The sequence below is a fragment of the Clinocottus analis genome, unplaced genomic scaffold (assembly GCF_023055335.1).
Source record: "Clinocottus analis isolate CAN_PGR_092001 unplaced genomic scaffold, fCliAna1.0.p SCAF_9, whole genome shotgun sequence".
Classification (NCBI taxonomy): domain Eukaryota; kingdom Metazoa; phylum Chordata; class Actinopteri; order Perciformes; family Cottidae; genus Clinocottus; species Clinocottus analis.
The window spans coordinates 7,862,366-8,006,544 of NW_027176251.1; the positions used below are offsets into that span (position 1 = coordinate 7,862,366).

At 43.0% G+C, this 144,179-nt stretch overlaps 6 protein-coding genes across 19 annotated transcripts in view; 5 read left to right on the forward strand and 1 right to left on the reverse strand.

The window, feature by feature from the left end:
• erfl3 (Ets2 repressor factor like 3) overlaps window positions 1-26,485 on the forward strand; it is a 40,749-nt gene extending 14,264 nt beyond the window's left edge. For both annotated transcript variants that reach the window (XM_068570001.1, XM_068569999.1), the window contains exons 2-5: window positions 14,455-14,689; window positions 23,235-23,350; window positions 23,548-24,692; window positions 24,920-26,485. In XM_068570001.1, coding sequence (XP_068426102.1) covers window positions 14,455-14,689; window positions 23,235-23,350; window positions 23,548-24,692; window positions 24,920-25,615 — 2,192 coding nt within the window. In that variant the 3' untranslated portion in view covers window positions 25,616-26,485. The remainder of the gene's footprint in view (window positions 1-14,454; window positions 14,690-23,234; window positions 23,351-23,547; window positions 24,693-24,919) is intronic.
• Window positions 26,486-36,539: 10,054 nt separating this feature from the next.
• On the forward strand, window positions 36,540-72,556 carry cicb (capicua transcriptional repressor b). Of its 9 annotated transcripts, XM_068570735.1 has the most exons (23): window positions 36,540-36,770; window positions 42,562-46,505; window positions 57,922-58,071; window positions 58,220-58,394; window positions 58,958-59,069; window positions 59,151-59,333; window positions 60,045-60,177; window positions 60,258-60,436; window positions 60,581-60,719; window positions 61,007-61,104; window positions 61,195-61,732; window positions 61,910-61,996; window positions 62,111-62,218; window positions 62,314-62,453; window positions 62,593-62,753; window positions 65,030-65,220; window positions 66,099-66,566; window positions 66,673-67,157; window positions 67,406-67,563; window positions 67,659-67,819; window positions 68,063-68,197; window positions 70,220-70,351; window positions 70,466-72,556. In XM_068570735.1, the coding sequence occupies exons 2-23, from the start codon at window positions 42,677-42,679 to the stop codon at window positions 70,753-70,755; spliced, it is 8,052 nt and encodes a 2,683-aa protein (XP_068426836.1). In that variant the 5' UTR covers window positions 36,540-36,770; window positions 42,562-42,676; the 3' UTR covers window positions 70,756-72,556. The 9 variants fall into 9 exon arrangements, with proteins under 9 accessions (XP_068426836.1, XP_068426833.1, XP_068426831.1 ...); XM_068570732.1 differs by having other exon boundaries at window positions 61,195-61,996; XM_068570730.1 differs by having other exon boundaries at window positions 61,811-62,218.
• Window positions 72,557-72,875: 319 nt separating this feature from the next.
• znf526 (zinc finger protein 526) lies at window positions 72,876-78,686 on the reverse strand. Its single transcript, XM_068570669.1, has 8 exons — window positions 78,363-78,686; window positions 77,503-78,004; window positions 77,222-77,388; window positions 76,363-76,458; window positions 75,483-76,273; window positions 75,247-75,382; window positions 73,571-75,145; window positions 72,876-73,456 (listed from the first exon to the last, which is right to left on the reverse strand). Exons 2-8 carry the CDS (start codon window positions 77,855-77,857, stop codon window positions 73,283-73,285), a joined length of 3,294 nt encoding a protein of 1,097 aa, XP_068426770.1. The 5' UTR covers window positions 77,858-78,004; window positions 78,363-78,686; the 3' UTR covers window positions 72,876-73,282.
• A 374-nt stretch (window positions 78,687-79,060) lies between these two features.
• Window positions 79,061-94,568, forward strand: gsk3ab (glycogen synthase kinase 3 alpha b). The gene is made up of 11 exons (XM_068569876.1): window positions 79,061-79,124; window positions 79,231-79,416; window positions 85,375-85,562; window positions 85,790-85,873; window positions 86,641-86,751; window positions 88,888-89,018; window positions 89,617-89,821; window positions 90,200-90,295; window positions 90,788-90,974; window positions 91,092-91,169; window positions 91,676-94,568. Exons 2-11 carry the CDS (start codon window positions 79,242-79,244, stop codon window positions 91,741-91,743), a joined length of 1,323 nt encoding a protein of 440 aa, XP_068425977.1. The 5' UTR covers window positions 79,061-79,124; window positions 79,231-79,241; the 3' UTR covers window positions 91,744-94,568.
• A 5,026-nt stretch (window positions 94,569-99,594) lies between these two features.
• Window positions 99,595-118,936, forward strand: znf574 (zinc finger protein 574). Of its 2 annotated transcripts, none has more exons than XM_068569960.1 (10): window positions 99,595-99,676; window positions 101,638-101,795; window positions 108,729-109,896; window positions 109,973-110,181; window positions 110,498-110,677; window positions 110,972-111,066; window positions 112,967-113,061; window positions 115,437-115,585; window positions 115,872-116,159; window positions 117,896-118,936. In XM_068569960.1, exons 1-10 carry the CDS (start codon window positions 99,664-99,666, stop codon window positions 118,484-118,486), a joined length of 2,946 nt encoding a protein of 981 aa, XP_068426061.1. In that variant the 5' UTR covers window positions 99,595-99,663; the 3' UTR covers window positions 118,487-118,936. The 2 variants fall into 2 exon arrangements, with proteins under 2 accessions (XP_068426061.1, XP_068426060.1); XM_068569959.1 differs by having other exon boundaries at window positions 99,610-99,676; window positions 101,635-101,795.
• Window positions 118,937-126,785: 7,849 nt separating this feature from the next.
• Window positions 126,786-144,179, forward strand: part of grik5 (glutamate receptor, ionotropic, kainate 5) — a 76,521-nt gene continuing 59,127 nt past the window's right edge. For 3 of the 4 annotated variants that reach the window (XM_068569950.1, XM_068569952.1, XM_068569953.1), the window contains exons 1-3: window positions 126,786-127,166; window positions 127,420-127,562; window positions 130,550-132,481. The gene's annotated coding sequence lies outside the window, so the exon portion shown is untranslated. Of the gene's footprint in view, window positions 127,167-127,419; window positions 127,563-130,549; window positions 132,482-144,179 lie in introns of those variants that run through there. The other variant, XM_068569951.1, reaches the window with a different exon arrangement.

Here is a 144,179-nt window from a genome sequence, read left to right on the forward strand (position 1 = left end):
GATGATTTGTGTTCATTAAAGAGAGCACCGTTTCCAAGCACTCTACCTTCACATTTGTCTGTGCTTTTGGGGCAAATTGAGCCAAATTATGGTATTTAGCTTCTTTTTTTCCTTCACATTCTCTTTACTTGTGGAGTCAGTTTGTTGCTCTTGTGGTTCACCACTGTCAAGTAAATGTAGAAGAAACACTTAAAATCTAAATTACTGTATATTAGTCATGATAAACGTTTGTTCTGGTTGTGACAGTGACCCTGTCTTTACCCTGGTTGTTTTATACCTTGCCTTTATTTATTTTTCAACACTTCTTGCCTTGCTTCTCCTTTCTTCTCTCTCCCTTTTGACCTTTTCCCAGTTGTCTTTCTCTCTCTCCACACACACACACACACACGCACACACGCACACACGCACACACACACACACACACACACACACACACACACACACACACACACACACACACACACACACACACACACACACAGAAACCTCTTAAAGAATGACTAGCAGATGTGGACAGAGAATTTTCCTTCATCTAAAATTAGCTGAGATAGAAGAATGGCAGGAAAGCGCACAGGGTTGGACGCACAAACAGGAGAGGTAAGGGAAGGAGGTTGGGATGGGGCAGCGATGGAGAAATAGACGATAAGTGGGGGAAGAAATAGGCTGATGGGACTCAGTGAAGTAGTGTGTATTTTTGGTGCTGTTCACACACATTGCTGACGCACAGGAACCACTTAAGATGCAAAGTGTACCACTGGCTGATACTTAAAATGTGCTTGTTGCTGCGTAATACACAGTGTTATGTATTGTTGCGGCCACGCGGACCAGTGTGAAATACATTTAGTACATTAAGGAGCAGTAGAGGTAGCATGTGGAGAAACAACATATTAGTTTGAAGCAGCAAAGCAGACCTATTGCGCTCAGCCCGTTCCTCTCACCCTCACCATGATGCAATGCAGCGGCTCATCTTTACATTTCTTTTGTAATTACCCATCAATTAGCACTTTGAAAGCTGGATGCTGTACACAGCTCCAAAGCTGCTCTCCCCTAAGCAGCAGAAAGGTGTTAAGGACAACAATGCCGGTTGGCAAGCTGCTAATGTCCCCTGTTCACTCGTCACCCAAGGGCCTGTTGAGAATACCAGGCCAGAAGCCCGGTGCTTCACCCTGAAGTTAAGTTTAGGTCTCCCCTGACGATCACATAGTCTACAAGGGAGTGCATGTGTTGGATGGGAGCGTGTTCACTTGGTCAACAAGTAATACTTTCATGTTGTTTTTCTGCATACAAGCGCTGCCGCTGTACATTTGTTTTCTCTGTTGCGTTTCTGAGAGTTACCTCCCTGGTTCAGAAAACACGCTGCCGTAACTGCGTGTGGGTCATGTTTGTCCCGTACTGCTCACTTCAAGTACCGTGTGAATAAAGTCAGCATCATCAGCACAGTTTGCAGCATCAGAGCCGTACCCGAGAAAAACATGATTCCCCAGAGCCAGCCAGCTATTCTACTCTCACCTCTAGTCTGAACAACAGCACGCAGCTCATAACAAGAGGCACACACAAACAGACGCACACACATATAACGCGTTAATCTGCCCAGGCCTTATATATGTATGTGTGTATGGGTGTGTGTGTAATGTAATAAACATGTTTTAGATGCAGTAGTTCCTACTGCACCATTGAAAGAGGGAATTTGAATACTCGCTCTGCCGTTTGCATGTGAAGGCCACATACTGACAGACCATGTCATGGGTTGCATGCTTAGTGTCCCTAAAGCCTCTTCCCCACCACACATCCCACAACACCAACCAACATCTGGCTTTTGTCTTCAGTGGGAAAGGTTACAACCGGCAGTCATTCCCGGGTGAAATGACTGCAGTATATCACAGGTATTTATCGTCTCCAGCTCCAATCGGCAATGATGGAAACATGGGAAAACACATTTTTGGCTGTTTTCCGATGCAATGTTAGTGTGACTATATTATAAATCAAATCAACACGAATGCTCCCCATAAGTAGACAATTGCTTTAATTTGAAGGTATTGGTGCACACATTAAAGCTCTAATTCCATTCAGTGTGGACATTGGAAACTCTGAACAAGATAAAGTCCTTATTAAATGAAATACATATTTTTCTTAAACAGGTTTACATGAATATGGTTGCATAATTTATTAATAAACACAATGATGCCATTGCCTCAGGACAATTAAACCAGAGCATTCAGAGTACAATGGAATAAGAAGTAAATACAATTGTTATCTGATATGAATAAGCACCAGCATATAGGTGAGCATCTCCATCAGGTATAGATTAATATAAATTCTAAGCTATTTTGCAGCCTGAACAACAGATTGAATCTAAAAAGTTTGCAAACCTGGTATTGACACCTACCGCGAGTCAAAATCAGATATGTTGTATAGAGATTGAGTTTAATATCTCACTGACTTTTGTTTTGTTTTTGGGAAGGATTGAAATACGGGCAAAAAAACAGCCAGAACCCATCATAAATACATGTGTGTTACATGTATTGCACCTGGATTCTAAGCACAAGATACAAACCCAATCACAGGACTTGATATTTCAACATAAATACCTACATTTTACGATGTACATGTTTGTGGCAACATAATTAATAAGTTAGAAAACATTTTGCTTCCACAGTACAATAACAGACGGGTCTGAAGATGCACAGCACAGATCTCATGTGAACAGAACAAGAACTCCTCAACTGTAAGACGTCTGGCGTAAAGATCAGGTGTCTCGCTGCTTCGTCTCTCACTCGCCATCATGCGTCTCGAAAAAAACTTAATCCACTGTGGAATGCGTCTGCTTCAGACCCGTGTGTGTGTGTGTGCGTGTGTGTGCGTGCGCGTGTGTGTGTGACCTTCACCGTGTTTATTTCTTTATGTTGTGGGACGTGAAGAGGAATAAAATCACAATAAAAGTGCTCGCCGTCAAAGAGAGAGGCCTCGCGGAGTATTTTTTTTTTGTTATTCACTTCAAACTCTGTTTGACGCAGCTTGTTGCCGGACCGCCGGGTCGCTTTACACTGGAGCCTTGTTTGCCCTGAGCAGCCCTTGCTTCTGGAGAGGGTGGAAAACTTCTGTCTTGTTTCTAGCCAATGCTAGTGGGCACACACACACGCACACGCACACACACACACACACACACACACTGCCAGATCTCTGTCTCCTGACGACTACCTGTTGCTGGCAGAGTCCGCCTCCCACTCCTTCTTTCTTTCCGTGTCTCTCCATCTCCCGCTCGCCCTGCTCTCTCGCCCTGCTCTTCCCTTTTCTAATACCTGGTCTATTTGAGTCTGTGTTCCAGGCTTGAAAGGATTAATTGTCGTTTATGCTTTATTTTTTTTGTTCTGTTCGTTACTGGGGTGTGTTATTTTTAGGCCTTAAGTGTCTGGTTGCTAGGAGACGGTGTGAGAGAGAGGGAGAGAATGGAGGAGAGTTTGCGTTGTGAAGGCTGAATTACAAAATCATTCACGCACTGAGTCAGCACTGCCACACACACACACACACACACACACACATACACATCTACTCACACAGGGTGTTTTAGTCTGAAGCTGTTGTTGTGGACTTGTTTTTCTGGTTCTTTGTGTCTTTTCTTCCCGTCTCAGCGCCGCGTTTGTCGCTGTCATTTAGGTTTAGAGATTCTGGCTCATCTTCAGTACCTGCTGTCACGTGCACTGTGAGTAGTTGGTCTGAGTACATGCTCACTTGTTTGAAATAGTCTACTCCAACAACTTTGCATCCCTTTTTATATTCGTACAATGGTTTCTGGTCTTCTGAAGCACTCTTCACTGTTTTCTCCAAATTTATTTAACTTCACCATTTGTTTTTACAATGAAATCACAATCTCTGAGTAGATTGAGCAAACTAAGAACATGCCACCTGTTCTGGTTTTGATTCCCACCAGATTTGTGTATATATATCTGGAACATGCATGGACACACACACAGGAAACAGATCTGTTGTTGGTGCATAACAGTCGCTAACATCCTGTCCCGCTCTTGTACTACATTCCAGGAAACCACCACCCAAAAGTGCCACCTATCTCTCACTCACACATGCACACCTGACAGATATATGGTTTGATTATGCCACGTCTAATTTACTCCTGTGTGGCAAAGTCACCCTTTGACCCTTTGACACACATATCTTACAAACACAGTTGTAGTCCAGCTGCACATCCCCATGGTCGCATGCTACTGGTCCACAGTTCTCAGGTTTTAGTGCATGATATGTTATAAAAAAATCAAAACCTCAGCGCGATAAACATAATATGGCTGCAACTAATAATTATTTGTATTATTGCTAAATAACCCTCCTTTAACTTTTCAATGACATGTTAGTATAAATAATAATGTTTTTGTAAACTGTATTCCTCCAGCAGTCCAAATCGAATTTTGAAAAATTACCCTGAAACGATTATTACAAATAATTATTCTTCAGTTGATTTGCTAATTGCTGATTTGATGATTTCATCAAATTTGATGATTTCATCAAATCAGATCTGATTTCAATCTGATTTCATTCACTGAACAGAAGCTTGACTTCTGCAAGTTTTTTTTACAATCCACATCAAATAGATATTCACATAATGTCTATATATTTATATGTATATGCGTCCCTACAGGCTGAAACGTGCACACAGTCAAACACACTCTTACTGGCGGTGTGAGCGAAGGCCGTGTGTTGTTGAACTAAAGGTGAAGCTGGCAGCTCACTGCCAAGCTGTTGGCCAGAGAAGTACATTAACAACGGTATGTGAGGCGGCGCGGCCGAGTGAAAGAGAAGAGCGGCGCCTGTGGCCTGTAGCATGGCTGTGTTACATCTTCACAGCTTTTCCCTGAAAGTAACTTTGAGGAAACTCATGGGAAAAGGACCACATATTTCAGCTATTGACTATTTAAAGCCACATTTCAATATTGGTGTGGGAAGCTAACTTTATTATTTATTTTACCTCTATTTTGATGTAAAGGTTAAACTTAATGAGAGTATAATTTGCATTGTCTTTACAGGGCCAAATTTCAATTATTCGCACACATCTCTCAAAATAATGTGCAGTATCGACATTTGATTGTAAATATTACACTAAAAGAGGTGAAGTCTTGTGTTGAGATACATACGAAAGTTGTAGCATCCCTTTCTAAAATGCTCCCCATCATGGTCACCAGAATAATTAACTAATCATCAAAGCACAGGCGTCACAGGGACTTCCAGCATAGTTCAAGTATGTCTTTGCCACAGGGAAAATACCCAGTGTATATTATGCAACTGTTATTTAATACAGAGACAATTACACCAGCAATTTGATTACGTATAAAGCTGTCATTAGGCTACCACACAACTGTAGTTTGTCAACTCATGAAACATGTAAGTATGCGTATCTATGTGTTGTGTCGAAGGACGAGGGACGATGTCCCGGGAGCAGCGTGCCACTTTGGAGAGAGTAAATATACCAAACGGCGCCCGGAGAGCAACTCTTCTCTCACTGACACAATATTATTCTGCTGTTCTTAACACACTCTGGGGATCGCATATGCACACAAGCACACACTCTCCCACGAGACTTGTTTATGAGCGTGATGACACGGAGAAGAGTCCAGTTGTCCGGACCACCTGCAGCACATCAGGTGCCTCAGGGCTTTACGCCGGTTTGTGCGTGGACAGTTTTCTTTTTTCACTCGATGCTCGTCCTACATGCATTTGGGACTTTTGCTCTTTTAAACATCCAGATCCCATGTGAAAAAACGTTGTGTGTGTTTGTCTTTTCTTAGAGCTCTCAGTTAAAGAACCGCATGTTGTGTGCACACGTTTCTAGCTATATAGTGTGTTGTTGGGTCCTCGTAGCTAGCTATCCACATCTTTTACATGACACCAGGCAATTGTTTCCAGTCGCGTAATAACTCTAATGATTTATGTTTCTTTATGTACTGAAATTAAATGGCTGTGTGGAAAATTAAAAATGGATCTTTAAAAAAAAATATGGTAATTTGCTGAAATATGCTAAATTACTGGTAACTGACCCTGAAAGGATCACAGCGGAGAGTTCATTTATTTTTCAATGAAGTGCCTCAGTCAGTTGCAAATCCACATGTAGGCTGTAGGTTAGCTGTTTTTAGTCCACCCTGGAAAACCCTTTCACACACTTCAAAGACTTTTTTCCTCACTTAACAAGTTTACAGTCGAGCAGTCGAGCATGTGAATTAGATTTGGAGGGCTGCAGGAAAAAGAAGCTTGTTCTGGAAGAGAAGATCTCTGTGGTTGTTCCGGCTTTTCTTTTGCCTTTTATGCTCCTCCCCTACAATTTCCTGGAAAAGACGTCTTGTCTGTTCACTGGAGGACAACAGAGAGCGTCCGAGAGACGAAGTCTTACGTCATGGCCTTCTCGTTCCCTTTCCCACTTGTTCCCTCATCACCTCCTCCCCTTCCTCATTTAGCACTTCTGTACTTTCCCTCTTCTCCCAATCCATGTCGTGTGTTCTCTCACACTGTTGAACAATTTGTGTGTGTGTGTGTGTGTGTGTGTGTGTGTGTGTGTGTGTGCGCGTGCGTGCGTGTGTGTGTGTTGCTATTTTTGACCTCTCCAAGGCCACAAAGCACTCTCTTCCTTCTAGCTCTTCTCTTTCTCTCTTCTGCTGCTGCATGGCATGTGTGAAAGAGCCTATAGAAAAATGTCGACTGTGGGTGACCTCTGAGAATAGTTAAGCGGCCTGCTAGACTTACATGTTTTTTGTGTGATGCTTGTTTAGCCTCCCTGCCCCTCCCCCCGCAGGTACTCGGGTTAGGCCGAGGTCATGAATGCTTTGGGTTATTAACAATTCACATTTTTCTTAGAGATTTTTCCAAACCAGTAAAACCTATTCTGCATGTTACAGTAAAATTGTGATCACAAGCTTGTATAATCTACCAAACAACATGCCTACTCATTTATCATCATATAACTTGTTCTGCAGACTTTAAAGTAAACCACTGGGAAATTAAAATAGAAACAGTCAACAGTTTTTCTATTCTGCATCTCCACGAGACATTTCCACTGGTGGCTTCTTGGGTTGCACCAAATCAAGCAGCAACTTGCAGCAACAATATTTTTGTTCAAATAGAAAATCCGGTTCAAGTGGATGAACAGAAAATTCTACCCTTTTTTTTATTGATGATTAATTGTAAATGTAATTTTTGCCATAATCTTTGTGCTTCCAGTCCATCAAATGTCCAAATTTGCTGGTTTTCTTAGTTTGCTTTGATAGAAAGTTTCACAATTTCTTTTGATTTTGTAGACCAGACAATAAAAAGCTTTCTTGAAAAAATAAATAGAAGGTTAATCCATAGTAAAATCAATATTAATCATTATTAGTTCCAGTGGCACCTATTCCTCTATTGTACAACAAGTATTTGACACTCTGCTGATTTTCTCATTTTTTTTGTTTATAAGTACAAAACGTTACGGTATTTTCTCCCACAAGCTCATATTTAAAGTAGTATTTTAAAGAAATATGTTTGTCGTGAAAAGTTGAATGATTCACTTTTCCCATCCGTGTGTTTCCTAACTTCTGTCACTCTCCTGTGCCCCTGTCTTCCTCCGTCTGTGTCTCACTCTCTCGTCTTCCTATTGGCCTAATGAATTTTTAATGGGCTTGGTGGGAAGAGTCCAGACACTTTGGGATTCAGGCGTACGGGCTCTGATTACCCTCCTCCTCCTGCGGAGCCCACCCTCCTCACTCCTCTCCCTCCTTTCACTCTTGCTTTCTCTGTTTCACCCTCACAAGTCTTTTATTATCCCTCCCCTCCACCTCCCAATCTTGTGTTTCTGTCTTCTCTGTTCCCGGAGCTCGGCGCTTCGGGCAGTTTCACTTATCCAAGCAGCTGTGACAAAGACACGGCTGTGCATGCTTGTTTGTGCATTAATGTGCTACAGGCAAATACTGACTCTGTCTCTCAGTTTTTAGCACTTTTACAGCCTCTCAGAGCCGACGGTGACCTCACCCCCCTTCACCCACACACACTTGCACCGGTCGTTTCCCACATCCACGCTAAAGCTGAGTTGGGTTAAAGGAGTATGAGGCTCGCCAACTGCCGCTAATGGCTGTTCAGAGGCCCTGGCCCTGTAAAAAAAACCCTGAGTCTGCAACTCCGCTGTTAGTTTGGCACGGGCTTGTCAGTTGATTTGCTACTGAGTAGGACTCGCAGCTCTGGGAATCTCTCCTCCTCATCTCTTTTCTCACTCTGCTACTTTGTCCGACTGCCCGTCTGTCTCTGCCTCCTTCCCGTCAGCTCTCACCCTCCTTGGCACGCCAGGCCCGCGGGTCAGGGATCCAGTCAGCCGTGCATCCGAGTCAAATGTTCGAGAGCTGCAACGGATGGTTATTTTCATGACTGATTAAGTCACTGTTATTTTTCTCAATGAATTGATGAAGCATTTTGTCAATAAAATGTCAGAAAATTGTTCAGAGCACACAAGCTTCTAATTCCTTGTTGTATTCATCCGACAGTCCAAAACACAAATAGCATCAGTCAAAGGTACCCTGTGGGGCTTTCTGTAAACAAACACTGTTTCTCTCCTCAATGCAATGTGTGTATACACTTCTCTCCTCGTAAAACATTTGCAAAGCTTCCATTGTTTACATCCATGTTTGCTTGCTGGCTTCTGCCCACTCGCCTTTTCTGGTGTGTTGCTACATCTTTTGGTGATTACAGCAACCAACTGTTGTTGTTGTTGTTGTTGTTGTTATTGAAGATCAGAAATTGCCAGCAGGGACATGTATTGTATTGCTACTAGTGGTCCTAAACTCCATATATCAGATACCATCAATTGTCACAAGCTGGAGAAAGTTGGACCTTCTTGCTTGGAAATAATTGGTAATTGCCTCATCAACTTTTTCAGCGCAAAAATGTTTCAAGTTGGGTTTATGGGGAGCAACTTGGGGTTCACTGTCTAGGTCAAGGTCACTCAGACACGCGAACAGAAAGAGCATGGGATCAAACAGAGAACCATGTGGTTAAAGGACTGCAGCCGACTCAAAAAAATGTAGGTTCAAGTAATGGACAATAGAAAACTGCAGTGACGCATCAAAGTAATTATCATTTCCAACACTGATGTGTAACCGCACCGTAATGCGGCATGCAAACACGGTCAACTACCGTTGACGATTTGTCTAAGTTGCTCTTTACCCAGCCGTAACACAGCACCCGCTCTCTTCATCTTCTAAAATCTTTTTTTCGCTTCCCCCCCACCCTCACGCGGTGTGTGAGAGAGTGGAGGTCATTGTTGGACTGGTGAGTGGCGCACATAGCTGGAATAGCAGCAGTGTTGGAAGTCTGCTAGGGGCCTGCCACCAAGATCACAGAGGAAAAGAGGCATCCACACTCCCAGAGAGGAGGAGGGGAATAGGAGAGAGCGAGGAGGGTGTGGAGGGAAGAAGAAGAAGAAGAAGGAGGAGGTGGAGGGAAGGAGGTGGAGGCGGGATAAGCAATCTGATCTGGATGACAACAGACTACCAGACGAGCTATGATCTCATCGCTCCCTTAACCTCCCCCTCCTCCTTCCTTCCACCCCCTCTCTCCTCTCCCACTCTTGCCATTGTCTCTCTTTCTCTCTCTCTTCCCACTTTTGTTTCCCTGATCTCCCTCCCCCGTCTTTTTTCTCCAACTTTCTTTTCTCTGATCTCCACTTGTCCTAGTGCTCACCCCATCTCATCTTGCCTTCTTCTCCTTCACTCTAACCCCCCCCCCCCCCCCCCTTGCTCCCTCCTCTTGCAATCTCTCCCTCCTTTTCATCCTCCTCCTTTTCGGCCCTTTTGCATCACTTTCTACCACCTGCCCCTCACTTGTCCCAACACACACACAAACACACGCACACACCTCTTGACGCACTTGCACTCTCTTGTGTCCCAGGCCAGAGATTAGGCGCACCCCTATCGTCAACCCTCCACACCAGTCTCTACATTATTGATGGTGTGTGTGTGTGTGTGTGTGTGTGTGTGTGTGTGTGTGTGTGTGTGTGTGTGTGTGTGTGTGTGTGTGTGTGTGTGTGTGTGTGTGTGGTGTGAGAGAGTCTTGCGCTTACATGCTGTAATGGCTATCTGGTGTCTCCCCAGGAGAGTGGGGGTGAGGGAGGAAAGGAGCCAAAGAGAGGGAGAGTTGAGGTCAGAGAGGTTAAGTGTGGCGGAGGGGGTTAGGATGTGCTCTGCAGACTCTTCCCTGCTGCTCCTCTCTCTCTTCTCCATAACCTAACTTCATGCAGAACGTACACCACACACACACTCGCACATTCCAAAAATTCTCCAAAGACATTCTCCTATTGGGTGTACAGGCCTGATAAAGCGGATCAGAGTGTGTCTGATAGCTGATCCAGTCAGGACAGTTCAGCCTGGGTTGGACTCTGGGTGGATAGAAGGACAAAGGCACCTGTTCTTGCTCCCAGCATTCCTCTAAACCTAATCCTGACTCCTCTCTCTCTCTCTCTCTCTCTCTCTCTCTCTCTCTCTCTCTCTCTCTCTCTCTCTCTCTTACACACACATATGCAATGTGGTAGCTTTTATCTGCTGTTGCTGATGACCGTGTCATTCTTGTGTGTGTGTGTGTGTGTGACCTCAGTGGTCCATGCCAAAGTCAAAAAGATCATTACAGCTGCATCTCCACTGACACACACATGCTCACAAAGTCACTGACTTAATCTTCTAAAAGCTGTGATGTTGTTTTCTTAATATTGATCTGTTTGAGCATGCAGACAGTTTTCACACCCAGTAAATACTCTCAGTACAAACAGCCATCTACTGGTGCCAGCTGATGTTTTAGCTTGACAGCAGCAAAGGTTTAGGTGGTTAAGATACGCTGCACATTTATTCATCTCTTGTTCTGAGTAGCAATTTGACCGGTCGCATGTCCACTTGTCTTGACACCGTCTCCGTCGGCTTGCTTTGTCTGGATTGTGTGCGTGTGCGTGTGTGTGTGTGTGTGCGTGTGTGTGTGCGTGTGCGTGTGTGTGTGTGTGTGGGCAATATGTTAATGAATGCCCCCGGTTGTGTTCCTCTGCGCTCGCTCAGGGTTTGATCGTGCAACAAGTGTTTTTGCTCGAATGTTTAAAAGTGAAAGAGGAGGAGGAGGAGGAAGAGGGTGGGAAGTGAAAAAGGAAATAAAATGATAGTGAGGGAGTGTTGTTTCATTTGCATGCGGACTCCCTCATACTTATGGGGGTCTGGAAAGTCTGAGAAATAACAGACACAGACGGCACAGTTTATGCCGTTTTTACACCCATGTTCATTTCACACTTCACACATTGTGATGTTTGTTATAAAGAACAATAATCTGAAGCAAAGCTGCCGGCACAGACTGTTTGTTGACTGCCTCATTGGTCACATACTATCTGCATAATATTCAGCACTGATAAAAATCCCGCCTGGAATTTGGAGATGGAAACCGTGTAGGCACATTGTTTGACTGCTATTCAAAAATCTTTTAATTGAGTCACAAAATGATTCTTGAGTAGGCGGGACAACTGAGTGATTCATGGACCATGCCTTGCAAGTGCATCATGGTGATTGGTGGAAAACCACCAAGAAATAGTGGGGAGAAATTAGCCAGTATAGCTTTCCTTTCTGCCTACTTTTACCATAAAACTGGAAGCCAAAGCCTGCTTCTGGTGGGTCTGTTCCATAGGAATAAAAATATTAAAATGATTAACTCATGTTTACGTGTACAGATTCCTAAATGTCTGGTAGATGTGTTATCAGCATTATTTAGTGTTATGCAACAGTGACTAAATGGTCTGACCATGGCCAGTGCAGCAGAGATTATCAGGGCTATCTGTCGCTGCCTCAGTCTGTCATCCTGCAAATCCATTGACAAGCCTGCACATCTGTAATCTGTTGATTTGGGCCTGTTTTTTTTTTTGTTGTTGATGTTGTTGTCGGGTTTTTTTTCCTCCAATTTCCAGCCCAGGCTGTCTCATTTCCTCTGTTACCATTTGCATGCGGTGACGTTTCATGCATTGCAAACACTGGTTTCATGCCAGCCGCACATGTTTTTCAATGTCCTCTCCAAAAAAAAGAGAGGAAGTAATAATACTATAAACCCCAAGAGTAGAAAAGTGATGCTGTACTATGTCTCAAAATTTACAACTTTCAATTAATTGTGATAGCAGCAGAGGGGGTTGTTTATGTTGTTTAATTAGAGTTGATATATAAGTGCGTTTCTAACCAACCTCCTCCGTGTTTGTGACTCAGTTGGACAAAATAGGAAAGCAACACTATTGTCTTGTATTTCATTACATCAGACATGCAGCCTTTTTACTCTGGGCAGTCCGTGTAATGTGGAGCTTAATACTATTTGCTCCAAACATAGAATAACATCAGCTGGCATTAAATGTCCTGCTAAATGACACTTCATCAGGGTGGATGCTAATTCTCTGATAACTCCACCTCCTCCTCACTTGTTCATTAATTCGTGCTCTGAAGGATGACTGTTGATGGAATATAATCCAGTCCAGGCTGCTATATCTAGCTGAATATTTTTCTGTAAGAGTCTATTTTGCTCGGTCGTGTCAAATCTTCTTGACCACCCAGGCAACAGAATGTTAGTGGGAGACTTGCATAAACATTTTCAAACACGAGCTCTGGCACAGACACTCTTTCTAACTTGTACATTTGGGCACACACATGCTCATGCTAACAGTCACATATATACCCACGCCCACAGCCTCGTTCTGTGTCTCTTACTCTGCGTTTCCTTTGAGCCGCGGGTGGAGAGAGATGGAGGGATAAACAGGAGAGATGACTACTGGCCTTGTTGTTTTCCTCCGGTCATAGGAAAGAATGACTGCATGAGAGGAAAGAGGTGGAGGAGAGTTGGAAAGGTTTTTCATGTGCCCAACTGTTCCACAAAGCCCACTTACACTACAACTTTCAGTATTGTAGTTTCAGTGTGTGTGTGTTTCCTGTGATGAGCAACTGCGGTAATGACAGGAGAAGAATGCGGTTTAAACATACCCATCAAGCCGTCTTACTTTTTTAATTTGCCTAGCATTTCTAGGTTGTTTTAGTGAAGACCCCTCGTGCAGTAAAACACCTGAACAACATTAAAAAAAATGGGCCAAATCTCCTTCTGCACCCTCTTTTCATTCGACCACATCATAGCCAACATCTGGAAAGGAGTGTTGACCGTCCACCTGCCCAACTCATTATTTTATGTTCATATAAACACACATTAATGACAAAACCTGTGCTGTATAATAGGCTATGTTGACAATAAAGGTGAGACGATTCAAAGCTTCTGGGCTTACTGCAGGCACACATGCAACAAGCCATCAGTGAAGTTTACAAAACTTTATTAGTTTATGACATATCGAAGTTAAAAAGCACAAGTGTTACATTACATTACATGTCATTTAGCTGACGCTTTTATCCAAAGCGACTTACAATAACTTCATTCAACCGTAAGTACAAAGTAGGAACAACAAGAATCAAGACAGAACAATTTCTCAAATAAAATCAAACTACTAAGTGCTATCAGTAAGAGCCATCAAAGTGCTGCCTAAGTGCTGCTGTCATTGTCTTTATTCAAGGTATAGTCGAAAAAGATGAGTTTTTAGTTTGCACCCAGTGTTCACCCACACTGGCTGGAAAGAGGAGACTTGAACTTGCCTCGGAGTCGTAATTTTAAAGAGATGCAATTTATGATGTGTGACTTGTTTTTTATAATATTTTTTTTCTGTTTTTGAAAATGTTACAAGTATAAAATACTTATTTAATGGCAGCCCATCACTTCGACCTGTGAACCAGCGGTGCTTCCCAAACTGCCTGCTGCATTGATAAATCAATATTTTATAATCTGTCAAAAATAAACAAATCCAGGCTCATCAATGATGTCTTCTTGACTTGACCCCCGGCACTCACTGGGCTGGCTTATATCATCATTTTTGGGGGGAAAAATGCTGCCATTATTTGGTTCTTTAAAAACCTTTTCCTGCCTTTAGTCTTACTCTCCACTGTTTCAAAAATAGAAATAGCATGAAAGACAAAAAAGTGCTGAAAGATTGATTAGAAAGTGAAAGGAAAAACACAGGGAAGTAGACAGCTATCTGCCATGTGAGGAATGAGCGAGGACATCCCACTCTGTGCTTGACTCGGCCACTTTGTTGCATGATATTTACACTTTGACACCTAAATCCTCCACTAATAATATCCCAGTCTTTTTCTTTTGCCGAGCTATAAAGCAGTTTTCAATGGTCTGAATTTCTCCCCATAACACAACAGGAGCTATCAGGGTTCATATGAGGTCTATGTCGCTCAGTTGTTCAATATTAGATGCAGTGTTGTCCGCAAAAAAAACTGTTTTCTACTGTTTAATTTAAAACGCGTGCTGTCCACAACATCATTCACTGTTATTTGTTGGGCTCCAGTGACGCACACTAACCCTCCCGCTCTCTTTATCTTTATTTTACAGGGATCGCCTTCCCCGAATGGGCTTACAAGCCTGAGTCGAGCCCGGGGTCCAGGCAGATCCAGCTGTGGCACTTCATCCTGGAGCTGCTCAGGAAAGAAGAGTATCACGATGTCATCGCGTGGCAGGGGGACTATGGCGAGTTTGTTATCAAAGACCCGGATGAAGTGGCCCGGCTGTGGGGTGCCAGGAAGTGTAAACCCCAAATGAACTACGATAAGCTGAGCAGGGCACTCAGGTATGATGACAGAGAAACTTGCTGAATAACTTTGGATTCTTTGTGTGTCTGTATGTGCAAGTGTGTATTCATTCATAGTTATTTTCTCCTGTTCCTGACCTTTGACCTCTGTGAGGACCTAATAAACCAAATGACCTGAGGATTGTGATAAGGATGAACATTTGAACATGAACATTTACCACATGCTAATATTTAAAGAGCCAACGTGCTCTAGTTGAATGACTAATTAACTGAGGCTGTGTGACCAAATGACAAAAATATTATATTTAGAATATCCAATGCGCTAGTATATATCCATAATGCCCTTTGAATGGAGAAATGTAAATAAGTGGGCAAAATCAAGGGCCTTGGTGGACTGACTCGCTGCTGGCTCTCAGGATGTCTAAGGTCGTCCTTTTGGAGGGGAATGAGCCTGAAATAGTTCTGTCTCCGGTTTCAACTAATGGGCAGGGAAGGAAATTGCTCCTTTTCCAAATAATTCAAGGACAGCCAGTGCCGTCCCCTGGCTTTTCTCAGCAGGGAAGAGGAACTGTTGACCTCCATGTGGGATATTGTCAAAGAAAAAAACTTTAAGAACTCGTAAGCCTGGTTGCGAAGGAGGCACACTTGAAGACCATTTTTTTCTAATAATTGGAGCGTTCATGCCTTTTATTAGATGGTTAACAGTATGGTGATGAGAGAGAGAGATGGGGAATGACGAGCAGTGGTCCACAGATGCCCCAACTTATCATCTGCTCCGCAACTACGATACTTTCAAGGTGCCCAAACTTGCCTCTTCCTTTAGTGGAGGTCAGTGAAGTTATAAAACATCTCTGCAGTGGCATGACGGAAGAGATGAATGAGATTTATCTGGAGAGATGCAGCAAGAGCGATCTCTTTATTGGACTGTTATGGTGAAGAAAGAGCTGAGCCTGAAAGCAATGTATCTGTCTGTCTATGTTGCAGCCCTCACCTGTGGTCGTGAACTCCTGAAGTGACACTCTTTAAAATACTCCATCATGAAGCCAACACTACTATCTCTTTTCCAACAGCCATATGGCTTCCATGGGTGAAAAGGGATGTAGGCACATGTTGAAAACTAAGATTGATGTAAATATTTATGAAATGGTCTTATAAATCTTACACACAGACACCCCCGAGACGACAATAATGGTGAAGAAACATTCCGTATTTCCAAATGAGAACGCCTTATACTGGGACCCCTGCATTGGACTCCAGTATGAACTGCTGTAAGCATTTTTATTCAGACCCACAGACCCCAATAGCTTCAACTATCTGGCTCCGTTTCCCTCAGACATTGCATTAATCATGCCTGCCAAGGCACTAATTGCACTTAACCAACTCTATAATATGCGTACATGTCATAAGAGTGGCCCTGACCACATGCCTTCACACACTATTGACCTGGACAAGTTTAGCAACGATAATGCTCCAAGTAGAGTTGCAACACTGACCCATTTGGCTGGTGACACCTTTACAGCGTTAAGTTATATCCATAGAAGCCTGCTTAGCCAAGACAAGGATTTAACATAGTTTTGGTTGTGACGCCTAGCTTCAAGTTTAAGTATACATATCGCATGAAAACCTTAGATTTGATCCCCATCAGTCTATTCTTAGTCTTTGATATGATTCACCTTCGCCGATTGACTTAATCATTTGGTTTGGACAATAACATTGTGGTACTTTGTATCTGAAGGTTGGTTGAATCTGCTTTGATGACCTTCAAATTTGGTTTGCTAGGTAAGCGGTGAATCGAATTGGACTAACATGTTGATAAAGCAAACCGCCTCAGGACCAACATAATCGTTGGGCGTGGGCGAAGGCAACCAAGTCACATAAAATAGATCAAATCTGAGCTACTCAACAGATGTTTCTGAGTTTACGTGTGCTTTTGGCGTCACGAGGAGACAGTGGGTCACAATTTAGTTCATTATAGAAAGAAGATACAAGTAATCAATCTTGTGATCCATACTTGAACACAATGACCTCTCAGCACATTAGAGTTCAGTACGACATATCCCTCGGGGACTTTCCTCAGCTGATGCCAGTTTTGCTAAGAAGAGCATCTCATTCTGTGTGTTGTGTGCACCCAGCTTTGTGTGGACTTGGTAAGATTAAGATAATGTCAGTTACAGATGGGATCCTATGGGGATCATACACAACCGGACTTGAAGTCCGGATTTAGGATTCCTGAATGAATGAGGATACATGTGGTCAAGCTGTGTATTTATAGCACGGCCATCCTCTAGAGCTGTTACAGATTTGGAGCTTAAGCTGCAGGAAGTGCATGTATATATATGTATGTGTGTGTGTATGTGTGTGTATATGTGTATCTATCTATCTCTATCTATCTATCTATCTATCTATCTATCTATCTATCTATCTATCTATCTATCTCTCTATCTATCTATCTATCTATCTATCTATCTATCTATCTATCTATCTATCTATCTATCTATCTATCTATCTATCTATCTATCTATCTATCTATCTATCTATCTATCTATCTATCTATCTATCTATCTATCTATCTATCTATCTATCTATCTATCTATCTATCTATCTATCTATCTATCTATCTATCTATCTATCTATCTATCTATCTATCTATCTATCTATCTATCTATCTATCTATCTATCTATCTATCTATCTCTTCTCTGATGTACTAGCTTTAAAGGCTGATTATCAGAATTCCTTCTCGCTTCTTCTGTCGTGTCCTCATCCACCCTCATACAGCCAGGTCATCTCCTTCTGTTACTGTAAATTGAGCAGAGTCACTTCAGGCTTAGAGTGGTACGCACCGTCAACAATATATCCCACACATGGACTCGCCTACGTCCATGTAGTCACCTGATTTGACACCAGAGCTGTCAGTCCTTCACCACAAGCCACACTGGAAATAAAGCCTTGCAAGACGCACATCAATAGTAATGTGCCGAGAGGAATAACGGCACTAAAGATTGATGAATGTCTAAAGGAGGTGCACAAACACACGTGTGAATCATAACGGCCCCCATGTGGAGCAAATCTGTTGGAGAGCAGGCCACCTCACGCCCTTCATATGGAGAAAACCTGGAGTCTGCTAATAATGGAGACCGCGGTCGGCATGCGGCAATTACCACAAACACACACACACACACACATGCTCACATACTTAAAAAGGCACGCCTGTTTTGAAGTGTTCTTTTATCACTTAGCCGTGGTAATTATTATTTGTACCTCCAATGATCTTATTCTTTCATGTTTGCCAAGCACATGGTGGAAATTCCCTTCATCAGCACAACTGCTTGTGTGTGTGTGTGTGTGCGTGCGTGTGCATGTGCATGTGCGTGCGTGTGTTGGCTTTCCGTTGAGGGGACACAGACTCAGTCCATGCGTCATCTTGGTCTGCCGCTCCCACGGCCGCTGTGAAATTCCCACTCCTGTTGAGAGGATTACACTTCCACTGTGTTTGTGTGTGTGTGTATTTGCAGTGTGCATTTTTTATCTGCATAATGTTGAAAGAGGTTAGACTAATATTTCATTGTTTGTTATTACTTCATGTTTGGGTCGAGGAAGTAAACCTGCCCACAAATAGAAAGGCCAAGCCTTCACCCCTCCTCCTGATTCCCTGTACCACCGTCTAGCCCGAATAAATGAGGCCCGTACACAGACGAGAGAAGGCGTCGTTAAGCCTGTTGCCTATCAGTCATTGCAGAGTGCTGGCTTAATGAGTGTAATCATGCTAAGAGGTCCCAGCTCCTAGAGACCTCCAGGCCCCTCTGTCCAACAAAGTGGTCAGAGGTCAGAGGGACTGCCGCACACAGCTGGCAAAGATTAACAACACAGGACATGTGCACATTCACATACACAAATGCGCCATTGTACATAGACTCTTGCCAATGCATGTTTGTAGTGTTTGCTTCATGTGATTGGCCGTCACAGCTGGAGAACAGAAAAACACTGAAGTAGAAGGATGGTTCCACAAGTTTCTTGTTTATGGCGATGCTGTCAATGTAAAATAGTTTTACCATTTATTGAGTGCTAAAACTACTTGAAGGCATACATCTAATACCCAAAGTGAATTTGATGGCAATATAGTAGCGTATATGATGTTGTAATCCCACTTTTACAGTCTTTTAAGGAAAGCCCTGAAATAAAGTAGGTACGTTAAACTGCTGCACTCAAATTGGCTCCGATGAATATTTCGAAGTAGCCCACATCTGCAAAACATCCTGTAGAAAATCCTGCTGCATATGCACACAGTGTTACTCACCTATCTGGCTGGGCCAGTTAATAGGTCAGAAGGCCTCTCTCTACACAAGTGCATTGTGTGGAAACACCCAGGGCCGGAGAGAAAGTGCCGAGGGAGCACCCAGGGACAGTACCACTGTATGACTTTGTGTTCCACGTATGCTTTGCGTGCACTGTCTTTCCATTGTTTCTTTCTGCATGTAAGTGTTCAGCGTACATGAGCATTGTGTGTATGACATTGTCCCCGGCTGAATGAGCCCTTTATTTTCTATGTGGGCGGGACACACACACACACACACACACACACACACACACACACACACACACACACACACACACACACACACACACACACACACACACACAGAGTGTGCTCGAGTACATATTTCCGCCACCCACAGAGCATGTGACCATCATAGTTGGACCCTGACTTAATCCCCCTTTTTACAGACAAACATATACAGTATGTGTGTGTGTGTATGTATATGTATATATATATATATATATATATATATATATATATATATATATATATATATATATATATATATATATATATATATATATATATAATCTCCTTTTTGAGACTGAAATCACTCATCAAATTTGATTTCCTCACAAAGCACGCTCACGTGCTTACAGCTTTTACACACACCTGACGCAGTGGGTGTGGGTGTGGAGAAGGATCTGGCTGGGATGTGTGTATAACGGCCGATGCTGACGAAAAAGGCAGAAAATAAACACAGGGCTCATGGGGAGTATTGTAATCCCAACTTCCTGTCACCGTCAGCGCCTATTTACAGCCCAACAATGGGCAAGGCACAGCCTGTCCACACACACACACACACACACACACACACACACACACACACACACACACACACACACACACACGCGAGTTGGTTCAATTAATTTATAGTGTTGACATTTGTGTGTGTATGGAGAGTGATACGTTAGCCATTGCGAACAACTTTAGTCCTGAACTGAATGTACAGATGGAACGCATTTAATCCCCAAATTGTATTTTTCTATCTACAGAAATATGTCTTCATGGAGCGCTTTGTTAAGGTCCTGATATTTCCTGTTATGGACAAGTGGTCAAAGGCTTGTATACCATATAACAAACCTCCAAGTTAGCAATTACTTGACCAATACAATGTTATCATATCTAATAGAAGCAATGGACGTAGCTATGAGCAACTTCTTAAGTTCTAATCAACAGTTACTGATAAACTCCTTTGAGTTATAATAATGTGATTGTGTGTTTCTCTGTGTCTCTCTCTCTTCTTTTATCATAATGTTTAAGACCATAGCAAGTCTGTGTAATTGCAGATTTAATCCATGGCCTAAAATCACACACAGTAACAACTGCGCTGATAGAAATCCTGCCCTCTCTTCCCCTGAAGGATTTAAGTAAATCCTTACTTGCATTGATTGGTCAATGTACTCTTTTGGTTCAACAAGGAGCAGGATAAAGCGGCATCTCCCGGATGATTTGTTCTGTGGGTATGTGTGGGCACACGTGCACCCATGTGTTTGAGTATGTCTGAATAAGATGGCAGTTACAGAGTCAGGATATGGGAGAGGTGTGCGTGTGCGCGTGTGTGGTGGGCAGCTAAACACAGGCACTCAAAGAATCTCTTTCTTCTCTTTTGAAGTGAGTTCAAATGCTCTTCAAAGTCGGCTTGTATGACGGTGCAGGAGGTGGGGGCATGAAGAGGGAAGGGACGACCATGTGCTCTAAACACAGCATTGGTTGCCGCGGCTAGGATTACGCAAAGTTGTTGTCTGCTTCCCACTATGCATCTCGGTGTTCTTTGTATTGGCTGCGTGTGTGTGTGTGTGTGTGTGTGCGTGTGCGTGTGTGTGTGTGCGCTGCCAAGCGCACACAGGATTTTTGTTGGCTACGCTCCCTACGATCCAACTGCCATGAGCCAAAGTTAGACGTGATGTGTCAGCACAGTGATATTATTGGCCTTTGGGATGCATCCATTAATGCCAATTATGCTGTAATTGCAAGGTACACTTATCTAAAATGAATGCAGTCTAGTACAACAATAAATATTACCGTCATTAAGGACAGTTTTTGTTTTTTTAGAGAGGAGTTGATTCAACTGCATCAACATTTTGGAAACTGCAGTCTGTGGTTATAAATTACATTACTTTATGTAAACGAGGGAGAATTTTATTTTTCTTTAACTTGAGCAAATACACTTTACCTATTGTATATGGGCTTGTATGGTTTTGTTAATAAAGGTGAAGTACATCACATTTTGCTCGGATGATGGTCTCTGATACACAAGATAAATGATTTTCTTGTACTTTGGTTGTTAGTTTTCTACCCTTGTCATCCGTATTGTATTGGACCCATGTAAGGGCCCCTGCACAGCTTGTTGACTTTTCTGTCATCAGCTGATTCGATCGCAGCCTCGTTGTGGTTTTAATTCTGCTTGACTTCCTGCCTGTCTCGGTCCGTCTCCTTGCTACCGACTGCTTCTCTCCCCTCTGTTGTGGCCCTTGTGAGTGTCTCCCCTAGAGCAGAAATTACATGCTGCTTTGTGCCTGGCGTAAACAATGTTTTCAACGGTGCAGGCCTGTCCTGTCTCTCCCTCTCTCCCTCACCCGCTCCCATCGCCTCAGGGGACGAGTGCCGTGCACAGGGAGAGAGTTGGAATAAGGAGGGGAGCGAAAGAGAGAGAGAGAGAGAGGTATCAGTAGAATAAAGAGAGGAGGAGGGTTGACGAGAACAAGTGAAAAAGAGCAACAGTCTGTTCTCCGAGTCAAATCGGCCCAACCAGTCTGTGTAATAAGCATAATAAGAGGGGGTGAAGGGTGACACCTCCCCAACACCAAACACACACACACACACACACACACACACACACACACACACACACACACTGCCTTCTGGATAACTACCATTCAGCATAATGATAGTCAATGGGCTCACATTAACTCTGCATTACCTACATACCCCGAAGCCCCTATCTTTGTCAGCACACTTCACTTAACTTGTGCCAGTAGACACATGCTGGAGGAAGGGAAGCCTGTCGCTATAAAAGCAGGTAGGTATGCAGACATGGTGAGCAATTGTGCAGTCTGGTTGAATCGTATGTTCAATAGTCAGGGGGATAGTGTTGGAAAAGACAGGTGGTAATTTTGGTTAGCCCGCCACACAAGCTTATTATCTCACAGACAAACACACCGTCTTTGTTCCTTTCTTGCTCTTTATCTATTTCCTCTGCTCCGTCTCCTTCTTTGAGTGAGGGTTGGCAGCCAGGGATGTAGAGGTTACATAAAGTGGATGTGGATCTGGGGAAGAAAGCAGAGAGATGTTACATAAAGAGCTGAAGCTGGACAAAGGTTAATACAAATGGAGCCTTGTACTGTAGGCAGTAGCCATGAAAGCGAGAAAGCTTGGGAAAAAAAACCCAGAGAGAATGGCCATTACATAAACAGATAAACATGGGGAGAATTATTGGTGGCTTTGCTTTGCTGTTACATAAAGAGATGGGTCTGTCTGGCAAAATGAATTACAGAAACTGTGTGTGTGTGTGTGTGTGTGTGTGTGTGTGTGTGTGTGTGTGTGTGTGTGTGTGTGTGTGTGTGTGTGTGTGTGTGTGTGTGTGTGTGTGCGTGTGCGATACTTGTCCAACAAACATAGGAACATGAAACACTCTGAAAGACACTTTTCCTGTCTTTTCCTGGCTTTCTTCAAGATGGACATAAATGATTGAGGAGGCGCATATACAAAATCCACACAAAGAGTCTCACACACACACACATATATATGTCACACATGAATGCAGTTGCTGGCCCCTTTGTGGCCTTACAACCCATTTATGTTCCACATTTGGCATTAAGCATTGACCTCTGGTCTCTTAACTGTTTGTTTATCCCTCCACACAACGTCACTGCTGCTCCTCAGCTCAATCCCCCCCTTCCTTCTCTTTACTGGGTCTGCTTTGTGCAAATGTCATACAACACTCTGTAATATCTATCATTAGAAAGGGGGGTGGGGGGGGTGCATGAAAGACTCATGCTTATTAAAGTGTGTGGTTGATGCAGGCGCATCTGTCATAGTCTCATGATTTCAGGAACATAATTATATTTTAAAATAAGGTGTGCATCTTAAATTGAATGTTTCAGTGTTCTTATGTTGTGGTAGTAGACATCAATGTCATCAGTTAATATGCAGTTATTGGACCATGTGTCTTTTATATTTGTCTCAGCACGCATTAGGCATGTGTGAGCGCAGTGTCTTTTCTTTAATATATTTATATTTATCATGTCTGTTACTCTTCTTTTCAGATACTACTACAACAAGAGGATCCTCCATAAGACCAAAGGCAAGAGGTTCACCTATAAGTTCAACTTCAATAAACTGGTTTTGGTCAACTACCCCTTTATTGACATGGGCTCCTCTGGTAAGCTTTGACAGTCTGTGTGTGTGTGTGCGCGTGCGTGTGCATGTGTGTTGTATTGTATACAGGCCTGTGCATGTTCAGATACCCCTTGATCCCACAATAGGATGGCATGATTACATAGAATTACACTGGAGAACATCATATATTATTTCTCAGTATTCTCCCCTCTTTTTTTTCCTCTCCCTCGACGTCTCCAGGAAGCAATGTTCCTCAGAGCGCCCCTCCCATCCCCAGCGGGGCAGGGACTCACTTCCGCTTTCCTCCCTCAACACCCTCCGAAGTCCTCTCCCCGAACGAGGATCTGCGCAGCCCCGGTGGCATGTTCAGCTCGGTGGCCCGACGGATGGCCCGAGGCTCCGTCAGCGATTGCAGCGACGGCACCTCGGTCAATTCTGAGATTGAGGAGGGCACCGGTGGAGCGGGAGAGGATAGGGGTGTGAGTGGTGGTGGAGGAGGACCTGGTGGTGGAGGAGTAGGTTACCGAAGTCTCATCCATCCCCGGCTGTCTCATGAAGCCCTGTACCGCATGTATGGAGGACCGGGTAACCCTGTTGGGCACCCAGGCTCCCGCCACACAGGGCACCGGATACACCCAGACTCCCTGTCGCCCTTTCCTGTGTCCCCTCTGCCTGGGACGGGAGGAGCCGGCCTCCTGGCCCCTCCTCTGTCCCCCGCGCTCTCCATGACCCCGACATCTCACCTCCCCTACACCCCTTCCCCCACCTTGTCACCCATGTTAGGCTCCCACTTCTCCTTCAACCCAGAGGACATGAAGCGCTACTTGCAGGCCCACACCCAGTCGGTATACAACTACGGCCTCAGCCCCAGAGCTTTCCTCCAGTACCCCAACATCGTCATCCCTCACCCCCACCGGCCTGCTGCAGACAAGTCCGGTCTGACCGGAGAGAGAGGGGCGGCCGAGAGAGCAGAAAGGGCCGCGACGGCAGGCGGAGGAGAGAGGGGAGGAGAACGGCATCATCATCCATCTCTGGCTCACTCTGCCCACCACCACCACCCACACCCACCTCATTCTGCCCACCCTCACAGCCACTCTCATCCCATGCATCACCCACTGCACTTGGGTGAGGAGCCACCACACATGTCTCCCTTCAAGTTCAAGCTGCAGCCACCACCACTCGGTAGGAAGCACAGGGACAGTCAAAGCCATAGTAAACCCAGGCAGAGCTCACTGTCCTCAGGGTCCGGGTCCATGACGTCTACTTCTGGCCTCGGCTCCTCGCTGTCGTTTGGTAGTGATCTGAGCTCTGCCAGCGGCTCAGGCCTCATCTCTGCTTCTTCCTCAATGCAGTCCCTAAACAGTGCAGGCCTTCCCAAGATAAAGGTGAGACCCAAATATGCCCCATTATGATTTACATTGAAATCCTGAATTGAAGTTAAACTCTATTGTCAGACATTGTCTTATGTTTTTTTTCGGAATACAATTGGCTTCAATAGTGTTACCTCTTTTTTAAAACATTGCTAAATTAAAATGTTATATGAAATGTCTGCAAGACTATGTTTTGTTTTCCTGCTGTGTTCATCTTTGTTGCCATGTTTTTATCTGCCCAGGTGGAGCCCATATCTGATATTGAATCAGAGGAGGAGGTGGAGGTGACCGACATTAGTGATGAAGACCCAGACGAGAGAGACGAGGAGTTTGAACTCTTCTCCCCTCGCCACTCTAGAGCCCCTGACCATCACCACCTCCTCCACCACCACCACCACCACCACCTTGCTAACGGCACAGCCGCGGCCCAACATCAACCCCATCCCGATGAGGACCTGGACGAGGACGTATTCAAGGCCCCTGCTCCGCCACCACCGGGTCTGATGCCCTTCTTCACCTCGCAGCACACGCACTCGAATACACATCGCATACTGCCCACCCTCAAGAGTGAACCCATCGAACCAGTGGACAGCCACACCCCACCACCTCAGACGAGCTCGGTGGAGGCTCACCAGACTAAGTGCATCCCCCTCAAGCTGCGCTTCAAGAGGCGCTGGAGCGAAGACCAGCGCATGGAGGCCTCACAGGAGGAGTCGGACGACAAGAAAGTACGACCAGAGGAGGAGAGGGAGAGAGAGAGGCAAAGTAATGGACGGATGGAAACGGAGGAGGACGGGACAGGCAGCGCAGAAGGAGACAGTCCTCCCCCGTTGGCATACGAGGGCTCTTTAGCCACACCGTTGGCCTCGCAGCGGAGGGTGAGTGCTGAGCTGCATCGTGCCACTGCACAGCTGTCTCTGGAGAACAAAGACTGCTGATGAGAGACACATCCCAAACACTACTGCTCTGGGGTGGCACAGGAGTATGTAAATGGTCCCTCTGTAATCCCTCTCCCAAACTAGATTCCTGAACCCACCAGTGAACTGAGAGCACAGTCCAACATACACGCATAGAAAACCAACACCTCAAAGACAGCCGGACTCTTGTTCTGTCAGACCTCACTCCAATCATCTGTCTGGATCAGGGCTCTTCTGGGACACATCCTTTGGGAGATGGGACTCACTCAGCCATCCCAGGCACAGTGACTGTAACGGTGCTGAAATCAGAGGGAGGCTTCCTCATCAAACTTTGTCCCTTGTTCCCCTCCCACCTGGCCAGTGAAGCTCCAGATGCCCTACCCCAGTAGCACAGCTCCTGCCTTCAGGCCCCATCCATAGGATCAGCAGCCAGTCAGCACTTTCCTCAGAGGACACGCCCTCTCTTAAAGCCCAGCAACACACCTTGGATGAGGATGTGCACCTTCTCACCTACGCTACTTTTCCTAAAAGAGGCCGGGACTTTGATAAGTGCCTGTATCTGAGAACAAACCTAGCCCTGCAGTTACATGGAAGAGTGAAAAGAAGGGAGAGGATTGCTGCAAGCAGTCCAGTTTTAACTCCTCAAAGCCTTGTAAAGTTTGGCAGAAGCTGAAAAATTCCCAAAGGGAAGGAAAGTGTGTCTCTGAGACTGAATAGTGGGGCTGTTGGGTGTTGTCTGACCGACTCTTAAACCGGGCCCACTCCACTCAGGGAAGCCTATTGCTGTATGTTTATTGGATTCATGCACACACACACACACACACACACACACACACACACACACACACACACACACACACACATACACACACACACACACACACACACACACACACATACACAAGCAAAAAAGAAAAGAAACAGACAACAACATTGAAGGGGACTAAAAGTGGAAGCATTGCTTATGGACACTTGTTCACCACGACGCAAGAAACAACTCTTGTTCACACATACACATCCACAGACTTCTCTCAGAACTTTTGACTTTCGTATGACCTTCCTTCTGTCTCTCTCCTGTCCTGCTTTTTTTTCTCTTGCGGACCACCTGTGGAAAGATCATGACTCCACTCACAGAAATAATATCAACCCCAGGGAGGAGAGGAAAAGAGAAGAATGAACAAGTACTTCAGCGTAGAGAAAGGACTGCTGAGGGGACCACGAGGAGAAGGCAGCAGGGGGAGGAAGGTTTGAGGGGTTCCAGTAACCGTTAGCTAGCCTGCTCACCTCCCCTAACATGGCTTGTACACTGACATAGTTTCTCTTAAGTCCCAGCAGCACAGAATCCTAGTTCACCAGCTAAAGCTCCTCTAACAATCATCGATAGTGTTGAACTAAACCAGCAAAACACACACACACACACACACACACACACACACAGCACTGCCTTTAGCTCTTAAACATGCTTCCTGTCTCTCTGTCAGGAGCTCCAGCTCTGTAGTGGCGTCATCCTCAGGTCCTGAGAGTGTGTGAGACTGCCAGGCCTGTTAACTGCATGAGAGAGCCTCAGAGAGCAGGGAACATCTTAGACCTCACACACACACACACACACACACACACACACACACACACACACACACACACACACACACACACACACACACACACACACACACACACACACACACACACACACACACACACACACACACACACACACACACTGCCTCTCTATGCCTTGTTTTTATAGCATGTACAAATTTGCAAACTGAGCTCTGATAACACACATACAGACTATATCTTTATATATTCTAATTGAAATTATTAAGAAAGTGAGATTTAAAAAAAGAACGATTGCATTTTTATGATACGATTGCTTCAGGATTGTTTGTAAGTGGATTATTTGTCGTGTCTTGCCACTCACTGGGTAATATGGGTGGGGGTGGGGGTGGGCAGAGCGAAGGTTGGTGGGCGTCCGGGTTTTTCCTGGTGCATTTGTTTCATTGACAAACAAGGCAGAGAGAACCAGCACAGGCTAGTTTACCAGAACAAGACCAGCAAGAAGAAGACAAAAACAGGACTGGAACAAACTGCTAATGATTCAGATGTGTGGTTCACTCTGCTGTTCACTTCGTGTGCAGCAGCTTGCCCTTTCTGCACGCAGCTCCTTCCTGTCTGTACAGTCTCGCTCAACTCAGTGGGGTTCTCCTCGGCCCTCGGCGACCTCTTCAGGCCCTCTGCGTGCGTGTGTGTGTGTGTGTGTGTCTGTGTGTGCTCAGGGTGAGCTCATGGGAGACAAAAAACGTAATATTCGTTTTTTTTCTCTTATGCCAGTTAGCATGACGCTCCAAAGTTCACATCAGCTCTGGGTTGAGGTGAGAGAGGGGGGGGGGGGTCAAGGGGTTAATCATTACTGTAAGATAGCCGGGAAAAGTGGGACGTGTGAGGCCCAGTCCAGGAAGGCCCGCTCCTCAAACTATGCACATTCACATGTAGACAAATGATTACACTTGTGATTATGTTTTAACATCTCGGCAGCCCGGGACAACGAGGCGTCTGATTGGTCGACTGAGCCGCGCTGACCAGCGGCCCGACCAGTGCCGAGACGGATCCATAGCAGCGGACTGTGAGCTAGATGGCCTCTGGCGTCAGTGTAGCTGAGCTGATTGAATTTCCTCATCAGACCCCTGTGGTCTGGACTGGAGCATGTCACAACACAGACGCACACGCACACACGCCCACCCCCACCAAGTCCTGTGTCTGTATTTGAACTGACAGCTGCCTTAAAACTACTTTTCATATCTTAGCAACAGGTGAGGCATCAGTCTCACCTGCTCTGCACTTTCTCTCTATTTTCTCTTTCATTTCGCTCCGTTTCAGGCGTTCGTCTGACTTCCTGCAAACTGTAAAGTCGTATCCGACTCTGTCGGGATATCGCAGGATAACAGGACTGATTGTACCGCTGGCTCTCTCGCGTCCTATTTCAGGCAAAAGAACGGTAGACAAACAGCACAAAGATTACATTTCTCTATCACAAGAATAAAGGTTTCTCAGTTTATTTTTCTGATGACAATATTGCTATTGATTACTGTTGTTGTTATTGTTCTCATTGGGTTATTTACCTCTCCACCTGGCATTATTATTATTCCATGGCCCTGTTAGCTGTTGCTTTTTATGTTGTGTTTCATCACTGATGATGTTGAATCCCCCTAAAAACTCCATTCCCTCCTTTCAAACATCCAAGCCCCTCAAACCAGAACCTTTTCTTGTCTTTAGTTCTTACAAATGTAATATAACTAAAATATGTAATATTAATTTTGATGCTGACAGAGAAATAACATCGGGGACTAAGAGGAAAAGGCAGCGGCGGCAGGATTTTATTTAGTGGCAGAGGAAGGAGTGATTTTATCTCTTGTCATGTATTGTAATTTTTATTTTATAATGTTACCTTTTGCTTCTGTATATTTTTTTTATTTGGGGGGAGGGGAGGCGGTTGTATCATTTTAGAAGAAGAAAAAAAGATGTGTATTGTTTGACTGTGTAAAGGTCTATCTTTCCCTCTTTCACTCTCTTCTTTCGCCTCGTCTCCCCCGAGCAGTTACATAACACTCAGATGGAGAGATGAGAGTTATAATACCATGATGTAACATTGAATTTCTCCACTTCTTTCGTGTTTTTTTTTTTTTTTTTTTCAAACTTGTAATTAAGCTGTAATCAGGGTTAATTAAAACCGGTTGAAACCCAATATGAATACCACTGTGTTTGTTTACGTCTGCTCTTCTTTCATTTGTTTAATAATGACATATAGATGGAGGTTTTATTGTAAACAAAGAGATTGACCTGCTGACTTTTTGTCTCGTCAACAGCAAGCCGACATTCATATGAGGTCTTTTTGTATTTATGTACTTCAAAATTAATATTAATGAATACCAAAAAGTCATGGATTAATCTAACTATATATTGTGTTATTTAGTGAGCTCTGGAGGTGTGAACATGTGACGGCGTCATGCGGCTGTTTTGAAATGCAGGTCTGTCTGTGCTCTCGTGAGTTGATTTATCTTTAAGCACATATAACTTTACATTCAAAGATAATCTGTTGGTCCCTCAAGCGACAATTTGAGACAACCAACATAAAAACACATTTAAATATCGAAGAAAAGAAATCTAAAAGCACAAAACTATATTTTAAAGAATACATATTTTTATGTAAAAGTTGACTACTTTAAACGAAAAGCTTTATAACTTCTAATTGTAAAAGAACAAGACCATGTCTTTCATCTTGCCCTTCATGATCCCTGATGGTTGCGTGGATGAAATTGAATACACACACACACACACACACTCATGGCCTACGAGAGGGCTCAGCGGTTGTGCGTTTAGCTGATAAAGAAAAGCACTTTGTCTACAGTGCTGCTGCCCACTCACCCACATAAAGCTCACATAAGGCTCACCAATTTACCTTTTAAGGTGACGTCAATACTGGCTCCCTCGTCTTAAGCGCACTTACATGCACATACTGTATGTGAGGAGAGGAGGAGGATGAGCTGCTGGCTTTAAATGGTATGTCGAGATGTATAAAGTCACGTGGGGCACTTCAAGTTAGAAGATAAATCACAACATCTTCATATGAATTTGTTCTAAAGTAACTGTTTCAATAAAAAAAAAAATCATTTTAAAGGTCACCAGTGAAAAACACTGGCAACTTCAGTGCAATAAAGGGTTCACTAACACAGAAGCTTCTGTGCTCCTAATATGTCAGTGTGTGAGGATGACTTGCGTAACCTGGTTTCACCTTCTTTGACCTTGGTGAGGGTCACTCTGTGTGTGTTTGTGTGTGTAGAGATTCCTGGGCCCCATCTGTTGACACATTCAGCTGCTCCATTCACAGCAGAGGAGAAAGAGAAAGAGACCACAGGAACCACTGTGCTCTCTCACCTGTGCCACATCCCTCTCCCCATCGCTTCCTCTGAGCGCTTGCTTTCGCGGAAACCTGCCTCGAGCCGGCTCTGTGCTCCACATACAACCACAGCCTGTATGCATTATGCACACGCTGCACAGCGATGAGCCTTTGTGAATGCACACACTCATGCATTCACGCACACAGGACTGGTGCATCCTCTGTGAGAGTGACGGTACAGTGACATACTAGTAAGTTCACCACATCCTCCACCGTACAGAGAAACAGGAGTGAGGCGCTTTCACAGCGACGGCACTTTGCCTCACTGAGCACAGACGAGTGTGAGCGCACATTGATGTGGTTTGTTTGAAAAGCTGGTACTTGTATTTCCTTTTTCTCTTTCCTTCCCGCCAATCCTTCTGTTGAACCTATTTGACAATGAGATGAATATTATTTAAAGAAAATATATCTTACATGTAGGGGACTGAAATGTCAATGTCTGATCTGATGTGGAAACACTAAATAAGACTTCATGACATAGGCCTTCGCTTCATGGCACTTTGTCCACCATTAAAATAAAAACGGTTGACCTGTGCTTCCTCATTTCACATTGAATGTCTCCCCCTGTTGTTGGACCGGTGCACTGCACACAGCACAGCTCAAAGTGGATTTTGCTCACTGTATTTCTTGGTGCTGTTTATTGAAAGTTCTTTGATTTCTCAGTTACAAATAAGATGAGAACATAAAGCAGGAATTAAATGCTTATTTTGTTGGATTAGTTGGTCTTTGCTGCTTTAAGTCACGTATCGCTTCATGAACAATGAGTAGTGCAACTAAAACATAATCATACAGTGATGAAATCATCCAGCTGAAATATTTAGCTTATTCTTTCTATTCACTATGTCAGTAATTCCCAAATTGAGGTGTGTGTGGGATGAGGGGACCACAGAATTTGGTAATTTCCATTTTTTTCATGCATGAGGTTTTGCCCCATACAAATATTTATATTTAAAAACATTCTAAATAAGCCAATACATTAAATAAATAAAAGACTGTCAAATGTGCCGTCACAAAATGCAAACTCTGTAGATTTGTGTGTGAGAACATATATTTTGGTCGATGCAGATCCTTTTCTTTCACAAGACCTTCATATAATTCGGGTGGTAGTGCTACGTATATACTGCTTATGTTTATGAAACATTATTCCTACCCTGGCCATTTAAGAGCAAAAAATATTAAAGGCGTGTCCTGGTTTGGAAAAGCTCAGGAAGCACTCCCTCATCTCGTCTCTGATGCCGACAGAAATCTGTGTGTCCAAGGACGCCTGTCCATGAGGGGCCTGTCTTCAGCTCCGGGACATGACGCGGCCCCTGAGGAACAGCTGAGCGGTGTAAAGTTACTGTGAGCAAGAATGCAGTGAGGACAAGAGCCTACTGTTCTCATACTGCAGCTTTATGGATGCTGGCCTCCTGGGCCACCTCTCTCATGACGCTATGATGTCCTTTCTTTGCCGTTTTCTCGCCATTTAGATGTGACATGCAGCCAATATCATCACTTTACAATAGCTATCCAAGGTTCAGAATATGTCTACAAAAGAGAGACTTTTATACTTTTCTGTCTTCTGTGATGGGATCCCTTCCGTCAAATCCTGGGAGGTTTTTTTTCGCCAGTTTTAATACCAGTCAGTGTTGGCATGATTGCCACTAAATCTGAAACCTTGCACGGTCTGCGTGCAGCATTTATCAGACTTTATTAGACATCATGACTCCTCGCTGCCTCCCCTGTAAGCCACAGGAGCAGATTTGTCCTTTTTTGACACATGATACACAAAGAGCCCCTCCATTCTTTCTGTAACTAAAAGCCGAAGGTAAAGAGTGAAAAAAAAGGAAAACTAAAAGTACAAACCTTTTTGAAGACTCTTGGCCTCTTCTGTAAAAATGCTTTTGTAGTTAAGCTGGGCCCCAGGTAGGAAGGTTAACTTTGATAGAAGACTTATTTGTGTGCAAATAAGATGATAAAATCAGGATTAGAATTTAAAAAATGTTATATAATCAAAGTGAGGCTGCACATCAGGACAGCAGCGCTTGGAGCTAAATGCTGATGTCAGCATGCTCACATGCACACGGCTTTAATATCCAAAACAGCAAAGCTGCTCGCGACACACAACTTTTAGATTTTAGACATTTGAGTGTCTTTGCCATCTCTGGTGACTCCGTTCCTTTCGGTAACAAGAATCCACAGCTGCAGGGGCTGTTAAAGACAGATGAAAATGGGCGGATAACTTTGTCGTTGTGTACCTGAAATCCACATTGAGTTTTGTTGTTGGTTTGGATCGTCTTATTGGAGCGAACCATCTACATGACTGCAAAGCTTTTTGTTTTGAGAACCTTTTAGGTCTTTCAGTTTTCTTTTTTCCTCACTTGTCCAGGTTCTGATGGGACATGCACGGTCTGACCCTGGGGTGAGTAGTGAGGTCATGGTGAGGGTCAGGGGTCAGAGGTTATGCTACTGCCAGTGTCTGCTTCAAGAGACCCTGAGGTGAGAGGCATTCCTGATGTGGGTCCAGCTTTGTGTAGAGTTAGGATTGGTTTACTGCTGAGCGTGAGACCAGTTCATTTAAAATAATTTAGTGTTTTGGGCAAAGTAAGTAATGTGTATTTTACATAAAATTATTGCTCTTGCCACTCCGTTGAGCTTAGGTTGTATGATGGTCTTCCTTTCTCTTTTCATCTCAGCTCACAATGTTTCTCTCTCTGTGTGTTGCTCTGCTGCTGCTGTCTGTACCTGAGGCTGGTCTGACAGCAGAGCAGCAGGAGAGGAGGGTCTCTGGTGTTTGACTGACAGGCCAGTGATGGGCGCACAGAGAGAGGGTGAGGGGTGAAGGTCAGAGGTCTGGCTCCCATGGAGAGGGGCTGATCAGAGAGTGGGTAACAGAGAGGGGGACTTGCTAACGAGGTGGGGCTGTTGTTGAGGTTGCATGCCCGGAAAAGACATGTAAAAACTGGATTGAAAAGATTATATGATGAGACTTTATTGATTCTCAAAGTCGGGCGCTTTATTCATAAAGTTAAGGAATAAAGTAGAAAGTATGTGAACACCTGCGTGTATATAATTAGTAATAAAAGTAAAAGTGCACGAAAAACATACTTTTCTTTTTTTTCCACTTTCTCTATTTTTTATTTGAATTTCCTAAATTAATACTTTTCTGTTTGTTTTGTTGTTTTGTTGCTACTACGACAAACAATATCCCCTTGAGGATGAATAAACTATCTCTCTCTCTCTCGTTATTATTCTGCTGTGTAGTTCCTGCAGAACTGCACCAGCAGTGCGTGTCCAGCCCTCTGCACATACTGTAGGTATGAAGTGCACATGCCTGGACGGCTGTGAGGGAAGTGCAGCCAGTTTAACAAGTTGTTGTGTAAAGTGTTTCTCAGCCATTTTCAGTTCCTCATTCTTCCTGCCTGAATATAACATATTCAAGTTGCCCCCAACAAAAGCAATCTACCGCCCACGGCTCTCGCACAGGACCTTCAGCTTGTTGAGGTGAACTTGTACCAACAGGTGGTAGGAAAGCATCTGCTCCGTCCTGGATGGGGATCGACTTTTCTTTGCACCTTTTAACTTGCCACAGACTAATAACACGAACCGTGCCGTCTGATATTAGTTTATCACAGATAGACTGTCTGACAACAAATGCAGAATATTTGTTTAAGGTAGTTCAGAAACAGATTGTTCAATTACATAGTTTGTCCACCAGAGTGCACCAACAAGTCTATTGTAAAACTGTAAAATCTACATTCACTGCATATCCAGGTTGCTATTCTTTTTAAACCAACTTGGAATTCTCATTATTTCAATGCTCAAATATCAGGATCAATATCGACCTTGAAGCTCCAGTATCATCTATGATTTTTACTTTAGAAACCCAGTATGAGTGCTTCCAGCTGTTTTAAACTGGAGATCTCAATCCATGTAAAATATATGTATTAAACATCCAATATATTGAACGCCTGCAAATGTATATCATCTGACTGAAAAGTTCAAGTGTATCGTTTCCTCACCTTTGTAGTTTGAGACACTTTAAAGATGTAAACTTTAAAACTTTAAAGATTTTAATTTTTCAACATAAAGTCTACTTATGACTCAAAATCACATAAAGTAATGTTTACTGTTAATATTGTTTATTCGATTTAATTCATTTGAATGCCTAAAAGAAAAAGGTATAGTAAAAATGGTAACATATATTGTCTTATTTCCCAGCATCCCGGTCTAGGGACCACTAGGATATTTCCCAGTTTATAAATGTGTGTTTTAGTGTCATTCTGAGTAAAACATAGTACCTCTGAGACATTTTGTTTTTTGTGGACAAATTGTTACTTTTAAATAAGTAAGTTGCAGTGCTGAACATTTACAACTAGATGTCACTGTACATCAACATTTAATCAACACCCGTGTACACACACACACACACACACACACACACACACACACACACACACACACACACACACACACACACACACACACACACACACACACTCTCTCTCTCTCTCTCTCTCTCTCTCTCTCTCTCTCTCTCTCTCTCTCTCTCTCTCTCTCTCTCTCTCTCTCTCTCTCTCTCTCTCTCTCTCTCTCTCTCTCTCTCTCTCTCTCTCTCACACACACACACACACACACACACACACACACACACACACACACACACGTAAATAGTAAACCATCTCAAAATATACAACCTCTACAGCCAATCAGAACTTTGTTCTGTTTTTAGGTCTGTCTCTGCTCTCCCATCATTGAGTTTGGGTGAGAGATCAGCAGTGCATGCTTGTATCCGATCACACCCACAGGGGGCGCTGTGAGATCCCGCATGTCAGTCTCAACAGGAGTCTGGGTTGCTACTACACACAGAGCAGGGATTATGTAATATTTACTATTATGGCAATATATCTTCAGTGAGATACTGTGCATTCGCTTCTTCTTTGCATAGGTGAAAGCTCATTATGCAGATACCATGTATCAAAGTTATTTCACTTGCAGGATGCCCGTCTCACGCACGTGCCATCATCTCAAACGTGCACATCTTTCTCTTTCAGCCAGTTCCGAGCCCACCGGTTTGTCTCCAACACCACTGCCTGCAAGTTACTAACACGGGGTTAGGCGAGTTTACGCCAGACCACGCCCTCTCGGTCCAGCTGGTGGCAACACTCGTGATGACATCATTGCTGCGCGCAGCCATTGGTCCCGAGACATCGCACACCGGCCCAATAGCCTGCCGGTGAAGTGACGTCAGCCCGGACCGAGTCCCGTTCACTTTCACTGGAGTGGGCGGGGCGGAGAGATTGCCGACGTCACAGCCAGCAGGATGCTGTTCTGTGATTGGCTCAAGACAGTGAAAGTCAGCGTCTGTTGCTGAGAGAAAAGGGAGAGAGGGAGAGCGGTTTGCAAGGGGCACCGATGCGTCGTCTGTGTCTGCACCACACAAGTATTGTCCATCTCCTTAAGAAACTTTTAAATCGTGCACGCGTGCACATTATTCACATGTGTCACTGCCTTAATAATAATTAGAAATAACTATTAAAATACACTTTCATGCAACAGTTTGGATGCTGGGGCACAGAGTACAAACAGTCGCATTGGGGGGGCTCTAATCCTGCTGCACCAACGTCTATGTGTGAGAAGCAGAAAGAGTGATGCATTATCGCCGTCTGTTCAGGGATGGCACTTGTGCTGTCAATTATGGTAAACATACTTATTTTCAGTAGAGGAGGGGGCATTTGTGCCTTTCTATTGGCCCTCGGTGATTTGCTCCCTCCTCTCAACCCTCCCTCGCGCTGTTCCTATGGTTCCCAGAGCTTTTATTGGATACTGTAAAGTTTGGGACAGGACACCGGTCTGGCTCAGCATTCACGTCGCAATAGGCTGGATCCCCCTGTCTGTCAACTGGACTTTGACAGCGCGACACGCCCCCGGGTATGTGGGGTCGGCGCTGATTGGCTACTGTAACTGTCAGCGAACTCTCATTGGTCAGCTAGCCCAGCTGTTGGTGGTTCATTCACCATTTTGTGACTGTAGTGGAAAAGAAGACCGATAGTTTTTTATAGCCTTGTTTGAGTTTCTGTGGGGGTAAGACATGTTTTGCGGAGGAAAAGTAAAGTGCGAGTCCGGACCGCGCAGTCGTCAAAGCCGACAGCCAAGGGATGTTACCGAGAGTTGTGCCCGCCTCCTCATCGGCACAATAAGACCATAAATCTTTCTGTGGCAAAGGGGAAAAGCTCTGTTTAGGTGAGTTGAAACTAAGTTAGCGAAAGGCAGCGAACCTCAACTGACACGAATGTGCCATTTCCAGGAGCAGCTATTTAGCACGAGACGAGAACCAACTGCCAACGGTCCGTCGGTTGTTCCGATACCGTCCGAAGAAATAGTGAGACACCGCTTGAGAAAAGGGGAGGAGGTGGTGGTGGGGGGAGTAACAGCCTAAAAACTTTCTCAAATGTTTTTTCCCGCAGTCCTACGGAAGACCGGGAAACATATCAGCCTTCCCCGGGTGTCATTACTATGTTGTGGTGAATGTTGAGTACTTTTCCCGTGACCGTCGCGTCCGAGTTGCGCGTGCAGCGGCGCGAAGCGTAGTAAAACGCAATCGACCTATTTGCAGCACTGCAGCCTCTAATGTTTACTAACAGCAACGCAAGCAATTTGTGGCGTTTGAGAAACGGAGCACATCGTCGAAAATAACACGACAGCGTAGAACATCTCGTTTCCTTGTGGTCTGGCTGACGGTGTCATTATATGTTGGGTTTAGTCTGCCGGGTTGCGTACTACGACTACTACAACCAGCAAGCACCACTACTACTAACATTACCGAGCTGCTTACTAGAGCGAAGAGCCCACACGGAGACATTCCGGCTTTATTTTTTTTATTTTTCTCCTAAGTTTTCAAAATTCATATATGTCACCTTCCCCGGCTTCCATTAAGAAAGCTTTAACGCAGGCGTTTCGGTGGAGTTTTTTCCACGCCAAAACATCGCTGTATGAGAAAAAGCATCGACCCCTTCTAGTCGCGATGATAAAATACAAATTGGGCATGTTTGTGTTTGTTACCGAGCCCTGTGCAGCACACAGTCCGGCTGACTACCGCGAATCATAACACTCCTTTGACATTGTGCAGCGCCTCTCGTAGTACTCGCAGAGAGCAGCGTGAAGGAGCCCGGGTTGCGTTCGCTCTTTTCTGTTCCCTTTGCCACCTTTCCTCGCATGCAATCAGTGCCGATGCACCCTTGACATATCTGACTGGGCAGTTCTTAACAATTTTGTCATATTTTTCTTTGGGTGTATTTTTCAGCCACAGTAATTGGATGTTTTTTTTATTATTATTTTTTTAATGTATTAATATTTTGTACGTTTAGAATCAAAGTGTCCTGATTTGTCCTGCATATTTACACATGTGGCATGCATACTGCTCATATGTCTCTTGTTTAAGCAGAAGACACATCTGTCATGGTGTAGGCGTCCTTGCCTTGCATATCGTGGACGAGTTGGTCATTGATGTGGCATTGGCAGTTCTGCCGTTCGGTCCCCAACAGGAACGGTCACCTCTGATCTACGGCCTCCTGATCAATATGGGCCAGAATGCACAAATTCCAGGGCTTGATGTTTCTCTTTTATTGATATCATTCACAGCTGCTAAACGGCTGCCACTATTCATAGTACGTCACAATGGATGTTCTCCAAAACAAGCGCAGTCACACATTGGCATGCTCACACACTTCACAGCTCGGCCTCTTTGCTACACCTTAATGAAACGTTTTCTCTTACTCGTCTCATGTTGCACGAATAATCACATCACTTGAGAGTGCATAAACTGTGCGTGTGTGTAACAGGGAGCATGTTCTTTTTTTTTTTGCTGTTTCATGTGTGAGTGTGTTCCCTGGTGACCCAGTTAAGGGCAAAGCAGCCCTGCCGTGCAGGAGTGTACAAGGGCCACACTAGGCTTCACTATCACATACGGTCTTCCTCTGTTGTACCGTCTTTGCACAGTCTACCCCTCTCCATCCCCGTCACTGCAGCCCTGCGCCCATACAGACGCCCATAAATGCTTTTAGGAGACGGATGAGCTGCAGTGTGCCTGGTAACTACGTATAGACACACTCACGCTGACATATAGGGCAAATGCAATGTTGAACAATGTAGACACAATCTGAAGACAGCCACATGTATTGTCATGCCCCCACTTCTGCCCCCCACACACACACAAACACACACACATACCCTGTGCCATGTTGCGGTAGGGTATAGGCTAACAAATTACCAGATAAATTGACATCAAGGTTGAGGTTTATTAGAGTTGTATAGCATAGTAATAATTCTTGTGCCTAACTTCTTCTTGTCGTGTTGACATTAAGATGAGATTTCCTGGCTCCCTTGTCCAACTGCTCACAAATCACCAGCGTGGTGGTCTTTGCTTGAAAATCCATATTTTGACTTTCAGAATTTGATATTTTTAAAAGTTATTTTTATGTTTTTTATTGAAGAAAATCAAAACATAAAGCAGCCAGAGTGTGAAGTCCTGCGTCTGTGTGTGTGAGTATGGCATACGGCAAATGAATGTGTGAGTGTAAGACAATACATAGGTCCAAGGGAGATTTTAACAGTGTATGCATGACTGCACTGTAAATTCCACTGAGAGCATTTAGTGTGCGTAAAGTTTGATGTTGCTATGCTGAGGGGGGATGAATCCTGTGCTCCTATGTGTCTGTGTGTGTGTGTGTGTGTGTTGGAGGGTGCGGGGTGTGGAGGGGGGCGAAGGACAGCATCTATTTGCTGTTTAAGGAGGAGTTCAGTCCAACACCATGGAGACGATAGCCGTCGATTACCAGTCTTTTCAGGATTTACGGTAGTTTTAGACCAAAGCAGCAAATATCTCACTCTCAACCTGCTCTAATTCTGGAAGGTGCAGATGTCTCGAATCGCCTAAATTATGACTGAGTTCCACTCGGCTTCATCTGGATGCATCCCAAAGCACAATCAGGATTCTCCAACAAATTCCTTTGTATTTTTAGTCCTACTAACGTATGCACTAAAACCCAAGAGAAGAGATTTAGACGTATACTTAGAATCTTGGATTGTAGCTGACAAACATTAGGAGTGAAAGGTCTCCAGTTATTTTCAATTTGGGGGTGTTTGTGGAGTGTGCAGTGTGTGTGTAATTATTTTTGACCTTTTTATAAAGTTAGGACCATGTGAAATGTAAAAATATATTATATGGCAGCATTGGAATTACAGAAGCCCCCTGCATGAATTCATATACTTATCCGTGTGATTTAGTGAAACATATTTGGTGTCTTTGATGACATTGATATTTTGTCTGGAATTTCAAATTAAATTGTGTGATTAAGATTATTGCTTGTCCATAAGATCATTGCTTGTCCACACAAATACGAATACATTCACAAATTTAAACAGCTAAACAACCTAAATTGAACTACTGCTGGCACACTTGGGTGATAAATAGTTTTAGTTTGGTTACAAACTTCCACTTAATACTCGGCACCCAAAGTAAAGAAGGTCGGAAAGGTCGTTAAGTTTCCAAATCTGAATCTACACAAATGGCTGCTGCTGGCTTATCAGCCAAATGCGCAAGCATTTTCGAAGGCCATGAACATGACCCAACACATTTTTCTAAGCTAAGATCAGATCCTCCAGAGAAATCCAGTCAGCCAGACAGTCAGTGAAGTGGCCCTGACTCCTTCCTGTCTTTGCAAAGTGCAGTACAGGACCAACACGCCCAGTCCACTGTAATGAAGGAGTACTTAGCATGGTGCTGGTAGAAGGTACATTCCTGCAGTCCAAATTTGATTTCTTCTTTACCCATGCATTATCTCAGGTGAACAATTTATTTTTACAAAAATGTAGAGTTTCACTTTAAGATCTCTTGATTTAGTTTGTTAATATACTGTACGGTCTGCTAATCGGTATTAGGGTTTGTTTTAAAAGATATTAAGGTTAATAAGATGCATTGATTATTTGAGTCAATAGACAGGGACGCTATTATATATCAAATAACATCATATTTACCTTATAGCTGTTTAATTTATTTTCATACACACATTTTCACACATTTAAATGAGAAGTGTAAGAGTAAACGGTGCTCATCGTCTTCATTTGCAAACTCCAAGAAGCAGACTTATTGTTGGTGAACTTATCAACAGAGCAGTGTTTTTCAAATGGCTGCATCTGCACAAAGCATCACAGTTTCCGTACAGGTAAACTCCAGATGTGAAGCTACCCTCATGCTGCTGTCGCGATGAAATACAAAACATCAGTGTCCCTTTTAAGATTGGTATCTGCAGAGAATACCACGGGGAGGATCCAGGCCCGTTCATACAGTAAAGACTGTATGCGAGGGCAGAGGTCAATATTGAGTGGTTGTTTGTCATTCAGGACCAGGAAGAGATACTTCTCTGTACTGCAGGGGAAGCGGCCGTGTTACTGCTTTATGTTGCGCATCGTTTGTGACAGCAAACAAACAGTTAACAACAAGGTCACCTTATGTGTTTGTAACTTTTCCATTGTCCAAGGCATGCACTGTGAGCGTGTGTAACAAGTCAAGTTGTCTCGTCAGTATTTGTAGGAAGCGGGCATTTTTACATGTGAGTTGGTGAGCTTAGTTGAGCGAGGCCGGCACATACGCACGTGTGTGTGTGCGTGTGTGTGACTGTATTCAGCCCGTAATCTTGCATTAGTGTCTAAACCTGTGCCAGCCTTTTCATTTCACTCATTTTAGGCACATTTTACCATGGCAGATTATTCCAATTATATTGTCTCTTTGTAGAAATACGTGTGTGTGTGTGTGTGTGTGTGTGTGTGTGTGTGTGTGTGTGTGTGTGTGTGTGTGTGTGTGTGTGTGTGTGTGTGTGTGTGTGTGTGTGTGTGCGTGTGTAAGAGAGAGAGAAAGAGACAGAGAGAGAGAGAGAGAGAGAGAGAGAGAGAGAGAGAGAATGACAAGACAACAGGGAAAGACTGAGACATTGAAAAAGAGAGAGAGAGAGAGAGAGAGAGAGAGAGAGAGAGAGAGAGAGAGAGAGAGAGAGAGAGGGAGAGGGGGTGGGGGGGCAGTGAGTGCTAGAATGACTGTGGAAATTCCAAATGACTACACATGAACAGTCTATTTGAACAAACAGCCAAACAGCCGCATACACCCACCTCTCTCTCTCTCTCTCTCTCTCTCTCTCTCTCTCTCTCTCTCTCTCTCTCTCTCTATTTTACGTTGTTTGGTGACCTCACCCAGGCCATTGCCAGCCCTCTTCCTCCCGATGGAAGTCAAAACACAGTGAATCCAGTCTATAAAGCATAGCGTAAGAAAGCTTCCCTGTCGCATGTCAAAGTGGCCAGAGGGAATACAGTGGAGAGATGTGTGTGTGTTTGTTTGAGAGAAAATACTTGTTCTAAATCTAAAATTAAAGAAATGTAAGGGCTCATTAAAGGCAGATAGTTGAGAACAGGAATAAGAAACAAATCGAAGTGACCTTGGATGTTTGTTTACTCGATTTTTACTTTTCTTTTTTAACGAACCTTTAATTTAAAAGAGTAAATTAACCTACTCAGTGATTAAATAATCACACAAGGTTAACCGGATTAAATCGCAATCTCAGCCATTCTCGACCAGAATAATCTGCGAAATAAATCATAAATGTATCCTTACCAAGTATAAAAAGTCTGGAGAAGAATATGGATATTTATTTTCTCTATATATTTAAGAAAAGCAAAGATGTCTTTTATTTTCATTAAGCAGTCAGTTTAAAATGGAAGATAACAAATGTTGGAATTAACATTTTATGTTTCAAGTATACAAACTGTCCCTTCTAGACCAGCACACAAAGACACGCTGGCATGCACACCTTTGTGGATCAGAAAGGCATCAAGGGTGAAAGAGCGTACTAAGATTTTTAGCCAATGTGATAGCCAGTGCAGTGTAGCACACTTCCAGGTATGACGTCACTTTTATTCTCAGCAATTTTTGATTATGAAGATAATAAATGACCCCCGTCTTCTGTGTCTCCCTCTTCCGTTCCAGCTTGTAATAGAGAGGAGAGAAGGAAACCAGAGGAAGACACAAATAAAGGAGTGCCTTAGAAGTGAAACAAAGAGGGGCACCCTAAAATCTGCACTTTGTGAAAGGCAAAGAAGAGATGAGACCATTAAAGAAGCACAGAGGGCGTTCTCCCCCGTTAACCAGAGGTAGAGGGGGGAGAAGGAGAGGGGCCTCTCAGGCCCTTCAAGAAAAAGACCCCAAAAGAGTCAAGAGGGAACCACTCGTCAAAACCACAGAGCTTACACCCAGCAGTCCCACAAGCAAACAGATCTCGCACACAGCCGTCAACTCTCACGAAGAACCAACCACAAACAGCAATACCCCCACGAGGGAGGAGCCTACTGAGCTGAGGAAACCTGTGGAGTCGGTCGAGAGGGAAGAGAAAAAAATGGAAGAAAAGACAGAAAAGGAAAAAATGGTGGGCACAAATGGAAATAAGACAGTGTCCACTGGTACTGTAGCATTTCCTACCTCTACCCCAATGCCACTCACCACAGCCACGCCCCCTCTGGCCCCTAATCACAACCCCATTTTAGGCTCAGTCTCGAGTAGGAAAACAGCCACATTTAAGGCTCGTGTACCCAAGAAAAAATACACTTATGAGCACTTTGCAAACAATGCAAGTAGCCTGACTACCATTTCTACCTCCAGCCCTGCACTCATACACAACACTTACTGCAATATTCACAGCAGAATCAGTGATAGTTTAAATACACCCTATAATAATTTCAAGAGTAGTAACAATATTAGTAAAAGCATTAATTTTCGTATAAATAGTAGTACTAAAAGTAACACTACAAGTGGTATTAACACCATGACTAATCTTAGTGCTGGTAGCCATAATACTCTTATTAATAGCAGTAATAGTAGAAGTAATAATTGCTCAGGTAATCAGCCGTCAGTGCTAATTGTGGACAGCAAAGTTCCAGAAGCAAAACATGTTGTTTCCACAGAGGATAAAACCCTCAGGACAGCAGAATCACAGGAAAAAGATTCCTTAGCTAGGGAGAATGAATCGGAGGGGACCCCTAACTCAGTGCGCTCTTCGTCCACTGATACTGCGAGCGAGCACTCAGCTGACCTGGACGGAACAGAAACAACAGGACCAAGCCTTCATCAAAAGAACTCCCGCTACTCGGCTCCTCTCCATAACTCGCACCATAAAGAGGCCAGGCATTCAGAGGGACTCACTGAAGCTCTGGCCAAAGGCATGAAAAACCAGAGAGTTCTTGCTCGCCAGGTAAAGAGGCCCATCGAGAGTGGTGTTGGGGCTACAGGCAATCGAGGGGTTAAGGAAATTGACTCCTGCCTTTTATCACCTGTGTTCAGACCAGGGGTGGTTCGTAGAGTAAGTGGAGGTACTGTAGAAGTCCAACTCCAAGAAGAGGAGACCCTTGTTAAATACCCTTTCCATGGTGGAACCGTGATGACATCGTCCTCCGGGGCTGAGAGCACCGTGGAGTTCATTTTGGATGCCCCCCCTCCAGGTATGGCACCTGTGGCTGTCAGGACCCGGGTGTGCGTGCCCTTTGGGGGAGAGGAGGGGGGTCCTCTGCTGTACAGAGAGGGGATTATCACTCAGGTGGACCCCCATCCTGGCGTGTCTTTTCCTTACCAGGTGCTCCTGGGTGAAGACAGAGAGACTCTGGAAAATGTACAGGCCGGGGAAAAGGAAGAGAAAAGGAAAGCTAATGCTAACTCTCAGGCTGTGTGGGTGTCCCGACAAAGTCTGAGACTGCTCACCCCTCCTTGGGAGGTCCCGCATTTGGATGGTGGGAGAGCACAGGAAAGAGAGCGAGAGAGGGAGAGAGAGGAGAGGGAGCGGAGGGAGGAGATGGAGGTAGAGAGGGAAGTGTGCCAGTTAAGTATTGGGATGGGGGTGCTGGGAGGTGGGGCGAGGTTAGGCCATGGTTTTTCACATGAAGGAGTTGCAGGAGGGCATCCCTATAACAACGCACATCCAGCATCTCATTCCTCCATCGTGACGTCTGGTGTAGCCGGCAGCACAGTTCACGACAGCGGAGAGAACTACTCTGGCAGAGAGAGGCAGGATCAGCCAAACACTCCAGAAGAGGATGTTGAGGTGTCTCGTTTTAATATGGCGCTCACTGTCAGCCCCAAAACAGATGCTGGGCTCTCTCAGCACAGAAACATCATCTCCAAGTCCAGTGGCTACCCCCCCATCTCTCCCCATCTCTCTGTGGTGCAAGGTCTGGGACCCCCACAGCTCTCCACCCTCGCTGGACCCCAGCCGCCCCGTTCTCCTGCCCTACTGGGGTCTGAAATTAGCAAGACCACTCCAAGCCTACCTCTATCAAAGTCCACTCCCACTCAGACCCCTACTCCCACTTCTACCTCCTCTCGCTCCAGGACTCCCCTCTCATTGGCTCAGCAGAAATACAAGAAGGGCGATGTGGTGTGCACGCCTAATGGTATTCGTAAGAAGTTCAACGGCAAGCAGTGGAGGAGGCTGTGCTCCAGGGAGGGCTGTATGAAGGAGTCTCAGCGGCGAGGATACTGCTCAAGACATTTGTCCATGAGGTCCAAAGAGATGGAGACAACAGGGGGAGGGGGAGGGGGCAGCAGCTCAGGGACGGTCACCCCTGACCTGCGGGGGAGAGCAAGCAGTGAGTTTGAGTGGGACGACACGTCCAGAGAGAGCAGTGAGACCAGTAGCAGAGGAGACTCTAGACCTCGCTTAGTCCTCCCCTCTCTCCTCCCCCATGACCTGTCGTCACGCTTTGACTTTGACGAGTGTGAGGCTGCCTCCATGCTCGTGTCATTAGGGAGCTCCCGCTCCGGCACGCCCTCCTTTTCTCCCATCTCCACCCAGTCGCCCTTCTCCCCTGCCCCCTCTCCCTCACCTTCTCCGCTGTTCGGCTTCAGGCCTGCCAATTTCTCCCCGATTACCGCGTCCCCGGTCCTGCAACCCCGGAGGCACAGGCAGCCCAGCGGGACGGGGGGAGCCGGGGCAGGGGGCAGTAAGGTAACAACACCAGCTGGAGGAGGAGAACGGGAGAGACACTCCTCAGGTATCCAGTCCTCTTTCCACAGCAACCTCATGTTTACAGTCCCAATGAGCCCTAGCAAACGAAAGCCTGACACACTTCCTCCACCACCTCTCCCGTCACACCACCACGACTACACACCTAAGACAGAGCTGGAGCAGGGGGACCTGAACAACTCTTTCCGGGTGCTGTCCCCGCAGACACCAGCTTCACATTCCCGCACACACACACCCACCTTCTCCCGACCCAGGGGAGTCAGCACCCCCACGTCCAGTAGGCCACCGTCCTCCACTGCCGTTTCCCCTCCTCCTCTGCTGGTATCTCCAACTCCCCCTTCCCCTCTCACTCCCGATGTAGGGCCTCGTCGTGTGGTCCCTGTATCCCAGCAGGCCTTGCGGGACTCCCCTGTCATTGTGAGGAATCCTGAAGTCCCGCTTGCGAAATTTACAGAGTGTCCCTTGGAAAGAGGAGGAGGAGGCGGAAACGAGGGAGGGACAGATAAAACCTCATCTAAAGACATCGGCTTAGCACCTCTCACCCCTCAACCAATTTCAGGCATCCAGGTTCCCGTCCCCATCAACGCTGCTGCAGCCACAGTACCCAATGGCACCGTCCTCTTGCGGAGCCCGGCCCAAACTTTAGTGCTTGTGTCCCCAACACCGTCCTCCCTGCCCACCCCTGTCACCCCACTGCAGGCCCTGTCAGTTACCGTCAGCACAACAGTCACAGCTCCGGCTCCGAGTAGCACGGACACCTGCGTGGAACGAGAGGAGAACAGGGAGACCGGGTTTGGGGGTGAGGTTCAGCAGCCAGTTCCCTGTCACCCTTCTCCCACCGCTTTGCTGCCGCTGATCCTGCCAGCTGAAAGCCTTCACCCCGCTCCACGCAAGGACATCATCATGGGACGTCCTGGCACAGGTGAGAGTTGATGCATATGTGTGGGTGAATTTTGTGTGTGAGGTCAGTGCCTGTGAAGGAATGATGGGAACATTTGGAAACTATGTGGGTTTTTTTTATTTGTGAATTGGGCTGCAGTCAGAAAATGGGAGATATGTGGAATATGCATATTTAATGGTGTGTTCTGTGCATCTTTAGAAATACTCCGATCAGAGGGTAAATATGTTTAATAATACATTATATTTAAAGATTTAGTTTATTTTTTAAATTAAAGTTTTGTGTCTTTCATTACAAAAGAATGAAAAAAGCAAAACCTGAAAAAGAATATACCTGGTCAATGAGAAAATAATAACATTAATTATGTATAATGTGTTGATAATCGTATCATATAGTGTACCTATTTGTAAAGAAGAAGTGAAGAATAATTACACTCAATTCAATGAAAGAAGAATTTCTGTTCCAGTTTTCTGTCAATATCTAAAATATTACTCAACGTAAACTTAATCATTTTTGCAACATCCCCACTTGTGTGGCATAAAGAGTTGGGGGCTCTACGTTTTTATCAATGCATATTTAGTTTGTATATGCAATTTAATTACAATCCCTAAATTTAATTGTTATTAGACCTGTTTTATACTTTTTTTTTAAAGGATATCATTTTTTGTGGCTGTCTGGCAACTGCTCACACAAACAGCGTCGACTCAGACCGAGGAGAAGCTCAGTTCTCAGGCTTTAGACTTGCAGGTTCACCAGCATGTTACATTAAAATAGTCATGATTCTTCCACTCAGAAGCTGAGACTCCACAGAGAAATGCAGCTACGTCTTCAGAAAAATACCAGAAGAGTAACTCAGAAAAAAAAAACATCTGTTTTATTCATGTGAATTTAGTTGCAACTACTGCAAGTGACATAAGTATTATAATAATGAGAAGACTAGGCAATTTATGAGTATAGCTTTACTTTTATTTTGTACACACACACACACACACACACACACACACACACACGAAAGAGAGGGAGATGTATAAAAGCCTATATTTTAAAAGGAGATTGCTTTGTTAAATACAATAGTGAATAAAAAGGACATTGCTCAGTTATTTTTTTCTCCCTATATATTTTGTATTTATCAAATACCAGCCATCTATTATAATATAATATATTACCATATAAATTTATTTGAGCTCAATGAACATTCATTTAAGATGATTAAAGTAATAAAAGTGATTTTAATTTAACCTAACTTGTCTTGTAACACCCACTGTGTAACAGAGGCTTCGATTCACATTAACATCCCACCTGCGTGTGTTTGATGCCCAGTGGAAAAAGCTCCAGTTAGACAACATTCTGTTGTCCCATATGGCCTTATGGCTGCTACAAAAATAAACTAAATGATCAACTAGTCACATCATCTGTGTCAGTCTATGCTAAATTATTTGTGTGTGTGTGTGTGTGTGTGTGTGTGTGTGTGTGTGTGTGTGTGTGTGTGTGTGTGTGAAAGAGATAGAGAGTGCAAACGAGGAAATGTATGCATGGGCATAAGTGTTATTGTGTTCTTCCTTAGATCTCTTACATTCCAAGTCTTTATAGATACAACTTTTGTGGCTGAGTGGGAGCAATCATACCGACACTATATAGACAAGACAATGCATGGATATATAATAGAAAGGAACGGGGAAGTTCGATACGAATCTGAAGAAGAATAAATAAATGGAGGAGTGAAGAAGTGCAGCTGCTTTAAGTCAGTCAGCTCCACGCAAGAAATTACCATTTCACAACGAAAGCAAAAGTTGGTGTGGAGCGTAAGGGCTACATGTATGTCGGCCAGTCTCCAGCAACTTGTTTTAGATTTTGCGTTTTAGAGGGGAAAAAAAGGGGATTAGAAAGAGAATGAAGAATGCCTCAGAGGACGACAGCACAGAGGAAGACGAAGGAGGAAAATAGGAGGATTTAACAGCCGTTTGTGTATCTTGTTGTTAAATTCTTAAACAAGTCTGACCAACATGCTCATTATACGTTTGCGTGTGTGTGTGTGTGTGTGTGTGTGTGTGTGTGTGTGTGTGTGTGTGTGTGTGTGTGTGTGTGTGTGTGTGTGTGTGTGTGTGTGTCACATCCTGAACCTGGGGACTAGTATCTTCTTTCTCACTGCAAACTATTTCCGCTTACTCTTGCTGTGTTTATGTTCATGTGTTTGTTTGTTTATTAATGACTCATGTAACGACACACCAAACAAGGTGTGGGCTGTGTTCTGGACCTCTAACGATGAAGTGGGTTGATTCTGTGTGTGCGTGTGTGTGTGTGTGTGTGTGTGTGTGTGTCAGATATATGTTGAAAGTTGCATTGTATTGAGTGGGTGTGTGAAGAATTGGTTTCCCAAGCTCCGGTGTGGGAAAACACTGTACTATAAAGTGTGTGTAAGTGTATGAGCATTATTCACCATCAGCTGAAAAAAAGAACCCACTTCTCCGTTTCTTTATGGACATAAAGCCTCAGTTAGTGCTCTTCACTTCAGCAGAACCTTTTGCCCTCTCTGTGTGTGTACTTATTACTGGGTGGACTCGTCCCGAGTGTGACAGAGAAGTGGACAGGAAAGGGGACGCTGTCATTTTGAGTGTACGGTCCCTTCTCAGATGACTTCTTTTTTTTTTTTTGCAGCTGAAAGGGCGCTTAATGAATGAATAACATTCCTTTGTGTGTGCATGCACGCTTTAATGTGTGCGTGTGCATTTATTTTGAAGATATTTGAGCGAGGACCACATGTGGGTGTTTTCTGTAGAGTTGGAAAGAGTGTGTGAGCTTTTGCATATGGTCGAAGCAGAGTGTGAAATGTGAGGGAAAGTAGGAAACACTGCGCGCCTGTGTGTGTTTGTGCGTGTGTGTTACGTTTGTGACATGCCAGTTTGTGTAGGTGTTGGTGTCTTCTTAACAGCTTGTGAAATATGAGCAAACGGTAAACAGTAAATTTTCTTAATTATTAATATATTATTATATAAATCCTGGCGATTGGGAATCATTGAACTAAAACAAAAAGAACTGATACTGTAGACTATAATAATGCTGACACTTTCGGATCTTGAATTATAATTGCGTATTAAATACGTGTATGTTTGTGTAATGGTAATACGTACCATATGGGTGTAAGTATTATCGTATTTATGTGAAAAAGGACTCACATTTAATATTAGTCAGAATGATGTTCAAGTAAGGGAAAAAGCAATGGAACCCAGATTGTTTTAAATGATCCTACGTGGGTTATCAATACTGGCACATTACTCCTATTCAGGGATAAGGTTAGGATACACCAGGCCTTTTAATTATACTGAACAATTAGAAGAATAAATCAAATGGGCAAACTAAATGTTCAGCACACTATGTTCCTGTGGTCAAGCAGGATCTTTCATTTCATCAGGAGTGAAGTAGATCAATATGAGATATCTGGCAATTATTAAAAGCCAACAAATAACATCATGATAGTTTGTCAATCTTATAGAAAGTGTGGATCTAATGTGTAAGAAGCAAAAGAGACCACAAGTTTAATAGATGTTATATAGGTCGTCTGTGAGTTCCTCCTCTCTTGTCTATGTGACCTACGTTGTAATCCTGCACATTTATATCCTGTGTTTTTGTTCTCGACACTAAAAGAAGGCACGAATCCCCCGGCTCAGTTTAGCTCTTTAACTAACAGTCTCACACTTTTAAGAAGAAAAAAAACTCTGTAGGTTTTCTCTTAGTGTGTGTTTGTGCTTTCCAAACCTAAACGTGCTCACAAGTCAGTAAATGAAATGTCTGCCTAAGCGTCCCTGTAACTTCCTGTGAAATCTAAACTGTAAATAAGGGAACTGTGTTAGTAACAAAGTGAAGGATGAGACCGCTTTTTTTTTTATAGTGTCACGTGTTTGTTGCATGCAGTGTGTGTGTGTGTGTGTGTGTGTGTGTGTGTGTGTGTGTGTGTGTGTGTGTGTGTGTGTGAATGTGTGAGAGACAGAGTAACCAAGCGTCAATCATTGAGCACCGGATATGATGTGTGAGCGCCAAAATGTCTGTTGCCATGGCAACAAAGCAAACATCACACTGATGTAGCCAGTACAAAACACAGAATATTCACAATTAGAAATAGCAGCCCCTGTGTTAACGTGTGTGCGTGTACGCGTGTATCTGTGTGTATGCGTGTGCATGTCATATGCATGTGTGTGTGTGTGTACACTGAGAGAGGAGGAACCTCAACATGCTCAAATGTGTTTACACACCAACATTTGGTTATTATTGATGGCTCCTCTTTAGTCTGTCTTTGGGTGTTTTCATCAACAGAGACGATGGTGGATAATCGGAGGGTTTCCTCTAAATTATTCAAGCAGTGAGTGAAGTATTCCAGGTCAAATTTATTTTATATTTACAATAGTCATTTCAACTCTACTAAATACTACTGGTTTCTGTTATTTAGAAATATTCCAACCCATATCCTGAGAATTTATTTAGAAAACATTTGACTCTTGTGGTGTCAACATCCATCAAAAGTGTGGGAGGTGAGGAAAAGAGTGCACGGTCTCTTTTTTTTTAAAGAGAGGACCGAGATGATTTTGTTGCTGTAAAGGTCTCACATGCGTCGTTACGTTTATGTTCTCTTGTATCCAAATTCCCGTTTCAATACAAACACCCGGTTTCTTTCTCAATGTGACCACGTAGTGAAACTGCTCGGCCTCTCACACACTGTGCTGCATGATTGTGTCTGTGAGCATAATTATCATCAGCGTCATCGTTTCTTAAACAGAAAAGCTTATATTGGGCACTTTTATCATCTTATATTAATATTGTATGAGATATGTTTCAATAGTGAATGTAAATATCCCACAGTTTAAAATAATTGAAAGCAAAATCATTACGTAGCCATTATATGTTGTCAGGAGTGCATAATTCTCCATGAGACCTCTGTCGCTCACACATGAACACGCAGTTTGTGCAACACTGGGAAAACATGCCACCCTCCCTTCAGTACAAATACACTTTTTTCGCGCTGTTATTTTGCACTCAGACACGTATTATTATTATTTTCTTGCTTTTATTTTTCTTTCTAAAATGTCATGACATATTTGTTTTAACCCTTTGCTCCATCGCATTGCAGTGTTTTCGCTTCCCCTCCTCTCGACTTCACTCTCTTCATCCTGGTCTACCCGGATACGGATACCCGGGAATAACATCCCCACTCCCTCCCGCCCCTGCTTTACGTAACGCTTAGAGCCCTGCATATCCTCCCTGGCCATGGCAACAACCACATCTGGATCACACAGCCATCTAGACTGGCACCAAAGCACTTGTGAAGCCCTCTAGACTTACCACAAAAGTAATGTGCAATGATAATCTTATTTCCTATTGGGCGAAGCTTACTCTGGGGAGATTCTCAAAATGCTCTGGTGCAGTGGGACTCCTCAGTCTGAGGCAGCTCCAAGACTTTGACGACATGCATATGAAGTTAGACCAAAATTCAGATTTGCTTCTTCAGGATCACAGTTGAACCCACATGCTTTGTTCTCGAGAGATCAACGTGTTCCCCACATTCACAAGTTTGGAATTAGAGGAGATTTTTTATTTTTCACAGGAATGTCTTTTCTCCTTCATCCCACTCTCCTCCTCCTCTCATTTCCTTGCATCTAGAGCTCCACAGTCTTTTCACTGTTATTCTGCTGCTACACGTCTATTGGCCATTTTTTCTGCAGGCCAATAGTGCCCCCTGATGGCCAATCACAGACATTACAACTTCTTCCACAAAGTGGAGGAAGGAATCTGGCTAAGCAAAACACTGGTCAGAAGTTAAACTTTCATGTGTTTTACCGAACACTGATGATTCACTGTTGAGAAGAGAAAGTCATTGATTTTTTTTACTTCAACTGAAACTAGAACAAAGCCATGATCACATCCAGTGTCTTAAAAAAATCTCCTATTTGCATAACACAAAGTCCTCCCTGTAGGTGTCCAAAAGCCATGCAAAATGATTGCTTAACTTTACTGTGCAGTAGACGGTCGTGGTCAGCGGCAGACTGTTGACCACAAGTGACACAGGGACCTGTGCCCAACACAGCTGTTGCCATGGTAACTGCAAAAGACTGGTGAAATCGAGTTATAATTGGACGGAGCGAATGGAGGACTGTGGGAGGGAGAGACATGGAGCACAGGGGTGGAAGATGAATTAAGGGATGAGAGAGATGGGATAAGAGGGCGAGGGGAGGTGATGCCCCGCATGCACGCTGTCGGCGTATAGGTAAAGAAGAGGAAGACAACTTTCTCATGTGAGGTCACGTGGCGGATGACAGATGTAATTGGGGGGTAGAGAGACATGCATACATACGCACATTAAGAGCACGATGCCTAGAGGAGACAGCCAATGAAAGCTGCTGCACACCTACACAGATATTGCACTGCAGCAGGGAGAGATAGCGCCGCTCGGCTGAGGGGGAATTTCTCTACTGTTCTTTTCACGCCTTGTCTTTATATGACTAAGGCCGAGAATTCTGTGGTTTCCCACCATCATCTCTTGTCGAGCTCACCTCCTCTTTGCAACTTTACATGAACGCAGCCTTTTGTCTTTTGCCCAAATAGCTGCTGAATGACAATCAAAATTACCCCTGAAGTGAGAAAAAGGTAACTTTTACACAAGTGTATTTGCAGTATTTTGTTGTGTGACTCTATAAAGAATGTAGGCGTAAAACTGAGTACTCTGCTCTGAATAATTGGTCAGACGAAGTTCATTATCAAGGGCTTGTATTGTTTAACCAGGGTTGTAACCACTGCGCAGCCACAGTAATCAGCCAAGCTGTCCAGGTCCCTCCGCGTTGCCCACTGTGTTGGCCGGGTTGACTTGTTGAGAGCTTGGTGCGGTTGATAACCTTTTATCTCTCTCTCTCTCTCTCTCTCTCTCTCTCTCTCTCTTTCTCTCTCTCTCTCTCTTTCTCTCTCTCTCTCTCTCTCTCTCTCTCTCTCTCTCTCTCTCTCTCTCTCTCTCTCTCCGTCTCTCTTTCTCTGTCTCTCTAATGCCTTCTAGTTTGACCCTCCCTGTAAACCTGCAGTCTTCAAAGAAGTACAGTCACCCGATATTTCTACATGCCACAAGATGTTTTACTGATAATTGCCTGACAAAATACAGCCAAAGGAGCTTCGGTACACTCCTATTGTTGATGTTTGAATACTATTCATCTTGTCTTGTATAGTTGCTCAGATCCGTATTTAGATCTATCAGTGTTTTCCATTTAGAGAAACGATACTTAGGACTGAGAGGGTTTACTTTTTTATTACTGAGGACAGCTGCTGCTCGTGACTCTCACAGCGTTATTGGTCGGTTATGAGCTGACTAGCTGGTCATGGTCATTAAGTCCCTCCCAGTGTTGCATGGATAGATGAGCTAAACTGAGCATGACTTCTTCACTCATACAGTATGATGGGAAACCAAATATTCTTCCTTACTGTCGTAGCTGTGTGATACCTCAAAACTATATGTATACCTTTAAATACTGTGCCTTTGTCTCCATTTGCCTCCCCCCATCTCTGGCCCCCCTCGCCCTTCCTCCATTTAAGAGAAGTTCTGTTTTCACAAGTTGTTTTCTCTCCACCCACCCACCCACCCAACCTCCTCCAGGCCTCCTTGCCTCACTTGCCGAAAATGACTCTCAGTCTATTTTTACCTTCTGGTCCTCTCCACCCTTTTTCCCTCTCTTTCCAACCACCCTGACTCTCCTGTTTTCAACTCTCTTTTTTTCTTCTAGCGCTGTGAGTGTTGTATCAGAACATTGAACATTCTGTCTGCAGGAGGCACATTTGCATGATGGAGGGGTGGGGAAAATGTGGTGGGGATTGGAAAGTGCTTTTTATGGTGGAAAATGACATCCCTTGCCTCTCAGCTGTTGACTGAAAACAAGGTTTTATAATACCTCTAATACGTAAATATTCCTGAATTGCTGACAGTCAAAATGTGTATTTGCATGGAAAAACAACAAAAAAAATCCAACAAATGGCATGCATAATGTCTGCATACTCATATAGGTTGATATGTGGATGTGCATTGTCATCTTGACCCCAAAGCCCTCCACCCTCTGTACAAAAAAATACCAAAAGGAGCGTGGAAAGTAAACAGTAGATAGCTCATTAGCGCCTTCTTTCATCGTGTGGTCTTCATGGGTATTACAGCTTTTGACGAGAATTTGTAAGAAGGAGGGATCTTGTCTAACTTCTGTTAAGCTATTGGTTGGCCTACATCTGAATGTCTGCTTTTGGTTGGTGGATTCACGCATCAGTCAAGATTTACTACGATTCTTACACCAATGACAACGTGGGGTGGGTTTCCTGAGGAAACATAAAAAATATATTTTGATTAATAACTTGAATGCCAGACAGTGTTTCCATATTAATATAATGGAACAGTATGATGGGTTTATGTTTTATTTTATTGTTATTTTATATTTAAGTTAAGGAAGTTTACGTGGTAAGAAAAGCCGCTGGTCGTAAAGCCGGGTCAGATTTGCATATGACTGGCATTCCAGTGCACACTGTGGCCAATCAGGGTTCGCGGCGCGGCGATGACGGTTGGTTCTCTTGGCCAATAGCCGAGTGGAATACGCCGAGAGAGGCGGGACAAGGCTGGGCGAGGTTGACAGGACGAGAAGGGGAGGGGGCGACTACAAGGGGGGGCAAGCAGCCTAGTTTACAACAAGAGGAAGAGGGAGGGAAAGAGAAAGAAAGGGCGAGAGAACGAGACAAAAATAACGGAGTTATCTCGGTCCCGGAGCTGCTGAGATGCTATACGAGGACTTTCCAGGACTACAACAGCACTCGTAGCACCAAGTGTTAACCGAATTGGACGGCGTGCGCGTCGATGTCGTCCTCACGAAGTGGCTAGCTAACCTGCTGCAGACGAACGGATACCACCAACGGGTTTCACCTAATGTTGCTATTTCGCTTCACGTGAAGCGCCACCCCCAGGTCCGGTTTAGGTCCAATACTCGGGCATCTTCAACCGCTCGTCTGTTGCCCTTGCGATGAGAAAGAACCGCAATTTACCCTCCCTTTTTCCTCGCAGATGAAGCCAGGAGTCCTCACGGTGATGGCTTTTATCGTGGCGTAGACTCATCAGTTGCTAGCTAACGTCAAGTCGGTGGCAAGATTGGCCAGGTAGGATAGGAACTGGCAGATTAAAGACTGTACAGAGAGCCGCATAGAGCTCGGAGTGGACACGGTAGTGTTGATAATCAGCTGATGGATAGTGGGCTTGGAAGCACTGGGTGATGGATGAATGCACCAGATTTACAGTCAACGACATCTGCTAATGCCGAGTAAACAGTGGTGAACTCAAGTTGGCCGCTATCTTTTTATAGGCGGTTTCGCATGTCGGGTAGGTGTTAGCTGAACTGTCAGGTTAGGACAGGTGCACGGTGCAATTCTAGCAGCAGGTAATTGGGAGGAAAAACAAGTTCGTATTTGTCTGAAATGCACTTTTCAAGCAGTCATTTGCTGGTTTATTTGGCCAGTGTGTGCGAATACGCCTTTTGTAGTTGAGACATGAGAACAATTGCGTTTCTCTTGCCTCTGTCTGAACGGCGGGTGCACGACCAGGGGCGTTCCCGAGAGGTTGGTCCAATCTGGAGCGGTGCACACGAGGCTCTTGTTGTTACAAGAGGCGGCTAAATCCGTGTCACTGTTTTCCTGTCACACGAATCAACAAGTATTAAAGTCGACGTGTAACTAAATAGCTCACACTTGGACAATAAACTGTTTCTTTCAACGCTCTTCCAAGTTAGACAAACCACCTTAGCTTTGATCGCCCCGATTCGCTTGTTTCAGTTTTTGCTTCACCTGATCGATTACAAACCCTCCTACAGCGAACAGTTGGCTGGTTCACTCATGGCTTGTTTTCCTTCTTATTAGCGGCCGAGCCCATCTGTCTGCAGCAGTATTGTGGTGCAAAGCGAGGTTTTACGTGGCCCTGAGAGACTGCGTAGCTTCCTGGCGGATGTTTTAATCCAGGCCGTGGATGGGCTCGAGGCCTTGTTAACCCTCTCGTGACCGAGCTGCTGTGGTAATGTAAACAAACAGGGAGAGGGGCATCGGGGGTAATTAGACCAAAGGGAGGAGGGACCTTGCTTTCGATCACACTCTTCGTTTTAGTGGGTCGTAAATACACGGTTGCATCCGTAAAAATGTACTTTGAGTTCTGTTTTATATTGCAATCGTTTATAGTACATTTTGTCCACTAATGTTTGATTGCTTCATTTCCGTTATTAGATATGCGCTCCGGAGAGATTTACTCTAGTTGACTAACGTATTCAATGTGTACTCTCATTGTAACTAAAACAAAACAAAAAGGTTCCCTCTCCATGCCATATCTTGAAATCTGTACGATGCAGATTAATAATGCAGTTATTACTGTGAATGATGACCGCAACCTGTAGGGATGAAACGGACACAGACAAGGCTGGCCACTTCTCATCTGTGAGCTTCTCTGCAATATCTGCTCGAGATTTTGAATTAAAGATGGCTCTTTAGCTGGATTTCTGTATGTTTTTAAAAGTGAGATTTTAAAAGGACACATTATTTTTGGAAGAAACATCAAAGATTTCATTCAACCATGTTCTCATCTGAGAATCCTCAGTACCTCCGCCAAGGATTAAGCATGTTTGGTTAGTCCATGTCATTACCTCACTGTTTGTATGATAATACAATGTTCGTTTTGTTCCATACAGCAATATTTCAATGTTGTTTACTAATGCAACAACAGTGTTTGTTTGAATTAATGAGGGACAGAAAGTGTGTGGGAGGCAGCTTTTGATACTTTAAAGTTGAAGAGATCTGTTAAAATAATGTAAATACATTTTATATGATTTCTACAGTCACTTCTTTGTGGGGGTTCAGATTGTATCAGCTTCTGTTCTCCATCCAGTCTGTTATTGAGAACAGAGAGTCCTTTTGTAGATCTGCTGTTGTTGGAGTGATTTAACCCGTTAAGTAACTGGAGGTGGGCTACTGTGGCAGTACTGATATTCTCTGCAGTTCTTTTAAGTACTGTATTCTGCTAGGTAATTAATTGCTTTCACCTAATGTCCCAAATGCTAGCCTTATTAGATGGCTAAAATGAAAGCCAGTTGTGTATCCTTAACGCTACGGTCAAAACAATCTAGTCTGACTCTTGATTTTATTGAATGTTTTTGTGGTTGTATCACCCCCAGGAAAAACAATCATTTAAAGAAATGATTAGAGTTTATGATTAGACAAGGAATCCTTTTCTTGTGGGAGTGTTGCACTGAGGCCCCCGATTCCCCAAATAAGGAAATAGCATCTTGTTAATCTGAATGCCAGAAGGCCAAGATCCTTTGAAAGTGATTTCAGAGCAGGGAAGCTTTTTATGAAGTGCTGGCCATCAGATGCCGTTGGCTGTAATAAACAATGCTTGTTTCCTCTGCAGTATGGACCAACGTAGAGCCACGGACAGTTCCAATCTTCCCCTGGCATTCATTGGTCCCTTTCCTGGCACCCACTCAATCAGATGCTTCTTCTCAGCCAGGAGAGGGCCAGCACCCAGTCAACCACCCCCAAGCAGTCAGTCTGAAGACAGGTATCCAATACATTTATGTTTTTACAAAATAATTCAAGAAAATGTATTATCACCAGTTTCATGTCACTTTCCTTTCGACTGTTTTGAGGACCATATATTGTTTACTTTGCCCTTAACACGTATGTATCTCTTTAATGTTCTTTCCCAGAGTGTCAGGGGGTGGCAGCGCTGTCACAGCAGTCTGCAGAGGCACCTCCCAATGTAGAGAGAGCTCCTCCACCCCGGCCTCCCCCCTCTTCCGATGAGCTGCCTCCAGAGAAGGAGAAAGGAGATGCAGAGAGGGAGAGGCCTGACAGCGAGACAGAGAGTGATGTGGATGACCTGTAAGTGCTTTTTTTGGGAGGGGGGATTTTATGTATTAACCTTTTGTGGTTACATGAACTCATAAATGAACACACTGTATTTACAACCCTATCATAAAAAGTGTATTTGTCCAAGTCAGCCCTTGCAGTCATTTTCTGTGTGGTTCTGTGTACCCACACATACAGTATGGGAGTGTGATATTTTCTCTATCCTAGTGCTAATTTGGGCAGAAGAGCTCACTGCCAGAACAAAGCAGATGGGAACAAAAGCATTCCATCTTTGGGCTCTATCACTATATGAAAGGCAGTGGCCAGGCTGTCGGCCATTGAAATGGATGAGCTATTTGCTGAATCTGCTGATGTATCTCATGAGAGACGAACTACTTGTGCTCTGTGTCTACATCTGATAGACTTTCAGTTCTAAGATAAATAATACTGGTTACAATGTAGAAAATGTCCCAGTTTTAAATACTAAAGAGGGAAAGAGAAAGTAGTGGTTAAGCGTAAGCCTGCATGTGTACATTGTTCTCAAGGAAAATATCTAATAAAGATAACAAACAGATGGCTGTTTCGTCTCCTTCCAGCTTCCTCCCATCAGTTGTACCAGAGCAGCCCCTCTCTATATCACCAGTTAAGAGACGCACTCAGTCCCTTAGTGCGCTGCCCAAAGATGGAGATAAGAGCAGCCCTGGAAAGGTAGTCTTTTCACTACTCAGATCATCAATGTCAACATTTCTAAATGTCCCATTTACTAATCTTTCTTGCTTAATCTTTCAGAGGGAGAAGGACCACATCCGGCGACCAATGAATGCATTCATGATTTTCAGTAAGCGCCATCGAGCATTGGTGCACCAGCGGCACCCGAACCAGGACAACAGGACTGTCAGCAAGATTCTTGGGGAGTGGTGGTATGCTCTTGGACCAAAGGAGAAACAAAAATACCACGATTTGGCCTTCCAGGTACAAGGATGTGTTTACTGACAAAAAAACACAAATTTTAAGAAGTTTGACATACAGCTTAAGGCTTATTGATACAAAATGATGAATTATAGGGTTTTGCATGGGCATTAAAAATCTAAAGAATCCTCATCATAACCTTTTCGGTGAGCTTGTGTTTGGTATTTGTGCTTGATGTGGCCAAGTGTGGCATTAAGATGTTGATAATTAGCACCCATTGATGGCGTCATAGTCTTAACCATTTCACTTAAGCAAAAGCCCTGTTGTCTGTTCGATAAAGAATATGGCTTATTGCACCAACAAGCAAGCCATAATACATATTTTAAAAAAAATCCATGTTCCTCGGCAGGAAGCCGAAGAACACGGATGGGGTAGTGATGCTTTCTGGCTGCGCAGGGTGTCATCTCACTGCGATGTGCGTCGCTCAGTAGCCCACGGTTCCCATTTACCGGCACCCGAGCATTGGAAAACAAAATAACTCACCACTTTACTGTGAATTGTGTTTTTAAGACTTTGAATTAATCAGACAAAATTAATTTTAGTAAATTCCTTCTTTCTTCTAAACTATTATTTACTGCAGTTTTTATTTTTTAAATTAAATACACACTCCTTATCGGAGCTGAATATGTGATTGCTGCAGTGTTACACATTTTACATTTTTCTTGGCGGAAGGTGCATAACATCACTCTCTCTTGTCTCTAATCCTATTCCTAGGTAAAAGAGGCCCACTTTAAGGCTCACCCGGACTGGAAATGGTGTAACAAAGACAGGAAGAAGTCCAGCTCAGAGAGCCGTGGGGTTCCAGGGGGCAAAGACATCAGAGAGAGAAGCATGTCTGAGTCCACAGGTTGGTTTCACTCAGATACACAAGGTATATGTTTTTGTCCTTTCAAGTCCTTTAACAGATGTATTTTTGCCCCATGATAGAGCCCCATTCTGTGGAGCTGAAGGGGGTTGGTCCAGGTCTGGCGGGCGTGTCTGAGAGGAACACAGGAGAAGGTCATGTAGGTCAGCTTACCCGTCCCAGAGCCTTCTCTCAAAGTGCCATGCACAGCCTGGAGCGGAGTGACAGGGGAAATACACAGGCCCTTGCAGAACTGGCACAAGTATGTTTCACTGACAAATATTTTTTATCCAAACAATAAATATATATATTTTTTTTTAAGTGTGACATCTTTCAAACTTAACATTTAACGAGAGGACATTTTGACATGGCATGTACAAGTTAGTAAGTCTTACTTTTCTTTCAGATGTGTGGGGATGGTGGCAGTCAGTTTTCAAGTCATGCCCCGCCCCCGTCACAGTCCCAGAGGGGGGTCAGCGAGGACATGACCAGTGACGAGGAGCGCATGGTCATTTGTGAGGAGGAGGGAGATGATGATGTCATTGGTGAGAAATCAGACCTTCTCTGCCCATAAAACCAAACGTTAGATTAGATTTGTTAACATGGACGGTACACTGCTTCCTGTGAATCTGGCCCACTTTGAACATTTCTAGCAACTGCATGTGGAGTTCTTCTTTGCTTATAATAGACTAAATTGTGTCCAGCTTTTGCCCACTTCCATGTTTTTATGATAAAGATCCGGTTGCATTAAGAGCTGATTCAGACACCAAGTACAACTTAAAATGTTCGAGGATTGTCAAGTGTAGCTGTAGTATATTTTTCTTTTCCACAGAGGACCCTTATCCGAGCAGTTCCATAGACCTCAAGTGCAAGGAGCGGGTGACTGACAGCGACAGTGAAACTGGTTCTGGAGACGAAAGTGATCGAAAGGTAACCGATTTCAACAATCATTTCTACTACTGTTCTAGATCTTTTCAATGTCTCAAAATAATTGTATCTGTTTTGGCTTTTTCTTTTCAGAGAGTTTTTGCTCCAGTCATTTGCTCCTCTGCATTATCATCTTCCTCACACCATAGCCCTCATGTCAGGAGCGTCTCACTGTCCTCTTACCCGAGCAGCAAGCGTTATGATGAGGGGAGATCAGGGGGAGGAGGGTTTTCAGATCACAGGAGGAAGGAAAGAGGAGAGGCAGATAGTAAGGACACATTTGGGGGAGATGGGAGAGGAGGGGGAGGAGGAGGAGTGCAAGTCACCTCTCTCTCCCTCACCTCTGGCCAGTCAGTCATGTCCACTTCTTCAGCTGGAGGGCATCTTTCCCCATCAGCAGGTTCCCTGGGGGTGTACCAACACATGGGGATTGGCGCCGTAAGGGTGGCGTCTACGGTGGTGACCAATGTAATGCGTCCTGTCATCAGCACGCCCCTCCCAATCGCCAGCAGAACCAGAGATGGAGGCACATCGAGCCCGCATCCGCCTGAGAGGAAGTCCCTGACTCCCCATCAGCAGCCACAACTTCTGATTGGTTCAGGATCAGGAGGAGGGATTCCAGCCACAGGGGGTGGGTACTACTCTTCCTCACCTAATCCTTTAGGTGCAGGCATTGGCCCTGGTGGTGTCGTGACTAATTTGGTGTTAGGAGGGGCTCTGTCTGCTCAACCTGCTCTACAGCTCCTCACACCCTCCCACCACCACCATCCCTCCCAGCATCAGGCCTTTTCCTCCTCCGCTGTTTCAGTACCGCATGGCCAAACCAACGGGCCCCTGCCTCTGTCCCTGCTTCAGCCCCAGTTCCTCCCTGCCTCTTCTCTAGCGTCCCCTGGGGGTAAGGCCATCACGCAAGTTCAGTACATCCTGCCCACCCTACCTGCCAACACCAACCCCAAGAGTCCAACTCAGCAGCTCAGCCAGCCAACCAGTATCTTCAACCTGCCCACAGCTCCACCCACACACATATCCCTGGTCAATGGAAGGCAGCAGGGGACAAGTTCACTGACGGGATATTCGTCTAGCTCAGCAGTGGGAGTGGTCGGCCCTGGAACTAGAGGTGAGAGTTTTCGAACTGCAGTCATCACAGTAAGTAAGTATAGTTGTGTTGTTGCATCTAATAAAATGCCCACTCTCCCTCTTTGTTTTCATCAGTGCAAACACAGTCTCCAGTGCTCCAGGGCAAAATGTTTGTTCCCATGGCAACAGTACGGACAGCACCAGTCACTTCCCAGCAGGTTCCCATTGCGACTCCGCCTCTTCCGGTCCAGAACGGTGCTCAGACGGGAAGCAAGGTCAGTGAGCTGGAGACACTGTCATAAGAAGTTTATAACGCTAGTAAAAACAGATGATTAGCTCACCACTTGCACTGCCCTTTTGTACATGTTGTATTTGTCGTATTCCTTTCTTTATCGGCTCCTCTTTCCATGATAGATCATCCAAATAGCTCCGATGCCTTTGGTCCAGTCCCAGCTCCCTCACGGTGGAGCGGTACACACCTCCAGCCCCTTCCCTGTCACGGTGGGCACAGCTGCTGTGGTGGCTCCAGGATCGTCCCCCTCCCAGGCTGTACTGCTGCCACCACCTCCTACCAGGTAGATAACGACAAACAAACCATAATGAAAGAATGAATATGGATGGTATACCTCTAAAACCTTCAGCACTGCCCTTTTGTGCATTTCTGCACTTGGGCATCCACTGCCGAAATTGATAACTCCTGGTGACCTACACGCAAATACATGTCATGTCGTAGTCTGTGCTAAACGGTAAACGTCACCACTTTGGTGCATTACGATAAACTAAACGGAGCCTGCAGATACATTTTTAGCCCTAATAGTTATTAACTGTGAAAAGCTTTTCTGTAATTGCCTGTCTCGCACCTTTTTTTATTTTCACGAGACGAAATCCACCCACCTGCCACTGAAAGAATGCTATAAAATGCTTTTTCAGAACTGGACTTCACCTTGAAAGTCAACATTTGAGCATGTTGCTATCATGTTTGCAGTATGTAATGTTTTTCAAAACACAATGTTATAATCTAATCAAGCTTCTTATGCCGCCCTCTAAAGAAAGCTGCACAGTACATTTCAATCGACGGCTTAATTATCCTTTCATACGTGCATGGAAATCAAATCTGTTTAATATACCCATTTACAAACAAAATACTGTTCATGAACCACATTTTAAGGAGATGGATAAACCCAACAGGGTTATGATCAGATGTCTGAAAGGAGACGTAAACAAATTATGTTCCAGTCGAGCTTGAGTCAGCTCCGACAAACAGGTGCCAGTTTATGAACATATGCCACCCTCACTCGTCCTACCCTGGGCTACTTTTGATCTCAGGAGAGGTTTCATTATTGGCAGTTTCTTTCAAGTTTATATGAGCCAAATATTAGTTTCTGTATGATATAAATCTGACTGATGATTTCCATGAAAGTATTCACAGTGCTTCAGAAAAAGAATTGGATCGGCTATGCTGTTTGCATGTCCTCTCTTCATGCTCCAGAATAAATATTTAGAAAAGAGAGTTTCAACACAAGAGCAAACATAAGAACGCTTTGATCCCCATTATTGGTTTGGTGCTGTGCTATTGAAGCGACATTTGTTTTTCAGAATATTTTACTCCAGCAGTCATTAAATGGGGGACAGCGAGCCACAAATAATCACGCAGTGATTCTAAATTTCCCTAAAACTAGTAAACGCCACCTGACCAAATATAATCCTCGTGCAACCATCCTGGACTTGGAAATTGAAGGAACGAGCTCAGTCATTTTGTACATACCCCAAAAGTAGAAAGCAATCAAAAAATAATATGTACATGACAATTTTCACTCATTGGATGGATAATAAATGTGCTTTCAACCATTACAGACACAATTAACTACCTTTCCAAATAGGCCACTTTATACCAACCACGGTTTTAGATGAGGTAATTTTATTTTGAGTGGACTTTTATTGTGGTTATTAGTGGGATAAAAAGCTCCATGTCAATGCAGATAATGTCTATTAATAACGCTTTTGCTGTTTTTAAACTGTTGTGCTGTGTACAAGGTGGTGTTTGTACATATCAATACATAATTTCCTTGTTTTTTTGTAATGGCTTGGATGTTCATTTTTCTTAAAGCATAGCAAGCAAACAATGTAAGAGACAAAAACTCCAGCAGAGGTGCAGCTGCAGCAGTGCAGCTCTATTCTGGGTGTGTTAGTCATGCTGCTGGTGGCCCAAGTTGCCTCTGCCTGCCTCCCCCACACTACCTCTCAGCTCACTCTCTCACACACACACACACACACACACACACACACACACACACACACACACACACACACACACACACACACACACACACATACACACACACATATACACACACAGAGCACTAGTCATCCAGTGCTACTTGATGGGATGTACACTCACCCACTGACCCTCACTGCAGCACTTCTCTCATGTCTTCCTCTTTATTTCTAATCAAGTCTCTGTTACGGTCTTGTTCTGCCTCATTATTGTACATTAACACGTTCTGTCCTTTTTTCTGACATTTTGTCATTACAAAAATATCATCTTCACTATATATATATATATATATATATATATATATATATATATATATATATATATATATATATATATATATATATATATATATATATATAAATGTTAATATATATAATATAATATAAATGTTAATATATATAATATAATATAAATGTTAATATATATAATATAATATAAATGTTAATAAAATTAGGAGAGTGAAGAGGACATTTTTGCAATAAAAAAAAAAGTACATACGTATAGGAATATAAATATGTATATTCATTCCCATATGTCTTTGCTCTAATCACCTCCTCCCTGTACCTCCTCATCCAGGATCACCTATGTTCAGTCCACTCCAGGGGTCACATCCACTCTGCCTCTGGTCTCCACGACAACAGGCTCTTCCACCACCCAGCAGGCCCTGCCGGTGCCCGGATCTGCATATGTGCCATCTCCATTGGCAACACTTGGATTCACAGCTATCGCACCACCGGGTCAGACTCTGGTTCAGCCAGTGATTGCAGGTCAGTGCTGTGGAGGGCTCACTGGTTCTCTTCCTTATGCAATTTGTGTCGTACAAGTATTTTTATGTAAATAAAAGCAGCTGTCCGAACAGTGGGAGACAAAACTGGCTCAACAAAACATAACTGGCTCTTGATAAATCTTGGACGTTTTCCATTTCATAGCTTACATTTAAACCTTGTCGTTACATAGTTCTGGGAACTGGCTGACGGCATTTCTTTTTTAAACATAATGGACCGGGGTGAAACAAAAACACATGATTGCTTGATGCTTCACAACATCATCGGACCGCTGTAAAAGGTTTGGCTTCGCTCTGCAGCTTCACGCCCATCACACAGTGTGGCGGTTCAGTCGTGTCACAGGATTTACAGTTGAGATGCTCAAAGTGTGAACACAGCATCAGGCATGCAAACTAAATAATGCATGCTACACATTTTGGCAAGGGAAAAACTGGAATGGCAATTTTGAAAGAGGTCCTTTTGATATCTTGAGGCTCTCACCTCAAGATATCGGAATGAAAAGGGGATTTATGGTCAGTCTCTACAGTCATGACCAATTTATGATAATGACCTTTACCCGATTTCTAAACTAACCAGGCTTGGAATTGCATCATTTGGGTATCAGCTCAATTAAGTCCTCACATTAGCCATTTCACTGGAGTGAGACCATTTATTTAAACTTGACTTCATTGTATAAAATGACCTCTAGGATAATCAAGCTTGATCCATTCATTTTAAGTTTCTATAACGAAAGTGCTCACCTGAGACCAGTTGTTGAAAGTCTTCACTACTATATATATATATATATATATATATATATATATTAAAAAAAAAAACACGAAAGTATAATTTGTCTTCCTGGTCCTGTTTCCTTCATTCAGGTCAACCACCACTCTTAGCCACGGCTCAGGCTCCACAGCCCTCCACCGCAGCTCCGGCCATCGGCTCCGGAGGCCAGATAGTCACCGCCATCTACCCTTCTTCACCTAGCGTCACCATGGCAACAGGGGTCGTCTCTATGACAGCGGTACCCCCCAGCGTGGTCTACTCCATCTCCGGCCCTTCCACCGTTTCCCCCCACATCCTGTCCAAGCACACAGCGACCCCCAGCACAATCGCACACCCGCATCCGCAGCCCTATCTGGACAGACAGGCAGACAGGCACCTGCCTCCGGACAGACCTGCAGAGCGACAGGCTGACCGACTGGCTGAGAGGCAGACAGAACTGCTGACTCATTCGGACAGGCACCTGGAGAGGCAGACCTCCAGCAGTTGCGGCTCAGTGGCACCTCCAAGTGGTTCAGCTGTGTCCACAAGGCCCTGCAGTCCTCTTCCGGTCCAAACACCTGGTACGGCTGCACGTGTTGCTTTGGATTTACATGATTGTCCTTTGAATGGGAATTGTTTTATTGATGATACATATTTTAAACTTGTCTTTGTCTTTCCATTTTACAGGCAGTGCACCAGGTACACCGAAACTAACCCAGCTTCCAGTCAGGACCCCTCAGAAGGTGAAGGCAATGCTGGCAAACATTCCCGTAGGCAGCTATGAAGGAGGAAGCCGAGGAAAGGAGAGAGAAAGGGAGAGAGAGAGGGAACGAGACAGGGAACGAGACAGGGAAAGGGAGAGAGACAGGGAAAGGGAGAGAGACAGGGAAAGGGAGAGAGACAGGGAAAGGGAGAGAGACAGGGAAAAGGAGAGAGACAGGGAAAAGGAGAGAGACAGGGAAAGGGAGCGAGAGAAAGATAGGGAGAGAGATAGGGAGAGAGTAGATGCAGCCACCAGTCGCTTCTCCTTTGATGCTGAGCTGACAGGGCAGACGGGGTCTCCATCAACACACCCTGCGGAGGAGCCGCTGTCCTCTGACAGACCCCTGGAGGGCTCCAGTGCAGCAGACTCCTTTGAAACACAACACAGAGAAAGCACAACCACCAAAGAGGTGAGCGCAGCGTCACACAGACACACACACACATCGTCTAAAACAATGAGAGGAACGTACCCTGTTGTTGTTGTTGTTGTTGTTGTTGTTGTTGTTGTTGTTGACGATATGTGACATCAAGTAGGGCTTTAATGAAACATTCTTAATTTGAAAATATATTGGAAAAGTAACAAAGAAAACAGATATTCAAACATGAAAATCAATAGTGTGACTTTGTATAAAATACTTAAATGTAACTTTCTGTGCAGGGTGGATGGAAGGAGTCCCTACCCTCCTCCCCTCCACCCCCTCCATCTGCCACAGAACTGACCCTGCCCCCCCCACAGGCGGACAAAGATGGTCCTCCACCCAAAAAAATCAGAACCCGCCCACCGCCTCTTAAGAAGACTTTTGAATCAGTAGACAAGTGAGTTAACAGCTTTATGAATCTTGTCTGTAAGGTTCCAGAAATCCTTGATGGACGGTGTATATATACTGTATATTGTGTGTGTGTGTGCGTTGGTCGGGCAGGGTGCTGTCGGAGGTGTATTTCGAGGAGCGCTTTGCTGAGCTGCCAGAGTTTCGGCCTGAGGAGGTTTTGCCGTCACCCACCTTGCAGAGTCTCGCCACTTCGCCCCGCGCAATTCTGGGAAGCTATCGCCGCAAGAGGAAGAACTCTACAGGTTTTACTCTCATGATACTCTGAATTAACGCTTTTTAACCGAGTACTTTAAAATAGCTACGATGTCTGTTGTGAATGTGCATTCATTTGGCCAACAGAAAATTGTTGCTTGTTTTTACGGAAACAAAGCAAGAACTATCTCTAGTGTTTATGGACTGTTTACGAGGTTACATGATGAATCTTGATAAACATGGAGATTTGATCTCTGCTGATTTTAGTATTTTCTTCTTCTGGGTGATTCTAGATTTGGACTCGGCCACTGACGAGCAAGTGTCTCCTAAGAGGAAGAGTCGGCGACGCTCGAGCTGCAGCTCGGAGCCCAACACGCCAAAAAGTGCCGCCAAGTGTGAGGGAGATATTTTCACCTTCGACAGAGCAGGTAACTAACACAGGGCAGAGCGAGGAGTCTCCACGCATTTCATTTCATACGGTCATTGTTTCTGGTCTTTTAATGTCTAGTTATTGACAGGTGATGTGTGTCGTTGAAGCGTATGTGAGAGGTTTAGGTTGAAGCTCTTGTTTGTGTGTTTATTGGTGTTTTTTCATGTGTGAACTTTACTTTCATTGTAATGATTTTATCTTGGGTGTCTTGACGATCTCCTCGTAAATGCCTCCTTCGTAGTTTGCTTCATTGTTGTTACTCATCTTCGTGAGAATCTGCCAAACACGTTTTCAAAAGTGATTATTATTATTATGTATTACTACTACCAGTCTCTGCATTGTTTATTAGGTGGAGGAGGTTTTTTCTGAGCTAGCGGTCCTTCATGATGGTTGTATCAGTTGCATGCGTTTTGTACTTGAGGTGTCTGATTAATTACTGCATTTCTGAAAAACACGAGAAGGCTACAATGGAGTTTAATTTCAACTGAGAACGAAGACAAGCGAGAGTGCAAATTCGCTATATTTATTCTCATTAATGACTGTGCCGATCTGTGGGGTCAGTTTTGAACTAGTTTATGACTTTCTTTGCTGCCGCTGACCATTTGACTGGCCAGTATTGCAGCTGACAAAAGACCAAGGACTTTATTACCTGACAAATAATGAGCGCTTTCCCATTTAAGTTACAATGCCTCCAACACCATGCCCAGTAATTTGGTCTTCTTGACCCGTTTTATTGCCGAACCAGACCTGATGAAGCTGTGTGTCCCCACTCGGCAACCCCTGGAGCCAAACACATTGCTTTTAGTTTTGTAAATGTTCAGGGCTAGTGAAGTTCACTTCCCCCTATCAGATTCACACATTGGCATATTGGCATTCTCAATTGCTCGAGGCAGATCCTTTGTGAAAATCGAGTATCTGAGCAACTTTGTTGTGGAACTCAGCAGCTGATGTATTTGCAGTCTGATTAGCTACCGTCGTAAAAGACTCTGCGATCCCTCTGAAAGATCACTGTCCATCCGCACTGCTGAATCCATATTGCTTTAGTTTAGTAATCATTACATCATGGTGTATAGCATCAAATATAGCACTGAAGACGAGCGAGACTATGCCTACCATGTTCTTGGTATCCATCTGTTTCAGCCAGTCATTAGTGAGCTGGTGTTACTTTGTCTGTATGCGTGCTGGGAACTAAAATAATCTTGGTATTTGTTTGAAACAATTTTCTTTAATAATTTGCTCAGAATAGGAAATGTACTAATTGGACAGCCGTCTGTTCTTTTGAAGGTTCATTTATTTTCCTTCGGTATTGGAGTCCCCTTTGCCCCTTTCTCAATCTTTCAGAATACACCGTACATCAACCATTTATTAGATATGCAAATCATTGGAAAAGATACGTGAGCAGAAGCAAGTTGTACCTAGTCTGTACCAGCCGGGTTTAACAGTCTCTTAATGTCAAGAGTATCAACCTGCACAAAATCTAAATGTAAAGACAGTTTTTATGGTTCATTGTACAATTCTCAATTAGTGTGCATAGGGAGGAGCTATCAGTGGATATGATGCTGAACCTTACTCATTAATTATTATTTTTTTAATAGTCAACTGGTTTGGTTCAGAAAGTACTATTGGTTATTATGTTTGCATTTGCTTGATGTGATGACCAAACCTTCATTTCATTCAAAATGTTCCATTGTTTTAATACATACATTTTTTTCTTCTTTTTTCCCACCATCCAAAAAAAAACATGAGATGATTTAGTACAAATTCTTAAGTTGGAATTTATAGGCTAACACTCCATGCTTTGGAGACCTTCTTTTTTTGTCAATCTGAATTTCGAACTGATGAGAAAATCCCAACATGTAAGAATTATTGACTTGGAGAAATATTGTAGCCACTGCTGTATTTTCCTGCTTTGTTGGTCCCACTTCTCAGACTGCATCAAAGACGATGGGCCTGAAGGGACATAAACACAGACTATTGTAACTAGTTTCCTAAAGCCTCGACCTGTTTGTCTCTCACCCAGCCACAGACGGAGAAGACATCCTTACAGATATGGAGTTTGACAAGGTGCCATACTCCTCCCTGAGACGAACTCTGGACCAGAGGCGAGCGCTGGTCATGCAGCTGTTCCAGGAGCAGGGCTTCTTTCCGTCAGGTAAGATTAGAACACGCACTACAATATATATCTACAAGCATTACAATATATCTACAAGCATTTCCAGAATTTTCACTTGTTGATTTGTGTTGTTTATTTATACTGTGTTTTTAGCTCAGGCCACTGCAGCCTTCCAGACAAGATACTCGGATATATTTCCTACCAAGGTGTGTCTGCAGCTGAAGATCAGGGAGGTACGGCAGAAGATCATGCAGACGGCCGCCCCCTCCGATGTCTCTGCTTTAGGCATCCCTGACTCGATGGGCCCCCTCCCTGGACCTTCTGGCTCCCAGTCAGGAGAAGGATCCATGAGGGGAGGTGGGGACCTGCAGGATGAAGACGTGGAGCACGGGACAGAGGGGAGCCCAGAGGATCCTCGGGATTCACAGGACTCTTCCAGATGATATGAGGGATGCGAACCAATTAAATTGACCAATCAGTGACTGTTGAAGTCACACCTTTGCACCCCTACCCCCCCTCCACACAGACACACACACACTTCTTTTAATCCTCACTTTTAACCCTTCCTGGCCTGATCCTGGTTTCTTTCCATCCTTAGCACCCAACCGGTGTAAGTGAAAGATGTTTTTTTTTTTTTTATGCAATGTTTTCAGTGAGATGCATGAAACCCCATGGCACAAAAACTACTTCATGACACCACCACAATCCACATATACAGTATATACGCACATACACACACTGCAAACTCTTAACTAGCACACTTGAATTCACACTCTGTATTTACCACCTTGGGAAAGCTACCATTGATGCCAGTGAACGAAGGACCATTGTGTACAGCTGCACTCATTTGCCTTGAAGAATATAGAGGGTTCTTGTTTTTGGACGCAAAGACCTGCGCGACCCATTCAGAGACAATGAAAAGTCAGCGGCTTTAAAACAAGAACATTATATGTTTTGATATTTGTTTTAATAGCATTAGAGGAGTAAAGCAGTAAGTATCTGCGTGAGGAACAACCTGTATTTAGACTTAACTGTTGTAAGCTTGTGTCTTGTTTCTGCTGACATAAGGGGGCTGGGCCCTCAACAGCCAGAAACTATTTGAATCAACAAGAGAACTATTACTCTGGACCTCTGAAAGATCTTGTTCTCCATTTTATTGTTCACATGTCGACCTTCAGGGGAGATGTACCAGGAGTGAGTGAGACATTGACTTTAACTCAAGTGGACTTCTGGCAGTGCCATCATTCCTGCAATTACCTGTCTGGCCTTGTCCTCTCTTCTTGCGATTGAGCCTAGCACATGCCAGTAGGTAGGAACCGAGCATTCCTGTGCCTCTCATTCGCTGGCCATGAAGGAAGGAGGCAGGTCAGAGTCACACGGGCACATCCTGGCTCTTAGTCATAGAGGTCAGGCTGATAAGGCCTTTATCCTCTATTGCCAAGCAGTTTTATTAACTCTTTATTTTTTTGTATAATTTGCTTTGTATTTAACGTTGTCATATTCAGTTTGTTGTTGTATTATTCCTATGGTTATTATTATTATTATTATTATTATTATTATTACTCCTCATATCATTGCAGTGAACCCCCGGTCCTTCTGTTTTCGTATCTGGCAAATGCTTCCTTCATTTCTGCCGGCTCTTGATTTATTGTACTATTTCTTTGTTTTGTTTTAATCATTTTGGAGGCAGGTGAGAGAAGCTGCTTGACTCTTGTACAGTTCCTTCATTCTTGTCTTCCTTAGACTGGCCTCTCAACTCGGCAAGTACCTGCGGTGCAGTTATTTCTATTGTTTATTAGAGAGGACGACAAACGCAACGTGGACCTTTCTCTTCTTTCAGCAGTAATAAGCCGTATGTTTTAGACAACCCTGTAGGCCTCGCTGTCTCTCGCTAAGTTTGGTTTTAGAGCCTCAAAACTTGTACATCTCCTTCCTCCATCTCTTTCCTTCCCTTCTTCCTCCCTTTGTCACTTTATTGCTCTCTCCAGACCTTTTTAGGCCGGCGGAGAGAAAACTGGGGGAAGTGAAGGGAGGGTAATGAATTAAAGAGAGCTGGTAGGAGCAAATACTGGTTTACTTTGTGCAAGACTTGGTTGTGTAGTATATACTTACTGTAGAGTCAGTAGACTCGTTATATTATCAAGAAAAAAATCTGTCATTGAACATGAGTTGACTTTTAAGACACCCATTACTGAAGATAATACACATGAAATGGAAAAAACAATAAATATGGCTATTAATGTTTTTGTGTTATACTCCTTGTTTTACTGTTCCAGTATAAGAGGAATTTATATGAATAATTTAAGTTTGTATCTGTATCTTTCAGTAAAATGCAAATAAATAGGTGTTCAATTAAAGTGATTGTATCACTGGCAATGTGAACAAATGGTTTTCTTTAAGCAGAGATACAAAATGTTGGTCAAGAACATTCAAAATTGAGCAGACTTTTTGTCCAGCACTGTTTAAATGTAATGGAGTTCACTTCATCTCTACAGTCTAGATATGTGAACTTTAACATGGTTGTGTTGCATGAGAGCGGGGGTCACAAATGTATCTCCTTGAAAAAACATTTATTGATTTCACCTATTTACAACCGCACGACCAAATCTTTAAACAGAAGAAAAGTCACATCAATTTTATATAAATGATAAAATGAATCATACAAATTTCATCCGAGGCACAACCAATAGTCCTTATTTATCATGAATAACACATCCTGTATTTTAGTATGTGCTAATTAAATACACTTTAATACTGATCCCTCTCATAGCTTTGTAAAAAATGGAGGATGAGTTACTTTGGTCTGATTGCTGAACTCCATATCCATTTAGTCTAGTACATAATTATCAGGCTCCAGAAGTTCTGAACTGGACTCAACTTCTCAGTAGTCAATAGTCTTTGTCAGTTTTAAGACCAATACTGAACTCATCAACCTGGCAGAATAAAGTATTTCTTTTGTTAAACTCGTGCTCAGAGGAGCTGCAGTCCGTCCATGGCGCCCGTGTCCATGGCGAGGCTGTTCTCCAAAGCGGTGTGATAGATCTCCAAGGCCTGCTCCAGAGGCAGCGCGCCTCCCTCGCTGGTCTCAATGATGGCTATGGTCTCCCCAAACTCATTACACATAATGGTGGGAGTGCCCTGCGTCTAAGAGGACACCAAATACAGAATTAGTTAAACTAACATCAGAGACTACAGACAAAATGTATACATAGGACTTAATTAGTTTTTTTCGAGAGTGAGAAGGATCTACATCCCAACCTGATGAATCAGATCTGAGGCTTGGATCTGGATGAACTGAGGCTGCCCGTTAGCAAGTTCCACCGCCGACGCGTCCACCACCGCCACAGCAGAGCTGGTCTCCATGGCGGCCTGGGCAGCGGCCTCTTCGTCCAGCCTCTGCTGCCTGGCGTGGGTCTTTTTGTGATTCCTCAGGTTGGAGAAGGTTTTGAAGGCTTTGCCGCACTGCGGACAAACGTGTGGCCGTTCACCTGTGTGTGTTCGACGGTGTTCAGCCAGGTGCATACTCTGGATGAAACCCTTTCCGCACACTTCACAGCGAAACGGCCGCTCGCCCGAGTGCGTGCGCAGGTGCTCGCGGAGGTGCGTGTTCTGGCGGAAGCGCTTGCCGCAGACTTGGCAAGGGAACGGTCGCTCGCCTGTGTGGACCCGCTGGTGAAGTGCAACTCCGGAGGACGACACAAACAATTTGCCACAGATAAGACACTGGTGGACTTTGGGCCGCTTCCCGGTGGGGCACCGCGGCCGCCCAGGGCCTAAGGCGAAGTGGCTCAGTCTGTGGAGTCGCAGGTTGGCAGGAGAATTTAGCTTCTTCCCGCAAATATTACAATCTAGGCCCCCCCGCAATAGACTGGCTGAATCTGCCGATTGCGTCTCTGCTGTGGTAGAGGTGGACGGCACCGAGGTCGGGTCCTTGTCCAATTCTGCCTGGTCGTTGGTCCCCGTGCCGGCCTGCACCAGTGTGGGATGCTGCTCCAGAAAGTGTCCGTCTCGCTGCCTCCTGGTCAGGAAGCCAGCCTCACAGTGGGGACATGGGAACGGGGCCGGAGCCCCCGGATGCTGAGTGTAGCGATGCGCCGCCAACTTGACGGGCCAGCGGAAGGTGGAGGGGCAGTCTGGACAGCACAACGTTGCAGCACTGGCGTGCAGCAGGCTGTGCTGACGGAGGTTGGAGGACTGTGAAAAGGAGCGGTGGCAGACGTCACAGCGGTATGGCCGCACACCAGAGTGGATGAGATTATGCCTCATCAGATTGGCGAGAGACGAAAAGGTTTTGCCGCAGTCAGAACACTGGAAGGGCCGCTCGCCGGTATGAATGCGGATGTGGTTGCGCACGTGGATCTGCTTCTTGAATGACTTGCCGCAAATGCCGCACATAAAGCTGCGCTCGGTGACGTGGGACTTGCGTCGATGGTGAACGAGCTGCAGCTGGGAGGGAAAGGTCTTGGAGCATGAACGGCAAGAAAAAGACCCTTTGACGGATGATGCGGGTGATGCCGCTGAAGCACCTGTGTCGTCGGGGGGAGCAGGGTTTGTAGCTAAGTCAGACTTGGTGGCATCCTCCACCTGCGGGGGTTCATTGGTGTTTGCCTCAAATGGGGCAGTCACCTCCATGGTGTTGTCATCGGCTCGCTTTTCCACTTCACCACCTACCACTTGTGAATTCTGCACTGGATCTTCCCCCATTTTTTCCATCTCATCTTCTGAGAGAGGGGCCAGCAGGTTGCTCTTTGCTTCGGCAGTGAGAGAATTCTTGTCTCTCGCCCTCTGTAGTATTGCAAGTGCAGTGAGAGACGCTCTTATTGGAGCTGAGGCCTGCAGGGGGGAAAAAAAACAAGCACATGCCAAATAAAGAGACATACTAACTTGAGGTTTCGGACGCAATTGTGTGCGGGGGAATAAGCTTATATTACTACCAAGGAGTAATTGGCGGGTCTGTCACATGAATCACGGTTGATGTGGGTTCTACGGTGGTAGAGGTACTTGGTCATGTTGGTGAAGGTTTTGTTGCAGAACTGACACTTGTGAAGAGGATCTGCGATGTGGGACTTCCTGTAAGACACCGGGAGGAAAAGATGAAACAGACAAAATAATCACTAAATCATATCGGCCGTCTGTTGCTCACATGGATCCAGACCGCCGTGGTGTTTACCTGTGCATGATAAGAGTCATCTCAGTGGTGTAGCCATTGCCACAGTCCACACACAAATACCTAGCCACGCCCGAGTGTGTACGCATGTGTGTCTGCAGTGACGTCGCCTTCTTGAACACCTTGCCACACTCCGGACATTCGTGTGTGCCCTGCTCGTGCACGCGCTTGTGAGCAGCCAGCCGGTTGACAGAGGTGAAGGTGCGGTTGCAGAGTTCACACTGTTGGGACTTGGCCCAGACTGCTGCTTTCTTCTCCACTACTCTAATCCTAACGTCCTCCCCCTTCTCCGCTGTCTCCTCCCTCCCTCGCACCTCCTCGAAGCCACTCATGACGCCTGGCTCTCCACTCTCCTTGTCCTGACCCAGGAAGTGCTCTCCCTGGTGCTGGAGGAAGTCCTCCGGGGTCTGGAAGAGAAGGGAGCATTCTGAGCACTCATACGGGTGGATGACCACCACCTCTGTTGGCTGCTGCTGCTCCTGGACACCGGGGGCCAACCTTAACTCCAGTCTCTGGTCCCCGTTCTCCAGGACCCCCAGCTTTCCTACTGCAGGCAACAGAGGGGGCAGCTTAGAGCGCCGCTGACCAGGGACGGTGGAGTTGTCCGCCAGAGCTTGAGCTGTGAGAATCTGCAGGTGCATGGTTGCAGAGCCAGGGATGGCTGTCACTGGTGGCAGCAGGGAGGAACGGGAGGAAGCTGCAGATTTGGACTGAAGTTTATTCTGTTGCTGCTGCTGCTGCTGCTGCTGCTGCTGCTGCTGCTGCTGCTGCTGCTGCTGCTGCTGAGCGAGTACCTGGATAAGACACAGAAACACGTTGAACTTCAGAACCCGTTATGTTCTCATTTAATTCCTCTCTTATGAGGTGTTTACAATCTGAGTACCTGTGCCAAGATCTCCCCGGCCTGCTGCTCACTCAGTACGTAGTTCTGCATGTTGTTCAGGGGAGTGATGGTGCCATCAGGCTGTAGCACATACTCCTGTTGCAAGGGACAACAACAAAAAACAAGGCTTGTTATATTTTCCACAGAAATTAAGGGGTGTTTGATAATGGCTCTCCATTAAGAAGAGCAAAGATGCAGGAAATTCAGCGTCATTACTCTGATTCATGTCTTCTAGTTGATTATCAGATGCTTTGGAGACGAGATGTCTGCGACACCCTTTCAAACTAGTATCTAGAATTGCAGTGCGGTTACAGCAAACCAATCTGTGCTTGTGGAAAGTTTATGAGTAAAGTTGAGCTGTTACTAGATTAACTGCTCAGATTTACAGTTGTTTGTTTCATTGTCAGCTTCACTTTATAATGAGATTTGACTGTCTGTCGTACGCACGCAGACTATTATAGTCTCGGAAAACTCCCAACAAAGATGACAATGCGCTTTACATTTCACGTAAAGCTAGTACCAGGGTGTGAATGGGTCTGCATAATATAACCTACATCATTAACACTGTGCTCTTATCATTGTTAGAGCTCAATAACAAGCTTTTGGTACGACTTGTCAATTTAGGAAGCCACTTATTTTTCAAACTAATTGTTGCTGCGTCGATGGAATAATGTGCCACCAACTGTTGAAAAATGTTTTTAAGAACTGCACCAGTCATTCTGTTATTTACCAACAATAGGGACAACGGCAGAAAGACTACCGTAGCATTATTGTAGTACAAACATTAAATGAATTATACTCTCCAGATAAGAACAAAAATGTTTTACAGTTTTTCACAAATTCAATAAATCTCCCTTACCACGGTCTCTGTGTTACTGTGTGTACTGCTTCTACTGTGGGTCCGCCGGTGCTCGAGCCAGGTATCAGGTGAGTCAAACAGGGCCAGGCAGTCGAGGCACTGGTACTGAACAGCTCCAGACAGCTGACCCTCAGTCCCTTCCTCTGTCTCTAAAACCTCACAGAGCTCTGGGGAATGATCATACACACAGACAGTCAGTGTTGTTTCTTTGTCTTAGTATAAGTAGTAGCGATTCAAACAAACATAAGCCCTTAGAAAATACACACAATCAAATCTCTCACCTTGATGCTCCACCTCCATTCCCGCCTCTCTCATGTGCATCTCCTGGTGCTGCAGCAGTTCCTCTGGGTTCATGAGAAGGGCTCCACACTCCAGACACTGGTACTGCTGGTTTTGCCCCATCTCTGCAACACCTTGGAAGGTTGTGACCTCTCCCACCTCCCCTTCTCCTTCCCCTTCTTGGCCAGTGTGGATTTGCTGGTGGATCAGCACATCCTCAAGTGTGTTGAAGAGCTGGTGGCACTCACTGCACATATACTGGTGCTCCACATACATGCCCTCTGCCGCCTCTTCCTCCTCCTCCTCCTCCTCCTCCTGTTGCTGCTGCTGCTGCTGCTGCTGCTGCTGCTCGGCCATGCTGGTGCTCTGTGTGCTTGTGTGTAATAAAATGTGTGTTTTGTCTTATGTATTGTGCAAGTGTCTCATGAAAGACTGTATGACAGGAGATGAGGCGTTGTACTGAAACTTCAGTGCTGTGTCCAATCAATTAAGGGCAAGGCACACCTGTGGTCAAAAAATATGAATAAAAAACATGTCAAACACTAACGTATTCACATTAAATGCTGTTAAAGGTAGTTAAAATGAATATTACATGGTTTATGTGTTCCTATCATCAAAATTCGTCAACCAAAAAAGCCCCATCAGTTTCTGCAGATATTATAGAACAGTCCCACAAACTAACATCGCGATGTACAGCCGTTAGCTAAGTGGAGGCCCTCCAATGCTAACAGACCGACCGCCATTGAGCAGATCCTCACTCATCTTGGTCGGATTTTCCACATAAACGTGGCTCTTATCTTTGTTTACAGTGTGTGATAGCATACGGAGAGCTGTTGGCGGCGCTCCTTCCGATATTGCAGACCTGTTTCTCGGCACCGCGCTTTCCCGACGGCGGCTCCCCGGTTCGTCTGGCGGTCCGTCAGGCGGCGCTACCCACTTTTTTCCGAAGCTCTCCGGCTACGACGGCGGGCCCTTCTTCCCCTTTGGCTCTCATTTACTCTCGTTGGACGATCCCGCGTGTGCTCGTCGCCCTCCGTTCCCTCAAAGGCGCGCGCCTTTTTGTGGCGGTCCCGCGTCACCGTCTGTGGCGTGGAAATGCAGAAAATTTAAACAGTGTCCGTGGGAAATCGCAATTCATTGAGGGAAATTAAACGTTTGCCCGCTGATCCCCTCCATTCGTGTGACACGAAGCCCAGCCCAATGCGGTAGTGTCGACGTTTCCGGACCTCTGATTGGGCGGTCTGACTGTCAATCACAAACGGTGCTTTCCTGCTGGGCATTGTAGTTTTTTTTGACGAACGTTGGCGCCCGCTGCCCTCTTGACCAGAAAAAAATGATGCATTGCTGACACACACTGTTACTGGGCAAAGTCCACCCTATTAATGTGTGTTCTTAACTGGCTTCAGTGCCGTCGAGGTGTTACGAATCACACCTGTCATTATTGTACATTTGAGTCCATAGTTCTCGTGAGCTTGAAAACCCCAAAGAACTCCTTTTCCCAGCAACGCTTGCGAAGCTTTACGTCGTTGTGCGTAAACGCTCCAGTCCCCCACCCCCCCCTCCCCCCACCATCACCGTTCTACAGAGGAAGAAAGGGGGAGACGGGCGACCTATACAGAACGCTGTAAGTGTAGTTTATATTTATCTCGAATATTACAACATACTTATATAAAAGCTTAAGTTTGTGCCGGTCTGGCTTTTGTTAACGTCCCACCTTGCCTCGGCTTTAGTTCACACAAATATGAGCGGCAGCGGGCGGCCCAGGACCAGCTCCTTCGCTGAGCCTCCCGGAGCTCCCGGATCCGCTGTAGCCGGCGCCGGATCAGCGGCAGCCGGCGGAAGCTCGACAGGAAAAACTGGGGCTTCACAAGCCAGTGGAAGCAGCTCGACGAGCTTTGGGAATTTGAAACTTCCCCGTAAGTAAATATAGAGATATATAATCACGAGCCCACTTTATACGTTGTCACAAAGGCTCGTTCTAGACGTTATTTGTAGATAAATTGGTCTTGAAGGTACTTAGTGTCGATCTTTGTCGCGGAGCAGCAAGCTGTTAGCTGAACAGCTAACTTAAGTTAGCTGTCGAGCTAACGGGGGCTGTGTTTTTCATTAAGGAACGAGTGCGATCCTTTTATCGCACAGCTAACATCATCGTTAGCTGCTGGTGGCGACATTTGAGTTAATCTGTTGGTGTTTCGATGGTATATAACGTTTAAGTGATTTCGGCCACATTACCGAACCATTATTTTTGCATTGTAACCCTAAAATAGAGTTGTGTGTTCACCGACGCGCTAATATATTCGTGATTAATTTTGGGTATAGAAGCTACCTAGCTTGCTAACGTTTGGTCAATAGTGCTTTAGGTTGAAATTATGAGGTCTAACTTTTTTAGGCGTCGTCCTCTGTCCAGTCTGATCTTGCAGAGAGAGTGACAAACCAGGGTTGTGAGACTGTACGCCGTGTGGTAGCCTGAAGAAATGGAAATTATGATCTTTAAAAGCATCCCAAAAACTACTTCGTTCCAAATTCTTACTAGACAACATGTGGTGATCTTAACCTAACCTAATCCAACTACTGCATTATTGCGTATATGAAAGCATCAATGCATGGGGTTAAACGGCTTGTCTAGTACATGCATACACCTCAGGTCATCTTTGACCAAGAAAGTGATACAGCTAGCTTAGTAGAGTGGAAATGGTTTAGTAAAGTTGTATTTGGCTCATTGCCTGTACAACCATGTTGGCACCCTTTATTAAAGTGGAAAACAATTTCTAAATTAAATGTTATATCTGTACACCTTAGTTGAGGCCATTATTCCTTTAGGTATCTTGTCTACTTTTATGCTAATGGTTGAACATACATACTGTGTTAAAACCTCTACTGGAAATCCTGGTTTGCCAACAGCAAAGTCCCACCAGTTGGTTTTGCTGGTGTGATGACAAAAACTTGCAGAATGCTCAGGGGTCATGTAGCTCTGCAACCGTAGCAGATCTGTAGGGTTGGAAAGAGGTGTGCAGAATGACAGACTGGGATAGATGGAAGAAAATAGCATCACAGCTTTTATGTCAATCCACATTTTTAAAACTTGAGGAAAAAAACATTATTTGAGGCCTGGCAGAACATAATATGCTGTTTGATCAATCATTTATTATTTGAACAGGAGAAATGACTACCAAAGAAAATGAATGTATGTTAAAGATCAAAGTTGACTCATGCTCCTTTGTAGTAAATCTTTACTAAAGTTAGTGCATGTGGCCAATCAGCAGATCTTCATCAGGTGATTTGGCTCATTCACATCCATTGCTTTGGAATTTAAGCTCACTTTTCTCGTCCACTTTCCCTCAGTTTTCATAATGTCTCAGTTTTGGTCATCAGAATATTCCACATTCTGTGAAAGCATTGTTCTTGTGTCAGAGATGCTAAAACACAAAAATGCTGTTGGACTACATTAGTAATACTTCTGAAAACATTTCTACATTTTGGCCTTTGAAATATTTTCACAAACAAAACTAAGCCCTCTAAAGTGTATCCATACATGGCCCTGATGAATGACGTCTGCCTGCTCGGACATGGTTAAATGTTGTGTAGCAGTAATATTGAGAAGGTCACTTCCTGCTACCTCCACTCTCACTAGGATGTTTCCATTACTTCTAGTCACACAAGACAGATGTCTCCGTTTACTGATTTGATCAATATAGTTCAAAAGTAAAGGAATAACTGTTCTTAATAAACAAACCATGACTTATTACACTACTAATACACATTCAGTTGACTGACAACAAAAAGGAAAAACATGTGAGCAGAAACAACTTGATGGTGTCTTTGACAAATTAAAGACACTATAAATCATCATTGAGAGGCAGAGATGACAAAGGCCAATGGATACTGAAGTAAATAATCGGTTTGGCTGATCAACGCTTTTTCGGAAAATGCCAATCATTGACTCAAAGGCATTAGAACGAGCCAAACAAATGCAGCGTGAGTTAATTCTTAGGTCTTGGTAACGTTTTAAAATAATTTCATACAAATGTATTACGTGAGTGTAAGTAGCAATACCAAAACAGTATTTTTTTCAATACTGTATTTTAAGGGATATACGCCTTTTCCACCCTACAAAGCCCCTTTTCCATTTAAAATGTAGTGTCATAGTTGTTCTAAAACTTGGCCTAATTAAAACAGGTGACAATATTGAATTAGAAATAGTCTAATCAAATATTGAAAAGAATATAAATCTACAGGAGAATTCCCAACCAGCTTTTTTTAATCTGTGCAAAGTACCCCTTACAGCTTGTACCAAACAAAAAGTTTAATACTTAGCCTCAATGCGTGTTTACACATGTGAAAATAGGGTTGGACGATTATTTGTCAATTGATTTTGTCTAATCTTAGTTACTCAGGATTCGATCATACTGTGGTGGCGAAATAGTTTGAAGCTTCATTCATAAAGTTAACTTCACATTCGTGTCATTAATAGCTTACAGAAAATATTGTGCAATAGTCGCTCAGTCCTTGTCTCGTAGTTGTCCCATTCCAAAAAACATTTGTTGAATATGGATGTATTCATTTTCACAATTTACATATTAAGATATTTGTTTAGCATTTAGCCCCCCCCCCCCCCCAAAATAAGGTCCAAAAATGGTTCTTCTCGCGCACTCAAAGGCGCATCTGTATTAACTGGGCGATCTGGGCTAAAAGACATTTATATAACCACAATAATACAAAATCACATTTCCCCCCCGCCCCCTCTTTTTTAGGGTGACGCGACAAAATATGACGACTAACATTCAAAGCTTTATTTGAGAACATCAATCACATAACATTGGATCGGCCTATAGTCGTATCCATCATGTTAACTACTCTTATATAGGGCAGACCAAAGTTCTGGTGAGCAGGCATACGAGTATTCAGGGACAGCAAACTGTTTTTAACGAAGAATTAAAAGTGTGCTTGTCACTTGCTCCTCCAATAACATCTCTAAATGCATAGCAGGGCTTAGATGCTAGAGATTATTTTAATACATGTTGAACATCCTTTTGCGCTCTTTAGCTACCTCTGTCCTGCCCTTTCAAGTCCTGAGCTAATACACCCAGCCCCACACATCATTAGCAACATACTAGACGGTCATGTGTTGAGATGCACAGATACTGATCTAGTGGTACTGACCTTATTAATGTCACGTGGACGCTAGCAAGCATGGGAACATTTATAAAGAGTAGGCTGATCTATGTTTTAGGCGTTGTCCTCGGTCTAGTCTAGGACTATCTTGCACAGATAGTTTTTGACAAACTAGAGTTGCAATACTATACATTGTGTAGTAGCTTTGAAGAAATTCAAATCATAAAAGTACACAAATGTACAGAGTTACATATTCTTATTAACCAACATATGGTCAATTTACCATAGCCTAAGTCTAACTACTCACCTGGATGCATAAACCTCTGCATCTATGAAAGTATCTATGCATGTGTTCTGACTGCCGGTCATCTTGTCTTCTTTTATTTAAGAAAGTGAGAATTCTAGCTTAAAATAGTGAAAACAGTTCTCCATTGTGGTGACGTGACAATCCACATCAAATAGTTTCTTCGCCAATATCATTGTGAAATGCAGTCTCTCAGTGCATCTGGCTCAGTATTACGTGCCAGGACAATCACAGCTATCTCCAGCCTCATGTTACCTTTCTTTAAAAAGTATCCTATTCCATGCAATGTGATATAGATGTAACATTTTAAATATTGGATCAGCACTTGGTATCTGTCAATGCTGAAGAGATCAGTGCAGTGCAAGAGCACCATCATGAGTCTGCGTGGTACAAAACAAGAGTAAAACTTCAATACTTGTGCAGTCTAGCTTTCTGATCAGAAAATGTATGCACTGTCCATAGTTATTTGTAGTGTATGTAAAATTATTCTGATTGGTGTTTTGTGTCAATGGAAGCATCTTCTCTTGTGGGGGAGGGGAAACAATCAGACGTATGGATTAAAAGGCGACCATAGCCGTGGAGTGATTTTAGCCAAACCACACCCAGTTTAAATCCACTGTCGCTCAACATCAGGCAAAGTGCTGTTATTGTTCCTATAGGCCATAAAATATAGTAATTTATCATGCACTTGCTGATAAGTTTCTGAAGTTAAAAATGTGTGAGAGTTTCGCACTTATCAACAAGCTCCAAGCTAATTGCTCATTAGTGTGGGAGTGATTCTCTTACTCATCAGGCTTCCGTTGATGGTATTAGAAACCAAAGCTGTTCACTGACAGCTGGGCAGAGTGCTCATTTTTTGCATTCATTATTCAAGGGACTATCATGCCACATCTGCTCCTTATTTAATGTGCTCCCCTCTGACTTTACTGGTTTCAAAAGAGTGTGAAAGTGATGCGAAAAGGAGAGCGAGGAACATTGCATTGTGGAGCGGAAATAGAGGGTGCAGGAACCACACAGTGACTGATCTCAAAAGCTGAATATTTCCTGCTGACCTGAGGGCAGAGGCCAATCATGTGGATATGATCGGCTGCTGTTAAGTGTGAAAAGTTTGGGATGGTAAATTATGGTAAAGTATAGAGTTGTCTTTTGTCACCAACAATCAATTGGAGATCTAATTTGGATTTTTTTTATTTTTTAATGTATACAGAATTAATATACAGTTGAAGCTAAATTACATTACTTTTGTTTGTTGGCCATTTATGGGAGGGACCCAAATGCTTAATTATCTCACTCCATTTTAAGACTTGGAGACCTACTAGAATTCAGGGGGGTCCTGTTGAGACAGGCGAAGTGAGCAAGCCCAGGAAAATGGTAGCACTTCTGGGTGTGTTACTGTCCACGCAATTTTTTTATCACAGGCTCTGACAAGCCTTTTGGCGATGAGCCTCTTCTCTGCTGCTCTTCCCCTCCCAGTGTCATTGCTTCTGGTGCCGGTTTGTCAAATCATTCTTGACCCAAAACGAGCAAAGGCATAAAGCACTGAGCAGCAACTTGATCCTAACTAGAGCTGTCAGTTACTCTTAGATCTTAAATATCTTATTTCCACAAGGTTGAACTTTTTATTGAAAATGGTAATATATGTACTTGTATTTTAGTTTTAAAAAATCATAATGGCAAACATAACCATCGAATAGTCTACTTATAACATGCTATTCAAAACATAAATAACTGTTGTATGAAGAGAACATCTTTAATGTTAAAATAACAAAAAATGCACAAAATACAACTGTGTGCTGAACTGGCTCTTACACAGAGATAATATAAACGTATACCTGGGTAAGGTGTATGTTATTGGAATGTAGACATTAAAGTAGTTAAGGTTGCAGAGGTCCTGAGCTGGAACTGTAATTATTAGTGAGTCCACACCAAACACGTCAAGATTTTTTTTAGAAAAACGGGGGTTCACACCAAAAGCAGCATGACCAATCACAGTGCCACAAAAGGGGCGTGGCTTATCGCAGTCGCTTTTCTCCGGGAAAAGAGCGATCTCATCCGATTTCGACTACAGAAGAAATAACCACTGCTTTTCTGCTTTTTACTTGTTGTGAAAGTCATAAAATAGTCGGAATATCAAATGCCCTCGTTTGGGTTAATAACACTTGACCTGGCCGATTTAACCATGCAAGGCGGCCATGCGTGCTTGCGTCTGCGTAAAGCCTGAGTATAAATCAGCCTTAAGAGGCACTAGTTTAACGGTTGTCATTCCACTCTTTCTCGCATGTCTAAACATCACTTCATGAAAATACCGGTACCTTTTCATGACAGGGTATTTGTGTGTTTAAAGTTTTAAAATATAAGCTGTGTAACTGGTGGGAAGCCACAGTGAATATCTTACCTGCAGCATTTTGATCATAGCAGGATCTTTTAAAAAAGGTCATATTTGTGCTCTCGTCCACAGGAGACAGTGGCAAGGTGACAACGGTGGTAGCCACACCCGGCCAGGGCCCCGATCGCCCACAGGAAGTGTCCTATACAGACATAAAGGTTATAGGAAATGGCTCCTTTGGGGTGGTCTACCAGGCTCGCCTCATCGACAGCCAGGAGATGGTGGCAATTAAGAAAGTTCTCCAAGACAAAAGGTTTAAGGTATGTTTGCACAGGCTTATGGTCAAATAATTAAAGGCAAATTGTAAACTTTGCAGCTGCAAAGAAGGTTGTGATGCTTTTGCAATACTCAAATGACATTGTTTATTGCTTTCCCCCTGGGGATTAGAATATGAAGTTCTTTATCAAGTGTGCTGAATTATGGACCTAGGTTGGTTTTTTTAGGAACAATTTTTGCATTTCACATCCTTTTCCTTTCTTCATTTCAGAATAGGGAGCTGCAAATTATGAGGAAATTGGACCACTGCAACATCGTGAGGCTACGCTACTTCTTCTACTCCAGTGGAGAGAAGGTGTGTATGCAGTGACTCAACGTTGTGTTTTTTCATGCTGTAGTTATCGAGTTTCTAGATGAAGCACTCTGCCACCACACCCAGCAAGTCATCAATTATGATTCATAGACATGTTTTAGACAAATTGATCCGGGTCTTTATTGTACATTAAATTCACACCCTTAAGTCAACAATTTTAGGATTCAAGTACTTTGTTGAAATGCTCAGGTTTTTATTGTTGTTTAGCTTTTGCCCTTAGTGTATCTGTATTTGAGAAAACATGAGCTGAATCAGCCAAAATCGACTGATCATTAACTTCTAATCTGTACGCATCAGGAAATAAAAATGCTGTTTTATATGTAAGCAAAGTTCATGTGTCATTGTATTTTATCTCAGCCGCTGTAAAAATTGATCATTTTATATAACACAAGATTTCTATAGTGTATCATCATTGTTATCAATGAAAATGAATGTGAATATCCATCCTGTATTTGAGTCTGATGTTTACACTCCTATGTACTTTAACAGTAATGACTGACAAGCTAACTGTTTACACTCACAATTATAGATCTGTTTTATAACTAAATGTTGTCAATACGCTGTATCAAACGTAAATGTTTATTCAATCATTGTTTGCTTCAGATATTCGTCACAAGTGCAAAGCATAAGATCAATGTATCATGTTGTCCTTCAAAAAGCCATCTTTGATCATAAAGCTAATCATTGCATGGAGTTACAATATTTAATTACCACCTTTTAATTGTACAATATTTTTTCCTCCTTTCCAGAAAGATGAGGTGTATTTGAATCTGGTGCTGGATTACGTTCCTGAGACGGTGTACAGGGTGGCTCGGCATTTCAACAAAGCCAAGACCACGATCCCCATCATCTATGTTAAGGTTGGCACACATAAAGATTATACACGCACATACACAGCTGGGTGTGCATGTGGGCTTTAACGACACGGCCGCAGGCATCAAAAGGTTGATTCAAGTCAGTTATTCAGGGATGACGTGCTGTTGTAATCATAGAAGGAAATGTACTTTCTGGTCTTTCTTACCAGCAACCCACAACGCCTGCAGAGATGATGTTTTCACCCCCGTTTTTCTTCTTTTTTTAACGAGATCTGAGAATGGAAATTAAGTGGACATTTGCTGGAGTCATTTTGGCAGTGATGGGGATTAATACATCTGAAATGCATTTCAGTTGTAACTGATTATACTGCATGCATTCGTTAGTGGGAACCTCTGACATCCAGACTGTCAAACATTTACTGCTTTATAGAAAACACACAGATGACTCACAATCACAGTATATGTTAGAAAGGCAGCTGCTTTGCAAGTTGCAGATTGTTCATCTTTGGAAGAGATTTGGCTCTTGGTGCTTTCATGGTTAGAAGTATACAACTTTAAATCTAATCTAACCTAATTTTAAAAAGATGAGTCTGCTACTCTGGCATAAAATTGCTCTCTCACTCTGTCAAATAATAAATGGCATTAGATTTAGATATGTCATCCTCGTTGTTCAATTGAGTTAAATAAGTAATTGAGAAAGTTTCGACAAAAATTTAGTGGGAAATTAAAGTAACATTTTGTTAAGTAATTGCCTGTGGATGTAAAAAGCAACTACTTATGTTCCTGTTTGTGTCTCACAGACAGCTCACTGTTAAAGGATTAAAAGCAGCAAGGGGAAGATGGTCCCAGGAGAATGAATTAGTTTGCGATGCACTTGGTTCCCTGTTTTTAAAAGGGAGCTTGTTTTAGAGCGTGTTTGTGTCTCCAGCAGCAGAGAGGACGTTATAGTTGTCTCATGGCCCATTTCCCTTCCTCAGCCTGCTGCTCCCCTGTGGCCTTGAGATGCATACTGAGCTCTCTCTTCTCTGTCACCCCTTCGTCCTGCAGCGACACACTTCTATCACAGCCTGTCTGGGGGTCTTCGTTTCCCATCCCCGTCCCCTGGGTCTTCATGTCTCAACGTTTTCTACTTCCTCACCAGTCTCCTCCTCTTTCCCCCTGCCCCTTTTTTAAACATTATCTCATCCCTCAGTCCCTGTGTTCTCTGTAATCATTTTGTAATCGGTGGCCAGCCTGTTGTTATAGCATCATGGGGGTAATAATGACGATAATGGTGATGATGAGTGATTTGTCGTATTAAGATTCTTACTGTCTTAATTTCACAAACGCATTTAATGGGGATAGACTTAACTGGCTGAGCATTTTTTAATGTGAGAACGACACCATTGACCTAGAATGTGTCGACAAATGTCGAATAGTGGTTGGATGAAGTTAGTTGCACATCTTCAGGGAGGATTTTGCACCACAATGTTTTGTGGAAACACGGCCCTGCAGGCTGCATCAGACCACACAGCTGCGTCTTTCATCACACACCTACCTAAACAGTGCACCCAAAAACACAATCGGGGCACATATTGAAGTGAATGGCACATGATGAAACGCCTATTCACACGCGCATAAACCCCTTTCACACCGCTAGCTAATGTCTGAATTAATACAATGCTATTAATTGTCAGGTATCTGCAGGGCTTGAAATGTTTTTAAAACCTTGATTTCAGTTTCCTTAACAACAAATAATGTTAATTTAAATAAATTAAATTTGTTTCCCTTTTACTTTTTTACAGCAGTAGTTTTAGTTAGATATTAGAATAAACAATAATTATTTGATTGTAGGCTGCTGGGAGACCTATAAACTAAAAGTATGATTCACATCTCATAATGTGTCACTTTTAGCAAAAATATATAAAGTTATTAGGATTAATTATTTTTAATTGGTTAAGCTATCCATAATTGTTTGCCTTTTTATCCAGTTTGTGTTATTTAAATTATTTATTTCATTAGGAATTTGTGTTTGTATACTGCTGGGATTGATAATGTAAGGCCATATTATCCTGACTAGTTTTTGCTGATATTTTCATACTTACTGGCCAGAATGATAATGAACTGAAGACATTGACAGTGGTGAACTTTGGTATCCTGAAATTCACCTTTGCTTCCCCCCCTCTCCTCTTCCTCCCCCAGGTATACATGTATCAGCTGTTCCGCAGTCTGGCTTATATCCATTCCCAGGGCGTGTGTCACAGAGACATCAAGCCACAGAACCTCCTGGTGGACCCGGAGACGGCCATCCTCAAACTCTGTGACTTTGGCAGGTCAGTAACAAACTCTGCTTCTGGACTTGTCGGCCTGTCGCTATTATTCTTTCCATTGTTGTTACTGTCTCAGCGTTAGGGAAGGATTTTTTTTTTTACGATACCAGTGCCTAAACGGTGCCTGAACATTACTTTTTTTTTATTGCCAAGGCAATTTAATTTTTTTTTTTCAAATTGAACAATATATTAACTATATAGTACCACACTACCTTTTTACTATTGGTATACCGTGCAACATTACAGAGTAGTGTAAAAAAGTAAGTATTTCAATCGGCTCACCGAAAGGAAGCACCAAAATCTGCGTTGTGTTTCGGTCCGGTAGGTACCGGAAGCGTCTTGGGACCTCGGTTCTCGGTACCCAACCCTACTCAGCGTGTGTGTTTAGTAGGCTGTCCATTTGTGTAGCCATCTCTCTCTCAGACTTTCCCTGTTTTCATCCGTCATATATATATATATATTTATTTATTTATTTTAACCTCTGACTGCTCACAAGCTGTGGGTTTGTGAAAACGCACTGAGAAATGAAACATTCACGTTTACTGACATTCCCCTCCTGAACTGTCTTTTTCTGCTTCATCTCCATTTTACCACCTTCTAGTGCGAAGCAGTTAGTTCGGGGAGAGCCGAATGTGTCCTATATCTGCTCACGGTACTATCGTGCCCCAGAGCTCATCTTTGGTGCCACCGACTACACGTCCAACATTGACATCTGGTCGGCCGGCTGCGTGCTGGCCGAGCTGCTGCTGGGCCAGCCCATCTTCCCTGGGGACAGCGGCGTAGACCAGCTAGTGGAGATCATCAAGGTACAGTAGTGATACTACAGCGGCTGGAAGCCAACTGTTTGCACAAGCAGCAAGATGAAAGGAGACATGGTCTAAAGTTTGAAATTAAAACCGCTGTCAATATTGGCTTTGAAAAAAGAAAAAACATCAGCTTTGAGCTTTTGTAAAAACTATTGTGAAAAACATCAAACCATGTGTGAGTAATTTTAATATAGTATTTTAATACATGTAAATACAGATATTTAGAAATGGAGAACAATGCAAAAGGACAATGCAAGCTGTACACTTAACATGACAACGTCTATTTGTACAATTGTCACCACTGATAATCCCTCCTCTACATCTTGTTTCCATACAGGACATACCAATCATTGTGATCATTTCCTTTTTGTTTATTAGGTTCTGGGGACACCAACAAGGGAGCAGATCCGAGAGATGAACCCTAACTACACCGAGTTCAAATTCCCTCAGATAAAAGCACACCCTTGGACAAAGGTATGTTCCCACTACTGGAGAATATTAATCATGGGTATTGGTTATCATAACACTAGTGTGAAATTGTTTTGTATATATCTTTTTGAAACAGCTTTTTTAGTCCTTCATAGGACGAGATATTGTTGATGATGATCATGATGAAGCCTGAATAATAAGAAACCAGAATTTGATGATTTATGTACACGCATGTAAAAAATACTTTCTGTTTTACTTTTTAGAAAGTACTGATGCTGCTGCAGAGTATTTTTCTTTAATTGTAGACTAGATGAATAGAAATTTGACCAGGTAATAGTTCATGATTTTGCTGAATAGTATCAGGAATGTTGTTTATTGTCCCAAACCAGATAATCACAAGGTATAAAATTAATAGAACTTGGATACAGTAAATCCCATGTATGTGAAACGTGATGAATTCGCAATTTTGCTGCAAAGAGCCGTGCGTAAGAGCAGAGTTTTGGATGTCCATGAGCCTAAGTCTTTCCCCTCCGTCAGGTGTTTAAGCCTCGCACCCCGCCGGAGGCCATCGCCCTCTGCTCTCGACTGCTGGAATACACGCCGGTGACCAGGCTGTCTCCCCTGGAGGCGTGTGCGCACCCCTTCTTCGACGAGCTACGTCAGCCCAACACCCGCCTGCCCAGCGGGCGAGAACTGCCGCTCCTCTTTAACTTCAGTCCCGTTGGTCAGTTTACCTGCACGTCATTCTTTTTTTTGTTTGATCTTTTGCTATGTTCCTTGTGTTTGTCAGCAATCAGTATTTTATGTGTAATGGAATATGTTTTGTTTTCTGCCCTTTCAGAGCTGTCTATCCAGCCCCAGTTGAACTCTACACTCATTCCTCCTCACGCTCGTGCACAGACATCGCCTGCCTCACATGGTATGTACCCAAAAATATGAACAAATCCTACACGTTTTAATTCACAGACCATATTTAGGTTGGATCTCATTTAAACATTTACTTGTGTATTTATAAATTATAAAACTAACACAAGTGATCAAAAAAAAATATATATATATATATATATATATATATATATATATATATATATATATATATATATATATATATATATATATATATATTTATTCATTTATTATTAATATTGTCTTCATCGCATGACGCATTTGTGGCCTGTTACCCTGATCAAAAACTTAACTTTTAGTAACTTTAAACACAATCTGGAATAAATGGCTTCTGCCCAGACATTGAATGGCAGTAGAGTCGTTTCACTCCTTTTTATGAATATTTCCAAAAAATCAGTATTTTTTTACTATTGGACACATTATAATCACTTGATAGGCCGTTAGTTATCGTCCCTGAACTATCTATTATGAGGTTAGCCTGTGTTAGTGACCAGTGTGCTCCCTTTCTCCCCCCTGCAGAGGGCAGTGTGTCAGACAGTACCGCCCAGCCCAGCTCAGCACCTGGATCCATCAACAACAGCACCTGAGCATCCATCCCTCTGTCATCTTTTCTTTTTGTCTTCCCCATTTTCCTTTTCCCCTTCTCTGCTCTTCTCCCTCTCGACCTCCCCTCTGGCTCCAAACCCTTAAAATAGAAAAGACTATACACACCCACATAAACACTCAGCATTGCTATTTTCCCTGAATTTAAACCATTTCCAATAGAAAACACTTTTCTTTGGCTGCCAGCTTTAAGGAAGATGTGGGAGGTTGTTTTAAGGATATTTAGGTCGCCATGCTTGGGCTTAATATAAGCTGCAGTTCTAAGTCCACGCTGGCCCGTGTCTGGCCTGTTAGAATAAGAAAAACTTTACAATGGTTGGGATGTTTAGAAGTTGAGGAGGGGGGTTGTCCATGTGATATGGATTTTCTGTATTATAACATACAATTGACTTTTATCCCATTTTTATGTTCATTTTATTTGCATTAGCGTATTTTATGTGTGGCCGTGGTTCCATTGATCCTGATTGACTATGGAGTTGAGAGTGAGGGCCGTATGTAAGGCCTGAATAATATTGACAATCATCCTAAGTGGGGTCAAAAATGGCACACCTGTAGTGTACTTGATTGATCGTACAACACACTGTAGAAGGTAGATGAGTGGCTTTTCTGTCACTTTCTACCCTGAACTCTACTCAAGTATTGTCAGTTCACCAAATGTGAAGAATTACTTTTAAATCTCCCAATTTGATACCAGACAAAAGATATTGGCGGATTTTTGGTTCATTTTAGAGAAGAAGAGTTGGTTTTAAATTTTATTACAATTGAGGGTACCACAGCCTGTCTTTATAGTTTATTTGTGAATATTAGCTCCTCAACTGCCTTTTTTATGTGAATGAGAAGGAGCACAGTGCACATTTTCAGTTTCATCAGTATAAGCTCATGTTTTTATTGGTTAAGCTGGAAACCAAGCAATTCATGTTAATTCTCAAATGAGTATTGCACATCTCCAAACGGAGTAGAGCGGAAGCAAAGGAGGGAGTTATGTGTCGCGTCCAGCCGCCAACATGACTAAACTCAGAGGGGGCCATTGATAGGGGGAGGCGGGGGGTCCAGTTGCATCTACAGAAGCCTCAATGATGTCGCTCATCTCATAAACACAGTTCATAGCATTGTCGGGTAAAGGTCACGTCAATAATTATGTCACTTTACGATGTTACGTTTCATATCTGCTTGATTATGTGAAAGAATCAGGTGCAGAGGGTACAGAGAGACTCCTGGCCGCTCTCGCTGCTCACCTGGCTCGTCATCGTCATTTCAGCGAGTATACACAGTTATTGTTTGTGCAGGAGGAGGACTGAATGAATTTTGTTTGGTTTGTGTAAAAGATTTCTTGAAACCCTCTTCGCCCACTTCCTGCAGCCTGTGACTCTCATATCATGTTCTTCTTGGCCCGTGCTGGTGGTAGGAACTCATCGCAAATTATTTACCCAGCCAAGCTGTCAGCATGAACCAGTTGTCCTTCTTCCACCACGCAAATGTGCATGTTCAGCCCAAGTTGACGACACTATATTACTTCCACTAATCTCAGTAATAATCAGACCAGAAATGATGCTCAAATCCCTGAAACCCAACCGCTTTTGGAGCCTCCCCTTCCATTCCTTTGTGTCCTCCTCCCTCTGCCTTCTGCTTCCCTCTTTCCTCCTTTTTTCACTGCTAAACTGTAAATATCAAGTACCTTTTATTTTGTTATTATTGTTATTATATTGTTGTTCTTGTAATTTTTTTTCTCTAGTAGACCGGCGCAGCAGCGGCCGGACTTTTTATCCTCAGTCGCAGTCTGTAAATACAATTTCATTTCAGTCCCTGGTTCAGGAGGGAAAAACAGAACAAAATGTTTCATTTTTATTCTCTCCCTCAATTTCTCTCTTCACGACTTTTCCATTTTCCCTCATAAATGTTGACATAACTGTTTTATTTATTGTATGTTTTTTTTAGTTTTTTTTTTTTATCAGGGGACGGGGGTGAACATTTATTTTCCACTCGGGTGGTACAATTTAGGGTTTAAAGTTGTTTGTTTCTTTTTTTTTTTCGTTAAAAATTTTAGTCCAGCAATGTCACATGCAAAATTATTTCACATCCAAGATACTGTACTCGGGTTCAAACGTTGGTGTGTGTGTGTCCTTTATAATCAGTGGGCTTGTATGAGTGCAGGTGCACATGCTAGCAAACAGGTGGAACTCCAGTTTTTCATTTAACTTCAATGTGAAGGGAATGTTACAAGCCTCTGCATCTATGGGGTTGTTTTGGGAGGGGGCACGGATCACCCTGTGTGTGTGTGTGTGTGTGAGAGAGAGAGTGAGAGAAAAACTGTGTGTGTGTGTGTGAGAGAGGGGAAATAATGAATCTGTCTCTTGACATGTATCGTCTCCTGTGTCCGACCGTCTCCTGTTTTCGCTTACCGTATGTGGTGTCGTGCGAGTGTAACGGGTTTGACCTGTTAGTACGATGTGTATGCTTCACAGATACTTGACAAGTTTCTTGAGCACAGCTGCAGGGAATGTATGTATGTGTGTTTGTGTGTGCGCTGGCAGACCGTGGACATTATTCTCAGCACTCCTGACTTGCTCCTAAATGAAGAGCTGACTAAATGTGCTATTTTAATGTTTATTTTCCATCTTCTGATCTGTCACACTTGGTTTTTAATTTGCTGTGACCCTGCTCTTTTATCACCTTGTCTGAGAGTAAAATGTCTTGGGAACGGAACGGTTGGATAAAGGAGAAAATGAAGAGAGAGAGGGATGGAGGGAGAGAAACAGTTTTTGTTTGTTGGTATAAATAATTAAACTCATTAATAAAGTGATGAAACAGTTCCTGTCTCACATTCATGATTTAATTATACCTGAATAAGTGAGTTATGTTTACATGAGCACAGTGGGGATTTATTGATAACTTACTTGTTCTTTGTCTTCAAAAACAAAGCATGTGTTATTATGTTGCATGGTCCTACGTTCATGTGTTTAGGCAAATTCACATTGCACCTCTTGGCCCCAGTAGTACAAATATGGAATTTTAGGTCGCTAATGATAACAAATTATCTAATTATATCCAATGAGAACGCTTTTGCAAAATTGGGATGAGGACTAAAAACCGGCAGGAAATGTTGACCAATTGTGCAAAAGGATAAAATTCTTAATTTCATAATTTAAGAGTAATAATACAACATGTCATACAAAATGAACTTGATTACTAGTTAATGTCCTGAATTTATGCAAAATACTCATGCTGAATATGATTCAACATCATTTTTCACTAAATTCCTCTATCGTAAACAATTTATACTTTCTTTATTAACCACCAATAATATATCAGCCACGAATATATCATGTCCATACACTTCAGTGTAATAAACACATTGCATGCGTGAGAGAAAAGAGGGCAAATGGGGGCGAGGCAGCTGCTTTTTGCCTCGGGCCTTCCAGAAGGTTAATCCGGCCTTGGTGCAGCAGAATATTATTCGTATATTTATTCAGGTGCTGTGCTTCAGTATATTTTTGAGATAACTGTACTTGAGTTTGTCAATTTAGCTTTTTGTTACAGTTCGAGGTCAAAAATTGCACTTTTACTCCAACCGGAAAATATGTACAATTTTTCTAATCAGCTCTACCTCAACCAGATGTGATAATTCTGCCTACATGTTAATGTTTCAGTATTACAATAATACAATATGTAATATTGCATAATAAGTTATTTTACTTTTGGTATTTTAAGCACATTTAGCTTCTGCTTGTTTACAAAAGTTACATTTTAAATACAGGACAGTATTTCCATACTATGATAGTGATATTTTTACTGGAGTACTGCAGAGTACAGTAATGAATTGTGCTTATCAAGTGAAAATGAATGTAGTAAAGAGAGAGACATTTCATATGTAATTCTAGCTGAGACAACCTGGCAAGCCTTCTGAGGATGGGGTGCAAATGAGGGATATTTCTCATCCTGCTGTGACTCAGGATGCAATCTGTTCCCAGTCATACATCAGTATGGAGAGCAGTGGGATGTTGAGTGTGTGTTCAGGTGCTGTAGTTTTTAGTCGCGCTTTCCCAGGCCTTTCTTCGACGAGAAACGTTGATAACTAAACATGCAGAATATCAAAACGTATGAAACCGCCTCTCAGTTCTGAGTTTGAGGATTTGCTTTAATTAAACCCTTTCATGGAGGGATTAATGAAACGACGCTCCTGTTATGCTCCAAAGGGGTTCAGTGAACTATGGAAGAGACCAGTTTCAGCATGATGAAATCAGACGGGTTGTTATGGAAACCACGCTATTACAAATGTCAGTGAAAATGTGTTTGACCTTGACTGATAAATGTTGCACTTCCACACTGATAATATCTGGCATGTGAACAGAGGGTGGCCATTTAACGGATAATTAGCATATTCATACTGTTCTCTGTATTCATCTTTTAACTATTTTCCCTCTTTGACATTTATTTCACGATATCTGTGATAACTTTGACTTTAATCTAATTTAGCTCGATGACCTCAAGGACCTCAAAGCACACGACTCCAACACAGCCGCGTGTCTTCACGGCCGTTTAACCAGGACCGAAGAAGCCTTTCCCCACTCAGCGGCCTCCATTGTTCCTTCAGCCCAGAGTCTGCTGTCCGCTGTGAGAAGGGCAGGATTTGATGAAGTCTTGGGTGTCTGTTAAGCTTCTTTATAATAATATTTATCGGCTCTGGCAGAAGCTTTGCTGGCCGTAGATTGACTGAAATTGCTTGAATACCTTTGAGCCAGCAGTTAAATTAATACTTTGTCCTTGGTCTCTAATCGTAAATATGAAGTCTTTGATTGACATTCTGCATTATGTGTTTATTTCTGAGTTTGTTAAATTTTGACTTAAGTGTGTTTGTCCCGTTAAACTGGGTGAATTATGTTTGTTTGGATAATCAGTCATAAACAAAGTGTATTTACGGGCTGAGGACTTGGTACCTTTCCAATTTGTGGTATAACTATAAAATTGATGGAACTGATTCACCAAAGCTGATATATTAGAGGTTAGATGGTCTGAAAAAGAATCAGATTTGGGAAAACTAAATATTAAAAGATCGATGTGGATGTCATTTTTAAAAAAATGTTTTTTTTTTTTTTTTTAAAGAAAAGACATCTACCTGTATACATGCATTTTTACAGGTTATGTGTGTGTCCATACTTGTTTATGTATTTATATTTTTTGTTTTTTTGGTGTATTCTTAATTTTTTACTTTATTTTTTTTATGTAGCTTTTACAATTTGTATTTTATTTCTACCTGATGTTTTCTTTGTTTGTTTTATACTTATTGCCTTTTTGGGTGGCTGTTTCAGGAGGAAACAATATAAAGCATAATTGAAAGGGAAAAATATGTGTTGGTTTCTTTTTTCACATGTGAAACGTAGCTTGATGAATACCTGTTAGTTCTTTTGTTTAATGTAACCAGAGGCAAATGGCAAAGATAAAAATCTGCTTTTCTTTTAGAGGAATCAAGCTCTTAAGAAGCTTAAGAAAATTATTCTCTTGATAACTCCTGAAATTAGTCTGTTATCAGTTTTTTTTGTGGAACAGATCCAGCTCATCGACCCCTATTTGATGAAGATAGTGAACAACGAGACGAAGTCGACGCTTGTGGCTCTCTGAGGCAGAACTCTGAGGGCGACTGTGGCTCAGTGGTTTATTCCAGTCTTTCAATCGGAGGGTCGGTGGCTTTGAGCCCCGGCTCTGCTAATTCATGTCCTTGAGCAAGACACCTAACCCCGAATTGCTCCCAGTTGCTGTGTCTACGGTGTATAGAGCACAAATGGAAGTCGCTTTGGCTGAAAGCGTCAGCTAAACGTAATGTTGTGTGGAGAACTGTGTTTCTTTTGTTATCTTTCTGTGTGTTACCTTGCTAAGTGCAAGAAGGCATACCATGTACTATTTACAACTAATAACTCCAATACTAACTGAAACTAATTTATATATGTGAACGATTTTATCATGAGCGTAAACTACATCCTTATGAACCTTTTTTTTTGCATGGATTACAACAGCATCTGTTCACACGGGCCGAAAGGTAGAGATGCGGGGAAAACAACACAAGAGATAAAGAGGAACAAAACACTCTGTGTGAGCCCCCCTCTCCTGGGACCTGTCGTCTCTGAACCATCGCGTGAATGAAAAACATTACCGCTAAGTCGTCATCGGGCTGATACGAGATGTCAAGGTTGAAGAATGTTATCCCTGCGATGTGTCGAGCAGATTGCTCAGTTTCTGTGGAGCCGGAGTAGCCGCAGCTCTTCTGGCTGAGTGCCCGGCCGCCTCTTTAATATCATTTGGAGTCAAGTGAAGCAGTCTGGAGGAGCTGCTCATCTTCCCAATAAGCCAATGGGGCACACCAGGGCAGTGTGTACTTCTGGGAAATGAATGGAGTGGGCTAGTCTATACTTTCACTGACCTCTGTACGTATAACTTAATGCAGCTGGCTGGACTCACTCACAGGAGGCTAAATCTGGTATGGCTATATAGAATAGATATTGATACACCTCTGTGGCCATTCAAGTGCAGTTGAAGTCACATGGCGCTGTATATAAGAAGGTGGAAGGTGAGCGTTTCTGTAGAGTGAGGTATTACGTGACTGTACTTGGGGTTTTACATGATTTCATCTTGGTTTGGGGGAACATCTTGTGTTATTTGTCTGTAACTCATTGTTTTTGCCTATATACAAAATGTTGAATGTTAAGCCCTGGTGAATGGACTTTTGCCTGCTCAGATATAATCTTAATTCTTCCTCTCTTTGCTCCTCCTCCTTTGCAGCCCATTGCAAACAGAAAGGACTGCTCTTGTAATGTACTCTATATATTAAATAACTCTTGTTAATATAATGCTGTTTGCAGCCAGAAAGGGGAAACTCAGACATTAACTGACTGGAAACGATCCCTGTTGTCATCGACAACATGTGCAGTTGAACTGTCCTAACTTTGGGTAAACTAGGACTTTGGGCCATGGATTGGCTTTGGCATTGTTGACATATGAGATCCAATGTTATCTTTACAAGGAAAGAAGATATATGGATTTTACTCACAATACCATGAACTAACATAGTTTCTTAAAAGCTTGAAACATAATTCTCGAAAATAGTTTACCCAACTCAGTGTCCTCTCTTACTAGTTTTTATTTGCCACTATTTTTGTTGGTGTTTTAGGACCTTGTTCCCCATTTGACTTTAAATATAAGCATCAAAAGTTAAATGACCTTGGAAATAATAGTTTGACAAAACAGTCAAAACTCAACGTCCACTTACTAGCTTCATTCTGGACTTTTCAACAGTAAGTATCACATGGTCATCAGCGACTAAAGCTTCAGACCTAAAGAGCTATGAATTAACATTATTACTCACTATATGCTTGTGCTCGATCTCTCAAGCTTTGACACACCAAACCCTTCTAACACTCACCTGGACATCTGCTACACAATCACACTTGGGAGTGTATAATATTGATGACATCACCACAGCCAGTGTCACAACAGACCCTTCCCCTTCTATCCTCCCCCCTAAGTGGACCTTAGATTAGTAATACATGTACTGATTATACTAAGTGGCCTTTATCAGAGTATTACATTACATTATTGTATTATATTTACAAGCTATTTTGCAGTTAAATCAATAAAGATGTATTGCATATTAACCCTATGTGTGTTGTGCCTTTATCTGCAAAGTCACCATCGTAGCCTAGTGTCTCAAAATCGTGATTAATCCTGCTCATCAATGCCTTTATCAGGCCTGCACTTATTCTGCTGCAGCACTGGCGCGCTTTTGGACTACGAACTCCTCGTGTTATGTGTCGGTCAATTCTATTGGCCCGCAAAGTGACCAACTTAGCCAATCAGAGCAAGCCTTGTAACATGCTAAAAAAACTGAAGTTGTTGTCCTATTTCCTCGACCGGTAATGTCTGAGTGCGGTGAGTTATGATGAATTAATTTTACTCATTTAATCCGGATGATACTTTTCCAATGACGTATCGCACAGTGATATTCATGTATGGAGGTTTTCAACGGGGGGAGACAGCTAACGTTAACTTTTAGTCTGTCGCCGCCATTACACCACCGAAGAAGCGTATCCCGCCCTCCTTCTTCGGTCTTTTCTTCTTCGTCTTCTCCTCCTTGGTAAGGTTTACCAGACAGTCAGCACCACTGGTCCAAGTGGTAAAAGGTTGTTTAGCGTTTAGTTGCTGGCTGAGACGGACTCTGTGTACCCGACAGCGAGGACCGGTCTGTGGGTTGTTGTATTAGCTCCTCGCGCTAGCTCACCACGCCAAGGGGCAGTTGCTCGCCATGTTGCGAGGAAAAATGGCCATCGTTGCATGTTAGCGACACAGTTACCGACCAGAGATGATACAGTCGGTTAGCGAGCTGCTAATCGGTAGCCTCGCTGCTCAGCTGTCGTCCTTGATGGCTCGGGCCAAACCAAACCCACTCAACCCAGTTCAAAGGAGCTAGCATGATTGTTTGAGAAGGTGGTTACATGAACTGGGAACTAATGTGAATTATGGTGTCCCCTTGTGAGTCAATAGCGGACATTGTCCCCCCCCGCAGAAAACACTCCATAAGTATTGGTGGTAGGTTGTCCTTTACAATGCATGTAATGGGAAAAAGATAACATTCATACATGTTTGTATTGGATGTATAAACCCAATGCTTTGAATTATGACCAGCTGTACGCCGACGGTGTAGTTTCTGCAGAAAAGAAGGACGCAAGCAGACACAGACCAGCATTATTATCCCACCATTTACATTTAAAATTATGTGGTCATATTGTTTCTTTTTATTGTACGCTAAATAAACCCAAACAAAGGCCCCACCTTAAACAATTATGTATAACTCTAACAAGTACTGCACGTGTTGCAAATTCCAGTTAAATACATAGAAATATGAGTCACTGGGTGGTATGCACCGCTTTATGATGGATGTGGTCATTAGTTGTTTTTTTTTACTCGTAGATCTCAGGTACACGATCCTGCTGTTGTAAAATATAACCTACAGTTTAAAAAAAAAAACTTTTATAAAAAAGAAATATATTTGTTAAGCTCTTCAGTGGGAACACATGGGCTTTGGGCTGAATTCCAAAGACCTGTTGGGGAAGTTGGAAAGCATTGAAAGACAGATTAATATCACAATGATTTTAGTTTTCTCATGGGATTTGTCAACAATAACAAAAAATATGGAATATCGCCAGCTTTATCCTTTAAGCCATAGCTTTGTCTGACAGTTAAGAAGATCAACCAGAAGGTGTGTCACCTTGATGTTATTCAAAGGTATTGATCTGTGTCTTTCAGTGGATTTCTTTGATTTGTAAGGCTCTTTTTTTCAAAGTAGAGCATTACTGGTGCAGTATGAGGTCTGACTGATATCTAGTGTGTGGGAAGGATTGCAGAAATTGTGTTTGAATATAGCTAGCTTCATCCACCAGCAGCGTGCACTTCCAGTGGGTCCAATTACAGCCCATATCTAATTGATGTTGGAGCTAAACGTCTGCCTGGCCCAAGAAATGATAGAGAGAAGAAGACTTGGCAAAGTCTCCACTGAGCAGCAACCTGCATGTGCGAAATAACAATTAGCCCAGGCTCAGCGCATGGTGAGTCATCCTGGCAACCCCAGGGTTAGCCTCGTGGCGCTTGTGTCCAAGCTGTTGTCTTGATAATATATGCAGGCACTTCTTTTCATCAGGAGAGGGCAATGTTCACAACCTAACTTCAAATGTAATCCACTGACTGCTAGGCATCTGTATAAGGCTCACGTCCGGTATATTACTTTCATATTCCAAGCATGCTGAGTTTTGTGAACTGTTTCACCTTTATCTAAAAATCTGTTTTGCATTGCTGCGTTTCTTATGAAATGTTTTTGATTTCTAATCCCTTAGCAGCCATGGAGAGCTCGTCCGTGTACATGTGCTTCCCTTGCTACCAGGAGTTCAACACCCTGGAAGAGGTACTTGAGCACCAGTTGACGTGCACGGCTGAGGATGAACAGCTGGAAACCCCTGGTACCACCCCTGTCACGGTTCCACTGCTACAGACTCGGGTAAATACTGACACAGTCAACAATTTCCCCTTTTTAGCATATGAACGCAGGATCTTGATCTTTAGCTGGGAACAGAACCGAAGAACATCAATATTGTGGCTGTGTGGCCCGGAACGTCGAGAAGTGTGATTGCATAAAATCCTCTAAATCAGATCTGGAGAGTGACATTGAAGTGACAAGTATAAATTCGATAATAAATTAACAATGTTCTGTTACTCATTCTGGTAATGGTGACCTTGATCAGAGCACTTAATATTGTTTGCGTTGATTTATTGTCTCATTTCAAGGGGTTGTTGTATATTAATATCCAATTGTACGCTGATGTAATGATTAGTCATAGAATAAACAATAGGTTGTTTTTTCATGTTAGATAGTAATATTATGTATAAGTTCCTGACAGATATTTATAATCTGATGCATATTTTTGTATTTATTGGAACTCATATTGTCATTGAAATACTGTCACTGTTGTTTCTATTGGTACTGGTACATGTATGCATACCAAACCCTGGTTTCTAAGTCTTTGCAACAGAACATCCGTCAGACTTTTAACTTTTACTCCTATAAATTGTCAGTGGCTTTGTAGTAAGGCCTGCAGATTATTCAGCAGTTTACTAAGTACTTAAGTGCTAACAGGAACTGCTTTCTGTCCAGGGTAATGACAAAATAACACATTAGCACGTTGTTGTATTAGAGTAATGAGTCTCTGGTGGGGCAAACAGGTGTAACGGGCAGAAATGTGGTCGTGCTAAATGTTGATTAATTATAGAGCGTTGGACTTTTAAATTAGGCTGATCTGGCATACTTCTACATATCAGCGTAGTTGGTTAAGATGACAGTGTGCAGCCTATTGGATAATTAGTTTTTGGTAGTATGATACATTGTTTAAAAAAATAAATAAGCCACTAATGCCCTATGGATATTCATTTGATAACACTTGAAGAAAAGATGAAAGATTAGGAGCAGCAGGGGACTACAGTGGTGGTCAGTAGTTTTGGCCAGCTGTATAGTTTAACAGCTGTGATCGCAACACGCGTGTGCGTGTGTGTGTGTGCGTGTGTGTGTGTGTGTGTGTGTGTGTGTGTGTGTGTATATATATATATATAAATATATATATTAGTGCTGTCAGATTAGCTCATTATTAACGGCGTTAACGCAAACCAATTTTAACGCTGTCAATTTTATTAACGCCGTTAACGCATTTTAATTTTTTCAACACTGGATGTAACTCAACCGGAAGCAAAACAATAGGCACGCCGTTTGCGCTTGGAAGCTAGGCTAACGTTACGGGTTGAAATGAATGGGGAGCGCGATACGGCAAAATGAATGATAAGACGCTAATGAATGGAAAGTTTACTTTGAAAGAGTTGTCAGAGGGTTTCCTTGACAAGACCGAAGTGGTATGAGCCGTTTGTCATTGTGAACTGAGCTATCATCATAGCTATCCAGTCTGAAATACCACTCGATGGCCGAGCACACAGCTGATGCTAACTCTGCGTCCCCTCGTCATAGCCAGACACGAACGGATGATTTCAGACAGAAACACATGGACACCACAACGAAGAACAAACTTACTGCAGCCAAAGCTAAACGATGCTACTGCGTGTAGCTTGTTAGCGTTGTGGAGGACCAGGATCTAGCTGATATAATTCACAGCGCATGTTGCAACAACAATATTGCCAAAGCATCAAAATGCATCAGAAAAACATAGAAATATACAACTTGTACAGATAACAATAATAATAAAACAAGTAATTAAAATAAGCTCTCTCTCGCCCTTGTTTACCTGAAATGTGCACTTTAAAATTGTATTTTGAACCACCCTGTTTGGCAGTTGTTTTTTTTCAATGAAATAAAACATTTGCATAAAGCAAGCAAATCCACTTTTTCATGTTAAGAGCATTACATATTTTAATCGCTTGACAGCACTAATATATATATATATATATATATATATATATATATATATATATATATATATATATTTTTTAAGACGGCCCGCCACTGGGTCTATATGTAGTAAAGGTCACAGGTCAGGTTGAGGTCCAGAACTCCACATTTAAATAGTATCTGGTGATAACCACGATTTTTTTTTAATCCATATTGTTGAGATCACCATTATTCATCAAGATAATTTATGTTTTTTAGGGATAAAATATTTGTACTGCCCATCATCATTATCATAAATTATCATTTAAATTAACAGGGCAGGGCGTTCACTTCTATGTTGTGCTACATTCCTGCTAATGTAGAAACATTTGCATCAGAATAAGACTCATTCTTATAGGTATTCATTGTGCATTCTCAAGGAGCAAAACAAAAATACTAAATAGCTCTTGGTATATAAATAAGATTCCTGGTCCTCAATGCAGTTTTGTTTTTGCCCGTCTGCTCTGTTATATATTTTGGCATTTTTTTTGTGCCTTGTATTCGGTTCAGAGTCAATAGTGTTGGGTTATCCTCCACAATGCATTTCATGGAATAGCATTCACAGCGTTTCGACAAATACTAAGTCCATCTGACTCGGTAATAAATGCACATTGTAAAAAAACTGAAATTACAACTCGTGCGTACAGATGGAGTAAAAGACGCAACATTCAGGAAAGTTTTTCACAGGCTGCTGCCGCAGGGTTGTGCGCAGCGGCATGACAGCCTCCTAAAAGAGAAACCAAAACGTTTTGATCGGCCATTGGTGGCTCGCTGTTTGTCAGTTTAGGGAAGACCTTTTTCTGTCTTTGTGCCTGCAGCCTTGACTGGAGGCAGTATGTGTGAGGGTTCTAAGTGTGTCTGTGCTGCCGTCCTCATAAAGCAGTATCTCAGGAACGCCTGGGGGGAATTTCTTCAATTTTGGTGCTTACTGGGACTCAATAATTAACTGATTAGAATAATTAACTGATTAGAATTTGGTGGCCAAGGTCACTGGGACCTCACCTACGTCCCATTCTCGTGAATGCAATATATCAAGAAGGGGAGTGCCATTACATTTTGCACAAACATTCACTTGACTTAAGGATGAACTGATTGGAATTTGTTGTACCCTGTGACTTTTTAGTACAAATTTTGTTCATAACTCAAAAATCCACATGGTAATAATGACAATTTTACACAAATGTCGAATCCGATAAAGTTTCGTGGTGATTACATTTTGGACAGCTGTATACGTGCACTGCAACTTGACTGGCTGGTGTAGGCATGCAACTGAGAGGTCCTAATTCTAGTTTTGATATGAGTGGAGCATGCATTTTATCCAGCAAGTCCAGCTAAATCATCAGGATGTTCCTAATCCTCCAATAATAATGAACTAGATTTCATGATAATTGTCTTTTTTGTGTGTTTTCCCTCTGTGTACTAGCGGTGTGTTTCTGTATTTACATTTAGTTTTAGTTCTATCTAGTTTTTTAATCCTAGTTATGGAGTAAAGTAGATTTTTACAGTGCATTCAATATATTTTTACTTCATATGTCCTGTTCATAATATATTCTTTAAGGATAAATTTCATCAAAATCATGCAGTGTATTTTATTTGAGTTCTGCGAAGATGCTATTTAAATTGCAAACTGTATAATGGGGCGAGTTACTCCATTTAACTTTGACACATTGAGCTGAGTTTCAGTGGCATATTTTTTTCTTTTCTTTTGGCTTCCTCTTGACAGCTTCTGAAAGCCCTTCAGGTTTAAAAGCAGTCGTTGCCACTTGTTTGGCAGCGGGGCATGGCTGTATGAACTTGTGGCTGAACTTCTATCCTTACAGTCTTCAACACTCGACCATAAAGCACAGTGACACTCATGACAGACAAATTGCATCCTGAGTCGCCAGAGGGGAGAGGAGCATGAGGAATGCATCAGTCAGTGCCGCCCTTTCTCCTGATGGATCGCTCATTGGCCATCCCATAAATGAATCAGCATGACAAACACTATAAAAGCTTGGTACCTTTATGATCTCCTGGCCCCCACTCTGGTGAAGCTGGTTAATGTCAAGCATCCCTACTTCATTGGCTAAATACTACATTATTAAATCTGCAAAACGTCCTTATTAACTGTTAGAAAAATTCACTCGACGCCTTGGAGTAAAATAATTAAAACAGGAACATTTATTCGTCGCAAGGAAGGAGCCAGAAGTACAACGTGATAGACAAATCGCATATCCAAGTCTGCTCAAAGAATGAGCGAAGCACTTCCTTATTAAATAGCTTATGGTTATCAATGCACCGAGGCAACCATAACTTCTTTATGGCTTTATCTCACCATTACGTCTTTAAATTGGCCTCTGCATGGTATGATAACAATGGAAATGCACGTTCTTTCAGACAGAGACATACCGATTCCCCAGTCTCATTGCCATCACGACTCGAGACATGCCAAGCTTGTATGTAAGAATTAACAGAGACAGTAAGATGAGAAGTCTGAATATAACAGTGAAACAGTACCTGATTAAGAAAGAATACATGTTTCTTCCAACATTAACATAGTACAAATATGCACTTCACATATGGCACCATTATGATCTATCAATAATAAGAATGATAGCAGCTAAAAAAGCTATTAATATTTGTGTTCCAAAAAATGGAATAACTCAACTGCATGGTCAAATTTCTTTGGACCTTAATACTTGTATTGCTTTTCAGTTATGGTGCTCGAGCCAGCTGCTTACATCGCTGTCTGGCTGATAATGTTAAGTCTGTTTTAAACAAGGAGCTTTATAGAATGGGATGTGTGTCTGTCATTTTTGTAGTTTCATTAATTGTAATCAATCAGTGGATTCGCTTTTAGTCTAATTTTCTTAATTCTATATTATGTTTAAAGTCCACAACATCTCGCAGGGAAATATTGTGCTTTTTTATTTCACTACATTTATTTGTCAATATTAGTATCTAGTTGGGCTACTTTGCAGATTCAGATTCCTAATACAAATATAAATTTACTAATAAACCAATGCAATATTAAGTAGTATATATTCTAATTATATCGCATTTAAAGTAATTAAAATTAAACCGTTGCCAGTTACCACATTTAAAGTCACAAACACAATAATGCATCAATAATTATTCAATGATGTAGGCTTCTCTTGAATGTATTATTTGAAATGGGCCATTATGCATAATGAGTTTTACTTTAGTGCCGTGAAGCTGACACGGCAGATTTTGCAACTGTAGCGTTACAAAATTGACTTTGGTAGGGCGCCACAGTCTAGGAGGTAATTAATGAGAAAACAGCTCGTAAGACCGGGATATTGTCTCCTCACTTGCGAATGTGTGTTTGCGAGCCACCGGCTTTTCACTTCAGTCTCTGCGGGTTCGAGCAGCCACACAGCTTGCGTGAGATGGAATTATTTCAAGTGATAAAGTAAAGTAATTAAATAAAATAAAAATAGGACAAAAACTGAAATAATAGAGCATAAAGCACATAAACATGCATTTACCCCCACCCCCCAAAAATTGTGATATACATTTTAGGTCAGAATGCTCACGCATACTTTATTTTGTCTGATTATATGCGCGGAAGACAGCCACTCATTCAGTATTAATCGCAATATAAACAAAGAATTTCAAAAAATGATCACGAAAGAAATATGATTTATTGTAGGCTATTAAAAAAAGTGTACAATTTCACTCCACTAAACTCTACTTTCTCTCTGATTTGTACTAATCCTGACTAAGATGACAATGCAATATTTTGTACCACCTTAATAAAAGATTTGGCCTTTGTTATCTAGAAATTGAGGATTATCCCCAAAAGAAAGTACTTGTAACTAAAAACAACTAATGCAAACAACTTAAATGTGCAATGTGTAAGGCCTGCTTCAAATTAATTGTGTGTGTCTGTGTGTGTAGGAGCACTAGTGTGACTTACAAATATTTGAAGAACAAACTTTGACAGACTGACTGTTCTCACTTCTGGTGAAACATTAGCAGGTTTTGTGCTCTTCAGTGTGGTTGACTTGCAGCGACTCCCAGCCTGCTCAGCACAGAGAGCAGACAGATATGCAGCGAAAACTGATAACGGACTATTAATTGATTAATATGCATTTGGAATTTGAATGCATCATCACTGTGCGATAAGTTGAAATAATTGTACCTTTTTATAGGAGTAGCCTATCAAGACTTGACCACTTTCTTTGAAGTATTCTCTTGTTACTGTGACTTTCCCTTTAATATACAATCACACATTGTTATTTCTTTAAATTATCTATTATCATTTACTGTGCCACTAACCGGGGGCTGTATGGACGTTTTAGTGTTAGTTTATTTATTGTTTTGTATCCAAAGGGGCAGAAATGCGATAACTACTAACCAGCTAGCCCAGACGTATCTGTCTTGTAATACCATAAAAAGACTGACGCATACCTACTTTATTCTAAAATAAATTGCTTCAAGAACACAAAAGACAAAACCACACTCCAGCAGACCAATGACTGCAGGCTACAACCTCATTTACACCTTGTGTTGACATGCTATCTGTATTTGTAAAAGTATTGAATAAGTTGGTCCACATTAAGTCCTCAAATAAATAGAATGCCCATAAAATATTGCATTATGTGAGACATATTGAACTGTTGTAATTGAGGCCGTTTCAGATGTCTTGAACCTCAACCTCGATGCTCTGTTTTCATCATCTAAATCCACGGAGGGATCAGATGTAAAACCCAGTGGAGTGACCCATTCAACCTTCAAGCCTTTGATAGTTATCAGTGAGGCCTTATCTTGGCTGTCTTGAGCTCTCAGAGAAACCTCAGCTCTAAACACGTGCCGCGCTAATTGTCCTCCGTACCCCGACACTGAATACTCATCGTAAACACTGCACGTTTACTTGAAACTATTTGATAAGTATTGCATGGAGTCATTTCCTTTTGTGCACATAAACAAATGCAACAAGTGAAACATTAAAGATACTCTAATCTCTAATTTCCTCTTCTTTCCCCCCCCCCCCTGTTTTAGCAACAACAAGTCATAAATATATCAAAGACATTAGAAGTCCCACAAATTGAAGTCCAAGAAGGACACTTCTCGGAGCAACCTGTTCTCAAGGAGACTGCAGTCACTGTGAATGTAACATCAGACCAGCCCAGAATCCTCTACCAATGTGGGGACTGTGATGAACTTTTCAAGAGCCTGGACCTTTGGCAGCAGCACCGCAAAGAAGAGACGTGTCAGCAGTCTGACTCTGGGAAGAAGTCGATCCCTGATTCACAACCTGAGCCAGAGACCGCTTCAATTCAGAGCGCCATTTCAACTTTACTTCCAGATGATCCTTCTCTCTCGAAGAGCGAAACTAATGAAAATCTTGAACCTGAACAAGTGGAAACTGCTGCGGAAGAGGAAGAGGAGCAGCAAGCTGCAGAGATCCCTTCAGCTCAGAGCTCTGATCCTCCCGCTTCTGAGTTGGCCACCTCAACCTCAAATCAAGAGGATTGGTCTCCCAGGAGGAGAGGGGCAAACAAAAAGCCCAAGCCCGAACCAGTGCTGCTGTGTGTGGACTGTGGCTCGTGCTTTGGCCTTGTGTCTGAACTAGTGGCCCACCGCAAGACCCAGCACGGCTTTGAGGAAGCGCTGCACCGCTGCTCTGTGTGTGGGGAAAGCTTTCTAAACACCACACTTTTTCTTTACCACCGCAAGCAACACCGACAGAAAGGCGAGGAAAAGGTGGCCGAGTCCCCCGTCGAGAAATCCGAGGCAGATTGTACTCCGAGCAACGGGACCGCCGAGCCGGGCCAGGATGCCACTAATGACGCCTCCAGTTTCTCACAGCCCGAAGTGTTCATGTGCACCCGGTGTGGGGAGAGTTTCGATGATGAGAACGGGCTGGTAGCCCATCGTAAGCAGAAGCATGAGCTAAATGAGCCGATACACAATTGCCACCATTGTGGCGAGATCTTCATGAACACCACCCAGTACCTGTACCATCTGCGGCAGCACCGCTTCACAGCAGGAACAGAGGTGGCGGATGTAGATGTAATTGGTGATGAAGCAACCCCTGATAAACCTCAGGACCCCTCACAGAGCTCAAAGCGGCTGCTTTCACCGCTCGCCGCTGCTAGTGAACCAGGTTCACCGCTACCGAAGAGAATTCGACCCTCTTTCAGGATCCTGAGCGGTGGTAGTGCCGGTAAGTGAAAACATTTGCTTCAAAGCCCAATTGGGAGAAAGGGAGAATCCTTAACAAACGTTGTTTGTGTCGTCAGGAAACAAGGCCATCAAAGACGAACCAGAGGGCAGCACTGCAGCAGACTCGGACAACACCAACCACCCTCCACCTGCCAAGCTGCTGCAAGACTGGGCTCGCACACCACTACCACATGTCTGCCCCTACTGTGGCAAAACCTTCACCCGGCGCGTCTTCCTCCGCACCCACGTCTTCAGCCACACCGGCGAAAAGCTCTTCACGTGCAAGGTGCCAATAAAAAAAACCGAACCCTTTTCTTATGCCTGGGGGATAATTGTATTTGCTGGGAATGTGACTTTCGTCATGCAGCAGACACATCTGAGATGATGAAATGCGTTTGAAGTGTTTCAGGTTTAAGTCAAAGACAATCTTGAAGCAACCTCATTATATTTGACAGTTTCTCTACACAATAGAGATTGTTTAAAAAATACAGATTGAGAAAATGTAGCCACACGCAACTTTATTTATTTTCCTTACAAGAGAAACTTTAACTTCTTTTATATATACAACTATGGCTCTGATCCTGATTATTGTTGATGTGAAGGTTTGCACAAAGTCCTTCACCAACTCCCAGAGCCTGCTGCGCCACAGCATGAGCCACACAGGCAACAAACCCTTCAGCTGCGACGTTTGTGGCAAAAACTTCTCCCAGGCGGCCACCCTGAAGAGACACCAGCGCATCCACACGACAACACAGCCTCGACGCAAGCGCGGACGCAAACCGGTACAGTACCTCTGAAATACAAGGGTTCAATTACAAAATCATGTGTGTGTATGTATATATGTATGTATGTATATATATATATGTATGTATATATATATGTATGTATATATATGTATGTGTATATATGTATATATATATATATATATGTATATATATATATATATATAAAATTCTGAAAGATGAAAGCATATTAATCGGCATTTGTTTTGTTGAAATAATTCTCATTATTATTATTTCTTGTCACACTTTTAAAATAATTAAAAACCTATTTTTTTGACCGCTGTGTCCCTGCAGGTGTGTACTTTGGACAACGAGGGATCTGCTCATCTCTTCTCTTGTCCTCACTGCCCGTCACGGTTCAACACGGAGGACCAGCTTAACGATCACAAGTAATAACACAATAACAATATCCAATTAGTTGTTCCGCATTCTCTAGTTGTGGAAGTGTAGGAGGAAATGGCTAAATCACATATAACAACTTTCATTGTACATCATATTTAGCACTGTTTATAGCTCGAAACCTCTGCATTTCCATAAATACCAGAGATTGTCAACATTCAATCATTTATAACTATGTTTACGGCGTAAATGCATTAGAATTGCGGTTCCAAACAGAGCCCAGGACAGGATTTAGATAAACTTGACGCCCTCGCCAAGAGGTGTAGTAGTTGAGCCATGTCTGACTACTGAGCAAGACCTTAAAACTGTAGCAAACACACCGAGACGTCTGTGTGCCCTTGAGCCTCAGCCACATATGATTGACAGACAGAGGCCTAGTAAATTAAGATGATAACGATAACAACCCAGAGCAGGGAAAGTGTCCAGTCCTGCCTGGTTGAGCAAGGCGGAGAGGACAAACTGTGCTTGTGTGAGTATTTGATTGGCTGGATGTACTGAGCCAAAAGCAGAAAAAGCCAGACCCTCTTAAAACGCTTTACTGTTCAAATACCTTTACGCTACACTTGCGATTGTGTTGAGACCGACTGTCAAAACCAGTGGCATGTTTTGGAAAATGATGGACCATTCTGCTAGCAAGAGTCAGTGTTAAGACTTTTCAGTTCAGATCATATTTAAGATATATCAACATTAATTGGTCTATTAAATAACCGCCTCAGATATATTATTTCCTTCTAAACAGTCCAAAGCACAACAATCATACCTCAAGGTGTATTTAAGAGCTTTTTCAAGAGTTTTTAACTTCATCTCACGGTCTTCCTTAGCAAATGCAGTTGAGACACACGTAATTTTCTGAAGAATACATCAGATTGTTGAGGAAAAGCAGAAGTTTTTCTTAGAATGGTTAAAATGATTCAGTGATTATCAAAATAGTTAATAATTTTTTGCTTCAGCCATAAAATAATAATGCTGAATGTGCCGTGTTAGCCCTACTTATTGAAGAACATCTGGCTCGGAGAAGAGGTGACCCTCGCTGAAAATGTAATCCTCCCAGCTGCCTCAGGGTCAACTGTCCCTGAAATATTGATTTCTCTTGTCTATTTAACAGGGAACACAAGCAGCTCTGCCTCTTATACGGGCATTGAGAGCTCCTTGCACATCACCTCTCGCATCCTGCTTCAGTTTAAGTGACGCGTGTCTTTTGCTGCAACATTACCTGCAGCTCTAATATACATAATACATAAACCTTTATGTGAGCAACATTAAGAGCCCTAAACTTCAACACCATCCCTGTTTGTTCTGATTAGGAGAAGCCGCTCAGAAAACCGGTATTTATTTACTCCGTGCTCTGAAAGCAGGCCTGATGCAGCATTAGGTGGATATATCCCAACACTTTTCTCCTCCCCTCAGGCTATATCCAGTGTAACGTTATGCAATGGATAAATATAGTCTTTCATGTCCTAACTCGGACTCCTCCCAGTTTATTGCTTTTTTTTCCTCCCTTTTTAAAAAAAATAAATCTCCAGCCGTTATACACCCAGCTAATACCTTTTATTTAACATGGAGCACAGCTGAGCTCATACTTACTGGTAATCCTCATACAAGTCAAATAAAAGGTGGCAGCTTGAAACCGAAACATTACATTTCCCCACTTAAAAATAAATGTTTGTATGTATCTTTCGTTTGTGCCATTTTCAGTCTTTATTTAGTGCAGTTGAATTGTTTCTGTGACTATTCCCTCTCCCAGTGAGGCACTTTTAGACCCGTTTCCCCACGTGGAGCCATGTCCGTGTTCTTCCTTTTGCAGGATAGAACAAGTTTGAAACTTATCCGTGTCGATAATATGCTCATAATATGCTCACATGTGAATGTGTGTTTTTATGTATAAAACAGACTGCTCCACACCAGCCATCCATTCCCTTGCCCTGAATGTGGAGAGGCCTTCAAACGCCGGAGAGAACTGGATCTGCACTCACTCACTCACCAAGGTGAGTGTTCAGCGCTCAGCCTGGTGGCATAATATCGTTCACCCCCATATTTTTATGGTTAGCAGGAGCAACCTAAAGCGAATACAAACTGCACAAAGCAGTCATAGGGGCTGCAGTTTTTCGCTCCGTTATTCATCTCTTTTATTCCGCTGTTATTGTCCAACACAGTATGTCACATCCTTTCACTGTGGGACCATTTCCATTAGACCTAAGTGGCAAATGTATCAAGAAATAAAATACAAGCCCTTTTGCCTGCTTGTAATGGAAACCTAATTAGATGTGATCTTTTTATCATTCTGTGCATTACAATTGATCAATGTAAAGGTGATAAATGCCCGCATCAGTCTGTCTGGGTGGCCCATCTTGTTTATTAACAAACATACATCCATGTTATATGTGCTCTGTTCCTCTGATGCATTAAGTCAATGACTTTCCATTGATTAGCGTCCCATATGGAGCACAGGAGGAAAGTGGAGGTAAATGAATTGGGTCAACGTGTTGACTCTTCATCTTAATCAGAGGGGGGCCCTGGCACGACCGCCTCATTAGTTAAGCTTGAGAAGTCGGCGTGCAGCTGGGGTCAGAGGTATGGTGCTCCTTTGAGGAAAAAAAAGATGGGAGAGATTGATTCATTGATCAGTGCAGGGCCATAGGCTCCGACTGTCCTTATTAAATGTTTCATTAGAGGGTCCCGACGGGGAGTGGGTCACCCCCACTGGGAGAGACGGTACAGATGGTTAGCAGATTGCAAAGATGTTGGCTCGACGACCTATAGACATCCTGTTGAATCGTCAGTCTCAGCGATTTTCCAGCCAGGTTCTCAAGAGCAACGCAGTTAGTGTGGTTTGCTTTGCCAAAATGCAACTCGGGCACCAACTGATCAGAGCTGAAATGATAAGCAGATTCATTGATCAGTTTACTAACAGGAAAATAATCTGCAACACTTTTAACAATTAATTATTCCCTTTCCTCAATTAAAAATGCCAAATATCTGCTGTTTCCGGGATGTCTTGTGGGGATTTGCTTCTTTTCTTTTCTATATTTGAACTTGAATAGATATGTAAATGTAATATGTATATGGTTGGGAAAAAAAGCCAATGTCACAATCACCTTGGGAAATTGTTCTGACATTTTATCGACCAAATTACTAATCAGTTAATTGAGAGACTAATCTGCAAGATCAATTGATAGTGTGAATAATTGTTAGTTGCAGTTCTATAAATAGTTATTGATTCATCTTTCGATAATTGCATTTTTCTGTGAAAAACTTGGGGAGAAAAAGCCTGTTAAGATTTCGCAGACATCTTCAATGTACTTGGCAAACGACTTGTGATCACGTCTGTCTGGAACACATCACTTTAAGCTCTGATCATTTAAACATTTTTCATTTTTTCAACTTTGCCCAGTCCTAGTTATAATACAGTACAGTATCTGAAATGTAGCGTACTGTAGGCCGCTGCAGGGGGACGGTATGTGACCGGGCTTTCTGTCTCGAGCAGCCATGGCTGTTTCTTGTTGTTTACATTGACTACACAAAGAAGCCTGAGGAGCCTCTAGTTGGTTTGTCATAAGCTTCGAGGAGAATACGTTATTCAATAAGAAAATATAACTTTCATAATAATAAAAATTCCGTCAGGATTTTCATGTGTATGCAACAACAGCCTTAGGTAGCCAGCAGAAAGACCGAGCTGGGTACATATAGATATATCCCTTTTGTTTATTGCAGGAGTGTTAGCGTATATTGCATAATTTCCTCATATCCAGCAGCTCTATTAGGAGCCATTTTTGATCTACATAAGCAGCTGATCGCTGTAACTGTGATCACTAACAGAGCAGCAAATCACCACATTTGAAAAGCTAAAACCAGCAAATGTTTTACTAGATGAATTACTTAAATAACGATTTGACTATCAGTGTAAAAATTGTTTGATTCAAATTCTGGAAATGTACAAATAATGAGTGATATTTTTGACTCGTCATAGAATAGCTCGGGTGAATGATGTATCCGTTCCATTGAAATGAGGCCTGCGTGTACAATACTTTGACCCCGAAATCGAAAATTCATTTTCTTTTTTATGTCAGGTTTTCCTGCTGTGACATGTCACAATGACTCTAATATAAAACATTTGAATCACTCATTGCAACCCGAGCCCATGCTGTACACGTTCGTCTCACCTTGTGTGCTCACATTGTAAGAAATAGTTTGCACCCGATTCACAAACCATTTACGTCCATTTGGAGCTGCACAATTCTTAGTGACGGTTTGCAAACAACACGCTCAAAACAACCATCAGATGAACGGCAGGGTAGCTGCTTGGAGTATAATGCCAGAGTATGAACATCTACCTATAAAACCCGACACTGTTCCATTGCAGATAAGCAGCCGGCGACGTGTCCCCACTGTTCAACCCAGTTTGTGAACCAGTCGGTGCTGGAGATCCACATGCAGCGCTGCCCTTCCACAGAGGAGGACAAGAACACTGGTCGAGGACGGGGCCAGGGCCGGGGACGATGCACCGGACAGGTGAAGACATAAATGTTTTCTTTGCAGGTTTTACTTCTCCGCCGCAAAGATATTCATAGTGTGTAACAAGTACACGCACCGTTTTAGCATTCTGCCTAAAAGTGGAGTTAGCATAAGGGGTAGGGGTGATATAACAAAGGTCCCCTGTTGTGCGTGACTCCACAGTCAGCGCTTAAAGACACCGACCTTTTCAATAATTGCCCCTCTGTTTATTCTCTGTCTACGGTTTGTCTCCATTTCACCTCCTTTTTTTCTCTCCTTCCTCTCTTAATCCCTCCGCTTTCAGGTTGAGTGTGACCTATGCGGCCACCGTTGCATGACCCAGGAGGGCCTCGACCTCCATCGGTTATCCCACACGGGCCAGACACCCCTCAAATGCCCAGTGAGGCCTTGCCGCCGCCGATTTACCTCCAACAGTACCCTAGAGGAGCATGTGCTGGCCCACTTCCAGGGCACGCTCGGCAAGTCCAAAAACCGACCCCGCTTCCGCTGTCAGATTTGCCACAAGGAATTTTCCTACAATTCCACCTTTAATGTTCACATGAGAACACATACTGATGAGAGGCCCTTCGAGGTAAGGAGTGAGAGTGTGTGTGTGTCTTTGTGTATGCATGAAAAGGGAATATCTCTCAGCCTGCCGGATCATACTGTGTCCTTTTTCTTAAACCAGGCTTTCAAACCAAACCTTTTAACGCCTGTATTTCAAAATGACATCCAGCACTTCTTCACGCCGATAGTCACTCTCGTTCATGGCTGTAGCCATCTCTCTGGTTATGGACCGCGGCCATTTGTGCATGTGTGTCCTGCGGGTGTTTCCTCTCTCCCTGTGTACCTGTGATTAATGACGGGGCTGAGTTGGGGCCTGTCAGCCCACTCCCCCCGTGTCTGTTACTATTCTGAGACTCTCTCCCTCACTCTCTCTGTTGCTCTGGTGACGAGGCAGACATCAACTATAGACCCACCCAAGCCCATCACAGCACGTCAGACTCTAGAAATTGATTTAACTTTTGTGGCTTTGCGTTGGGCCATATCTATCAGGAATGCTATGGACATTGGTTCGAGGAGCAGTGATCCTTAAGCACGCCGTTATGGGGATGAATTTATATAAATACAATATTCTGTGTGTTCCTGAAGGAATAGCTATGTTTATTTACCAAGCATATAAAGAGCAAACCAAGTGGAAAGGTATATTCATTAGAGTATATCTCATCGAGATACTGACACTGCAAAACTGACAACAGGGGTTACAGATTCAATCGGAGTGTCCCCAGTGGGAATCAAAGCCAAGCACAACAAAGTCGTTCTGGTGTAGTGCCTCAGGTTTAATCAAGTGTCTGGTTGAAGTTCATTGTCTGCGCTCAGGTGGTACAAAGCAGCAGTGACGTGCGGTGAGGTTTGTGGCTGGTGAGGCACTGACTCTTTCAGAGTCACATTTACAAATATATAAGAACCCAACAGAGTCGCTTAAATTACCATTCAATTGGCAACTTGCACCTTGACTACTGGTCGTTTTTCATATTTCTTATCGGCATTCTGTACACACATAAAGGTACGACACATCTGATTCCACCAATTTATAGCGGCTCATTCATTACAAATACAAATAGGCTATATGTATAGTAGTGTATGCATGGTCAGAGCTTTACTTATGTAAAGCTCGGACATACATAAGTAAAGCTCGGACCACTTAAGTAAGTCCATTCGTTTATCCTTCCTGACAAAAATCTCCAGGTCTTTGTTGTAAAAGACTTATCTTTTATTCTTAAAAGTGTAGAAGAAGAGCAATGACATAACACGTGTAAACCCGTGAGCTCTCGCACGCCCCTTCAGTGAGACAGAGGTACTGTTTGCCTCTTCTCTGTGGTTTATTATCTCACCTTGCGTGTCTCCTTTCTGTCCTCAACAGGACATGCGCAAATTCAGCCAAAACAGAAGTTACATTTATAGCACAGATCAGTAGACAATTATTAAGATTAATTAATTTACTCTTCATGATGACCCTCACCTGCCTACCCTGACCGCTGCACGTCTCTGCACATTAGAAAGTCAATGTTTTCGTTTCACTGTGTAGTTGATCATCCTATCCTTTTACACACTTGTAGAGCAGCAACGATTTATCGATTGAGTTGTTCAGATATTAGTCCACAGATATTCCCCCACCATCGCCTTTTCTTATATTGAAAAATATAAATTGTAGTAGTTTTGTGCATTGGTTGTGAACAGAACAGTACTTTATTGTCACCTCCTTCTTTCCATGTTTAATGTACTTTTCCACTGTGCCCAATAACCCTTTCTTTCTCCCTCCACCAGTGCGACACATGTGGCAAGCGCTTCCGCCAGCTGCCCCATCTGCAGGACCACGAGCGCATCCACAGCGGCCTGCGGCCCTTCTGCTGCTGGATCTGCGGCAAGAGCTTCAGCGTGGCCGCCCGGCTCACCGAGCATGCCCGCACCCACAGCGGGGAGAAGCCCTACCCCTGCGGCCACTGCCCCGCGGCCTTCCGCTCTCGCTCCAACCTGGATAAACACGTCCGGTTGCACGGAGACCTGCCTGAGGAGAACGCAGAGCAGGCGGCGCAGGACGCCGAGGCCGCCCATGTCCAGAAGGTGCTGGAGGGGGCCAAGGTGCTGTCTTCGTTGGCCTCAACAGGGGAGCTTGAGCCGGGCTCAGTGCAGACCATCTATGTACTGCAGGGGGGCGAAGGCACCGAGACGGTCATGATCCCGTCCGATCAGTTCACCGGCATAGACGGCAACTCGCAGGTCGTCATTCTGCCCTCCTCTGTTTTGGGAGCTCAGGGTATCAATGTTCCCACCATCACCATGGACGGAAATGAAATCACCATGGTGGAGACGAACCAGCCGCATGCCATTGAGTTCATTGTGGAGGAGACTGTATAAATGGAGGATTACAAACTATTGTGGAAATGACCACAGAGTAGAGAACAACTGAGCCACTAGTTGAGAATAAAGACAGTTGGAGTCTGGTATTTGAAGTATATTGAGTTATTACCTTTTTATAAATATAAAATATATATATATATAGTTTGATAGGTTTCTAAGCCAGTAAATAATACAGTTATACAATTTTTCTTGAGCTTAAAATGTAATAAGCTTGTTTGGTGAATGAAAGGTTCATACACACATAAAATCTTGTGGGAACTGGATGTATCTTAAAATTTGCAAACTGATTGAAAAGCAGATTGTTAAATTGGCCCTTGATTATATATACTGTATATATATGTATATATACACACATATGTGTATTTACAACCCCTATTTATGAGGGGAAGACAAGTGGCGGCCTGTAAAATGTCTTCTGTTTTCTTTATAATAAAACGCTTCAGCTTTCACACTTGTGAGCTTCCATCAATTCATAAGGTGCGTGACGCGCCCGCCAGCTGCGTCTGTTTTTATAGGTCTTTCTGTAAATGGACACGTTTGCCTTTTGACAAACGGTATGATGTCTTCTACTAAAAAATATACAGACAGGTGAGCGTACCGCATTTCAAACCACTTTGTGTCTGTCACAAGCGAACTAATGCTGGTGAACGCCACAATAAAGTAGAAACGTGTGTACGGATCAACCCAGATGTTTATATAACTATGTAATTGATTGGTTTTATGCTGTAATTAAATACAAGGATAACAAGGATAAGGAAAGATCTATAATGATTTAGCTGAAGTACAGCATTATGCAGTGGAAAGTGGAACAATGAAATTATCCAGCACTTGCTGTAGAGTTATCAAAAATAATGGTCCTATTTGTGTCTAAATGGAAAGGGGCATTATATGATATAAGTTTTGCCAGCGCTGCACTAAACCATTATAGGCTTCTGAAGCACAGTTTATGGCTGTCTCCCACCCAGTGATTGCTGACGGGAGGGTTTGAAAACACACACACACACATACACACACAGGCAATCTGTCTTAGTTTGTTTTCATGTCATGGAGGGAGAAATGCTGATGATTTCGCAGGGTACTGAAATGGGGAAATAGCAGCATGCCTGCAGTGTGTGAGAAGCATATCAGGAAATAGAGGGCTCCTCCTGAGCAAAAAGAAGCCGGTGCCAAGAATCTCGCTGCTCTTCAATGTTTTTCTGAGAGTCAACAGGCAACCAGTCGATAAATACATGTTTGTTCTCTCTGCACTGATATTGTGTAGTGGTGCCGTTTATCACATGCTGCCAAACATAAATATAAAAACACTCAAATAGATGTGTAATGAAATTGTTGATGCTGGAGTTGAACTCATTAGACTTGTTAGCTCAAGGGTAGCAGCCTGACTGAAGTATAATGGTGTCTTTGCTCAACAGAAGTGTGTTTTCTGACTGTGTTAATTCACATTGTGCTTTTTTGGATCAGTGATTAGCACAAATTAACAAAATCTTTTTTTTTAACCAAGAAAATCTTGAAAACTAGATTTTAAATTGAGTTTACACTTTTATTTATGGCTTTAAGTGTGATTTTTAAGAAGTTGTATCATGATGTAACAATGCTGCTGAGAGCTGATCTGATCTGGTTTCTTGGATGTTAAACGGCAAACCAGACCAGAGTCATCCTGTATCCCAATATTTTCAAAAGAAATACTTTCCACTGCACATTCAATACTTGCAATGTGATCACGGCTTTCAAAAGTAAAGTAACAGTAGTCAAGGAAACGACAAGGGTATCTATTATAGTAACGACCTTGTTAGCTGTCATTTTAAAAATACTTTCAATGACACCTTTTGATAAAACAGACAACCTTTAGTTAGCTGGAAATACTTTACTTTTACTCTATTTTTTACCTCACTGATGAAAATATACACAAAGCAATGTCAAGTAACATATTTATAATCATGCATGATCAAAGCGGATATGAATACAAACCACTATGTATGCTTGCATGTGCGACGGTTTCTACAATTGTGTAAATTATTCATGGCATTTATAGGCGGAAGAAGCGGGCAGTGAAATGAGTTTGTGTGTGTGTGTGTGTGTGTGTCTGTGTGTGTGTCTGTGTGTGTGTGTGTGTGTGTGTGTGTGTGTGTGTGTATCTTTTAATACACCCAAATGTAATGTACAATTATGCAGATTCATTGACCTAAAATAACCATCAGAGTTAGGAATGTCCTTGTTACACAGAAAAAATGAGAACCAAGCACAGGCGCAGTAGCTGCCCTCACCCTGGGCATCCCTTTTGATTCTCACCTCTTTTTATATCATAAACACTAAAAATACCCGAGTGACCCTCAGGAGAGAAATGTGCATATTCAGCTCGCACAGCAGTAAACTAGCTGACATCACGGTATCCCGTGCAGGTGGAGGACACCGGGATCGGTTGCCCCTCCAGGTAAAAGTAGTAGTGATGTCAGTCGTGTAAAATGTTAAAAATGGCTTTGTGTGGCGTTTAACATACAACATGTTTTTCTGTGGTCTATGTGACCCTTAATGTTTGTTGCAATAGACGTTTAAACTGTTTATCCATGAGCTTACTTTAAGCTAACATCAGGTACATTTTAACTATTGGTCAAGCGGGCTACTTTTTATTATTTTAAACCATTTATCCGCTACTTTGAGCTAACTCGACTGTAACCATCTATTACTTTGAGCTAGCATTAGGCTATTTGCATGGAGGGAATGTAGCTGATTAGCTTCAGTAGCATACACGCTGCTGCAGGAAAGAACACATTTGAGGTAAGTCTGCTTCTCTTCCCAGGATGTTATTGTACTTTGTACTGCATTCATTTTCAGGTCTAGTTACGTGCTACTTTGCAGATTTAGATAATAATAATAATAATAATAATAATAAAAAATCAAGTAACTTATAGTGTGAAACATCACTTAAATTTAGGTTTGTCCTAAACATATCTTTTTGTAATAAAAATAAAATAAAATGTGTGAATACTACTGCATTATCGGTACTTTTGACTTCCTGTCTTAGATATTGGCATCTAGTACACGGTCTACACAGTAATATATATTATATGTATCTGTCTAAAAGATACACTACAAATTTTAGTGCAAGAGTAGAATGTATGGCACAGAAAATCTTTGAAAATAAGAAATATAGACCTAGAGTTTAAATTCTGCACAGTCTCTGTAAACCCACTAACAACCCTGGACACCCTGAAGTCCCTGCAGTATTGAAGTCATGTTTTAATGATGCCATTTTTATTGACATCTTGGCAAATTGGAGATGCAAGTCCCTTCTTTGTTTCCAAGGTAACATGATTTGAAATGTGATTTGCTGTTTTCTTTATTGCAGTGTTGCTGTTTTGCCTTTAAAGGGACATGTGTGTTATAATGTCTCCATGTGCTGTGTGATCATTCTCAATGGATTGATTTTCTCCCTTAGCATTTCCTGCAAATCATGTCTCAGTCAGACCTAGTAGAGAGGCAACTGATTTCCTCCAGCCCCGAAACAAAGAACTAAAGTAACGCTGCAATATACTGTATTTCTGAGGGATACAATATACATATCGCAGCAAATCATCCATTAAAGGTCAATAGTGTTACCAGTGAAAATCATATATAGCGGTAATGCTAAAGGAGAAGGAAAATATCATAAATCACGTTAAGGTCAATGTGCTACACAATATGTCCCTGCAAGAGAAATAATACAGTTTTTATATGAGAGACAAACATGTTTTATTAGGTTATATACACGACCAAAGATGTACATTCAGAATCTCAAATGACAACGATGACTTCTGCTTCGAGTGTGTTGTATATGTTAGTCAAAATCATGCATCCAAATAACCAAAGTGGCTCTATACTATACGATTGCCTTCTCTTTTACACGTGCAGCCCAGAGACGTATATAATCCCTTATGCAACATCATGTAGATGAAGTTTAGTAGACTGAACCACGAGACATTTAAGACTGTTTTGGCTGTCTAAAATCAAACCATCAACGTTTGATCCATCTATTGTTTATCCCATTTAATAATAACGTTATCTATTACAGTGATTGATAGCATTTGCTCTGCTCCACAAGAGACATTAGTAAATTGTAATGCGGCATCTAAAGACTTTCTATCTTTATTAAAAAACATTTCACTCCTTTAAGATGATCCATCTTAAAAAATAAAGTCTGAGCGAGGGGGCGTGCAAAAGCATAATGTCGTTCTTTGTATTTGACTAAGTGAGCAGATGTATGCAAACTTACTCCCGACTCTATTAAGATATCATAGTTATTAATGTATGATTGACCTATTTTAGTAATGGTTTACATTTATCATTCGCTATGCTTTGTGATTACATATTTATTGCTTGTACGCTTCCTCTCCATTCTGTGTCCTCTCTTATTTTCGTTTTCTCCTTTTTCATCATCACTCCCCTTTTCTGTCTTTCTGTCTCTCGCTCTCTCCCCCCTGCGACATAGCCTCTGTCTCTTTCTCTGCTGAGGTGGCTGTACCTGCTGTGACTTTGACAAAGTAGTCTCTACGCGTATAGTGCTGTATTTCGCTCTCTCGCTCTCTCTCCCTAGCTCTCTCTCTCTTTTTCTGCGTGTGTGTGTGCGTCGTTGCATTGCAAGGGTGCGAAAGAGCGTTTGTGTGCGTGTGCGTACACTGCATGCACTAGCTTCATTTTTTAGCTTGCAAAATTGTCTGACTGTTTGTTTTAATGTGCACACGGAGTAAGCCTGTGTGTGTGTGTGTGTGTGTGTGTGTGTGTGTGTGTGTGTGTCAGAGCATACTGCAGCATACTAGCACCTACGTCCACTGCTTATGTCATAGTATATACTCGTCAGTTCTGTCCTCCACTACTCCTGACTTTTTTCCTTCCTTGCTCCCTTGCTCACCTTGTATCTCCCTGTGTGCTCGTCTTCTCTCTTCTTTCGCGCTACATCCTCTCTCCCCTTCACTTTCCCCACCCTCCCGCTGCTTGTCTCCTCCCTCATGTTTCCTCCTTCCTCTCTCTCTCTCTCTCTCTCTCTCTCTCTCTCTCTCTCTCTCTCTCTCTCTCTCTCTCTCTCTCATTGATAGTGAAGTATTTGTGACTAGAATACTGAGAAGCTAATCATTATTCCACAAGCAGAGCGCAGTGCTCGGGCAGAATGTCAATTCTCCCCCCTCCCTCTGTCCTCCTCTCCCTTTCCTCTTTTGCATGCTTTCCAAGCAATAGTTAACACGGGAGCCACATTTGTGTTAAAGAGAAAAGTAAACACAATCGTAAACACCGGGCTATTAACACCTGCAGCAAAGTGTAATGGTTGAGTAAGGTTTACATTTGTGCCGTGGATGGTGTTTGGAGTCTATGTGTGCGTGATACGTAGTTGTTATGTAAAAGCGCTCCACATCAATTTGTCAAGACCAAAGTGGTGTGGGATGGAGATGAGAGAGAGAGACAGCTGTTAAATGCATATTTAGAGAAAGGAGGGAGACTAAAACATGGAGTGACACCAGACTTTCAGTGGATGCAGTGAGGCCTAAATCTCAAGTAACGTTAAGTTGTATTTCCTAAATTGTTTTTGCATGTTTTTATCACTATATACTTTAAATCTAAAAAAGTGGTATGATACACGGCCAGTCAATCTCACAGAGCAGTTTCAGTGTCACCTCGCCGTGCTGAAAACCAAGAGAGGGGTAAATTAGACAACACACACACAGGGACTGCGGGGCGTGTGTCAGTGTGTGTGATGGAATGGGAGAGACAGCACATAGAGACTCCTCCTGACTTCCTAAAAACTGCAGCTGTGGGTCACAGCCAGGGGTAAGTTGTGTAGGCTGTTGCATACACGCACGCACGCACGCACGCACGCACGCACGCACGCATGCACACACACACACAGGCACGTGCGAAGAGCCAAATAAATCATTTTATATTTGCAAGGTTGGACAGATGCAGAAACAGTCATATCCAAATGTCCACACAAACTCACTGACACACACACACACACGCACACACACACACACACACACACACACACACGCACACACACACTGAACAAAAAGAGAAGCTGTGGCCTAAGGGAACCTCTGGCATGACATGGCTGCAGTCTAACAGGCCCAAGCATGAGTGAGTAATAGGTGTTCCAGCATTGTCCGCTCACGAGACAAAGACATCTTGAGATGCGCATTATTTTATGAGATGCAAAGTGAATAGGTGAAAACACGATGAAGCATTGGGTGGGGGGGCTGTTTGAGACCAGAGCGGAGGAGACAGCTCAGCATTGTCACATACGATATTTGCTTCCCTGTTTGATTAGGGGACAGCTTAGTGGACGAACCAGAGTTGATGTATCCAAAGGCTCAAATCAGAGGGTATTAGTCAATATGGGAGACACAAATAGGCCCTAACTTTACATCACGTCAGTGTTTGTTTTTGGTTGGACTGAAGCAAGGTGGATTAATTAGTAATGGCCACATAACGGATTTAGTTGTCATTTAGTCAATTTAAGATCTAACCGTAATCTTGTAACTGAACATCTCTTTTAACATCGAAACTTACAAACATCACTGCGCGCCAACACAGTGTTGTCACTAGCAATTAAACAGCCACCTAATGCACAGAGTGACAAAATCAATGATTCAACACACTGTGCTGAGTTTAATATTGGAGGACATGAATTGCTAAGCATCGGAGCTGCAAGGTTAGGAAAAAGATCTATATGGAAAAGGCTACATGGACCGACCAGTGTACCGGAGAGGAACAAAAGCATCATAAGGCCAACGTCGCGGTCTCGTTAGGAGGGACGAGACAGAAGCGGGATATGGGAGTAAGCCAGTGACATCATATAGTGTGAGTGGCTTCTCTGGAGACTGCAGTCTGCTTGCAGTGGGCTCGTGCTGTTGTGGAGTTGTGCCTTATATGAGTGAACATTATAAATAATGAGAAGGATGTTGCTCAATTCAAGGGAGTCCCACAATCCACATGAAGTGTCACGGGGCTCTGGTGAGAGGAGAACGGATTTTCAACAATGTGTGAGTGTACGTTTCTTTTGTGTTTGCCCAGTGGTAGAAGAACATAAAATATTCAAGTAGAAGTACAACTGTGTAAGAAGTACTCACCATGTCCTCACTCTGCAGCGAGGGCCTTTCCAAAGTATTGCATTACTATTATAAAAGCATTTACGTGTAAACAGCTATTAAAGTGGAGATCGTTATTTAAACTTTGTATACTACTTATATACTGTACAGCTGAATGGTAAATGTATTACAAATACAAAATGCATTGTATTTTTTTAAAGATGACATGGTTTAAATGTGAAATAGTAATCTAAAGGGCGCCATGGTGGAATGGGTGATGGTGACAACCTTAAACTGCACCTGGTACATTTCCCTTCTCTCCGTTTGCATGTCTCCTCTCTCCCATCATTTCTTGTCATCTCTCGACTGTCAGCTGTCCAAATACAGACATGAAATGCCCCAAACAAACGAAATAGAAAACAACATTACAACATTAATTACTATTACTGTCAAATATAGGTTGTAAAGACAACATCTTCCCTCTGAAATACAGTATTTATTAGCATAAAATGGAACTAATTATGTAGGTGAATGTAGCTAATACTGCTAAATACTTCAGCATCGTATTGTACATCAGTAAATATAGAGTTACTTAGGACCACTGTGTATGTGTGCATACATGTTTGATTGTGTGTGTGTGTGTGTGTGTGTGTGTGTTTCCCTCGTCTTTCCCCGCTTGTGTTTGTGCATATCAGTGACATTGTACCAATATGTGCCCCAGTACGTGAGCCCAATTGTTTGTTTGTATCTGATTATGCTATGTGTGTAGATATGAATGTGTGTGTGTGTCAGTGCGTGATGTGTGTCATAGGGTATGAGGCCAGCGGCGTGGTGGTGTGATAGTGTTTGTCTCCCTGAGCATGTAGCCATGTCAAACTCTGTCAGGGTAGTTTACCCTGGCTAGGGGTGTAACACATCCCCATGATTACTCTCTGTTGGTGTGCATGTGTGTGTGTGCATGTGTGTGTGTTTTCTTCATGGCCAGTTTTGCCTTTTTCCCTTTTTTCAAATGCTTATCGCAGAGACTGACAGAGAGAAGAGAGAGGATGGGGGGTTGATATTCATCTTTGAGAAAAAATACCTAGGAGAGAGAGAGTAGAGAAGTGGGTGCTGGGAAGAAGGAGGAGGAGGAGAAGGGGGGTGAGAGAGTGGGAGGGTGCAGAGAGAGAGAGAGAGAGAGAGAGAGTGCAGAGAGAGAGAGAGAGAGAGAGAGAGGGCTGATTAGATTGGAGAAAGCCAAGGGGGTACGGGCATACTATTGAGCAAGAGGGGAGAGAGCGAGAGGAGAGAGGCAGGAGGGAGGGTGACTAAGTGAATGCAGTTGGCCGTCGCGAGTCGCGGAGTCACAGCGAATTCCTCGGGCAGGCGGATGGATTGGACCTGAATCAACAAATGGATACAGGAAAACTGGATGTACACTGCATACGAGGAGACAATAAGGGAGGACCAAGAGTCTGCCTTCACATCCTTTGATCCTTGCATCAGATACTGCTGTGAGGAACCCTCGAGGAGGGAAAGGAAAAATAGCGGACAACTCATTTCTCTTTTAACACCCTCGGAAGCCGTGGTGCTGTGAGCAAGAATAGAGTCGACTTTGGGACTCGCTGGAATTGAATTTATGCTCAGTGAGTATTTGTATAGGCTGCACATATCCGTGTGTGCACGTGTGTGTGTGTGTGTGGATTGATGCCTTTAGCTTGTGCACTGATTTTTTTGGGTAAATGAGAGAGGAAGAAAGAAATGCAAATGCAGTTGTGCTGCAATGTCTCTTCTATTGTGATATGCCGTTTGCATCACTGAACAGCTTTTTTTTCCTCCCTCTGATTTAAACAACTACCCCAGACTTGACTCTGTGTGTTTGTGCCTTTTCATCCTCAGTGCTGGTGTGCGCGAGTGTGAGCTGATATTAGCAGCCCCATTGGTATTCAGCGGAGGGAGCTCCAGGATCTCGCTGCGCCTTTCCCCAGGATGGGATCACAGAGCGGGGATTGTGCTCGCCTGTTGAGAGCCCGCTGAAATGAGTGAGTGTCCTTTTTTTCTTTCTTTTTTCGTCCTCTTTCCATTCTCTATCACCTCTCATTTTCTTGTTTCTTGTAGCTCTCTGTCTGCTTCCTCGTCTTCAGTGTACACTTCTGCTCCGAGCATTTTCACCACTGATGATTCCTTGTGTTTCTCACCTTACCACTCCCCCACCTGTGTCCCAAATAAACAGACCTCTCCAGTTTGATGAAATTGAAAGAAATCTGAATGGCTCACTTCAATGTGTTGCTTCTCTTCCCCTGTTCCCTCTCCGCTGCCCTCTCTCCTCTCCTCCTCTTTGGCTGTGTCTCCCCTCCCCCCCCACCTCCTCCTCGCCGCCAACCCCCTCTCTGTCTCTTCAAGCTCCTCTCCACATTCTGTTTGAATTCAGACACATCGAAGACGTTTCAGTCTCTTGTCTTGACACTGGGAATGAATGCAGAGGCTGTGTTTGTATGTGTGAGTAAAGGGGTTGCTATTTCTGTGTCTGTGTCAATCATTTTGATAGCGTTTGATGTGTGTGCGTCTGTGCCACAATGCAGAGAGGGCAGAGGTGTGTGTTCAGCCTCAGTGTGTGGGATCTGTAGAACAAAAGGTTATGAAGTGGATCAATGTGATTAATTGCTGCAGGCATGACAGCTGTGTCATGTACATGCCCGCACACAAACACACACACACACACACACACAGAGACGCACGCTGTCTCTCGCTTGACATGCACCTTCCTCTTTGCACTCCTTGCTGATCTACCTTCTGTACACCAATTCACACCCACCTACATCTTTTCACACGTGTGTCACTCACACACATACAGACACTGAGCCCTATTTACCAATGTGCGAACTCACAAAAACACACACACACGCACGCACACACGCACAGCCTCATGGTAAATGGGCCTTGGAGGATGTGGGTGCCACAGGAGGGTCACGTCTATCTACACAGCATTATTGATTAGAGCTGATACACTGAATGGCCTCACATTTTTCATTTTAAATAGACCATCATCTAGCTAAACTGGAAAAAAGGAAAATGTCACTAAACCTGTTTAATGATTCTGCTTTGTGCTGTTAAAAGAGTCCTTATGTCAATACATGGCTTTATGTTTAAAGCCATGTATGCTTTGTTTGTGCTGCTTTGAATTAAGACGGTATTATATGGGAGCTTTTTGATTAGATTTTAAAAGCTATACTTTTATGCAACAGGTGCAAACTGTTGCATGGTAACAGAAGCGAGACTACCTGTTAGTATTTTTAATCCTGCTGCTATTTTCAGATGTAGGCAATCTTTTTTATTATGAAACGGCGTTACAATTATGAGGAAAGAAAAAAACAAAACAAGAAACTCAGGTTTAAGCTCAGGCTCAACAGTAGTGTTGCCATCTGTTGTTTTTGTGTGCATACCTGTCTCCCTGGAGCATTGTTAGTCTGAAGGGATGGAGAGGGATGAAAAGCTGAGAATGTTTTGGCACAATGTAAAGGTACACACATGTAATAACGTGCATCACGGAAATGAACTATTCATCAAAGTGTAAAAAACAAAAAATGTATTAATCTATATTTGCATACATTAAATGCAAGTGAGCATGATCAAATTTCAACGTTACGACAGAGTTCTCAAATGCTGTCTGAAAATCTTAGTCTGTGTTATTTCCAAATCTTATATTTGTTTGTTTAAAAACATTGAACACTTGCGCCTTTTCTTAATGAGGACATTTTCCATCTTTCCATCCTCTTCTTTCTGTTTATTCATACAGTATGTAGAGTAACATTTTTCAAACAATACAGTGCTGCTTGATGACGAATACAAAAGATTATAGTATTTGCATTTTTCCTGAAATCTAAAAGAAATAATGTAAAAAAAAAACCTCAAAAGCAAACAAATCCAAAAATCCAAATCCAAATCCCAACCATGATGCCTATATTGTGTCAATACAGAAACATCAGCTGACTATTACCGCCGTCCTATTAGTTTGAGAGACAAAGTGAGGCCTGTCTATACAAGAGCTGCAACTCAACTTCTCACCGACATGTAATTTGTTTGAACGCAAACACATGTACCCATGTCATAAAATACACCGTAGAATTAACAGTCTCATACATTCACGGGGCCCCAGCCGCCTCCCTTCAGTGACAAGCTGCCGACGAACAAAGTTTGCAAACACCCACACCTTTTTTTCATCTATGGTGTTGAATCCGAAACAAACGCTTCCTCCAATTACCTCTGAGATGGTGTCATGATTATCCATTCAGCACAGCTCTCATGTCGCTCATTTCCTTTTTACATCAGCGCAAAGAGCAATGACAGTTCACTGAGGGCAGCAGGGCATGCAGCGGATCAGAGGGACAGTTTGTTTTAGAAACGACCCCACTGGATTACAACGCACATCCCATTGCACTTCTGCACCGCAGTATTTCAAATTCTGATACATCCCAACAGATCAAATGTTTTATGTTTTCCCAAGTTCGTATGCTAGTTTGAATTTCAATTTAAAATGACAGCCTATGCCAGGATGTCTTCACCCGTCAAGTGTGACTTCTTGTACCTGCATTGATACTTTGAGCCTGGACAGCCTCAGGCACATTTACCAGTCAGAGGCCCCTCCCCGGCCCTTCATCACATCACATGCATCTTGGATACTGTGGAGTGTGATGGATAGCCACACTGGAATTATAGAATAACACCGGAGAAATGATATAACGAAAGCAGGCGATGTGTAGATATATGATTGGATATAGGGGAAAGAAGAGAGACGCGATCAAATCAAAAAAAGAGGAAGTAGAGGAGGAAGGAGCAAACAAGCAGCAAAGTCGGAGGAAGAGTGACAAGGACGGAATAGACAGCAGGACGACAGGCAGGGTGGAGTGTGACGAGGAGGAGAATGACATACGTGATAAGGCAGAGTGACACAAATGTCACCATACTAACCTTTCATGCACTCTCCCTCTCTCACCCCTCTACTTTGCCTCTCCTCTTCCTCTCCTTCCAGATCTGAAGCCTTGCAGGGATGGAAACCAAATGGGCAACATGGAAGCCAACATTCACCCTCCAGCGACGAGCTTTCCACACCTAACCTCCTCCACCATCTCCAGCCATCAGCTCGAACATTCCCAGCGAGGACTGAACCTGCAGGGTTGAGGCTGGTCAAGCTCGACGGAGAAACCAGGAGCTGTCTACAGGAAGTAGAGGAACGCAGCGGGCGGCAGACCTCGGAGGAGTTGACCTACAACAAAACAATCAACCTGTTGAGCATACGTGTGAGCTTCATCATTGGACTTCATCTGAAATGAAATAGGCTGCAGGGATGCTTGAGCAAAGGTATGAAGTTTTCAGACATGTCTGGATTTATCGCCCGGATATCCTCTCAAGATTACGACATTTTCGTGCACACCTCAGAGCTGGGCCGCTTTTACAGATTGGCTCGTGGGCAAAAGCGAGTAATTGAAAATCCCCCCTCGAGAGGGTCCCTATTCTGATTTGTTCTGGGGGAGGAGGGATTTCTCTCTCTCTTTTTTTTAAAGGAACAATTTCAAAAGAAACCCTCCCTTTTATCCTACACTTTTTTTCTTTTTTCTTTTTCACACATTGCGGTGAAATACATTATGAAGCAGCACCATTCTTCTTCATCCTTCCTCAGTGACGGCGCGAGAGGAGGGACCGACCGTCCAGAATAGATAACGAGTAAGGAGACTGAGGAGAGGAGAAGGGGGAAAATAGACAGGAAATAGAAGGAAACAGGTAGAAGGAGAAATAAGAAGATTTAGCGTCTCTTTCTAATTTACCTGGGCAGTGTTGGAGGCTAGTTAGTGCGATGGGGAGGGTCAGGATTTACACCAGGGGGGGCACTTGAGCAGGAGAGTCGGGTTATGCCCCCCCTGCACCACCAGACTGGCCTGTATCTTAGAGTTTGGCAGGACGACAGACTGAAAGACGGCCTGGTAAACAGACAGCTATACTGACAGACAAGCTCTGAGGCCAGTGAGACAGACAGACAGGAAGACAGACAGACAGGAAGACGGGTACGCAGCCTTTTCCAAGTGTCAGGCAGAGAGCCAGGCAGACACCCAGTGCCGGCACAGTGGACAGCTTGCAATTCATTGTCATTCTATGCAGTGTACGAGGAAGAGACCAAGTGAAAGAAAAGAAAGCAGAGACAGAAAGAAAGAAGGGGAACATCCCTGTGCTCGGAGCTTCTGGAGAATCTCACCTCATCTGCATCCACCTCAGTCAGTACTTTGGCAAGCCCATGCACTAAAAAGTGAGGACGCTGTTACGAGGAAGGAAATACAGGTTGGAGAGTGAAAGAGAAAGAGAGAGGCAGGCAGAGAAACAGAGGGAGAGAGCAGGTGTCGGAAATCCTCCCCTTCATCTGCTTGTCATTTACTCCTTTATGTTCTCTCGTCGTCTGGCGAGGTGATTGTTTTTCTGATGCAGTGGTTCCTCTGCTCATAGGCCCTCTGCAATCCAGACAAAAACAAGAGGTGGGCAGACAGAAGAAAGCAAAACACAGACAGCATAAAAGGAAAGGTGGGGCCCCATTTTAAGTGACTAATTTCCCCCCTCTTCGGGGATGGGCTGTTGTTGTATTTTTCACTTTTTTTCTCAAAGTTAGAGATCGGGAAAAGAAAAACTGCGGACCAATCAATCCCTCGCCTTCTTTGTGCACAGAATTGAACCTCTCCTTTCATCAATTGTTGATTTTTCTTGCCTTGCTCGAAAGGGATTATTTTCTCCATCCGAGTATAAACACTGGACTCCTCCAGGTTCCCTCTATGCGTCCTCACCCCCCAACGACACAGTGTGAACTCTGACTCCTCCACGGTGCCCTCCGCCCCTGTGGTCTCACATCTCCATGCCTGTGTTGAGTCACTACTACAGCGATAATATGGCACAGCACATCTGATACCGTCTGATTCATTCTGTAAGTAGGACTCTCTCTTTTTATGTGTGTGTGTGTTCAGATGCACTCTGCATGTCATTAGCGTGTATTTTGCTCATGTATGCAGAAACACGGACGGGGTCTGTCTTTCTGCAGTGTTGGTTTTATGGTGTCTTCACAGCGGATTTGCTTTCCTGTGCTTCCTCTGCTCCAGGCAACTTGAGCATGTGTGTGTGTTTGTGCGTGTGTGTGTGTATTTGTGTGTGTGTGTGGGCCAAAGAAAGAGATTTTGATCTTACAGCCAAGCTTACAACAGCATCAGAGGAGTGTCAAAAAGCGATGGAGGGGTCTTTCCTTGGATGTGTGTGTGTGTGTGTGTGTGTGTGTGTGTGTGTGTGTGTGTGTGTGTGTGTGTGCCTACATATTGGTCCTGGGGTTAATTTGAACTAATTAGTAGTGAGTATTTTTGCTTTTCAGAGCAGTTTTGGGTTCTGTGTCAGTGTACTTGCATTCATTAGGGTGAGATGGAAAGGGGCTGAAGAGGGTGAACCAGCTAATGGGAATGACTGTGATTCCCTTACTAGGTCTTTGTTGCCTCCATTTCACATCTAATGCCCTGAGCATTACACCCCGGCTGCATATAATTTCAGCCTCCTTTTATCTCCTTTTGTGTTGCCTTGGATGAAACCGTATACTGAAACCCAGCCTCTGAAATGTCCTGCATATTACTAAGCCCATCTATCTCCGTGGACACATCCACATCTTTATACACTCCCACAGTCACCAGGCCCTGCACCGGGAGACGCTCAATCAAGATAGTCCCTTCAAACAGACCAATGAACTGTGAATAACGCCATTACACAAACTCCCAGCTCAGAGCGTTACAGAGACAGAAATATTGGTACGGTGGAGAAAAAAAATGAAGGAAAAAAGCGGCGAGAGAGGGAGAATGAGAAACATGTTGGAGAGAGCATACAAGAGAGAGAGAGAGAGGAGAGGGGGAGACAGAAAGCAACAGAGAGGAGGACACATGGAGGAGGGAGGGTGAGAAACAGAGAGAGAAGGGAGGGTGTGGGTCTGAAGGGGCCGCGGAGCAGGAAAAGACCTCTGCTCCATGGGAGCACTCTGATGGGCTTAGTAAGACCCCGCTTTGTTCACACTGTTGGTCAGCCTCTCAGAATTAAGATTACTAAATAATACGATTACTGCAGCTGCACGCTGATAACACACTGCTGCCGATCCCCTTTGTCACTGTCAGAAAACCCAGAGAAGAGAGGAGGACTGGCATATGATGGCATCAAAGGCATGACAGCACTGACTACATTACACTCTCACAAGGGCCAATGCTTCACAACAAGTCTTCTCCCCCGCCGCTGAGGGAAAGTGGGAAGACATGGCGTGACTTTGAATATGACAAGTGGCCATAAACAAAGGGGCGCTGAGGGAAAAATGATGTTTGCCCAGGTTTTCTCCCTAAATTGATGTATGTCGTCATTATGTTCAATCATGTGACATCAATTTTGACTCGCCTTGTATTTCCTCCAGTTGTTAATGTCAGTTACAAAAGGGACAAAACACACACAGAGGAACCTCTCAGTTTATTACCTGATTCCACATGTGTAAACATAAACCAAAGGCTCTCTCAGTGAGACGTCTGCCCCTTATCTTGGTGTTTTACACCTCATCCTCTGCGTGGGCTATTTGTTTCATGTTTCCACGCTTGACAGCTTTGACACAGATTCCTGCCAAGTTGACCTTGCAGTTTAAAGTGTAATAAAAGCTGAATTCCCAGGCTGTGTTGCACATCGATACGTGTTCTTCTGGTAGCTGATAAATGGTCTCACACCCCTCTGGAGAATGGAAAAACAAGCAGGCAGCGGAAACCGCTGTCCAGTTCTGCTCAGCGGAAGTAAAGTACAGCCGTCTGAAACCCACTGCTCCCGGAGTAGCGAGGTAATATCAGGGTTAGTCTGGTCTCAAACCCCCTCCTACGAAATAAACAATATCTCCTCTCTCCTCTCAGCAGGAGCAACCATTTGCCTGCAGAGCTTAAGATTAGCTGGGAGCAGGAAATAGAAAAGATGCATTTAGCATGTGATGTTATAGTACCAGAGTCACAAATAACAAACCGGAGCGGAGGGCACAAAACAAAATCAATGAAATATGACACACGGCACAAACATGCAGCTTAAAATAGCCCCAAACCACTGCAAGTTGGCAACCATTCATTTCACTTTCTGTTCCTGTGCAGCACATTTGTCATCTAGTGGAGCTTTCATGTCCATGTCATGCAGTGTATTTGCTTCAGTGACGCCAAATGAACTTTGACCCCAGACCCTCCCCAGCTGAGCCCCGAAGTCAAAAAGTAACTGTATGAGTCACTCAGTAGAACCAGTTCAGCTCCAGTCGAAAAGCATCCATGTTGAGGCACATACACTCTGCTCAGTGTGTCTAGACATGCAGAAACAGAAAGGGCAATATGGACTCGATGAGCCAAATGATCAGTTCTGAGTTCCTGTCATTTGGTTTCCCCTTTTAAGTGCTTTTCACAGCAACAGTATACTGTGTTGGTACAGTATGCTCCAATCATTTCACTCGACTTGATCTAAATCCTAGCAGAGATGCACACGGTTCATGAAATAATCTTTCATGTTGGGTTTCAGAGCTTCCCAAAGTTCCTGTTTGCTACCAGTTAGGTCCTTTCAGATCAATGGTCCCATCATCCCTCGGGGTTGGATTTTCTAATTGCATTGTGCAGATTTGTATTTGCTGTTTCCAATTCACAGTAGCGTTCCTTGATGATTCACTACTTACTGTTAAGGCAAAAACACATTTCCTCTTTGTTTGCATCATTAATCATGTTGCAGTTCTTTGGTGGGAACAGCTGTTCTTTCTCTAAAGGTGATCAGTAGCTGTAATTTCTCTAACTCAGCCCGAATGTAGCAGGGAACGCTTCTCCAACAGGTAGTTGTATATTTATGGTGTTATCGCAGGAAACGATAATTGTGAGACTGTGATCAACGCTGAATCCATAATTTACTGTGACTGGCATCTGCTATCATGCCCCATGCCGCCTCTTGCGTGGTAGTTCACCCCTGAAGTGTCTCAGACAGCCTCTGCTCCAACGCGAGCAGGGCTAATTTGGGATACGAGATCTCTTCTATCACTGAGCAGCACTTCTCCACCGCTTGACCACCAGCGCGAGGCACTGCAGCCTGCACTAAACCTTTGCTCCTCATTGCCTAATGGAGCACAAAAGATGGCTGCTTGCTTATCGTTTGTCCACTCCTGCTTGCTTAAGGCAAGCTGGCCTCGGGGGGGATACATTGAATGAGTGAGTGAGTGTGTGAGGTAGTGAGTGTGTGTGAGCGAGGGGGATGACAACAAATGGACATTAGGACACACATGCCCTTTCCATAATGTGCTCCTGCCTGGGCAGTTTGGATGGCCATAAAGTGAATGCAGCTAATGGCCTCTGAGTTAATGGAGTCATTAAGATTGGATTGCAAGAAGATAAAAGAAATGTGTACAATATGTGGGAACCGGATGGAAGTGTGATCATTTGTATATGTGTACTGTTACTGTTTCTAGTTATTTAGTGCTTCACGAGATACACCCAGGAGATACATCCGGGACAACACTAAAGGAAGCAGTGACACTCTTTTGCATTAGCATCAGTAGAAAAGGTCATTATTCTATCAGTGTAGTTGTAATACAGTCTGAGGCTAAGTCCTGACCCGGCTTGTCCTAATCAGCCGGCTGGCGCAGGCTGAGAAAGTCACAGCTATAACGTTCCACCGCTAGATCGCCACCGCCTCGTGCGAGTGTGTAAGTGTCGTGACAAAAGCTGAAAGGCTTGATTTGAGGTCATGTCAGGACGTGTCCCCGAGAGAATGTGGCGAGGCTGGCGAAAGGCATACTGGGTAGTGTTGCGTGTTGTTTTCATGGTGGCATGACTGCTCATTATTTCTATGTCAATTTCTTGATTCTTACCAGAGGGTTTGCTCATGTCACTCATTCTGTTTTTAAACTTCAGCTGCGGTCCAGCTTGTCTGATTCACTTGTTGTATTCAATGAAATGCAACCTTTATTGCACCAAAAGGGGAAGCTAGTTTGTAGGCAGCCGTAACATTATTTATTCAATTATACAGATGAGAGCAATTTTTTTATAATTATCCCAGGCAGAGAGTCAATAGTTTGACTGCTAAACTTTGTATATATTAACAGTCTGACAAACACAGAACTTTGCAAAGCACTTAGCTCAAATTTGAGGTGTATTTTACGACACTGTTTACTTGCAAATCGTTGACAGCCTCATGGGTAATAACCATATTTATCTGTCCAATGGTGTCGGCCCATGTATCTGAAAGTTTCAGAGTGAAAGAGCGCACCTTTTAATCTAATCAGTTACTGAGCAGGCGAAGCGCGCAGCTGGAAAATGGAGACTCAGCGGGGGATGTCATCCTGCAATCACTGATCAAACCTGTGTGCAGACCCCCGAGGACGCGTGTGGGAGTTAAGCAGCAAAATAAGAAAAAAATGGTTTAATTTTCTTGTTATTTTATTTTGAGATCGGATAGTGAGAGGATATTATAGGAGTGACTGCTGTGATCAGCAGTTTCATTATCATTAGTCAACAGTATAAACAATTTTAAACTGTAGTGGAGTGCATCTGTTTGGTGAACCTTTTTGCGAAGATATTTGGAAACCACATATTAGTAAGTGCTGCCAGAGTAAAAGGGCAATGTCTTTTCTTTTACATGTATAAAGTGAAGCGCTCTGCAAGCAGTGTTGCACTGTTCATCCACTCCTGTCCAATAATTGCTTCTGTGTGAAGAATCATTCAAAAATCCTTCAGGTAACACTATTGTCAGCCTTGGTCTAGTGAATCTATTCTACATTTGAATGTTTCACTGTGGCTCCTGCCGAGCAGCAGCTTCCCTGACAGTGTAATAATAGCACTCATCACGATATCTACAGCTATCGCTTCTCTCCATTAATATATATGTTGGACTCGACTCAACTCTACAGACTCTCGAGCAGTCATTCCCAAAGAGTGGATCAAGACCTGCAGGTGGGTTGCAGGAGATTTTATAAGGGTTGACAAATACATTTGCAGAACTTCTTCCATAGTCTTTTATTTAACATTTATACCTGCAGTACAATCATGTTTTATAACATTTAATCTAACAGAAAAGGCCAGCATACATTTTGTTTGTTTAACTGAAGACGTGAAAAAAGCAGGAGCCCAATGAACTCCGCCTAAATGCATTTACTCAGTCTCATATCTATATCTAACATGTGTATATGTTTTCAATAACATGTGCATCAAAGAAAGTTTTGATTTATCAAACTTATACCTCAAAAAGACAAGACTGGTTTATTTATTCAAGATAATAGAAGGTTATGCGGAAGAAAACGGTCAGCGATCTTCATGACGCACCAATTCACTCGTCATGATTTATAGAAAAATGCTCCTGTGAAATGTGCTGTAATGGTTTGTCATTTTCTAGGGACTTAGACCAGAAGCAGATATAATTTACACATATTTAAAAAAAAAAAATTGTCAAAAAAAAATCTTCTTTGAAATACTTGATGCATTGTCCTTTCTTAAATAAGCAGTAAAATGTTAATTTCATTAGCATGAAGTTGTCATCCATTGGGGACTTTGGACTTTTCAATTAGTCACCCGGGTCTTTCAACAATTTGTTAATTAAACCTGTTAACGGCCCAAAGGGCAGCCTGCTGATATATAGCACTTCAACGTTATTTCTAGAGAACCTTTTAACAACACAGTATTTCAAAGTGCTTTACAAAAGGCCATAAAACAGGAGATAAACGGCTATTTGAATAAAAACGCAACAAGATTGTAAAAATAATAAAACAAAATAAAATAGCAGCGCACACCTCAGGTTTTCTGTGAGTTTTGTTCCAAGTGTGTAATTCACGGGTGTCAAACATACTGAAATGAAATTTTGGTCTTTATGTTTCTAGTTAATTGTTGAAATACCTTAAAATAGAGTTTATCATCTAAAAACCTTCACCAATGATATAAACATAGAGAAACGTTGTCGTTAATGATGCGTTATTATGCTGTGATTTTACTGGTCCGGCCCACTTGAGATCAAAATGGGCAGCATGTGGCCGCTTCACTAAAATGAGTTGACACCCCTGCTGTAATTCATAACAGCTGAACGCTGCACCATTCAGTGCTTTATAAACCCACAGCTATATCTTAAAATCAAGTCTTTGAAAAACAGGAAGCCAGTAAAGATCTGAGAACAGGAGTAATGTTTTGCTGAACCCGACTGAGACATAAGTGCTTTAATTCTTGATTTATTTTTAAGGTTATTGTAGGCAGATTTTTTGTAATTTTCTTAATGTACACATTAAGAAAAATGTGACTGCACCAAGATTTCTGGCTCAGTTTTGTCACATTAGCGATTAGAGGTTAGCACTTTATACTGTTCCTCTTCTTGTGTCTAAAGACAACTAAAAAAATGGCTTATTAAACTAAAGTTATAAGATCTGCTGCACTGTTATCTTGTTGTAGTACAGTTTCAATGAACAAACTGAAAGACATGATAACAACAACAGCAACAACACTCATTAAATCAACACAATAATAATAAAACTATTAACAACAACAAGCCCAAATAATAATAATAATTACAATAAACAGTGTATATAAGTCCGGCTGTTTCTGTAAATTGTAAATACAGTAGTGCTGTGGTGCAGAGTGCAAATATACTGGAAATAATATTGAATGACTAATGTAACAGACCGCTTTCTATACATGATGTAAACATGTCAACATGCAGATTAGGTTTAAATTTATGTAGTGTATATTAATAAAGCTTAATTTAGTGTCTTGAATACAAAAGATGCCATCTCTGCTTTCTCTTCTTGAAATATTATCTGAGGCCAAATTTCGATGTTTTGTCGCGTCTCATTGTCTCCACAACACTGGCATTTAAGATTGTGAGTCAAGAGTCTGTTCATCAGCTCCACCAGTCAGAAGTATTAACACACAAGTCCGTTCCAGCTCAGCCGCCTCGATCCAAATGGTGATGCGGCAGTTGATTATGAGCTACTGCTTGATTTTAGACTGCTGCATATGTAATTGGCTCAATGAAACATAATACTCCAAATGGGCCATGTCATCATAACAAAAAAATAAAAACATAACAGATGTGATGAATTTACACATTGTGCTTGCATGGGCTTCATATTTCCACTGATGTGTGGTGGGTCTGAAATATGTGGCAGCATTTTTTTCCACATCAAAACTTAGCTGCGATGACAACCCCCCACCAATGCCCCCCACTGCAACCACACGCAGAGATGTCACAAAATACTACAATATTATCTGCATCAGTGCCTTTTTGGTGTATAACTTTCAGATTAGCGGTGTATAATGTTAAATCAGACACCCAGGGAAAGAAGTGTTGACTGTAGTTCAGCTCACACGGAGGTGTGTGTGACATAAAGTAAAAATGCTTCACTAAAGCAAAGTAAGTCTTTCAACCACTTGACGCCTTCCTGAGGGCGACACTTCTCTACTTCCCTTGCACTAAACAAAAACAGCACATCATCCAAGAAGCTCAGTTAAAATGAAAAACAATTCTTGTCTCTGCTCCAGTGGTACTTGATTTAATCCACAGAGTTGTTTGACCAGTGTTTATTTCAAGTCCTCCTGAGCTGCTCACTTGCTGAGGAATCAAAGTCTAAACCCCGAGCCATTTTTCTTGTGCTTTTCCCTGAACCTCCTCGCGGTGCGGAGATTTTTCACCTTCACCAAACCCAGAAATGCTATATGTTATCACAATAATTGAAAATACTACAAGAATGTTGTAACGGAGCTTTTTTTTTTCTTCACGTGAGCGTGTTGTGTGTCTGTGTATACATAAATATTTGATGTAGCATTTGTACATGTGTTTGTATGCCACGCTTATATATGTAATATGAATGTTGCGTAGGCGTTTTTCCGTCTGTGTCAAGATCTCTCAAGAGAGTTTTTTGCTGCCGTGTGTGTTAATATTTCCTTTGAATTCCAAACATGGGGTGTGCGAGCTCTCGATATGTGTATTCTGCCAGGCGGTCATTGTTTACTCTATATGGTGTATGCCAGAATCAATGTATTGTGTGCCATCATGCTGAGCTGCACAGGCAATTTCAGACTAATTTCCTGAGACAGACTTTGATCTGAAGGAACAGGCTGAGAGAGCAGATCATCTGCGGGTCCACACAGGTGACGCCAGCTTATTAGCACCTGCAATCAGCCTCGTGTCTGCAGGTCAGGAGTGGAAGATGATATAAGACCGTCAGAGGGATAAGGTGGGACGCAACATATTGTGTGTCTTACTTAAAAGATGCTGGATTAAAGCAGTTATGAATTGGGGTTAGTGAGCAAATTGTGGATCAGGAATGGATTTGAGGTATTATCCACCAGGTGCGAGAGTTACCCACACCAGTAAAGCCGAAGCGATGAGCTCAAAGATGCTAATGCCGAGCATGCTAAAGATGCTAAGGAGAGCTGCAGAGTCAGATGATAACTGTCCGTGTCAGAATTACAAATGACCCCTTTTACATTAAATACAGCAGCTTTAATGATACAGTTAGGAATTATCTGCGTAAGATGCTAAAAAATAAGATGTCAGGCGTGTTATATTGTAAAACACATCTCGGGTAATTACCAGTTATATGTCTCCCCAGGGAGGATTCATTGTTTACCCAACAATGTCAGACCTTTGCCCGCTTCGAAAAAATTAGACAAAAGGCACTGCCATCATGTGCACTGCCTGAAGATCTGTGTAACCTCGGCCCCATGATAACATCATTTTCCAATTTGGCCATCTAGTTTCAAAGGGAGATAATCAGTGGCAAGCAGTTGGCCAGTGGCACTTGGCGGTGATATCCTGTCCACGATAATAACAATTGCTTCTCATAAGGGGATAACCAGCCTTATTGCTCAATTTACATACAGCAGGTAATCATTGTGACCGCAGGCGTTCTTTGAGTGATGGTGTGTGTCAACACTGTACATGCAGCCTTTGTTTTCATTCGGCAATCAGACCTGTCGAGCCATGCTGCTGCAGAGATCAATGCACCATTTGGATGATTTGAATGTGTGTGTGTGTGTGTGTGTGTGTGTGTGTGTGTGTGTATGTGTGTGTCACCTGAATGCTTAGCTGTGGGTCATCATCAATGCTGCCACCATGTATCCATCTCACTTGTTGCTCTGAAGCAGATATTGTAGGGATCCTTTTCACGGGACACCACAGCAACTGGATTTATTCTCCCTCAAAGGCTTTGGTATTAAAACATTGTTGTACAATAATTAATTTTAAGAGAAAACCTGAATTCCAAAATATGCTAATAAAGTGGCGTGTGTGTGTGTGTGTGTGTGTGTGTGTGTCCAACCCCATCCTCCAAGGCTTTTTTAGTGAGGGGATGTTGGAGGCAGGGGGGAGGAGGGTGTAGGGGAGAGAAGCGATAGCTCAGCAGAAAGTTGTAAAGTCCTCCAGTGGCGAGTTAATCTGCTAGGTTTAGGATGGCTGGTTTTCTCCGTGCCCTCATGGACGGAGGCGAGAGCTCTGCTGGGCTCACCTTTCAAGGCGGCTGGGCCACAGCCACAGGGGGAAACCCAAACACATCGATTAGCCGTCAGGAACGTGGAGGAGATAGTGAGGGAGGGAGGGGCGAGCTAACTCTCTCCCTATCCTCCCTTTGCCCTCCATCTCCGACCACCTCGGCCAGTGCTTTCTCACAGGAACATTCAGGTTCAGCAGAAAAATGATTGAAGACGGAGGGAAAGCAATCAGAAATGAGTGTGTTGGGCGAGAACAATTGACAAAAAGAAAGACAGGAATCCAACAAGCATCCAAGCCCAGAACAGTTGTGTTTTGTTTTGCTCTGATCGCAAGCCAAAATCGGATAGTGCCAGTGTGTGTGTGTGTGTGTGTGTGTGTGTGTGTGTGTGTGTGTGTGTGTGTGTGCATGGCAGCTGTTGAGTTGCTGTGTTTATCGGTGTGAAATCTTTACGGTAAATAAAGCTAGAGTCCTGGCAGCGATACAGGTGCAGAAGGCTAGGCCAAATGAGAGCTACTGTAACTCAGATATTAATATATATATATATACATATATATATATATATATATATATATATATATATACATATATATATATATATATATGTATATATGTATATATATACATATATATATATATATATATGTATATATGTATATATATACATACATATACATATATATACACATATATATACACATATATACACACATATATATATGTATATATATGTATATATATGTATATATATATATATATATATATATATATATATATATATATATATATAGAGAGAGAGAGAGAGAGAGAGAGAGAGAGAGAGAGAGAGAGAGAGAGAGGGCTGACTTTTGAAGAAGAGAGCAACTCTCTTCAAAGTGCCAACCGGACAATCTTTTGAAGTGGCACATATTGGCATATCATGAATACACATGAGCAATGTTTGCTTTCGAGCAAAGCAAAGCTGATGGTGTGAAGCTCATTAGAGACCAAGAGGCCATGTTGATATGAAGAACTGTGGCTACGATCATTTACTGCACTGAAAGGTCCTGCAAGTTTTTCCGCTTGCATTCATCATTTTAACCCCTGTGTTCATCTAATCGCACATGCACTGATGAAAAAAATAAATGGTGGCACAAATTAAAAATAAATTTCCGCAAAGCTGAAGTGAACCATGCAAACATCAGAGATCATCACCTCTACTATATTATCTGTTGCTCAGTATTTCAAAGTACCCACCAATTATGTTGTGGACTACTATAATGATACGTTCTTGTCAGTACATTAAGAAAACCATTAATCTCTTTTGACTTTCACTGTAATGCTAGTTTGTAAGGATTTGTAGGTTGACGGAAACAAACTGACGATAATGTTGAGTACTGCTGATAACGATAGCGCCAAATTACACAACTCTCCCTGCACTTCGACTCCAAATCATAACTCATCCATAGGCAGTTGGAATATTAACCCAGTATTCCCCCAAGGGGGAGAATGTGAACCAGCACCGCGAAAGCCCATGCAGCCATGTGCAGCCGTGGTGTGATTAGAAACCCGGCCTGGTGAACAGCTAATACACTCTACTGAAGCTGGATAGCCTCCAGTATGGCAGACTGCTAGTTATGAATAACCCGCTGCATAACTGACCCACCCCCACACCACTCAGGGTGAAACACACAGTTTTTATGCCTTTCTTTCAATGTTGTTTGCTATGCACTTTAAGTTTTCTTTCTTGCTAACTGAATACATGTCAGAGCATAGGGTTCATTTGAAAGCATTAGAAGAATCAGTAACAGCCCTTAAATCTTTCTGAGGCGGATCTGGGTGGAGATTAAGCAACATCGGTTAAAGGGAGATGGGAGGGGGAATGTGTTTTGGTCTTAAAGGCATTTGACAGCTCCTCCATAATAGTGAGCTAATCCTTTTTATACAGTGTGTGTCTGTCTGTCTTCCTTTCCTACACACATTGGCAACATCTAAATGCATTTACAGAAGCACATGCACACACACACACACGCACACACACACACACACACACACACACAGGCACAGAGAGAGGCACAGACACATGAATTCATAAACACACATTGTAGTAACCTTGGATGAACTGAACGGTTGCAAACGTCCCGACGTGTTTCATCATCTCGACTTGACA

Bases quoted from the DNA above. Each gene is read 5' to 3' on its own strand.
- cicb (XM_068570726.1), top strand. From the start codon at position 42,677: ATGAGACCATTAAAGAAGCACAGAGGGCGTTCTCCCCCGTTAACCAGA. The intron at 62,454-62,592 runs GTCAGTGAGCTG...TTTCCATGATAG, and splicing joins GTGCTCAGACGGGAAGCAAG to ATCATCCAAATAGCTCCGAT. The intron at 67,564-67,658 runs GTGAGTTAACAG...GTGTGTGCGTTG, and splicing joins ACTTTTGAATCAGTAGACAA to GTCGGGCAGGGTGCTGTCGG.
- znf526 (XM_068570669.1), bottom strand. From the start codon at position 77,857: ATGGCCGAGCAGCAGCAGCAGCAGCAGCAGCAGCAGCAACAGGAGGAG. The intron at 77,389-77,502 runs GTGAGAGATTTG...ATCATTCCCCAG, and splicing joins AATGGAGGTGGAGCATCAAG to AGCTCTGTGAGGTTTTAGAG. The intron at 75,383-75,482 runs GTAAACACCACG...GGTGTCTTACAG, and splicing joins ATGACTCTTATCATGCACAG to GAAGTCCCACATCGCAGATC.
- gsk3ab (XM_068569876.1), top strand. From the start codon at position 79,242: ATGAGCGGCAGCGGGCGGCCCAGGACCAGCTCCTTCGCTGAGCCTCCC. The intron at 79,417-85,374 runs GTAAGTAAATAT...TCTCGTCCACAG, and splicing joins TGGGAATTTGAAACTTCCCC to GAGACAGTGGCAAGGTGACA. The intron at 90,296-90,787 runs GTATGTTCCCAC...CCCCTCCGTCAG, and splicing joins AAGCACACCCTTGGACAAAG to GTGTTTAAGCCTCGCACCCC.
- znf574 (XM_068569959.1), top strand. The intron at 111,067-112,966 runs GTAATAACACAA...TGTATAAAACAG, and splicing joins GACCAGCTTAACGATCACAA to ACTGCTCCACACCAGCCATC. The intron at 116,160-117,895 runs GTAAGGAGTGAG...TCCCTCCACCAG, and splicing joins CTGATGAGAGGCCCTTCGAG to TGCGACACATGTGGCAAGCG.